The following is a 144,179-nucleotide window of genomic DNA, read 5'->3' as shown; positions in this document are numbered from 1 at the left end:
GTATAAATAAAACTACAAGTATACGTTTGATTCAGAACATTCTCTAAAATAATATAGTCTCTCATATGTTGCATCTCCTTTACTCATTCTATATCAAGCTGGTTGTTCCAATTACTATGAACACGATTTGTAACCTTTAACTAATTTATTTGGTTCGGTTTATTAGTTTATTTTCTGGTAATATAATTATTCTATATATTTTTGTTCGATTCGGGTATCGTCTACTATGTGCATTAACTTTATTAAAAATATATGTTTACAAATGTTGATAAGCATGTGTAGCTTGTTTTGTTAAATACCGGCTCTATTCCAGTTCAAGGTGGAGACACTTGAATACAACATCAATTCCAATAACTCCGGGCAGTAAAATAATAATTCCAAGAGCAAAAATAAATATGCTATGTGGCTACGTATGCACTTCTGGAATCGCACATGTACAGTTTCTAATTGACAGCGAGGTTTTCCTTTGCATAATTTATAAATAAACTAGTTGTAGACATGCGTAATTGCTAGCATATGCTGGTTGCTCTGAAATAAGCCCGAAGTCTCATTAAATGTTGGCATGTGTTTGAAATTTTCAAATAATTTCAAATAATTTAAATTTCAATGGTACTGACGCCCTTATACACCAGCAAATAATCGCGAATATTTACTGATAAACATAGTCACTATGAAACGCGTTTGTTTGCCGTAGCATTCGAAACATATTTCATTTTTACTGTTGTTATGTCGATTTTTATGTCCGCCAGTCTATATTTGTATATCCCTAAGATGTTACACACTGAATGTGTGCACAGTTTAAAATAAATTATAACGAAAACTCACTAAAAATAAATGCTTTACAACTAAACGACTAATCTTTGTTAATGGTTAAATAAATAAAGATTAGTCGCCAGCAAAGCTGTATCCACTATCAATCCGACCGACCCAAATTGTTCATTCTGTCCACACTTGTTTTTCGTTTGATATGCTCAGTTAACTTTCCCGTTTTGTTCATTATTGTTACATTCGAAAGATTCTGAAGGTGAATAAAACAGAATAAGTTATTATGACTTTGGAAAAAAAACTATTGTGGCAAACAACAAATTTAGACAAAAGTTTTGACGATGTGTATGTTTCATTTAAAAGACAATGTAAAAAACATAAAATACATTCTAAAATACGCGTTATGTTCTATACGAGCCTGATTGAAACACGGTACACGGTAACAATACAGTGATGAACTAAGAATCATGGGTGCATTGACTGTTCCTAGGCTGCGAATCCAGCTGTATCACCGTCTATCATAACCACCGGAAATAGATTACCAGCGAAGCGAAAGTAAACAAACCAACCATGGAGAGCAGTCAGTATTTACCGAAAAATAACTAATAATAACTCGCTCCTGGATAACCAGTGCGTGCTAAGCATCGTACAGAACGATTAATATGTTTAAAAATGTGTATCTATCTTGCAATTCGTATTGATGAAGCGTTATTTACACAAATTTATGACTGCTTGGTACCTGGTTGAAATTGAAACTTCTCGAAGAAACAGCTTTTCTTTCATGATTACATGGTCTGCCATCGGGTATGGAGTAGATTTCCTATTCTTATAGGCAATATATTCCATCTTAACGCTATGTTTTGTCTTGGTTTGATTATTGTTCGTGGAAATCTATTAAATTAAAATAACTGTAGTGTACGGCGAATAGTTGTTTATGGCAAAAGTCGTGTACGGTGATTAGTTAAAGTCATCTACGGTAAATAGTTGCAGCGTATTGGCAAAAGTTGTCGCAAATAAAAATGATTTTAAGAAAATATTTTTTCAATGTACATATATTTTCTTAAAGTTGGCCTTTTGCCCTTTTTAATGATGTATAAATCTAAATTTTAAACTGTGTGTTTGCCCCCCGAATAATTACGCAAACACAACACATGCGCTGAAATAAAAACAATGGCGACGCCATGTGCGTTTGCGGTTGAACGCTACAACGCTGTAAACAGAAAGTCAGCCGAGTTCTAATAATTACACGAGTTGTATATCAAATCCTGATTGGAATCCACTTGTAAGTAAATATGTTATCGATTTATCTTGATTTTAAAACATAACTAGGATGAAATACACTAGAATAGTATTAAACTAAAATACGGACTGAACAATGGTCGATCGATTTATCATACCACCGCATTGATACCTGCCTGATATATAGAGAATGACATGTTACTGCCTGATCTTTTTGTAATATATCAGGCAAGGCTTAGAATTATATAACGGCGAGGCTTGTCGAGCTGTTATTTTATTCGCGCCGAGCCTGATATATCACAAAAAAGATCAGACAGTAACCTGTTTTTCTGTTTATCATAGCTCTACGTCCCCGATTTTAAATAAATAATGAAAAAATCGCTAAAAAGCTGCAATTTCAGCGAGAAAGACAATGACTTTTGTCGTTTGACGTATAAATAATGACGTCATGAGCACGCGCGCTTAATATTTTCAAAAACAAAATGTTTTTGCTGTTTGTGTTGCATTTTGTGTTTAAAATATATAACATGTTGTGATAAAATAGTTTGGCTTGTTATTCTTATTGTTATTGTGGTTATCTCCGCCGTCTGTCCGGTTGTCCGTCTGGGCGTCTGTCCGTCCGTCCTGGTCACTATCTCCTCCTACACTATTAGCACTAGAACCTTGAAACTTACACACATGGTAGCTATTAGAAAATGTGCGACACTGCACTATTTGGAATAATGATCTGACCCCTGGGTCAAAAGTTATGGGGGTTGGGGTGGGGCCGGGTCAGAGATTTTCACTCATTTTTTTTTGGCTATTTTACATTAACCTCTTCATTTCTACACCGATTTACTTCAAATTGATACTGAACCTCTCTTATGACAATACGGTCAATCTCAACTATGCATGGCCCCATTACCAACCCTGGGTCAAACATGCGGCGTGGGGATACGCGTCGGCCTCTGCCGCTCCATTTCTAGTTGAATCTGATTCGATTTCACTAAATATGATTTCTGTATAGTTAATTCCGAGCAATATGACCATCCTCCACACATGACTGATATAAGAACTTCCTATTGACCATGATATAAAAAATATACATCAGGCAACGTTATATCAGGCAGATATCAATTCGCTGGTATGACAAAACGTTGCCTGATATTTTATTTTATAACTGCAGATTTTTAGCGATTTTTTTTCATTATTTTTTAAAAATTGGGGACGTAGAGTTATGATAAACAGAAAAACAGATTAGTGCCTGATCTATTGTAATATATCAGGCTCGACACGAATAAATTAACGGCTCGGCAAGACTCGCCGATATATTATTCTAAGCCTTGCCTGATATATTACAAAAAGATCAGGCAGTAAACTGTTATTCTTTATGTAGCAGGTGCCCGTAATACAAAACATTTTGTTAAATATCAACAATGCATTAGACGTATTCTTTTGCCAGTAACGGTCTCATAGTAAAGAATATAATTGTATTTATTGGTTTTATTTCAAGATGGTCGCGAAATTTTCATTTATTTCCCCTTACAAACTAAAAACTATTTGCCGTACACAATTAAATTTTATTTTGCTATACGCCGTACACGTCAGGTTCTTTTCGCCGTACACAACGAAGTTTATATTTTAGCCAAACATTTGCATACTTACTTGATTTTTGGGCTGAAGCTTGCAAAAACCGATAGTTTCTTTAATTCTATTTGCACGCCACTGAAAAATTCGGCACAATTATTATATTTTCATCGGAAAAAGGAAAAGAGATATCCCAATGAACTTAATTTTCGGTGCCAGGTAGCTGAAGATTGATCTTTTTCAACACTCGAATGTATTAATGAAGAACTCCAACTACTCATAATATAAGTTTGATATGTCCACTATTAATTTGTCACACATTTTTTTTGAAAACGTTCGCGAAAAACACGGTAAAACTTATTCTTTTCACGAGCACTACCTCTTGCGTGATGTTTACTTTCGCTTCCCTGGTTATCTATTTCCGGTGGTGATTATAGACGGTGTGTATTACAATGTTTATTTTTATATTTGCCGTTGTTTTGTATGTATTATTATCAGTTATTATAATTACTTATTATAAATGGTTATATATGCTATTGGTATTTTGCGTTTAAATACAAAACTAACGGACAATTAAAAGAATGTCTCCTCTTCTTTAAAGGTTTCAGAAAGCTCCGTTAATGAAAACCTGTATGTAACGTAAACTTGTAGATACCGTAACGGAAAATAAATGGCAGCGACGGCACAAAACACCATACGAAGGACAAGGCAAATAATAAAAAAATACGTAAAGATCTTATAGTCTCTTTGAAACAATATGTTTTGTCGTAGTTCTCAACAAATAGTTCAGTTTTAATGTTGGTGTGTCGAATATTCAAGATACTTAAAATTTCATGAATTGAATAAAATTTTCGTAAAGTTTCTAACGTTTGAAGGGAAGCTTTATAGGCGATCACGTTAATGCCCGATTGAATTCACGTGATGTAAACGTAATGAACATTCGTTATTGTGAGCGTCCGATAAACATTGATGTTGATTTGTAAATTTTAATCAAAGAAATTAGATTGTTTACCAAATTTATATTGTTCTGACAGATATATTGGAATAAATGTTTTGAACGGTGAGTTTTATCATAATTTGCTAAATGAAATTATATTGGCCTTTAAATTGCCCATTTTTGGAAAATTAATCGGTAAAATAATCCTATGTGGATGTTATATTTTAATATCAGAACTAATTAACATGATATATGTGCAGTGTATTTAAATAAGATAAATATGTTTTGAAGGGAGGAGCTAAATTCGGAAATAAATGATAATAATTTATATCGCAATTGTATTTTAGAAGCCCGATAAAGTGCCCCTTACGATTGTTTTGGCAGGTAAACAAATTTTGAGTGTTGTTTTTTGCGCGCACATTTGATTAACATACCAGACGGTAATTATTTAGCAAGCGAGATTCTATGCGATCACAATAGTTAGCCTGATCAAATCATTTAACCAGATACAAAATCGTATGGGGGAAATCCGCATGTTTGTAAAAAAACTTTATGTTTTGCTTGCAAATTATATTTATATGTCTCACAATGTACACAATAACGATAGAGGTAAAAGTAAACCGTGTTTCAAGTGAGTGTTTTAAGTGAGTGTAGACAATGCGCAATTCTTGTGTGCATCTTTGATGACGTCTCTGGAATGAAAACTTTCTTGACTTGTTTTAACAAGGTAGGTATTTCTGTTACATGATTCCACCACATCAGTCATGGTACTGACAAGGGTTCTGCTTGCTGCCGTCAGTGTTCGGACATCATGTTCACATGTTGCTTTAATAGCATTCGTCTAATGCTAAGTTTACATCTGGCCACGATCTCCCCGATTAGCCAGAGGCTAAAAAATCGGGGAGCTCTACGATTAAATGGTATACTCCACGTTCTGTAACGCTTCCTTACGAAATCAGCACGTTTTGTTGCGCTCTACTCCGCTTTGCTACGATCGAGCCCACGATTTGCATCACGTTCTGTTACGCTTTGTTGCGATCAACACGAATTGGCTTCCACGCTCCACCACGTTCCGTTACGTCCTGTTAAGATCTCCCACGACAAAGCCGCTTTGTTGCAATCTCCTGCGATTTGACTTACGATTTGAGACAAATGACCACGTTTTACGTCACGATTTGATATTTAAACAAGGAATAATTCATTTTAGGCTTATTATTCGCAACAATGAACCAGCTGGATATAGACGATCCTGAATTGGCTGTTTTAATTTACGCATATATTGTTGAACGTAAGAAAAGGTCACAGCATACACGTGATATAAATATCGGATTAGAAGTCAGAAGAAGAAATAGAAAGCCTAGGTCATGCTGGTTTAAGCAATGGTTAAGTGTTGAAAGTAGGCTTCAATATGGACATTACACACAACTATTAAATGCCGAACTCCGGTGTCGAGATGTCGGTGCATACATAAACTATCTAAGAATTGCTCCAGCCTTGTTTGACGAGATTCTGCAAAGAATATTGCCAATTATTGAAAAGCAAAGGACCAGATTTCGTGAACCAATTTGTCCTGGATTGCAGTTGGCGCTTGTCCTCAGACACCTGGCAACTGGGGATAAGTATCCATCACTGTCATATGCAGGATTGTTCCAACAGTGTGCACGGCCATTGTAGCTGCGTATAAAGACGAAGTAATGGCATGCCCAGTTTCAATTGAAGAATGGAAAACTATATCGGACCTATTTGAGAAGCAATGGAATGTCCCCCATGCATTAGGGGCATTGGCTGGCAAGCATGTAGCTATCAAGATGGCTGCGTCAGTGGATTGCTGAGACGTCAAGGAGGCGTTTGATGTGGGAATCTTTGACTTGAAACTGACGACATTTCTGCGTTGAACGTCAACAATATGTGGAACCAAGAACTGGAAATTATCCCACACCCACTGGTCCGTCGCACTAAACACCTCGTCGCTCAGGCCAGACTTCTTTGATGTCGACTTCAGCCTATAGCAAAAATAAAACACAATTAGGTTTACGGAAAATAAACATTAGCCAAAAACATTTTAATCATAAAACGTTTTATCATATACATAAGCATTTTTAACATGTGCATTTAACTACTGTAAAACGTTACCTTTCCATTTTTGTCCTCTGGCTGTTATACCAAGTTTTCAGTTCAAGCACACTGGTCCCCATTTTATCAGCCTGTTGCTGCCACAAGCTTTCCTTGAGCTGCATATTTTTATAGTCAGCCCTTCTTTTTTCATATATGGAAGGGTTAGCTTTGAGCAAATCTAAAATTTCCTCTTTTTGCTGGTCAGTGTATGTTATAGTTGTTCTGGGAAATTTCGTCTTCTTTGGAGCATCATCCTGGGGCGGTGGGGTTTCCACCGAAGCATCTTCAATTTCTTCCGGTTGTGGAGGTGGAGGAGGGGGTGGTGGCGGATGAACATCAACCACAGCAGTTCTTGAAGTTTTGGAACCTTTTCGTTTCGCTGGCATGATTAAACTGATAGAGTACCAGTAGATAAAGCTGTTATGTATATGCAGCTTGCTGGAAATCGTGGCTATCGTGAGGAAACGTGTTGGAGCGTGTCAGAGCGTATCAGAACGTGAACGACAATCGGGGATACCGTAGGAGAGCGTGACGGAACGTGGAGCAATAAATGATAGAAAAGTATATCTCGTAACAGATCGTGGTAGATCGTAGCAGAGCGTGGAGCTATCGTGAGACGTCGCAGCGAAGCGGGATGACAAAATGTGTCCACGCTGGTCCCAATCTGTTGCGATTGTACTCCACGTTCTGTTACGCTTCGCTACGTTCCGTTACGTTTTGTTACGAAGGCCACGCTCTGTCACGATTTAGAAAATGAATCGGGGCAATCGTGGTGAAATTTAAGTTTGATTTAAAATCTGTCCCGATGCCCACGATGTCCCCGATTTAACCACGTTCCGTTACGCTCCCCAACGATCACCCCGACTCGACTCCACGCTCTGTTACGTTCGCCACGATGCTCTGGAATCGGGGACATCGTGGTAATCGTGGCCAAATGTAACCTAGCATAATTTAAAAGTGACCCTAGGCTGTTATGTTAATTCATCGGAAATAGGCATCCTATAAAAGAAATAGCCGAACATGCATATAAATAATTAGAAACAATGAATTTGGATCACGTGAATCAACATTTAGTATCGCAAATTGGCACGTTCACTTTCGTTGCGAATCTGGCATTATTTGTTTAAAGAACAACAGTTACTTATAATTTAGAAATGTGTTGTCACTTGAGTTTCATTCTCTTTAGTAAAAATAAAATAAAATGTCACCGAAGCTTTGATTTATTCCGTCTGTGGTCGTTAGCTGATGATCTTCGAATCTTAATCATCATAAACACTTTTTTTGATTATTAAACCGTACATGCAATTACATTATGAGATATTTTTCTAGTTATTAAAAAAGGAAATCATGCTTTTGTTAATTGCTCTGGAAATGTCATCAGCTGAGTCAGCTAAATTCGATTTGGAAATCACAAACTGTTAACCCGTTGTCTGAATATCATTTCATCTTAATGCAGTTATCATGCAATGCTGTATCATTCTTCGGGAAATGATCAAATACGAACACATTAAATACTTCATAAAATACCGACTCTGTTTCCTCTTATTGTCGAATAACTCAAAAGTTTAACGTTCCTTGTTCAAAAAACATATACAGTGACATGTTAAAAAATTCACTTCTATTCACAAACCCAACAAATGCACAGATTTAATGTAATGCTTTATAAAAAGCAAGATATTTGGAAGTAAAAGGATAGTATAAAAAATTGTACACGGATTGGTTTGGGTTAAACAAAGACAGTATGGCTATTACAGATCCGACAAACAAACATCGAGCATGAGTAACAGTTGAAACTGTATATGTGTACATGTCATGGCTATTTTGTAGACATCCCTTAATAAATCTGAGAGATAACTCAGTAAGATGATAATATAAGGGGGTTCTTATTTGAAATAGAATTTTGGACGACGACGAGATTTACAATTTTTATTATTAATATTGGAATGTGCTTTGCAGAACTTTTCAATTTCAAAAGACAAAATTAGAATTTTCATTCATAGCAAAACTCCATCGAAGAACTGATTAATCAATTGTGGCATAAACGATGGTTTGATAAATATGTTGTGATCTGATCGATGATCCGAGAATTGTTAAGATACATTTAAATAGCATAATTATTAATTAATAAGTGAATGGCGGAACGATACAACTAACAATTTATATAGTTTTCGTCCAGAAAGAGTCAGATATCTGATGAGGAAGTAGTGTAATGGTTGATAGGTTTAAAGTACCATATAATAATGTAAAGAATTCAATCGTTTTACTACTCGTGGCTTCAGGCTACTGACAAGAATCAGTTCTTACCTCAAAAAGACTGCTATCATGAAAGGAATATTAAATGTTGAGTGCATGCATATGATGTTACGATGAGTATTCAAATATGAATGTGTGTAGAAATTTATCTCGTACTTTATTGCCAAAATCAAAATGAAATCGAGAGTATCCAATGAGTATAGATGTTACCTTTACTTTGATACCTCTTCCTTTAAAATCCATTAAGTTAAGCTGTGTTAATCACTCTCTTAAAATCGCTGTCTTGTATGTACTGATACAAAAGTATTGGTCGGTGATCACAGTGCGCACTGGAAATAATGTCTTCAATTGACAATCGTTTTTTTAAACGATTGTCAATAGAGGACATTACGTGATTTATTCAGTTATTTACAACATTCAATTGTGTTTTGTTTTCAATAGAAAAACCAGTAACGCCTCCAAAGATAGAGTGAAAACATTTATTGCATCTGATGCAAGTTACACCGTCAGGCAAATAGTTAGTATGCTTGAATATTGCGAAATATCTGTGCTGAATTGTTTCATATCTACTGCCAAATGAGCAGAAAGGGACACGCCCGCAATGTGAAAACACACTGCCAAAACAAAATGTCCACATTAGAATTCACGGTCTTTCGAATATGTCTCCACTTCAATTTGTTTGTCTGAATGACTGAAAACAAACTTTAGGAAACACATACAGTTTCCATTGCAGAGCGGACCGTAAGTGTCAAGAGGATAAGTTATGTCGTATTCTTCATAAATACAAGTTCCATCTTTTAGGTTGCTGTAAATTCAACTTTGTTAATAAATCGCTTTAGAAGGCTGATGTCTTTTGAGAACATAAAACATAATTATATAAAAACAAACAAACCTCTACATGTTGGTTAGCTGCATCATCTTACAAGGCACGTATTATAAAAGAGATGTTGTGCTCCCTAAGTCGCCGAATTCGTCTGAACTTTCCCCGTTTAAAATCTGTTTCAAGGATGATGCTTACAAACACCTTTTATGTTGATAATTTGCCAAGCTAATAGGTTGTGCAATACTCAAGTGACTTCCTTATATTCATATAAAATATTATAAAAATGCCTGCAATTTATATTTAATAAAAAGACTCAAGTTTGCATATCTGCAAAAAGTGAATGCTTCGAAAGGCCCTACTAAAATTGTCATAGGACTCAAGGATACATTACGTTCGACTTACAAATGCAGGTGCCAATAACAGTCTCTTGGCATGTTTTCAATCAAACTTTTTAAATTCCCAGAAAATCTATTGAAGCTGTTCATTTTTCTGCAAAGATATTAAAAATAAGTTATATATAAATTATTTATCTGCCCTATATTACTAAATTCAAACAATATCTTCACGACAACATTTTACACAAGCAGTATGATAATCACATGTATTAAGATGTTTATCACAATACAACAAAATAGTAATATTTTGTAGACTTATAAAAAAAGTGTGTGCTTCACACACGGGAAATGCCGATATGTAATTAATGATCGGTGAGGGTTACATAGTTGTTACAAAGATATAGAGATTATTTGTTGTTTTCGATGGAATATCGATTTTAATTCACGAGTGATCATATAAAAATGAAATTATTCTCGGTTTGATAAATACGGTATAGTATGGTGTTATACATGTTATTTAGAAGAGAGATTATGGTAATGGTTTAGCGCGAAAATTGCACGGGTTTTGTGTTTAAGATTAAGCGCGAAAGCGCACGAGTTTTTCGTGTTTGGGTATATATGATTTGCAAATCTATTGAGTCGCCATTCGAGGGTGTATTTGACAGGCAAAAGTAATGGAAAAGGAAAACGAAGGGGTGATAACCCCGCCCGCCCGCCCTTAATGGACATATGTATATCTAAATAATTGGTTACATTATTTTTACGTTTATAATTTTGCAAAAATAAAGTCGATATTAAGTTTATTTTCAGTTCGTTTTTTAGTCCATGTGAGATGGGATCTAAACACGAACCGATTTTTCACCAAGAAAGTCGATGAGTGTATTTACATTTAAGTTTGAAGCAGCTAAGTTTTCTTGATTATTTTGTTTCATCTTTTGCTTCATATTGTGTTTTAATGTGAATTTTCAAGTTATGTGTTTCATATTTGAGAATCTCACTTCCTGGAGATAGTACTTCCTGCATATTTATTGAAATATTGGTTTGTTTAAATGTCAGTGTTATCATCTTTTGTTTTCTTACGTAATGAACGTTTGATTTAAAAAAAAAAGAAAAGATTTTTATTTTTACGATTACTTAATTTTTACGTTTCGGTGTGACTGGTTTTATGTTGAAGTCGGTTTAATGTAGCTTTAAAAAAAATCTCATAAGCATATATATATATATATATATATATATATGTTTATGGATGTTATGGCTTGAGTGATTTGTTTGTTTCTTGTTGATGTCCGGGGTGTGTACGGGATGCTTTTAATGTTTGTTTGTTATGTTAATTTGCGCAATTAAATTGATAACGTTTATTTACATGTTTTACTAAAGAATACTTATTTTTTATAGTAAATAATAGCTGCTTATTTGTAGATTTCTCTTAAATTAGAGGTTTCGGGAGGTGATGAAGGCACCTAGACACCGGTCTTGAGCCATGGGTCCTCATACGTCCCCCTGCCATTAAAAGAAAAAAGAAAGAAAAGAAAAATGGCAGTAGGGTTGCGTATCCCGCTCGCGGTTTTACCTGAATCGTTTATTACTACCGATTATTGTATGGGGTGTACGTGAAGTCATGTTCACTTCTCTTGATTGGTGGTGGTGGATGAATCTTGCATATAATAGCAGCTTATTTAAACAAATTAATGTTTCACATTTGTACATTAATAATATTTAAGCAACTTAACGTGATCGATGGGCATTTGGGGGCGTCTTGTGTGCACTTTGGGCATCGGCGGGGATCAGTTAAGTCAAACAGTAACTCTTGGTTTTAGGTATATACTTGCCGTCGAATTGTTATGAATAAATTTGCACTTTTTTACATGCCACACATGTGCACGTTACGTATTCATAATTGCATGCCCTACATCATTTAAATAGTATCGCTTCAGTTCTTTAGACATCTTCACAAAGATATTACATCGTTTACAGTCGTCTCGAGACTCCTCAACTGAGCGGTGGCACATGGAACACATACGAGCGTCAGAAGAATTGTTTTTTGCATTTATATGTGGAAAGTCCTGTCAAATACAAGCACTCACTCCTATTTGTCTTTGGGTTATTATATGTATGATAATAATAATGATGTTGAAAGGATGATGATGATATGGATGATAATGATGATGAGTATTTAATAGTATTTTGAGAATAGAGAATAATAAATTTACTCATAACTATGAGTAATAATATTTTCACGAGTGGCGCAGCCACGAGTGAAAATATATTTTTTATATGATCACGAGTAAAATCCATATTCCATCGAATCCAATAATTTTTCTTTATATTTTATGCTTTTTTCAATGTTTATTTACATCGTAAAAGAGTTAAACTGGATAATTTGGGTTTATTTATGACGTCATTTCGTCGAAAAAATGACGTCATTTCACAGTAAAACGGTGATAAATATCGATATATTTCACTGTTATTTTCCACTGTTTGAAACAGTGAAATACCAGTTTTATTTCACTGATATTTCTCTATAATCCACCGGAAAGCATAAAATAAAATCCGTGTATATACTCAAACAAATACCGGGAACAGATAGTATAACATATGACCATAACTACTAGGTCTTTACTTTAAGTTGCAAACTTAATCAAAAGTTAAAGTTGGGTATGTTATTTGTATTGACATCGGAAAACGTTCAAAGACATGTTTGCCTTTTTGAATGACCATCTTCTTTTCTTCATCACAATCTATTACGTCATAAGCTCAGCATTGTTGTCAGCGATATTGATTGGTCTATTGATTTAACACGACAACGTAGCACATAAAAAATATGTATGGAGCCTTGTCTCTAAATAAGACATACCGGAAAATAATAAAATACCATATTCCAATGTGTATACACGTATGCATTTGTTTTTCTTCAGGTTATATCAAGTGCGGAACGCTAACAGATTTCAGTGGGAGAAGCTTCACGGTACAAGCAAACAGTGGAGGTGTGTGCTGATTATTTCGCAGTATAAGAAATATGTTTTCCTTTAGCGCGAATTGTTCTTGACTTTGATTAGATCTAGTAACACTGTATCGAAAATCTTCAACAGAGTCGATATTTACGATACCAAACGGCCACCGTTGATGAATAGACAATGATTTTAGCAATTTTATTTTGTCATTAAATAATGTAATGACAAATTGAATTGAAACATAAAGCATAAATTACGTGGGTCGAATTCAGATATCGTTACAATTATTTTACTACTACATTGTATATAGTTTTTGTTCCCGTTGATGTTGAGTTCGGGACACAGTGGTATGATGCCCCTGAGCAAGTAGGGGACGAACGACTGTGAAAAAGATTTTATTTGTAAAATATATTTTATTGAATACTTATACCCAAAATATTATACAATGACCAATCTTACAACTGGTTTCCTGGATAGCGTGTCTGATCATCAGTTGGTGGTTATTCGAGTCTTCACCATCCTTACCACCGTTCTTGGAACACTCGGAAACGGATTAACAGTGTACGCCATTATGAAAGGGAAATTGTATAAGAACGCAACCTTTGTCTTCATTTTAAATTTGAACGTCTGCAACTTTATCCATTGTGTAATATTTCATCCACTTATAGCCGTGCAGTCTTTCGAAGAGATATGGACACATAACAAAAGTTTATGCGTTGCTTTCGCATACGGACTATTTTGTAACCTTGGGACAGAGCTTTGGGGGTTATACATGTATAACTATAAATAGATATGTGTGCATAGTATATCATCATGTTTACAAACAACTTTTTGATGGCCCAAGGCTTACTTTTGGAATGCTTATATTTTCATGGTTGTTTTATCCGTTTGTGTTTTTGCTTCCTTTATTCAATGCGTGGGGAACGTTTGTGTACGAGCCCCAAAAACTAATTTGTTATCCATTTAACGGTTTTAATTGTAGGGGTTTTTGTCTGTTTGTCTATGTAATTGCAATAACGAGCACGGTGCCCACCATTTTCTTCTGTTACACTTCAATCATATATACGTACGTAAAAACACAGAAGAAAGCTAATTTCGGTCGGCACACGTCAATGCAGCGTTCAGCAAATTTCAACACAATAAAATCCGATAGCGAAAGGAAACGTGCGATGCATGAATTACGAATGGCGTTCAAGATTTTTGCGGTAATCGTTGTTTTCTTGATTTGCCGTCTGCCGTTTATGATCTTGTACTTAGTGGACCCTTCCATGTCTAAGGTAGATCCATTCTTACACACGGTGCTTATCTACATCGGGTCTTGCTCGAATTGGATCAATCCACTAATTTACTCGCTTTCAAACAACGCCATTTTAAATACGTTAAAAAAGATGTTTTCCACATGGAAGAAAAAGTTTGTGGGGATCGCTTCATCCAATGTTTCGCCGAAGTAGCTTATAGAGGCATATTTGAAGTCGACCTGTAATTTATACATTCGAATAACAGCTATTAATTGATATATAGTCCATAAAATGGTGCTTGTTCATTTTCTTCATTTATTTATATTATGCGACTCGAATGTGTGTTCCACCTTGTTATAAAAAGCAACGTATTACTATTAATTAAATTGGTTAGCAGATTCCGACCACAATATGTTGCCTTACGTGGACGACATAGCTGAATCGTGTTAACGTGCATAGCAGCGAAAAATCATATGTCTGATATACCCGACGTCCTCCGCGAACCAATAGTTGTCTGGTGTCATTCTGCGTCAACTCAAGACGTTATTCTTGTTTATTTTGGGAATTTGAATACGACTGCCAAAGACTATGCAGAATTGTTGTAGACCGTAGCTGCGGGCAGAAGTATTTTTTATATATAAACAGTAGTTATTTTTGGTCCTTAGGCCCTTGTTTGAGACTGAATCATCATGTTTAAAAATATAAATTGATAAACTGCGGTATAATTGTTCGAGAATTTTTTAATACTAGTGGCCTGGTTGGAATACCAAGATTTGGAACTGAATTACCGGTGCACGGCAAACCCTTTTGATCTTTCCTTGACAAAGATTCAAAACCTAACCAAACTGGTCACACTTGATTGTACTTATAACAATTAGAACTATATGCCATATGACGACAAAAATTGCATTTTTAAAGACCCCAGTGTATGCAGCGCATAAACATATTTAATACTATGATGATGAGCATAAGTTTGATTATATAACTTATTGCTAATGTCCGAACTGCACGAACGCTAGCCCAACGGCATTTTGACGTAATTCTACAGTGTAACTTATATTCATATCAACGTGATTTAATTTATTCATAACAATATGTCAACAAGTATCAACAAATACTATTTAATATAATTAAATGTGCAATTGTATTGTTATTTGCAAGCATTGCGCCGTTCATACAATGATTATTTTAGTGTGGCATAATTTATGTTGTTGTTTTGTTTCCTTTCCTAAATATATTTTCTCTGTCATAACTACACATTTTTTAAATCAGAGAGTAATACATTTGTTTTGATTTATATATTAAATATTGTGTTGATCTATATATGCGTTTATTTTTTCGCTTTCATTCACTGATGGTTGAATAAACCGTACGTTCTGAAAAACACACACATTTAATTGACAGGCAAGTTGCAATTGATGGATTTTCCTGACAATGACAGGCAATAGGACAAATCTAGCATGCTTATAGAACTAAACTGGACAATATTATACAATTTTTTAAAATAAAAGTGACAAAACGGTCTCAAAGGGACGGCACACCATGAGTGCTTTAGGCGTATAAAAAATACATGTACTTGTACAATGGACATAACATCAAGTATGTACATTTGTCAATATCACATTTCGTTGAATTGGTAACTTTAATAAATAAACGTCCAATACAGTCAGACTGTAAGACGTCGATTGTCAAGAACATGCTTAAGAAAACGTATTAACATGTCATTGATTTTTAGTAAAAATATATGACATGTACATACGTTTACTTTAACATTTTTACAGTAAAATAATAAGTAACGTAAATTAGTTCTCCGAGGAATAATGCAATTATTTTTCGTGATTTTATGGAAGAGTTTAAGAATGTGGCCAATGCATTGTGTCAAATTTCGTAGATTTAAAATGATACGAAACTTCCATCAGCAGTCGTCCATGTATTATCTATAGGTTTGTGTATGCGTTTGTTCTGGTGTTTTAACCTTGCAAAAAGCAATAAAAACGATCATGCAAAGCCGGATTGATCGGGTTCAGAAATAACACTTCTACTCCAGCGAGAGTCGTAAAGGTAGTTGCGACAAGTTAGCTACTAAAGCTAAACCATCGATAAAGGTGAGGACAAATGGAACAGCCGTAGGGACACGGGCCGTAAGAAAACTTCATGTGTGCGGCAAGTTTATCGAACATACCCACGAGTAAGAGCATGAGATCTCAGCTTGCTTGGGTTCGGGGGATCATGAACACACACGAATGACATCACTTATTGATCAGCGGGATTAACATCGGCACGAGGAAGCTATCATCGTACTCAACAGCCATTTGTTCAGCAGACTCTATTCCAACCGTATCTCACTGAGACCTTACAACATCGACGTAGACCTACGCGTCAGGTTACGATGATGATGAGATTGAAAAGTTCTATGAAGAATTAGAGCGCATCATTATCAATGAATCGGAGGAAGACATGCTAAATACCCGAGGCGACTGCCACGATTTGGGATAGGAGAGAACAACTACACAGGTTTGAGACTTCTTGAGGTTGCCAGACGTCGCCAACTCACCATGACCAACCCGCTAAACAACACAAACCGTTCAGAACGGTCAACTAACATGCTCCAACAAGCAATTGCACAACTAGATTGATTTTATACCTGTGCCAAAATGTTTCGAGTCCAGCATCACCTAGGCAAATACAAGAACGTTTCCTGGCACAGACATCGGCAGTGAGTATGATTTTGTGCTCCCCTCTATTAAGCTGAATTAAAAAGAACAAGCGCATCAACAAGAACCGTCGATATAACACGTTTTGTTAGTTTTTAGCCCTTTACATCCATAAACAATAAACTCGACACAGTCACCAACAAAATCATGACTGTTCTGCTGTAAAGTGCATAAGAAGTTCAAGAGAGGGAGAGAGAAGGAATAACAAGCCATGGTGACAACCGAGATCATGAACAATAATAAGATAGCTGAGTTATGAAAAGTACGCCAGCCAGGACTCTTGGATAGAAACCCAGAGAGCTAACAGGGAATTGACGATTTATAAAGATATGGTCTAGGAGGAGTCGATTCAAGGGAAATGTATCGATATCTACAAACAGATCTCCAAAGAAAGCAGTAACAAGGCGTATAGCATCCTCAAGATCCTCACACAGAAAGAGCAGCCAAATGCAAATTTTATTTCATACGCTGGCGGAGGCATCCTAACTGCGAGTGCCGAAGTCCTGAACAGGTGGGTGTCCGGCTGGGATGTCTGCTCTCCCCTGTCCTTTTTACAATTTTCCTTGAGAAGATAATACAGGACACCGTGCATACGGGAAAGAGGTAAGCATATGGAAAACGAAGCTCATGATAAATACGAACAATACCAGTGCAGACATCACCACGAATAGTACGTAGCTGAACAAATGACTAGTTTCAAGCACTTTATTTATTTTAAACCTATTTGTTATGCCCCATTGCATCAAATTCTTTGGCTTATTGAAACGCTATCGAGTCCATTTCATGGGACTAAATCGAGTACGTGGTGTCTTGCGGGAGACCGCAGGAACGCTCCCAGAGATTCGAACTCGTGACCTCTCGATCGATAGGCGGACACCATATCCACTAAGTCACGACGACCTTCAAGCACTTAGGAGAAACATTGTCCAAGAATTGTACCAGTACCCCTGAGGTCTGAATACGAATTGACGTTCTACAGGCAGCGATGGTCAGTCTAAGCTCCCACAACCTTTCCACCAAGTAGGCTCTACAAGTCCCTCTTTGTCTACATCGTACTTTACGGCAGCGAGACCTGAGAGCCTAAAGTGAACACATAACGATATATACTTGCATTTAACAAAAGTATCTCCAAAGACTGATCCGCATCTTAAACATGGAACATAAAACCATCAAGTAAGTTCGGTATATGACAAACACATTTTTTGGCCCATAAGAGCCCCTTCCGTCTCGCTCAAACGACGGAAGTTGGCTTTGTTCGGACCCGTCACCAGCTACGACTCTATATGCAACACCTTTGCTCTATTTCCATCGAGAGGAATATCACTGTCGAGGCCGTCAAAAGAAAGAAAAACTAGAAGAGAAATGCAAAAGAGTGGACACCCCTACCCACGGATGAGCTTCTCTCTGCAGCCCACAACACACATGCTTATGCTGATGATGGCACGTGTGTGTTAAGATGTGAACAAGCGAGTGTGTACGCGAGTACTTAACGTTTTACGAAAAATACAAGCAATCTGTGTAGCGTGACTTTGAATCTAAATCGTCTGGGTTATTCATCATTTAGAAACCATTTGACATGTTATTATGGAAGCGCCAGTTATTACTGCGCAATCCGATCAGGTGTTTTCTTCATGGAAGGTGGTAAGGTTCACGTTCAACACAACAGCTAAACACAAAAGAACACTATTATCTAACTTGGTCAATGTAACTGGTAACTGTTCAATAAGTAATATAAACGCGCTCCTTTCCATACATTGGAATAATTTGAAATACATGTTTGTGCTAATGAATCTTATGTCAAAGTTTAAACCATAAAGTAACAACATTTTTATCTCATGCACACATGTTTTATTTACCCATTTATTTTTTACGTTTTTCTCTTTGCGGTGAGATATATTGTTCACAAATATCATTTTTTATACCAGGTTTAATACTTTGAAACTATCTACATAACAAGCATACAACTATCGAATTCATGCACACATTTTGTAAGGTCCTATTCACTTTTAATATTTTTATATCTTTGTTATCAACCATAAATCTAACGAGTCATTTAAATGATTAAATATTTGCTTTAAACCTCTTAACCACAACAAACCATTCTCAATAATGCATCCCATATATTGGATACTTGCGCTTTCGTAACTAAGCTAGCGGAATGAACTAACTTACTATGTTTCTGCTACAAAACATCTTGCTTAGTTCAGAAAATGCACCCTACAGCGAGGAAATCTTTACCTATCTTACAATTCACATACTTTATTATGCCCCCCCCCCCCTTCGAAGAAGAGGGGGTATATTGCTTTGCTCATGTCGGTAGGTCGGTCGGTACGTCCGTCCACCAGATGTTTGTCAGACGATAACTCAAGAACGCTTGGGCCTAGGATCATGAAACTTCATAGGTACATTGATCATGACTCGCAGATGACCCCTATTGATTTTGAGGTCACTAGGTCAAAGGTCAAGGTCACTGTGACCCGAAATAGTAAAATGGTTTCCGTCGGTACGTCCGTCCACCAGATGGTTGTCAGACGATAACTCAAGAACGCTTGGGCCTAGGATCATGAAACTTCATAGGTAGATTGATCATGACTAGCAGATGGCCTCTATTGATTTTCAGGTCACTAGATCAAAGGTCAAGGTCACGGTGATCCGAAATAGTAAAATGGTTTCCGGATGATAACTCAAGAACGCTTATGCCTAGGATCATGAAACTTAATAGGTACATTGATCATGACTGGCAGGTGACCCCTATTGATTTTTAGGTCACCAGGTCGAAGGTCAAGGTCACAGTGACCCGAAATAGTAAAATGGTTTCCTGATGATAACTCAGGAAAGCTTATGGCTAGGATCATGAAACTTCATAGGTACATTGATCATGACTCGCAGGATGACCCCTATTGATTTTCAGGTCACTAGGTCAAAGGTCAAGGTCACAGTGACAAAAAACATATTTACAAAATGGCTGTCACTACAACTTAGAGACCATATGGGGGGCATGCATGTTTTACAAACAGCCCTTGTTTATTGCATAGATTACTTAGTACATGCACCTATCAGACGTAACCTGTAACTTTTAGCAACTGCAAAATTCTATTTTTTTAAGTTTAAAGTTTTTAGAAGGGTCGCCGATTGTGAACTCGCGCCATTCTTGATAGTCATTACACATCTCTTATCACATGGGATTATAAATAGTCAACTACCTAACTGCCTTGTAAACTTCTGTATACCCACTATTGAATAAGGGCAATGTGATATTTTGTTATATATTCCGATCGGGCAATAGTTTTTAAAATATATCGTGCTCATGGTGACATGAATCGGCATCTAGTCACTCCCAGGTGACTTCAAGCCATTTCAGGTCAACAATGACCCAATGAGCTGTAATTTATCATCGTTGCTCGATTGGTTATAAAAGTTTCACAAAAAATAAATTCGTTAGCACTTCTATGTCATAATGGATTTTCAAACTTCAAAACTATTTAATTCTATACTTTCATAGCTCTGTTTTAAACACGTGAACGTTATTCAATCAATAAGGAATATTGTGACGTGGTTTGTAACAAAAAATATCAAAACATCAAAATCCCCATTGACTTCGTTACATACTCTGTCAAACTCTATCAAAGGGACACATGAATTTAAAAATCCCCATGAAGATTACAATACATGTTGCCCGTGAAGTGTTCACAAGCTTTTTCTTTAATCTGACTCCGTGAACAAGTTTTAACCCCATGTGGCTCAGCTAAACTCGGTCCAGATATGAGTAAAACACACATTTTAACTTGGAGTCATGAAGTTTGAAAAATGAGGCATTTGGAGTGTTAACAACGTTTTTCTTTAATAAACCGTAGTGACCTAGTTTGACCCCACTTGACCATGTAACCAAGTCTTCCGAGATATCAATGCAACCAATATTCTGAACATTTCTCATGATTATTTGCAAATAAAAGGGGCCTCTATAATGTTCACTACTTTTTATGAACTAGGACGCAGCTTTTGACAGCGCTTGACCCAGTTTCTGACTAGTCCGGGACACATGTTCTAACCAAGTTTCATCAAGATTTGGCAATACATGAAGACTCTGAAAACTTTACAAAGCACAGCACACCACAAAAGACAAAATACAAAAGCTCAACCTCCGCACTTTGTGATCATTTGAGATTGAAGTAGGGCATTTTAAAGCGGTCTTTTCACAGATTTTGGCGTGAATTTTGAAGCATATCTTTAAATGCTTTATATTGATAAATTTAAACATTAGACCTTAAAATCTCCAGTAAAAAACACAAGAATGCAATTAAAAAGGGGGAAAAGTAACCCTCAACTGGGCTCGAACCATTGACGCCTGGAGTCCTGGAGTAAAAAGACTCTCGCTTTGACCACTCGACGATCCTTCCTCATGCTATGATAGGATGTATTTTTTACTTATATAAGCAATTCTCGTAGTTTCCCAACATATAAGGACAACAACAGATCATTCCAAATTATTCATTCGTGTCGCGTTGCAACGCTTGATATTTTTCAGGTTTTCAAATCGTCAAAAGATGCATATAATTGATATGTTAGAGCATGGTTAATGTTCAGTATTACTATTTCCTGACAAATATCATAACTAAAATGAAAATTTGCGAATCTGAAACAGCTTTTTTAATTTTGTCAATCTACCAAAACGTAAAAAGGCCCCTTTAATTGTTCGATAGTGTATACGAAAGCCGTTCAAAAAAATGCCGCAACACTGTTGTCCACGTTTTACAAATGTTTTGAACCTTTTTCGAATTTGGTCAAGGTATCATAAAAACAAATATTACGAGCATATTTAATGGAGATATTTAAGGGGCCTTTTCACGTTGGTAAATTTACCAAATTAAAAAAGTTGTTTCAGATTCGCAAATTTTCTTTACGATTATGCTATTTGTGAGGAAACAGTCATACTAAACATTTACCATGCTCTAAAATAACCACAATATGCATCATTTGACGATTTAAAAACCTGAAAATTATAAAGCGTTGCAACGCGAAACGATTGAATAATTTGGAGAGTTCTGTTGTCGTTATGTTTTGGGAAATTACGAGGATTGCTTATATAAAGTATAAAATACATTTCTCCTTGTGTGAGCACGGATGGCCGAGTGGACTAAGTGTGCAGACTTTTACTCCAGGACTCCAGGGTTCAATGGTTCGAGCCCTGATGAGGGTTACTTTTTTCTTTTTTATAGTTTATTCTTGATTTTTTTCTGGAGCTTTTGAGATCCAATGTTTACATCGATCAATATAAATCATTTAATGACAAACTTCAATACGTGCTAAAATCTGTGAAAAGGTCCCTTTAACAAATAACTTATAATTGCTCCCAAGATTTTACTGAGCCATATAAGTAAAGCTGCCCCGGACCCTAAAAGCCATGTCTTTTCAACCTGTTTTCATACTTGGCTGACCTATTTATAACAAATGTACTGAGCACGTATTATGGTTATTGGGTGCAAATCGTTCTTATTTTATTTTTCCTGGATGACCCAGATTTAAACGCAGCCGAGATATGACTTGGGCATTTGAAATGACCAAGTTTCATGAAGCTTTGTCAGTAACAAGGAAAGATGATAATGACCGACAGAGGACAATGGGCAGAGGCGTATCCAGAAAATGTTCAGAGGGGGGGCTCAACAGGGGAGGGTGCGGGAGGGGTGTCCCCTTCGGTTGTCGATTTTTTTTTAAATGGCACCTTGAAATGATGCGATTTCCTGCTATCTAATCAGCATTTTGCATGATAATAGTGCATGTGAAACAAATAAGAACTTGAGTTCACACATCAAGTGTGACAGACACACGGACAGACAGACACACAGGGGTAAATCCAATGTCTCTCAAACCACTAAAGTGGTGGGAGACATTATCTTTATCAATAACTTTTTTAACGGAGTTAGATGGGTGGACCTCCTATTTAACCTTGTTGGATATCCTACTAGGTCAACTTAGATACAACATTAAAATGTTTATGTCCATGTCCCTATGAATGGAAAGCAGGCACACAGCGGACAACCTGTCCTGACCCATTGATGATCTTAGTTTTGTCTTAACAAGTCCTTGGGCACTGATACTCCTTTCACACTCGCATGATGTGACAGGGAACACACGTGATATGGACAAAACAGTGTAAATGGTGGGGTACAGCTGGGAATCACAATGTGCAACAGAGCCCTGAAGGGAAGTAGGTGGGTTGGGTACACCTTTCCACCTAGCCTGCCATATAAAGTGCAACTCCGCAGGGAGGGACTGAGGGGAAGGGAGATCATCATTGAACCATTCAAGGTCACAAGCACTGACAGGAGAGGAGCACATTTGTTCAGGTATAAACTTCAATCCCATGGCTGCCTTAGTCAGCAAATCACTGAATTGGGTGTCCATTTCGTTCACAAAAGTGTCAACAAAGGGAGTCGTTAGGTTTCTTGTGTAGTTTAATTCGGGTGTTGCTGCCTCGATGTTGTCACGCTTTAAGAAAATGATTTAGTTTCATATAGCAAAGTAATTCTTCATTTTTGAGTCGTTTTTAATTTTAAAAACTATGAATGAACATCAAAGCAGTTAGCCCGATTTGTAAAATAACCAAATCAAAACAAAAGAAATAATTGCCATTGACATTAAAGCGGGTATATACGATTTTTTTATATGTGTTTAATTGTAATATATTTATAAAATATGTTACAATAACACAAAATAGGCAAGAAAAATTATACATCAAAGCCGAATTTCATAAAATGCAGCAAAGACAAATTAGCGCCCCGAGCCGATTGTGACGTACGTATTTTCGTACAATAACCGAAGCATTCGTCTTTGTATTAGGATTGGAGTTAGTGTTCGTGTGTCGTATGAATAGATATTGTTGCAGGAACTCAAACCGTTAAACTAAGTTTAGATTCACATCGTACATGTATGGTATACATGCTGGCGAATTCGGCTGTACAGCCGTTTTCAATTTCAGAATTAAATATCTGGCTTATTTCGCATTTTCGACACATGTTCTTCTTAACTTTTATTTTAATTTATATTGAAATATATATATAATACGTTTTTTTACACATTTTATATAAATTTATAAATATTTGACAAAATCGTATATACCCGCTTTAAGTGTGCAGTTGAATTTCACTGGCAATAACTTGTTACTCAACAGGATTTTCACTCTAAAGAGCTAATACCAACTAAATTCATCAAAGAAATTACCGAAAAAATAATAATGATTGTCCATTGTGTTCGTCTAAACTCTTTAATTGCTACAAAGTGAAATATTGTTTTTCACAAGTCTCATGCGGCAGCCATTTGAAAACATTTATCTATAGCTAAATGTATGGATGAATTTCATTAGTTGAATGTATCTTCTTCAGCCAATCAAATAGCGCAGTTTATTACTTACAGTCAATGAAGCGTGCACTTCAGCTGACGAAGGTTAGATCGTCTGTACACATGCCTGGGGGCTAATCACACAAATCGACAGCTGTTTATGGCTTAAAAAGGGACATATGACAGGAAATACACAAGTGGATTGAAACTGTAAGGGGCTCATTTTTATTAAAAAATCGTGTCTAGCCAGCCAGCTGGGGGGGGGGGGGGGGGGCTTTAGCCCCCTAGCCCCCCACCTTAATACGCCTCTGATGGGCGACGGACGTAAGGTTATAACAAAGGTCCTCCATGAGAACATTGTACTTAAATGTGCTAAATATTAAGCAGGAAGCTTAAGCCTATCCATCATTCAACAACCTAAAGATAATTGATAAACCTTTTACAAGTTTTGATTTAGACTTTAAGTCTTAAAAAACTAAATTACTGAACATGTTCACTTTACGTTGAATTATATTGGTGGACGATTCACTTAAGTACACGTACATAATCTTGCATACATGTATAACCAGCGGTTAATACACTCGTTGTTAATGAAGCAAAATTCAATCAGCGCTTATCTCTTTCCTAAACTATTTATTCTTCCATAAAATAACACTTGTTTCCATTAGCTCTCTGAAAAAAGTCATTGATTTGCGATTACTGTGTGTGACATGAAGAACATTAATTTGTGCAATCGTTGGTCCATATTGACTGGAGAAAACAGGGTTATCTGTCTCTCTCCGAACCAACCGGCTGAATGCAAATCAAAAACATTTATCATATTGCATATTTCTATGAATAAAAGTCGATACACGCCAACATAATTATTCAGCATTCTCACAGAATGATAGAACTCGGTTCTAATAACAATGGAAGATGTGTCAAAATCTGCGCAGATAATATATTGTTTTGATTCAGAAAATATGCTTGTATTTTATGCTGTATTCAAGGCCACGACTTTTATATTTCTTGGTTTACAAAACCGCCGACCCTAATTTTTGGAAAATGGGGAAAAAAATAAAATCGGAAAATCGTCTTTTTTTTATATATTTTATTCCCGACCGCACTGAAAAACGAGCGAAACGAGAAAAAAAAACGATCCGGTTTGAGTACGGTTGCGAATAAAATCAAGTAAGTACAATCAACGATTGGTTCACATATATTACAGAGATCGGGATATTTTTCAATGTGACACAGTATGTACCAGTCCTTTTATGGGCACTTCTCAAAATTTATTTAATTACAGACAATAGGAAAATCAGCGTCAGTAAAATGTCGACCGCATCAAAATTTATTTCCGAGTCTGTGACGCAACTATTTTGTTTAACATGTTTATTATATTAAACATACCCGATATTATAGTAGATAAAAAAGTATTACCTTGCAATTTGATAATTAGTATAAATAATCCAATACAACACTGCCATTATTTACGATATATGTGTTTAGGAATTTTGTAAACACGTCCGCCATAGTTTATAGGAACTGTACAGAAAGTTTGGAAATCGGAACAAATCGGTATATCTCGGAAAATCATTGATAAATGTATTAGTCGTTTTAATGCTTAGGGCCGAGTAATTTCGGCAAATCGGAACTCAACTTGCGTATTAAAAATACTAGCTCAATTAACCGTTAAACTCCGCCTCCGTTCTCTGCAAAAGATTCGAAGGCGGAGCTATGCACGTGCTATTATTAAATTGGAGGATTGCAATTGAGAAACAAACGCACGATTGGTTCGGCATGTTGATTGCTAGACAAAGGAAGCCAATTTTGTCGGCGCGAAATTTGTCGCTTTATTGCTTCAGACAGCAAGCGGCTTTCCTTTGATGACGTCAAACTGTCAATTCACACAGACTGCACATTTTCAGAAGACTTTAACTGGCTCCTTGTTTACAATTCCAGTAAAAACACTTGCTAACATTAAACTTTGGATTAAATTATCAAAATAAAGCAAAAGCCAAGTTGACAAATATGATTGTATTAATTCGCGTCAGTTTAAAAAAGACGTGTTGCGTTGTAAATCTACGAGTTTTCACGACAACAACAACTTTAACAAACATTACCGCGACGACGCGGGGATCGATCTACCTCGATTTTTTTTCATGGACGATGTCATAAGTCCAATAAGAGCAAACACAAACTTTGTGTATGAGTAGTTTATCTTATATAAGATTTATGCAACGGGCATCGCATTGCGTAATGGTGCGCATCGAATTACGGAAATGAAGCGCAGTTTTTCGTTTTAATGGGAGAAGAACGCATGTCATTTAATGGAGTGTTTAAAATTGCCTGATGTTACAAAAGGTGCTTTTAGGTGACTCATTTCATTTGAAGATATAGATGTGTTTCATTGCATAATTAGATTTTTCGTCTCTGTGTTAAGGTTATAAAAGATATGATGTCTTTGTTCTGATGTTATTAGTATTAACTTATTTTTCCAATGATGTTTTTTTTTTTTTTTTTTTTCGACCGCCCGATGGACCATTTTCAAAATAATTTTTGTAAACCAATAAAAAAAAAAGTCGTGGCCCAAATGCGATTATTATTATGATTTGAAAGAGAGACATTGTACCGTAATCATTATAATTTTAAAGAGTAACAATGTACAATATTCATGATCATATGAAAGAGAGACATCATATTGAAAGAAAAACACTGGTAGAATGAAAAATGTCCCATTACACGCTTTAAGAATGTATACAATATTTACTAATTCCCAAGTTCTAAGCATCATGTACATGTATATATCTTTATTTCATCCTATTAAATAAACACTTTCCACATGGACTTACGTTTTTTTTAAGAAAAGACTTTCTTAACTCGAAAAATGTCATAACGCCTGAAAGTTTCGTCCCTGATTGGATGTCATAGGCCTTACGCACAAGAATTAAGCTCAGCTTTCTTAAAGCTGGGCTCAAATATCTTTGCGTACATATGAGTCGCGTTCTGAGAAAACTGGGCATAATGCATGTGCGTAAAGTGTAATCCCAGATTAGCTTGTGCAGTCCGCACAGGCTAATCCGGGACGACACTTTACGCTTTTATGATATTTTCTGTTTAAAGAAAGTCTCTTTTTAGCAAAAATCTATTTAAGACGGAAAGTGTCGTCCCTGATTAGCCTGTGCGGACTGCACAGGCTAATCTGTGACGACACTTTACGCACATGCATTAAACCCGCTTTTCACAGAGAAATGCTCATCTGTTACAAATATTAAAAAATAATAAAGATTTGATAATTCAGTTTTGTTATACATCACTCGTATTCCTTTTACCTTTATATGCATACACGTTTATCAGTATTCAAAAAGAGGTGTATGCTGTTAATTTATTAAGATATATTAGTTCTTTAATCTTCAAGGTTTTCCTTTTTAATATCATTAACTAGTGGCAGAAGTTACTGTCTCTAATAAAATAACTTAGCATGGTGTGCTTTTGTTCAAATATTATTTTCATTTAAGTTATTAAAATGATTGATCATGTATAATTAAGTTTGGATACATTTATGATATGTTTTCAACAAATGTTAATTCCCGTGTTTTAATAAAAACTTACTATGATTCGATTTTAAAAAATATTAAAGCATCAAGGACTATACAAGGTTTGATTGAACAAACAGAGCATTAACTTAAGCAGTAAATGTATGCACTTCTGTTTAGACAGAAAATAACCAATGCTTGTGAAATATTATATTTTGTATGAGAAAGGTAACATATCAAAGAAGATCAGACGAATAATTAGTCTCAACAACAGTTAAAAAAAAAAACAATGAACCATTTTGAGAACAATCTGTAGCAATTTTATGTGAGAAGGCAAAACAATGCCTTAATGGGTCGCTGTGTTAAAATCCATTAAACTAACACAGGAAAATGTGAAAGCGATGCTTAAATTAATAAGTTAATGAGAATTACAAACCAATCAAAATTTAGCAAATTAGAAGCCGTTTCAAAATGCTCCATGAATTACCTGACTTAAAAAGTAAAATAACTGCTTAGAATCTAGATTATGTACTAGAAGTGTGAGCTTGGACTTTGCTTGAAAGATAGACTATAACGAGTTTCCTTGTTATAAACTTTTAAATGAACATTGTTATTCAAAACGTAGCAAACGTATACTTAACTAATACCAGGTTACGGACTTGCACACTTTAAATAACCAAACATAGAATTACTTTGCAATTCAGCGCATCTGAACAATTTTGAACGATGCACGCATAATTTATCGTATCAAAATCATAACAGAGTTCCGTTCTGCGGTTTTTAGAGCAGCAAACCGTTTCCATACTTGCCCACAACGTCACGTACTGCCAATATGACGACGGCTTTCATTCTCATTACACGAGGATATCGGTAGATTATCGTTTCGTTATTTTTGTAACAATGAAAAAGTAAATGAACGCAAGTTTCTAACGTAGAACATGAGATACAGCTATGGTCAGTGTTTGTTTTCACTAAAAGCTAAATATTTAATAATTGGTAGTTTTTTTCGGGCGCGAAACTGATACACATAACAAAGTATGTTCTTAAATAACGGAAATATATGTGCTATCGGAATGTAGTATATCGAAACAATAATACATTACGTTCAAATGGAGATTGATTTGAAGTTTTCGTTAAATAAATGGATCACACCATATTTAACCTTGTAATAACAATCACTTAACCAAACATTGTTAAAATCTCCTCGAATAGAACACAGATTAATGCTAACTTTGCTTTTATTTTGTTTATTTTCTGTTTCAACAATTTCTTGAGAGCCAGGTGGTTTACCTACCAATGTATTGCAATGTACCTCTGCCATTGATCTTCTGGTGGTGAAAGGTTTGTTCTCTTAATCTAAACATAGTTTATTAATTACATCTTTTTAAATCTATTAATTTCTAATTCAAACGGTTAATTAGCCCACGGAAACCCTAATGGTCATTAAAATCAGTCGAAATCAAGTTCGAAAAAAGTTGAAACTAAACAAGGCAGAGTTAGAATTGAGAGTTAACGAAATTTCCGTAAAAAGCATCAGTTGTTCGAACAGATTGCGGCCAGTGGCGTATTCTACTCAACTGTTGCATCGATAAGATCGAACTTTAAAAAGCTGATATTTATAAATACGGACACAGGTAACACGTTTAGTGTTATATAATTTGAGTTTAATAATACTTGTTTACGTACATAAAATAACAATATTTTAGTTCGTTTTGGAAAGCTATTGATTTGTTTAGTTAAAAAGTACATTTTTTATTTTATGCCGATAGCATAATAATAAAACTCTACGGCCGCTGTACATTCAGTTTTAACGCCGTATCGATATTGCTTTATCCAGTAATTGAATAAATTATTATTGTGCTAAGACAAAGTTTGTTAAGAGTTCATTTTTTATAGAAATATTTAGTAGCTTTTTTGTTTTAAATTATTTTAAAATGTAACCAAGATATGTGTCATGATAATGCATATATAAGGCATAAAACACCATTTTTGAGTAACAGTTGTTTGTTGATCGGAGTATATATTTTTTAATAGCAATAATTACTAGCGTATGTTGTTTCCTCTTAATGAGCCGTGGACATTGTCATTTAAATGGGCATGCACTGAAGCTAGTCAATCAAATAACAACAAACATGAATTAGTTTTAAATTACTGTAATTAAGAGAGCTTGATTTGGCTGTTAATGAAGCCTTAGAGTTTTCATGTTATATTGGCAGGCAGTTCAAGTAGTCAATTACATAAGAACAAACTTTCCTTTTCGACTGTTTGTGATCTTTATTAATGTATGCTTTCGTTACTAAAACATCGGTGTAACGAACATTTACAAATTTACAAGTATTGTAATCCAGAGGATTAATTGTGTCTTGTTCTGTGAAAGCTGGTCATAATGCATGTGCGTAAAGTGTCGTCCCAGATTAGCCTGTGCAGTCCACACAGGCTAATCAGGGACGACACTTTCCGCCTAAACTTGATTTTCGGTAAGGAGAGACTTCCTTGAAACTAAAAATACCATTAAAGCGGAAAGTGTCGTCCCTGATTAGCCTGTGCACAGGCTAATCTGGGACGACACTTTACGCACATGAATTAAGCCCAGTTTTCTCAGAACAAGACACAACTTTTTAATATAAATAGCGGAGATTGTACTGACCTATTTTAACAGCGTTAAAATTGTGAGATCGATAATAAATAGAATCGCAACTATATCATTATTTATCATAGTCACTTTAAAACGAATTTCACTGCAACATTCGATTTGTATTAATATACATATATGGAGACCTTTGACTTATTTGATTTAATTCAATAAGCGCTTACCTGTTAAGTATACGAAAGTACGAAAGGAACCGATTTCCGTTTTTATCATTCAACAAAAGGCTGCTCTGTTTTTATTTGGTAACACCATAGTGGAAGTAATTATAACGTTACTTGTGTACATAGTTCTAGGAAAGATATCGTTTCTATGGAGTTATTGAAGGTTCAATAGGAAGCTATACAGGCGATCGTGTCTAATTGCCGATGAAAATGGTTCACGTGACGCTTACATAATGGGCATCAGTTATTTTAAGCGTTCGGTATTCAACTATGTTGATAGCGTATTGTTTGGTTGAGCATTGACGTCTTTATTACTTTATATATTGCACTAACAGACAAATCAGTACTCATGTTATTAACAGATGAGTGTTATTGTAATATGCTTAATTCAGTAAAACGTTTTTCGTAATGTCTTTCAGGGCATATGCAGAGATTAATAAACATTTGATGGATGCGATAAATTAATTATTTTTGCACACTACACCATAATCAATATTCCTTATGCAACTCAAGTGATTGAAAGAAACTTATAGGATAAATGTTCAATGTATTCACACGATATAAAGAAATAAACGGAATTGTTTTCATCGTTTATACATTTAACGAATACTCATTACAAAACAATTTGCAAGTATTAATCCAAAGTACGGTAAAGTGAAACGTGCTTTTATGTAGTCACGTGATCAGATGTGGGTTGTTGTTTTCGCTTAAATATGACTAATTGTCAAGACGGTAATTATGCAATGAGCATTATCATCTGAGATCACAAAAATGTGTTGATCCTTTCGCTTTTCCAGATACAAACTCACTTTAATGTTTGTACAAAAATCGTCTATAATCCATTACATCATTTCTTTAGGTCTCGTATGTACGTGATACCTACAGACGGAGAAGAAACCCGTTTGCCAAGTTTTATTCAAGTGAGTGCAGTGGATGCGCAATTCTAGACGGCATCCTTGCTGAAATCTCTGAAATAACAATCTTGTTCACTTCCATAGTCCTGGATTGGGAACTTACAGACGCAGCCTACCAATAAAGTCGATACTTCTTTTACCTAACGTTCAGCATAACATTTATGGTACCGACAACGTTCTACTCAAACCGTTAGTAAGAAGACAGTCGGGGAACATGTTGCGTCGATGACATCAGTGGACTGTTACAATAACTCTAAGCATGCTACATGAATTCAGCAGGAATGGACATGGCATTATTGTGATAAAATAATTATTGTGCTGAAGTTTAAGAAATATTACTGACGCAGTATGTGAAACAATAATGTGAAATAAGTATAGTGTATACCGTGCATCAATTTTAAACGTCATAAATTGCATGTTCTCTCTTGTGTCGAATTCCCGGTTATTTGTTAAAAGAACAAACCCGTCTGATGTTCGACAATTTCGGGCTTATAAAGTTATTTTTATCGAAATAGTTAAGGTTTATGTAACTAAAATGACAAATGCCACTGATATTTTTCTGGATTCCATTTCTAGTAATCAGCTGGTGGTTATTCGAGTCTTCACCATTCTTAACACCGTTCTGGGCACACTCGGAAACGGATTAACCGTGGTCGCCATTTTGAAAGGGAAATTGTATAAGAATGCTACATTTGTCTTTATTTTAAATTTGAACGTGTGCAACTTTATACATTGTTTAATATTTCATCCACTTATAGCCGTGCATTCTTTTCAAGAGATATGGGCATACAATAAAATTGCCTGCATTGCTTTCGCGTACGGACTATTTTGTAACCTCGGGACAGAACTTTGGGGTTACACATGTATAACTATAAATAGATATGTGTGCATAGTGTACCATCACCGTTACAAGCAACTTTTTGATGGCTACCGACTAACTTATGGAATGATTATATGTTCATGGCTGTTTTATCCTTTTGTGTTTCTACTTCCTTTATTCGATGTTTGGGGAACGTTTGTTTATGCGCCCCAAAAACTAATTTGTTATCCATTTAATGGTTTTCAGTGTACAGGGTTTTGTCTGTTCGTGTATGCAATCGCCATTACGAGCACTGTTCCAACCATTGTGTTTTGTTATTCGTCAATCGTACATAAATATGTTAAAACACAGAGGAAAGTTGGTTTCAGTCGAGACAGATCCCTGCAGTCTTCAGAAAACGTAAACACAATTATAAAGAAATCTGAAATGGAAAGAAAACGAGCGATGAATGAATTAAGAATGGCATTAACGATTTTCGCGGTGATTGCTGTGTTTGTGGTTTTCCGTTTACCGTTCATGATCCTGTACTTAGTTGACCCATCCATGTCGAAGGTAGATCCATTCTTGCACACGCTGCTTATCTACATCGGGTCCTGCTCGAACTGGATAAACCCGCTTATTTACTCGCTTTCAAACAACGCCATTTTAAACACGCTGAAGAAGATGTTCTCTGCGAAGAAAATATTTGTGGTGACGGCATAGTCGACTGGTTTATTGAACGTTACTTTAAAGCGGTGTTAATGAGCGTAGTTTAAATTATGTATGTTCTTATGTTTTGTAAATCTTTCATCAATTATGATAAGGAATCGTGCTTTCGTTTATGCTTCCAAGTAAATCTATATGTGTGTTACATCTATTTAGGAATTGCATGGAAAGTAACGCCAGTAAATTATTGGAAGAAATAATAAGTATTTATAACTGAAAATTTTAGTTATGAAAACATCGACACGATGCGTTTTGACATACTAAGTAATGAACTGGATAGTCAAAATTTGAATACCACAACGTGTATAATATGGAATGATTGTTTCTATGTTTGTTTTGTATGTGCAAAAACAAAACGACAAAATTGTGAAATATGTAAGGGGTTTTGCGCCAGTTGTATATATTGAGGACATTTTAACCGTATTACCGGTTATATGGTATTATGATGATATTAGAATCTTACTTGTTTTAAATACTTTTTTGGTCTATACGTATTTATTATAAAAGAATGACGATTTATATCAAAATATGTTATTTACTTTTATTGTTATCTTTCCCGCAGTTATTATGATATGGAATTACTAAAGAACATAGCAAACAGTTGGTTGTCGTTCTTTTAAATGAACCAAATTTTTATAAAAAATTCACAGAGACGTAAGGAACATATGTATTATCCAAGCACAGATCTTGTTATTTAGTTATTATTTAGATTAAGTATACACTTATAATATATATCTTGCAAAAACATAGGTACATGATACTGTAATATTTATTGCAATTATAAAACTATGTTGGACAATATGTGGTCATTATGTATTAATCTCTCACTTGTGACACTCTCACGAAAATAGTTTTATTTCGTGTTTATTAAAATGGATCTTTGTTCGAAATGACATAGATTTTATAATTCTTCAAACGCATGCTGCTATTGTATATTTATGTTTATGACGATGAGCTTTATAAGCTTAAGTCTAATAAACTATTCTGTTCTGTTCTGTACCCATTTGAGGAATCACTATTTGACATTTGTTGAAATGTCGGGAGTTATGTTGTAAACCTTTTTGTGATCAAATTTTAGTTTTTCATTTTTTGTTTCTTTTTAGTTTCTTATAAAAAACTTGTATGTTTATTCCATATGTATGAATTCCTTTCCGAAAGTTTGCATAATAGGGTGCATAATGGTGGTTTGTTTTAAATACGACTTGTGGGTAGTGCTACATTGTTAATTTTTGTTTAATCATGAAATTACAAAAAGAAGAACGTTTAATTTTTTGTGCCAAATTCTATTGTTTAGAACCGTTTTATTATTTCAGTAATGTGGTTGAGATAGTAAGATTTGTTCGGTTTAATGGATCGTATAGAATTTATAGACACAATATTTGTTAATATTTGTGCAAGGTAATGCAATTCATATGTAAGGTTTGTTTTCATTCAATATATATTAATGTAATGAAGCTTATACTTCTGACAATGTGTTGGTTTCAACCTTTTAAATTCATTATTCAACATTTACAAACTATGTGAAATACATATGAATTATCAATGCCTGTTATATATAATTTATCAATTTGGTTGCTAGGTACAATGGTCATCTATATACGCTAATAAAGTTGAATAAACTATCGAAACGTTATACATAGATAGTTTATTTAAAATGTTTTCGCCACCGCGCATAAATAAAATTATTATAGCATATAGATATTTTGTTCGTTATACTTACAAGTTATTATTATGTAATGAGAAAGTTACTCGTTACGAGTTTTAAGTATTTTACAGACATATTCTGTCTCTTTATTGTTGTTGAAATGATCATTATGATATTGTTTTAACTGAATTATTGTTAAAGCAAAACAAACTTGTATGTCCTGATCAATCTAATACAGCAAAAACGATGTTAACATAAGGGTAGTTCTTCTATCACAAATATAATAAAAATACAACCGAACTTCCTCTAAAATTGCACTGTTTTTATGTACATATTTCTGGTGAAAGAATTATAGTAAATCTCAAGCTGTATTAATTCCACTCCCTCTCTTTTCTGGAGCGCTCAAAATCCAGTGTTTACGTCAATTATGCTAAAACATTAAAAAGTACATGTTTTCCTAATGCATGTTTATACGTTCAATTCAATATATATTGTTTACTACACATTTGTTAAGTTCACGTTTCCTATTTTGATAAGCCTTTTAAAGGGACCGGTTCTCGTTTTGATAAATTGACAAAATTGAAAAAAAGGTTTAGATTTTCAAATTTTTGTTGTAATGTATTTCACTTTGATATATTTTTATCATCAATAGGAACTGCTCAAACTATGTAAATTTGATTGTATCATTAGTAAAATATTTGTTATTTAAATGCAAATATCAACGATGTCCACCGATATTTGATAAAGTTTTGGAATATTTTAAAATAAAAATAAAAATCGAAGAGATAATCGCAAGCTGGATGGGTAAAACTGACCAACATACACAGAAATGGAATAATATTGTAAATTAATACTGTATTATAAAATTTCATGATTTTTTTTATAAATATTTCTACTTACTATTCTGTTTTACTTGTAAACGTTTATGTCCTTTATTGTTCCAAACATTATGAAACATACAACCTTTTTCATTTTCATTTATTTAATAAGCATAGCATGTAATTTTCTTTGTTAATTGATTGTATTTGCATATATTACGTAATGAATAACGTCATTGAAAACCATGGTGTTCTTTAACCTTAATTCGAATCAATGTTCAAAGATCCAATTTGGCAATTTGAAAACACTTATGATGCGTTGAATAGCGGCTTGTATCTGGAGCTCGCTGAAGACACACATCATTTCTTGTCACGCTGCAAAATCCAACAGTTAAACCAAAACATGCTACGGATAAATGCAAGTTTATGTTCGCACATGTACAGTTATCATAATCATCTTTTTTACATAACTATATGTCTTATAAACACACTTGTTTTAAATAATTACACTTACTATCAGGCGGTGTTTGCACTTCATAAAACAATAACACCGGCAAAATGGGTCGCGATGCGATCATCGAATTATTACGGCGGCATAAAGGACGGATGATGTTTGGATGGAGAAATAAAAGACATAACAGTGGAAACTAAACATATAGTTAACGTCTAAATCTCACTTAGGGAGTAGTTCACTTCTATTATTTATCCGATTACAAACCAATACGTTAGAAACTAAGCATGATGATCAGCGATCATTTTAGACTAAGAAAACACGATTTAAATATTATGTTTTATGGAACAATGCAAAGATACTATATTGAAATAGGAAAAGTCACATATACGATATTCATGCATGTACGTATTTGTTTGGTTTTCATGTCACATAGCGTAGGAAGAAAAGGAACGGTAACAGCTAAGCCACGCGTTACATGTAAAAACTACGCAATACTACGGAATCCGTATAGGGCCAAGTTGAGTGTCGCGTGTCGACCTTCGAGGTCGACACACGACATTCTCGCGACATTCTCTCGACGCTCAATACGACGCGCGACAAATATGCGACAATCAATATTTGAGCGTCGCATATCGCGCTGGGTTTTAGGAAAAAAAAAGCGCAGAAAATCTTGACTGTCGACTGATTTGTCGCGCGTCGTATTGAGCGTCGAGAGCATGTCGCGAGAATGTCGCGAGAATGTCGTGTGTCGACCTTCGAGCGCGACACTCGACATTTTCGCAACATTCTCTCGACGCGCGACAAATCAGTCGACAGTCAATATGATATATCGCGAGAATGTCGCCTGTCGACCTAAAAATCACACGACATTCTCTCGACCCACGACATTCTCTCGAAGCTCAATACGATATATCGAGCCAATATCGCGCAATTGCCGCTTGTCGACATAAATCCCTAGGTCGACACGCGACATTCTCTCAACGCTCTCTCGACGCTCTCTCGACGCGCGACTAATCAGTCGACAGTCAATATTTGAGTGTCGCATATCGCGCTGGGTTTTAGAAAAAAATCGCAGAAAATCTTGACTGTCGACTGATTTGTCGCGCGTCGTATTGAGCGTCGAGAGAATGTCGTGTGTCGACCTTCGAGCGCGACACTCGATATTCTCGCGACATTCTCTCGACGCACGACAAATCAGTCGACAGTCAATATGATATATCGCGAGAATGTCGCCTGTCGACCTAAAATCATTTGGTCGACACACGAAATTCTCTCGACGCTCAATACGACGCGCGACAAATCAGTCGACAGTCAAGATTGACTGTCGACTGATTTTTCGCGCGTCGAGAGAGCGTAGAGAGAATGTCGTGTGTCGACCGGGGTGGGAGTAATTTTTTCATCTGCAAGCAAGATGTTATAGTAACTTTTTCAGCTTAAGTAAAAATAGCGGCATCAAGTAGCAGCAATAACAGCAGCAGCAGCAGCAACAGTGGCAGCAGCAGCAGTAACAGCAGCAGCAGCAGTATCAGCGTAGTGGCAGCAGTAGCAGAAGCTGCAGCAGTAGTAGCAGCAGTAGCAGCAGTAGCAGTAGTAACAGTATTAGAAGTAGTAGTAGTAGTAGTAGTAGTAGTAGTAGTAGTAGTAGTAGTAGTAGTAGTAGTAGTAGAAGTAGTAGTAGTAGTAGAAGTAGTAGTTGTAGTAGCGGTAGTGTAAGCAATACTGGTTGTAGTGGTAGTGGTAGTGGGACTGGTGGTAGTGGTAGTAGTAGTTGTAGTAGTAGCAGAATCAGGAGTAGTAATAGTAGCAGTAGCAGTGTAGTAGCAGTTGCAGCACCACCAACAGTAGCAGTAGTAGTAGTTGTAGTAGTAGAAGTAGTAGCTGCAGTAGAAGCAGCAGTAGCAGCAGCATCAGTAGCAGCAGCATCAGTAGCAGCAGTAGCAGCAGCAGCAGTAGCTGTAGCAGTAGTTGTTGTAGTAGTAGTAGTAGCTGAAGTAGAAGCAGTAGCAGCATTAGCAGCAGTATCAGCAGCAGGAGTAGCAGCAGAAGCAGCAGTAGCAGCAGCAGCAGTAGCAGCAGTAGCAGCAGTAGCAGTAGTAACAGTATAAGTAGTTGTTGTAGTAGTAGTAGTAGTAGTAGTAGCTGCAGTAGAAGCAGTAACAGCAGCATCAGTAGCAACAGTAGCAGCCGTAGCAGCAGCAGCAGCAGTAGCAGCAACAGTAGTAGTAGCAGTAGCAGCTGTAGAAGGAGTAACAGCAGTAGCAGCAGGAGTAGCAGTAGTAGCAGTAGTAGCAGAAGTAGCAGCAGTTCTAGTAGTAGTAGCAGTACTAGTAGTAGCAGTAGTCGTATTAGTAGTAGTAGGAGTAGTAGTAGTAGTAGTAGTAGTAGTAGTAGTAGTAGTAGTAGTAGTAGTAGTAGTAGCAGTAGCAGTAGCAGGTAGCAGTAGCAGTAGTAGTAGTAGTAGTAGTAGTAGTAGTAGTAGTTGTAGTTGTAGTAGTAGTAGTAGCGGTAGTGGAGGTGAGACTAGTAGTAGTGTTAGTGGTAGTGGGACTGGTGGTAGTGGTAGTAGTAGTTGTAGTAGAAGCAGGATCAGGAGTAGTAATAGAAGCAGTAGCAGTGTAGTAGCAGTTGCAACACTACCAACAGTAGCAGTAATTGTAGTTGTTGTAATAGTAGTAGCAGCAGTAGCAGTAGCAACAATAACAGCAGCAATAGCAGCAGAAGTAGCAGCAGTAGTAGCAGCAGAAGTAGCTGCAGAAGTAGCAGCTGTAGCAGTAGTAGTAGAAGTAATAGTAGCAGAAGCAGTAGTAGTAGTAAAAGTAGTAGTAGTAGTAATAGTTGTTGTAGTAGTAGCAGCAGTAGCAGCAATAGCAACAATAACAGCAGCAGCAGTAGCAGCAGCAGCAGTAGCAGCAGCAGTAGCAGCTGTAGCAGTAGTAGTAGAAGTGAAAGTAGCAGAAGCAGCAGCAGTATAAAACGGGCCTATAAAGATATATCATATAGTTAGAAATATATAAAACAATCTAACATAAACACACAATACAAAGATTACACATAACAATATCACAATAAAACTTAATGGGACGCGCTGCGGAAAACAATACATATACATTAATAATATAAAGTTTAAAGAATAATATAAAATAGCTTACCACAGTGTCCGATTATATAATAATAATAAATCTTCTTTATAGGTAATATAGGAGTACTAGATTTTTAAACCTCTTAACTTGTGAAAGTTCTGAAGAGTTGTGAGGGACGAAGGAATTTGGCGGGGAAGGAAGAAAAGGGTGAACGAACAACTCAATAGGACCCTTTCTCTTAATCTTTCTTTCATTCAAACATAAAACATAACGAACAATTGGACGGATACCGTGAACAGTGCTCACACGAAAGCACCTGCAGCAGTTGGATAGCCTCGGCCGACTTCGTAGATATACATTGTTAAATGTATAAATCCGAAGTATTCCGATTCACCCAACAACAGCAGACGCCACAATGACAAATCACCTTGACAAAGACAAACGAGGACAAACGGAAAAGTCGGCGCATGCGCGATGACAATTATACGTTCGCGTGCACTTTAACTATGGAACGGCGCATGCAAATTCAATATAGGTAAAAACGGACATATAGAAAACGTCAAACTGTGACACAAGCTTAATGGAACATTTCAAGAGTGGTCCAACGACATTGCGCTGGTGAAAATTAAAATTCTAACTTTTCGAATTCAAGTTTAGCCGATCTAAACGGTGTCCCCATTTTTCCGATGCATCTGATTCAAGTACGGCAGCTGTTAGTGTTACTGTTATTAGCCATGAGTACTTAACACTGGTCAAATAAATCATACACTCGGAGACTTTTCTAACGCATCACTTAATCATAACAATTTAGCTTCCTTATATTTGAACGGCTTGTTTTGAAATTTGGACCAAGAATAATTCAACACATATCTATGAATTCTTGAAAATTTAATTTAAATTGAAAAACAAAAATATCAAACTTAACAAATTAACAACGTCACTTCAAAAGTCAAATTCGCAAACTCTTACAACGTTCAATAATAACAATGTGAAAAGTAAATCGCATAAACTTACGCGTCTTAATAACTGACCGGCTTGCAGCATGCCGATTGAGCCGTTTCGCTCCTGAATATTCATACGAGCAAAATTGTTTTTCTTTAATTAATGTTATGTTTTTGTTGTGTAAAAACTTACCTAGAATTATGAAATTGAAATTAAATTGGAATAACATGTATATCGCCTTTTACTACACTTGGTGATTTTTCTAACGCAACACTTTTAAAACTTACATATCTCAGTAATAAGTAACTGTTTTTATTTAAAATTGCCTATGTGATCATTTGACCACAATATGTGCAAGCTAACGATAAAATCATTCATCCGTGACGTTCGGGCGCTTTAGCAAGTGGGAAAGGTAGCCTGTAAAATGCAAAGTGTGCGATTGCGCTCCTGAATATTCATAAGAGCTATATTGTTTTGTAAATTAATTTTATGTTTGCCTTGTGCCTTTATGTTTGCCTTGTGTAAGAACCCACCTTAAATACTTAAATTGAAATAAAATTCGAATTAAATCGCGCTTCAACATTTCCACGTGCAAAAATATGGAACCACACCTACCCCACGTGCTAAAGCGTCCAATCGTCACGGATGAATGATTTTATCGTGTTTGAATAGAATGTTGTCAAATGATTGTATGTAAAATTTTAAATCAATATCTTTACTCATAAGTGAGATATTCAAGTTTGAAAAGTGATGCGTTAGAAAAGTCCCCAAGTGTGTACAATAATCAATTTACAGACACGTTATATAATCGGACAGGATTTTGAGCTCATAGTGTCAGTTTAGTGCTCTTTCAACTGGGCTTTATGGAATCAATCGAATACAAATGTTAACTTACATGTATGGTATATCCCGTACAAATATGCGTCACGATCGTTAAAAGACATGATCTTGGCAATGAGCCTATACAGGATTCAGGATCACGTGACTTTGTGGGAACCGGTAAGTGGTGTTTTTTTTTTGGAATAACTCTTTAAAGGGGCCATTTCACAGATTTTGGCATGTTTTGAAGTTTGTCATTAAATGCTTTATATTGATAAAAGTTAACATTGGATATAAAAAGCTCCAGTAAATTTTCAAGAATAAAATTAAAAAACGAAAAAAGGTAACCCTCAGCAGGGCTCGAATCACTGACCCCTGGAGTCCTGGAGTAAAAAGTCTCCCTTTTAGACCACTCGGCTATCCTTCCGGATACAATGATAGGTGTATTTTATACTTCATATAACAAATCCTCTTAATTTCACAAAATATAACGACAACAACAGAACTCTCTAAATTATTAATGCGTTTGGCGTTGCAACGCTTGATAATTTTTGGGTTTTTAAATCGTCAAAAGATGCATACAATGACTATTTTAGAGCATGGTAAATGTTCAGTATTACTGTTTCCTCACAAATATCAAAACTAAAACGAAAATTTGCGAATCTGAAACAACTGATTACAATTTTTTCAATTTATCCAAACGTGAAAAGGCCCCTTTAAAACTATTTTTATAAGGTTTTCAACTAGTGCATAAAAGACAGATTTTTTTTCTGCTTATGATAATGTGATTGGCGTCGCTCTGGAGAGCGGCGACTAGTATGTAATGCATTTTTTTTCGCTTATGGGAGGAGAAGTTATTTTACGGATCAATGTATATATTTTTGTTTTAAGAATATCTTGCATAGTGGTGATTTTTTGTGTAAATTAGTGTAAATAAGTACTGCATTTGTGCCTTTTACATTTATTACAACATTTATTGCCAATAATGCAAAGCTAATTGTTTTAATTAATAACTGATCCACAACTGATCACAGGGGAAAGATCACAAGAACTGGGCAAATACGCGAAACTTTCTGGTTTTGTATAAAAACAAAACATAATCAAAATATATTTATTTTGTGTTTTTTCTAATTTGCTTATTTAGTGAAAAATCAGTGTAGTACGACATTTGACGACATATCGCGCAAGCAAGTTTATTGGAAGGCGTAGTGGTACGAAAACGTACAATGTATTAGTTTATTAATAGACATATACCGGGTAATAACGATCGCTGTACACAACTTCACAAAATAGCAGTAGATGATGTCAGCCGGAATAGCTCAGTTGGGAGACCGTAAGACTAAAGTTGTTTACGCAACAATCATCTAGAGGTCCCCCGGTTCAATCCCGGGTTCCGGCAAGAATGAAACAGTGCGGCTGCTGACAATTTTTTCAGTCAGGTTAATAAATATAATAAAGCTTTATATTATGTAGACATTTTAAAATCCATTTTACTACAGTTGGACATTTTTATTAAAATAAATGGATGCCGCGTGGTGACAACGTTAATTAAAATTTCTTACATCACTTAAATATCTTATAAAAAATACATGTGTGTTTATATTAACAAATAAATGCAAACAACACATCTATTATTCAGGTATTTTTATGGTTGTCTATCATAGGCCCTAAGTACTATCCCTACCACATATAGAGCGCGAAGCGAGACACGTATTCTTGATTGTAACAATGAGTTGCGATAAAGGAAGCAGTCGCTTATCAAGGAGGAGCTGTGTCCCAGCAACCCGTTTGCCTAGAGTCAAGCACAGCTCGGAGTTTTTTTTTAAGAACCACATATAGAGAGCGTGGTATTATCCGATCGTTATCCGACCATTACATCCATAGTTATCTTTCTTAGAATTTGAGAAATTTTGAACTCGTTGTTCGAAGTCCAAAATTTTCATCCGATTGTTCCCAAACTTGCACATGTTTTTTTATCAAAGAGGAACAAACCCAAACTCTATATGAGCAATATCGGACCATAAGTCTCTTTGAATTTAAATATTAAAGTGAAAAACTGCTTGTTTAGTTGATTATGTCAACATTTTTCATCAGATTCTTTCCAAACTTACAGTGTCTTCATATCAATGAGCATTTTACCTCATTTAAAATGAAAAACATCGGGACAATAAGTCCAGAATTGTTTTCTATTAAATTTGACAAAATAAACAATTTCCACTTGTTTAAAAGATTTCACAACTTTCGTCTGAATCTTTCCAAACTTGTTAAGTGTTTTTATATCAGTATTACTCGAACCCTATTGAAAATGATGAATATCGGAGCAATAAATCTATTATGATCTTTTACTGAATTTCAAAGTATTGTGAAATGCAGCTTCTTAATGCAATGTACAGTTTTCATTCAATTTTTTTTTCAAACTTTTACAGTGTTTTCATATCAACGAGTACTCAACCCCTATCGTAAATGAGCAACGTAAGAATAAGTTCCGAATCAACTCCCCTTGAAGTTGAGAAAAATATGAAATTACGCTTACAAGATGAAGCAGATTTATTAAAACCTACACAGTTCTGTTCCATTAATGAAAACTGCACACTTATGCCAGTAAAAAAAGGAAACCAATGTAAATAAAATGAACTATGAAATATTTGGGGGTTACAACACAAAAGCATAGATAATGGCTATTTGGTGGTTATAACACACCATCATAAATAATGGTTATTTGGGGGTTATAACACAAAATTATAGATCATGGTTATACCAGTATCTTTTTCTATTTTGTTTAAAATAATCGGCCAATATATTAATATTTACAGTAGAAAAAAATCGTTCCATGTAACTTCATTGAGTACCTTTTACACTGAAATTCCCGACGCCCTTTGATGCTTTGCATCAATACTTATCTTGTATATATATATATATATATATATATATTATTTAATAAGAATGTGTTCTTGAAAAAAATTCCATGTGTACTGCATTAATTTATGCGGTTTTGATTGACGCATTACCGATTTGTTACCGATTTCAAACGTATTCAAGGATGTATTGTTATGCCTTAAGATATCGACACAAACTGCAAGAGAAACTGTCTTGTATGCACTAAAGAGTTTTGCAAATGAATTTCAATAACTTGAGATTTTTACAAAAAGTAAGTTCTTAACGGTGTGTTTACATTCTGTCCAGCCAGTGTCTAAACCCCTAAAAAAAAACACGAAAACCCCGTTGATTCTGCACCCTGTATTCTCTGTAGAAATTATACCGATAACGTTTTACATTTTAAATAAGTGATATTAAATACTTATCCTAAAAACATACGTTATTATTGTGCTTACCGAGTATTTCATGTAAACGTTCACTCCTGTTATGAGTGTACATGCATTCATTTGACAGTATGATTTGTGTGAGGACATGTTTAATTGTTAATATTGATGTTCATTAATTACATTAAAGCATTGGCTTAAAGTCATAATAATTACTACCGAGTCTGATGGTAGTGAAAACACTGTTGAAAATAGTTGTTTTCAGATTACGAAGTTTGAGTGTTAATCAAATTTTTATGTAAACATTTTACAATCGGTCATGTTTCAATCCAAACATGAAATGATAATTTAAAATATTGTGTGTTGTGTTTCTTAAGCTCGACCTTTTCCACAATCATTGCACCAAAATTGTCTACACTGAAAAAAGAAGAAAATATTAGCTCTCTTGCTAGGTGAACTTTCTAATTTAGTCTGATAGTTTAATATCAATACATACATGCTAAATCTTATGATTATTAAAAAATAAACGTTATTTAATTAATATCATATCTATCAGACATTGTTGTTGAATAACCCATGGTAAAAAAAATAACGGTGCAGCAATAAAATCATCACAAGTGCCAAGACGCGATGGCTATCAGATAAGTTGCTTAAATACTTGCTTTAATACTCAAAACAGTGTGTTTCTTTAGAGTTCATGAAACCCTATTTATTGCATAAATACATCTATGCATCCTTTTCGTCAGTAGTTTCGGTCCAAATGCGTAAATTAAACTCTTTAACATTCTTATGCATTTGTAATCGTGTATAGATTGCATTGACGAATTTAAATAAGCATTTGTAAAATTAAGCATGACATATTCTTTGTTTGTATACGATATATTTCAAACAACTTTAATCTTGTTAAACAGTGTACATGTCTTTGTCACTGGTGAAACATTTACTATCATAAACATAATTTAAAAAGGGATGCATATTTACATTTTACCTTAAATGCCAAATAAGTCAGCAATAGTATATTATCAATCTTGGTATCACTTTTTTATTGTATGTATTATTTATTGGTGTGGTCATAGATTTCTCCTAGTTCTTAAGATATCAACTTTCAAGGAAGTTGTTCAATGTTGGTCTAAGAACCCACCAACAATGAACCAATTGAAATAAATTTAGAAAAATATTACGTTTCACCATTTTCACGTGCAAAAAAACGAAACTATACATACTCCACGTAGTCAGGTCAATATAAACTTTGACCCCCTAAAAATTGCTACAAAAGGTATTTTCACTGATCCTGGTAGTGGTAGAATAGCACTTACTTTATAACATATCAAAAGTTTACCAAAATTGGTCCCCCGGAAAATTCTTTTTTCAAGATGGCCGCCAAAACCCATTTAAGATCATAACTATGTAACAATCCACTCAAAGTGGATGTATTTGGTGTCTTTAACCCAGGTTTCGGGGACCAAAGAACACTTTGAGACCATCAGACATAGTTTTAGTTTATGATACACATGCAACATGGCCGCCAAAAATAGCCACCGCCACAATGAGAAGGATATAAAGTCGATTACGTTTGACTCAAAGATGAGATGATTTTTATGTTAAACGTCATAGTTTTGGAGACAAAATACACTTTGATTGATTTTTGTTATATCACTAAGCAGTTGATTTATCATAAAATCCAATTAATGACATTCAGCTGTCCACTATCACATGATACACTATCTGTATCCTCGCCAATTAACGTTGTGGGGCTATGGATCATTCCACTGTTGTTTTAACAATATCAACGTCTGCATCACCTTGTGACACAAGGACATAACTTGGGAAGAGGACAATTACAACGAGCGAGGCATGGCATAGGGGAGATAACCTGGGTTATGGTTAGGTTAGGGGTCGGGTAGGCTAACCCTAACCCAAACCCTATCCCTAACCCTAACCCTCTACCCCCCCCCCCCCCCCCCATGTGCATTACAATACCATGCCTCGCTCGTTGTCGTTGTCCGCTTCCCACATAACTTTCCCTTTAAGTGAGAGCAGTGATGATGAGAGCAATCATGCCTGCCTTGTTTTTTTTAAGAGAAAAAAGTCATCATTTTTGCATTATCATTATACTCTTTGGTGTAACTCATACTCGGGTTCACGTTTTTGTCCTCGTCTCTGGTGTGTGATATCTTTGATAGAAGGACCGGCTTCGTAACCATTGAGCACCACTGTTGCTTGTCCGTTAAATCTCGGCGTTGTTTGTGTCGACCTTTTTCCATGGTAAACGATGAAGCAAAGAGCCACCTACCAAGCACGTAACAATCTAATTCAGGAATAAAGGTCATCACAGCCTCATGTGATATGTCTAAAGCTTGATCTCTCATTGATTTAATGATCTAAGGCTTGTCTGCTTTACGAAGTCTGTTCTATGCTTCAAAGTGGGCAAGAGAATATATATTCAAGGTAAAGATCTCCAGATATTGACAATATTAGGAAACGCTGAAACAGAAGGGCAGGATACATAGCACGGTCTTAAGCAATTTTAAAGCGGAACTATTCCCAAGATTGTGGTATCTTTCTGCTTTTCTCTTAGATTTATTCAATAAAGATCGACTATCCTATGATGTCTCTTATGATCTTGTTCCCAACCTCCTGAAATGCATGAACATTCACATCAGCCACTATCCCATTGACAATGTTTTTCAAAGAGGATCAGCTGTGTAGGTTGAGCAGGTTGTAGTCTGTGTCTGCATTTTCTAGAGATCAGAAGCATCTCTTTTGATGTGCACCTCAGTCGAGTTTGTGTGTTGTGGACTTGTATTATAGGCCCGTCCTGTGAAATCCTGCATCGCACTGCTGCACTCGATGTCACAGGTGCAGAAAGTGTCCAACGGTTTTGCATATCATCGGTCATCCCACTGCCGCGATGTAGACAACTTGTGTTCTTAAGAGGCCTCATCTATGTTTGCTCAATGGCAAGATCACTTCGTAGCCGAGCGACAACCATTAACGAACTTTTGATAAACTTCTGGGTGCGTTTCATATAGGGAATAAGTTGGCTTAAAATAGTTATAAGCAGATCGCAGGTAATTGAAGTACCCAGCTACAGCAAAGACGGAAACACAATTGGATACTGTCTGAAAATGCATCATCAAACATCCAGTACAACCCGCCTTGATCAACATCCTTGCCTTGCAATAGGCATAAGGAAGGTGATAATTCAGCAATAATTGGCTTGTCTTTGAGGTTTGGGCATGTTCATTTTTTTTTCTCTTTAGCCGTTTCGAGTTTGATCTAATTGTCAGAACGTGAAGCGCCTGCGCCGTCTTGCCCCTAAGAATGGAAGAGTACAACTCTTCTGCCTGATAGAGCAGTATCTGAATCTCGGGATCTTCCTGATATGAGCTGGCTGTGTAGGCACTTGTCAACATGAAAATAGCCCCGCAAAGCCGTCTGGACAATTTTCCCTGTCATAATGTGCACAATGGCATTGTCCCCATAGATAGTTTCAAGTATGTGTTTAGACCGGTTCCTTCAATGACGAATCCACGACCCCCAGCAAGGGGTGTATGAAAACACCCCAACATCAAAACAATACTCTTCAGGCAACTACTTTCTCGCACATCAATGATGATTTCGGCAGCCCTCCAATATAAGGGCCGTTAAAAGTTAAAATGGTGGGAAGGTTATGCTTCATGGCAAGGTTACAAACAGTAAAATGTTGACATAGTGCACAACTTATCCCAAGAGTACAAACGATTATGTCGATAATTTGACTGACGACTGCTCAGTGTGCTGGTTTTCCTGATGCGAAATATGCATAAATACGAATCATTCCCTGCCAATTTGGTGTTCCTGCCTGAAGCTGAATGAGAGTTCTCACAAAATATCTACCCTCTTAAACCTCTTGTCATAATCAAGAAATCGCGTTAGGTCTTCGACTACTACTTCAGTACAAGCATGCCTTGCCAACCGGTACTCCAAGATAGCATTTTTGTCTTATTTCTAATGTTAAACTCTTTAACCTGTTTTGCGGAATCAGAAAAATCATCCGTGATGCGGGGGTAAAAGATTTCTTGACATCCATCCCACGAAAAGTACATTTGCCGTCAATGGCGATAGTATTGTGATCAACACGATTGGCGGCAGGGATAACATGCATCTCCAACAAATCTATATCACTGCCAATGACATTAGGTTCCACAAAATCCGCTGCATTCAACAATAACCTTCGAACGTTGTAGATGATTGATTTGAATAGCAAGTCCCACTTGTAGTGGTGCAATGACAGCTTGTGAACGAACTGCTTCAAAAATAGCATCACCATCTGCCGCAACCTTGCGCATTGTGTCTGTTCCATAATATAACCATATAACATCTGAAAGGGAATCGCATGCCTATAAAAAAATTGGTCGGTCAGTACATATCCAGCTTAAATTCCTTGTGCCCAATTTAACTGTATAGAACTACAACTTTGCTTTGCAACATAACTTTTAATGTTTGTATCATGTGTACTGCAGACGTCATTTGTATGTACTTTAGTGCCAGCCTCAATTACAAGATTATCCTGCTTCACACTAGCTTCATTAATTCCCTTCTACTCAATAGCACCTTCAGTTATTCTTGGAAATCTCAATCTCCTCCTTGCATATTCTTATCTGGATGCGTTTGAATCAATAAATATGCACTTGCTTTCATTGTATTAGCGGCCATTTGGACGCCATGTTGGATTTCACTATACGTTATAAACTTACATAAATTTGTATTATCTTTATGTGTTAATGGCCCCCAAACCTAAGGATAGACACCAAAATAATGAAATTTGAGTGTATACTCACAAAGTTATCATCATAAATATGTTGTGGCCATCTTGAAAAAACAACTTTCCGGTGGTCCGATTTTGGTAAACTTTTGATATGTTTAAAAGGGCATTCTACTCTACCAGGATCAGTGAAAATACCTTTTGTAGCAATTGTTTGGGGTTGAGCGGTATTTTTTCATATATTGACTCGACTAACGTGCTAAGGCGTCCTACCGTCACGGATGAATGATTTTATCGTGCTCAGAATGTTGTCAAATGATCACATTAAAATTTTAAAAACGATATCTTAACTCATAACTGAGATATTTAAGTTTCAAAATTCTCCAAGTGAATGCTTTGACTTGTCGGTAGTATAAACCTAGCAAAATTCAATGTTTGTGTTTTCTGTGTTGTAAGTCATTATTGACGATTGTATTAAAAAGCGTCATTTTAAAGGCAAGCATGCGTCTCTTTTTATAATGCTCAATGCATGGCATTATACGCGCGATACCGTCATTTAAACACGTGAATTCTTAGGAGAAAAAGCGCACTCGTGTTCATTAATGTCAATTTGGTAAATGCTTCTGTTCTTGTTCAAATATGTTTCGTTTGGTAGATAGGTAGAAACGATATGCTAATTAATTAAGAAGACAAGGTCCTCTGTGTAGTACATATCGTTAAAAAAAAAACACGTACCGCTAGTTGTTAATAGTATTTTGTTATCTTCCGTTGAGCTAGTATTCCTCACAACGCCAAATAATTGTAGATACATATTATGTATTGCACATATTACAAATGATTAATCAAAGCGCTCCACAAGTATTCGTCGACGTTTGTGTCGTAAAATAAATACATCAAATACCTGGTAGTTCTGTTAGTATTCGATAAGTTGCTTTCCCAACAACGCTGTAGAAGCCGAATATAAGTATTGGCATATAAATTACGGAGATAAAACTTATGTGTGTCTGCTTTTACAGCTTAACGAATGTAGTCTTCATACGTGTTCAAATCGTGCACAGGTTGAAAAGTCTCAGTTTTGCACTTAATTTAACAACAAAGTAATAACATGTGAGTCATACCTAATAGTGACAAGAATTCATAGCTTATTTATTATAATTTTTTATTTTATATCGATACCAATATGTTGTTAGTACAATGCATACAATTTCAAAACTTATTTTGGCTAAAGAAGAAGATATCCAAAAACATAAGTAAATGTTGGTTTAACAGTGTTAGCTTACAAATTTTGTTTGTAAATAAAACAAGAGCTGTCTCCATAGGATGACATATGCCCCCAATAAACGCTTTAATAGAAATGCACTTAGTGACCCCGTGACCTAGTTATGACCCATATTCGAACTTGACCTAGATATTGTCTAGATACAACTTCTGACCAAATTTGGTGAAGGTCGGATGAAAACTACTTCAACTAGAGAGCGGACACCATACTAAATCATTGAAATGCACTAAGTAACCCTGTGACCTAGTTTTTGACCTAGCATGACCCATATTCGACCTTGACCTAGATATTGTCTTGATACAACTTCTGACCTAGTTTGGTAAAGATCAGATGAAAACTACTTCAATTAGAGAGCAGACACCATGCTAAATCCTTGAAATGCACTCAGTGACCCCATGACCTAGTTTTTGACCCAGCATGACCAATATTCGAACTTGACCTAGATATTGCCTAGTTACAACTTCCGACCAGGTTTGGTAAAGATCGGATGAAAATTATTTGAATTAGAGAGCGAACATGAAAAGTGTGACACTGTCCTATTTTACAATTTAAAAAATAAAGTTGAAGTTGAATGAATGATCACAGTTCCTTCGTATTGCTATTAAATAAAACAAATTCGCTGTAAATATAATTTCAGTCTGATAAGTAACTTAAGGTTATTTTCCAATAATTTGTTTTCAGTCATAATCAGTTAAGTCCACATACATATTCAAAATCAACGAATACCGGTATTTCGTAAAATAAAGTTTACCTATAAAAAAATTCTATATTCTGTAAAGCAATTGCCAAAATTTCAAAGTTGGCGTGGTATGGTAACATAAATTTAACGAGTTATAAAATGCTTAAAAAAAAAAATAATCACAATATATTCCATATGAATTTCCCACGTCAACAAACGAACATTTACAAGCAAACGTGAGCTTGGCTTCGGGCAGTTGCAGAAGCATAACGTAGTTCCCATGAACCACCCATAGTAAATCTCGCGTTTAATGGGCTTTTAATATGTTTTTAAACTAAGAAGATGTTTTCAGCAATTCCCTGGTTAATATTTTCCAATAGTTCTCAACTACGCTATTTTTACTAATTTCCTGATTAGTTCTTTTCAGTAATTCTCTGTTAAGTTATTTTCAGTTATTATCTGCTAAGTTATTAAAAAAAGGAGTTATTTTCAATTATTATGATTATTATTATTTGTTATTTTCTGATAACTATTTTCAGTGATTCTATGATATATTTTCTTTAAATCTTTGAACGAGTCTTTATTATCCCCACACTTTGCTTATATATTTATATTTGTCGAAAGCTTAAATCTCAGTCATAACCTAAACTTTGATTAGAGATCTGTGAAAAGACTGGGCAAAAACTTGCCACTTGACAACTGGTTTTATTGGCATTCACTCGAAGCAACATCCCTGGTGTTGTTATCAATTGCGTTAGACCACATATCAACCAAAAAAAACTTTGAAAAAAATGTGCCGTAGATAATGGGCACTTATATGCTACAAACAAAAAAGTTGAATAGTTGAAGTGCTGTTCATGGACAGAAATGCTAGTTAGTATTGTGCAATCCGGAAAATGTTTGCTTGGCAGGTGTTAATACCAACACAATATAACACAAAATATTCACACTGCAACTATATACACAAGTCCAAATAACTGGTAACTAACAATAAGTTAATATTGCATGGCTCACACACATGCATTTAGCTACTTGAGACAACATACATATAGGATCTGGCACAAGTTGTCATTTCATACCATACTTTATTAAACCAGTTCAGGAATTTTATTATTAAGCAAGCCTTTGGTGAGCTTACATATGAATTTCCTGGACGAGTTTAATAAAATATGGTATGAAATGACGAGTGTCAGATCTTTTTTATCACATGCTTTTAAATGAGTAAATAAAATAAATATTAATGATAACATAATGATAAATCCCGAATGTTGTTTACATTTCGTGACGTCATTTGACGTTGCAACGTCGTTTCAGCAAAATAACAAAATGCGATTGGTCAATCGATAAAAACTAAGCCAATGAAAATGCTTAAAAAGTATTACACATGTGTAAGATAAAAATATTCGTAATGGTTATATTACATGGGAAACAGGGTATTGCATGTGATTAATATATTTTCTCATAAATCACTCTTTAAGATTTTATAATTAAATTGTTCATATATTTTATTTGAAAGAACATTTTAGTGCCATCCATTCATTTAAAATGTCCCATTCACCTTACAATTTTCATGAATGTGGTGAGAACTGGTTTAAAAGAATACATTCTATAATACACGATTTAATGCTTAAAAATTAATGTTTTAATAACAAACAAAAATAAAATAATCATATAAATGATAAATGTGTAACTGAAGTGTCAATTTCTATATCACTACAGATCATGCCCCGAAAATCATTTCACACATAGTACTGCATATGTTAATTACTTAATGGCGTAACTAAACAAGAAGAATAACTAACATCTTTTTGTTTCCACTGCAAAAGTCCCCAACTGTTCACTTCAATTTCACCATTAAACAAGTAAAATCTTGATACATGTATTCCACATGCTATAGTTAACAATGAAGCAATTACAGACACTGAACTCTGAAAGTAAGCTGATGGCTTTTTTTTCATGACATAGAAGCAAGCTGGAATTTTCAGGATATTTTTCTACAATTTTATAACATACAACCACCAATCACAATATTCCGGTAACTTTGACGGACTGAAAAAAAACCAAAATGTTCAGTTTGCAATTTTAAGATTTGGATGAAGGGGCTTTGATTTCATATTGCGTGAGAGCCCTAGCCTCAATCCAGAGCTGGGAGACTTAATGTTTACTCCCCCTAGACATGGCAATTTAATATGGACACCTTCCAATCCAGGCGACTTCCCAACAGAAGTTTGTGACTTGATGCTGCCGACTGAAGGTGAGCTGTTGGCTGTGGCAGCTCCTGAAAATACATGAAATTAATAGTGAAGTGAAAGCTTCATTTGTGTTTGTATTGTTTGATATTATTTATTTTATAGCTTTCACATGTTAGGTACACTTGAACACTAACAGATAAAAAGTTGTTAACAAAATGTAAAGTGTTGTACTGTTGCACCAATTACCAAACTTACCTAGTTACGGATGTCGAATAATACTGTGAAAAGGTTCCCCCATAATAAAGGAGTAAATTATTAGACACCTGGATTTAACTGGCCTGAATTTTCACAATCACTCTTTTAATCTGACCTTTATTCCTTTCATAACTGTTAATGGTTCTACAGGATTTTGATTTTTTGTAATCCCAGGGGAGGTAATTACCTTACCTCCTTTTACATTTAGCTTCACAAAAACTTTTTAATTGATCCAATTTAGTTTATCACAAATTATGGCATTGTCAGAACTAAAGACCCTACCCTTTTTTCATATGAATGTTGTGGTTCATAATTTATGTACTTTTAAAATTAATTTATACTTATAATACACAATGAAAACAAAACATATTAAAAGTTAAGTAAGAAACATACGATGAATAAATGGGCCCCATTTTTACCTGGGGGTTTCCATGTTTGCTGCAAGCGGACAGTTGTGGTGGGTGTTGATGTTCTGCATGATGTAGGCGTTCTGCTAACTAATGGACTACTGGTTGCCAATGGTGAACTTGCTTCAACCTTGGAAGACTTTGGGACCAACGACTTGGATTTTGATGAGGATGATGGCTGTTTGGCAGACTTTCCTTAGACAATAAATTATGATGTTATGTGTATGGATTTCTGGCAGTTTTATCAGTATTTCATTAAATTTTCATAGCTGTAAGTGAACCTACAATAGTTTTTCTGGGCAAATTAAGGACCGGGATTCAGGACCCAGCTTTAACTCATTTATGATATCAATCGAGCAAACATTCTGACCAAGTCATAAAAAGGGGTAATAAATGGCTGCAAAGAAGGGGCAATAAATGTGGCCTAAAAAGAGTTAATAGCTTTCTTAAAATTCAACTAGTGAGCTGGTAAGAAATCCCGTTGAGCCTAGTTCCAAACGCTGTGACGATTTTCATGGGACAAAAGTTCTCAGCAAAGTTCAGAAAGATGTGGCATCCAGAGTATTCACTATGCTAAAAAGGAACTTTTCCCCAAGCCCTCATTAAACAACCTTAAGATAAATGATAGACCTATTTACATGATTTGATTGTAAGGCTTCGTTAGCTTTCAAATAGCCGCATCATTGAACATTTTTTGTTCTTGAAAAAACATTGGGGTACTGTCAATGATATTTGTGGAAGATCACTTAGAAGAATTACACTTTTCCATAAGCACTCTGAACAATAATAATTGATTTTTGTTAAACGTCTGTCAATCCATTAAATAATTTTGAGCATTTCAACATAATTATCATACTAAATTCTGATCAAACGAAAAATTGATGATGTGCCTATTCCGAGCAATAAACATATTGTTGTGTTCAGAGAATGATTGTATTTTGCGTGAAAAAGACTAAAGTTCGGTACTATAATGATTATCATTTGAAGGAGAACAAGAGATGTGTTTGTCAGAATCACAATGCCCCCTTCTGCGCCGCTTTGAAGCCATATATTTGACCTTTGACTTTGACCGTTCATTACTCAAAATGTGCAGCTCCATCATTTACACATGCATGCCAAACATCAATTTGCTATCTGAAGCGACATAAAAGTTATGAGCATTTTTCGAAACCTAAATGCAAAGTGTGACGAAAAGACAGACAGACGGACGGTTCGATCACTATATGCCCTCCTTCGAGGGCATAATAAAAAATATGTAGATGACATTATAGCCACATTGCACAATACAGGGATACTCAGTGATTTTGTTAAATTTGATTTATGATTTATTTTTAACACATTTGCATTAAATAAATATATGTTAAGATTAAATAATCTGAAAACATGAACAACAAAAATCAAACCCCTTTTAAAGCAATACACAATTTATATTTGCATACACATGTGTATTTCTATTTTCAGAATGCTTTAATTTTGTACATGTAGGAATAATAGTATAACTTGTATTTATCAGCTTACACTCAAAATCATTTTTAAATATGACATTGCTTATACAAAATCATTTACATATTAGTTTCTGCTGGGATCGTGATCATTTTAGAATACATAAGGCTGAAAGAAGTATTGAAACAAAAATTATATATTTGATAAAAGAGATACACAATTTTACCTGCATTTTGTTGTTTTTTGTTCACTGATTTGTCCTTTTGTGGTGCAGATTTTGTTTGTTTCCCTTTCACATTAGCTTTCTTTTTCTTGGAGCCAAAGTCACTATCACTGCCATCTCCATTGTAGTCTTTGTCACTATCATCATCTTCCTCATCCTGTAAGGCATCTTCAGCCTCATAGTCACTGTCTAATGTCAAGTCATGAATTTATCATTATTTCCTTATACACATTGCATATATCCAGTTCTTTTGAAAGACAATCAAATAATTCACATATATTATTAATTAAACTTGTATGTACACATACATACAATTATGTATATTATAATTTGGAAAGAATTGCCTTTTGTCTATGTACATTGTGTATTTAAACATACAAGTTACAGTTCTTAAATCATGACATTTTTCCCCAACGTCATTTTCAGGCATGTATTCCTGTCTCATGTGTCATCTTAGTATGTATCATGTGTAGTAAAGTTTGGATGCATTGGTGCCATATTGTCTATATTGACATCATTTGATCTGAAAAAACTTGACAACGCTAGCACAGATTCCTGTGTAAAAAACATTATTATAAAACAAACAATAAACAAGGGACAAAATTGTCACAAAACCAGGTTTTCATTGTGAAAAAAAAATCTGATAAAGGGAGAAAACTCAAACTGAACTTTTGAAATGAACAAACAAAATTAACCCCCTTTGTAAGTTTGTTTTTAAAAAAAATCTATTTTTAGTCGTGGCGACCTTGACATTGGAGATATTGACGTGATTCTTTCGTGCGACACACCGTCCCATGATGGTGAACAAATGTGCCAAATGATTTTAAAATCTCACGATGAATGACATAGTTATGGCCAGGACAAGCTCATTTATGGCCATTTTTGACCTTTGAACTCAAAGTGTGACCTTGACCTTGGAGATATCGACGTAATTATTTCGCGGCGACACACCGTCCAATGATGGTGAACAAATGTGCCAAATGATTTTAAAATATGACAATGAACGACATAGTTATGGCCCGGACAAGCTTGTTCCGCCCGCTCGCCAGCCCGCCCGCATTCGCCAATCTAATAACCAATTTTTTCCTTCGGAAAACCTGGTTAAAAAGTGAAAACAATACTTCAATAAGTAAATAGGAATGAAACACCAATCAAAATTCAAACTATCACCAATCTTTCACAAATGTGCAAAGAATTTGCAACAGAACATTTTAACTTTAAGCTTGGAATCATAAACCTGTGCTTTGCTTGAAACAGAATTTACAACAAAATTGTGAAACTATAACGAGTCTTGTTAGCCACTCAAACAAATGAACCTTGCACTCCAACATGTATGAAACAAGGGAGGAATAAAAATTCATTGAAAACTGCAACAACAACTATTAATCCTACCATTATCATGTTTTCTAGTTTTGCTTTTTGGGTCGGTCAGAGATTTGGTTTTTAAGGGACTTTGCAAAAACTTCTTTAGATCTATTTCAAAATCTGTAACAAACAAGAGATGTGTTTGTCAGAAACACAATGCCCCTTACTGCGCCGCTTTGAAATAAATTTTTTTTTTACCTTTCACCTTGAAGGATGACCTTGACCTTGAACTTCCACCACTCAAAATGTGCAGCTTCATGAGATACACATGCATGCCAAATATCAAGTTGCTATCTTCATTAATGCAAAAGTTATTGCCAACGTTAAAGTTTTTTCCGGACGGACGGACAGACTCACATACTGACTGACGGACAGTTCAACTGCTATATGCCAACCTACCAGGGGCATACAAATGGGTAATTATTTATAATGAAATAAAACTTAAATGCATGCAATTCAAAAGACAAACACAAATGGCTCAGACTTCTTTTAAACTAGTAAATAAATGTGTGTTTTCAACATAATCTTTTAAAACCACTCTACATTTAGTTTTAAGAGGAAAGAATTGTTTCAGTCTGACTCATACATTTGCCTAAGAAATGTATAAACACTATAAAAAGCAATTATGATAACTTGATTTGGGATAGTATTTTTAAATAGATAAACTAGTTCACTGTAAATTCCTTTACTGAATGTGTCATTTGACCAGGCATTTACAATAATAGAGATTCTGTCAAATAATTAATGGAACAAAAACATGCTTTTCATAGAGCATTCTGGGTCTCTTATTTTTTAAACTCTTTACAACTGTATTCAGTAAGATTATCTTTTTCCAAATCATTATATAATTATAATGTGTTTGTGCCATAAAAATATTGTTGCCCTTAGTAAATCATTACCTTCTCCCTCGTCAGAATCTGAGTCTACATATTTCCTTGCTTTTGTAGATCGTTTTCTAGATGATGATGGAACTGCTTCTATGCCAGTTTCTATCACTTGAATGTCGTCATCACTGTCATGCTGATTTGCTGGCTGAAGCCTCGGTGTGACAGGTGGAGGATCTATAGTTTAAAGGTAGCAGGAAATATGTTCAACAATAGAAAATGTGCATACAGACACAAAATAAAGGAGTCTGACAAAAATATTCCATTCTTTAAATAAACAAGGGACAAAATTGTCACAAAACCAGGTTTTCAATTTGAAAAAAAAAGTCTGATGAAGGGAGACAATTCAAAATGTGCATTATTACTGATTGTTCCTAGTTACCCCCTTGTGTCAAATTCAATCTATTTTAAGTGGTGGCAACCTTGATTTCGACAGAATCATAAAATTTCAACAATATGCACCAGGGCACTTGGTGACAATCATTTTGTCAAAGTTTTATTGAAATCCGTTGAGAAATGAAGGAGGAGTTGCGCTTGGAAGAATTGTTCCGGCAGCCTGCCCGCCCGCCGACATTCACCAATCTAATACCCAGTGATTTCTTTCGGAAAACCTGGTTAATAAAATGATGCTCCAACTTAAGTTTATCTATGAGTATATGAGCAATAATTGATAAAATTACTTGAATCGATTGTGTTATGCTGTATAATAGCTTGTCATCTGATATAGTATAAGTACTATGTTTAAAACTGTGGTGTTTTGCTTGTAAATCATAGTGTCTGACAGCTAATTTAGGGGTCGAGTGCAATCTTCACACAAAAAAACAGTCCTTCATGTTTTAGTGTTGTTTGTAACTTTGTTGTGTTTTATTTCCTTTTTCAACACCATTTTAGCAATGTCACGCAGTTCTGGTAATCAACACACACTTTTCCCGTGTGAGCTGGAGTACCCGTCCAGAACTTTGTTCACATATTTATGCAAGTAACTGACACCTTATCTACTTGAATCAGAGGTAGGGCGTGAAAGGCCGTTTTGAAAATTAATTTTCCGTTCATGCCAATTGTTAACACTAGTACTACTAATTGTTTTTTTGAAAATTGGGAAAAAAATATTCTGCATTAGATTTTTTTTTTATTTTACTCTGAGAATGGGTCAGTTTAACAGAACCATAGATACACCAGGCAAGCCTATAAATATTCTTTGGTTTGCTTCTTGGTAACATTGGCATTTAAAAAAAAGATGCAAGGCAGATAGCAAGAGTCAAAAGTGGGAACATTGCTAAATGCTTGCATCAAAATAAAGAATTTTGCTGCATTTAATTTTAAAAGCCCCAAGTCTATCTTGGATGATTTTTTTCAAAAATACTGACATAAGTTAGATATAAATACTAACAAGTTAACACATGCTTCATAACAGTAAAATGACTTCATAACACATCCTTTTCTATACTTCAGACTTTGTTGGACAAAGGCCTTGCAATAATGAAATAAGTAATAACACTGAAATATTTACTAGTAAAATAACTTAATACACATATGTTTTAACCTTTCTCAATGTTGCCAAGGGGAGGTATCACAGGAGAAGTTGCCTCCTGATCTAGTACAGGTGGAAGGTCATCTGAAAGGCTATTGTCAGCCGTTCCCTTGTCATGGGTCCCACATCCTTGGGACTGGTCCGACTGACTCATGGATAACTCCAGAGCCGCTTGAAGCTCACGCTCATAGATCTTCTCCTCTACTGATTTCCTGTTAACACAAATGTAGGTACTGATAAACATGTATTCGTTTTTTACTTTATATTTAACAACCTGTTCCTTTATTATTGGGGAAACAAAGCACGATAAAACATGAAATTGAGAAAATAAAAACATTATTAATATAATTGTAAATAATAGTATACAAATTGTTTTTAAGTGCCTTTTAACTGCCTTTTACAATCTATATAATTAAGGGAATTAAATTGCTGTATAATAAACTCAAAATAAACTAATTATGAAGTTTATTGGAAAAGTTCAGCATATTTTGGGGGAAATTTCGTTCTAATTTTGGGGGGAAATTTTAACTTTCGCCCTTGGGAAACAGCCATTTATTTACTTTTGCAATTGGAAAACAGCCTGTAAGAGGCTGTAATTTTTGGGATATGAACTTTGAACAACCAATGAATCATCTGATTCTACATGTATGCCTATAAGACATTAAGTATATTTGTAGCAGAGAATTAAATTCGAAAATTATATAGTAAAAAGTAACAAGATATTACCAATACTAAAAAGTTACTTACACTTCATTCTACTGACATATTTTTTCTCATAATATGCACACAATAATGCTTAAAACTTATGTTCAAATTTTGATTAACAGATTTATGATTGGTCGCCTCTTCAATGTAAAAAGCTTTGATCTGCAACCATTTAATGCTATAATGATCAATTGAACAGAACCTTATTTTAATCTGAAGGTTTTGTTCAGCCAGTATTAATTTTAAGTACCTGGATTTATTTTTTGGTATCTTGTCTGTGCTTTTCTGCTTGTTTTCCTTGATAGCTATTTTTGGTTTCTTAGCAACTGGCGGGGTGCATTCCTTAAAATCATCTGCAATCAAATCAAAGTAAATCTTCTAAATGTTAATAAGGTACATGTATCAGATAATGTCAAATGTATAAATAACTTATGAATAATGAATACAATAGGGAATAGTTCAATTAACAACTTTAAATTGTCCATATAGAACACAGGTGTCTCTATATTTCACTCTTGGCTGACAGCTCCACTAACATTGCTAAATGAATGACTAAACTGCAGTCCAGATAAGCTATTTCATGGCCAATGTTTACCTTTGTAATTGTGACCTTGATCTTTAAGTTTGGAAGAAAGGTGTCGTGATTTTTTTTTTCGCTTTATATTTTACAAATGTTTAGCCATTGCCTTTTTATTGGAAAAAAAGCACGATATACATGTGTACCATGAAATTGTGAAAAATTAAACATTATCAAGACGAATATAAATAACAGTATACAAGTTTAAGTGCTTTCTAAAATTTATATTATAAAGTGCTATGGAATTAAATTGCTGCATTATAAACAATAAGTTTATTGGAAAAGTTTTGAAAAAAAGAAAAGAATTTTTGTCAGATTTTCGGGAAAAAGTTTTATTTTGCAATTGGGAAACAGCCTTTTTTTTTACTGTTTGCAATTGGGAAACGGCCTGTAAGAGAATGTACTTTTGAGCAATAGGCCAGTCAACGAAGCATTTGACCTAGAATTAATTGCAAAAGAATTTGTAAGTATACCATGCGAATGTACTACCTAACATATGTTTGTACTACAAAGTCCTGAAATTTTGCTTTTGTAATAAAAGAGATATTAATGGTTCAAGTTTGGATTTTTTCAAACTGAATGTATGGCCCATCTTTGCTACCATACCAGCAGAAATGTGATGCCACTGGCTTTAAAATGTGATGTCACAAAATATGTAATGGCGGCGTCCATGCGGGAACTCATATAGATCTGTCAACATGTTACAGAGAAGCCTTTAGGGACCATTAAACATAAGTATTTGCTGTTGATTGTTTTTAGCAACATTGAAAACAAACTAAAGTAAAGTATTTATCACAAATATGATCCAGATATTTCAATAATTACGCGTAAATGACAGCAGTGCAGCAACATATTTACGCTTACATCATTGTAAATTTATTAAAGTTCATTTTCAGAAAACTCACAAACTATTGTTGAAACATCAATCTTTTGTCATGAAATACAAATAATATGCGCATAATACTGCTATTTGTATTAATCTTCTACAGAATTCAATAGGTAAATAAAGGGTTTAAAAAAAATGATTTTACGGAAGTCTATTTGGGTCATAATATCATAAATAAAACCTTTTGCATGGTGAAATTAACATACTCTCATATTCACAATTACCGTCTATGTTTGATGTTTTTGTAAAAGGAATATGCAATGTAGTCATTAATTACTCATTTCTGTGTACCTGACATTTAAAAAAAATGCATATTTGTATATATTAATACTATGAAAAACATGAATCTGAACAGTAAATACATGCATTTTATTTTCAAGATGGATACGACGTTGAGCTGTCCATTGTGCCACGAGCATATTGGGGATGAGAGGCCGTTTTCTAAACTAAGTGAGAAAGGTTGCCAAGGAATTCGCCATGCGAGTAAACACCATGCAACAAATGTGATAGTATCTCCAGGTGACATGGTCCATATTTCATGCCGAAAAGACTTCACAAGACCAGGCCCTTATAACAGTTTGGAAGATAAACCTGAGAAACAATTGCGATCTTTAGCACCTACTGTTGACTTTAAATCTAGGTGTTTATTTTGTGATACATTGGCTAAATGTGGAGAATCAAACAGAAAAAGGTCGTTTGATACATACCCTGTAAGAAGCTTAGAATTTCAAAGCACTCTAGTAAAACATTGTAAGCAGAGGGGTGATCAATGGGCACAGGATGTAGAAAGGCGTTTGAGCCATGTGATCGATCTACCAGCTGCTGATGCGATTTACCATCAGCAATGTAATGTGAATTTTAGAACAGGAAAAGGTATTCCGAAGGCATATCAAACAGGCGATAGTGTCACATCCTCATTGAAAAGTTCTGGTCGTCCAGAAGATAGTGAACAGAAACAGGCATTTAAAAATGTCATTACATTTCTTGAAAATACATCGTGTAAAACTTTTACAGTAAATGATTTAGTGTTTGAAATGCAAAGAGTGTGTGGTGAAAAAGCGTATACAACAAAACATATGAAGCAGAAAGTTATTGAGCATTTTGGTAATGGTGTTGTAATAAGCAGCATTGACGGAAGACGTGACATTATTACTTTGAAAACAAATGCAGCTTCCATAATTCATTCGTTCTATGAAGACTCACAGGGGAAAACTGAGAAGGAAAAGAACACTAAAATATTAGAAACTGCTGCAAAATTGCTTAAATGTGATATTAATTCAATTAATATGGCAAAAGATCATTACCCAGATTTTAATCATATATCTTTTAAGCAAAACAATGTTGCCTTTCTGCTAGACAGTCTTCAAATGTTTCTGAAAGCTGTTATAGGTCAGTAAAACAACATTAAGGTTGCCTCAATAGGTCAGAGCATTATCCAAGCATGTCGCCCCAGAAATATCATTGCTCCGCTTCAGCTTGGACTTGATGTACAACTTCACCATCACTTTGGCTTAAGATTTTTGATTGATCATCTTAATAGCCTTGGATTCTGTTGCTCATACATCGAAGTCCTACTTTATGAATCAAATGCTGCGGCAGCCTTATCTACACGTATACCATGCAGAGAAACAGACAATCAACCATGCTGCGGCAGCCTTATCTACACGTATACCATGTAGAGAAACAGACAATCAACCATTTCTACAATTTGTAGCAGACAATGTAGATCACAACACTGGAACCATAGATGGCCATGGCACATTTCATGGGATGGGCATAATAGCTTCGTCTACACCAGGATCTGAGGTTACATTATGTGTACCAAGATGCGACGTTTCTATTGATCGACTTGTACAAACAAGCAAGATACCAGTGAAGTACTTTGTGCCTTTCTCCGAGTCCTCTAATGATTCTGTGTTCAGTGAACTCCATGAAATAAGCGTTCTGCAACAATTGCAGAGACCATTGGATATTTCAAACAAAGTGATATGGCCACTACGTTCAAATAGACCAAGTTGGTCTGGTTTTATGCAAACATTTTATCAACATTGTGGAACAATTCAGAAAAAATCCACTATAACTTTCTTACCCATGATTGATCTTAACCCAAGTGATGTCAACTGTATCTATACAGCACTCGACTTTGTATGTGGTGAAGCTAGGAAATATTCCAAAACGCCGGTTCTGACTTTCAACCAGCCCCTGTTCCAAAAGGCCACAGACACTATTGCATCACAAAGCCAACACAGCTTACTAAGGAAAACAGTTCTTCGTCTTGGGGGATTTCACACAGAAATGAGCTTTCTAGGGTGTATTGGTCATCTCATGTCTGGGTCAGGACTAAATGAAGTTATGCAAACAGTTTATGCAGCGAATTCAGTGATACATATGTTGTCTGGGAAAGCTGTACAACGTGCAATACGAGGTCATATGCTTACAGTCCTAATTATAGAAAGCGCGTTCCTTCGCACGAATGATATTACAGACTATCAAAATATCCCTTCATGCTACAAAGATAGTTCAGGTCTTGATCATTCATCCGATGATGAACCAGTACCAGGAATTTATCTGCAGAAAAATGCTGATTTAAAAAACTTTGCATTATTGTATGACGATCTGGATAATGGACTTCTATCAGCCAATGACGTAAGCACAAACGGAAATCTGCAAAACATTGTTCGTCTGTGCGAAGATGAAAGATCAAAGATGTCTTCTAATCGGACAGCATGTCTATGGCTCCAGTACATGGATATGGTTTCGTTGTTACATGTACATAAGTAGTTTCCAGTGCAATCAACTGTTCAGATTGATTGAACAGCATGTTTTCAACCACTGTATTATTATTTGTTGTGAAGCATGCAAAGCAAACTTTTTCTTTAATGCATATGTGTGTACAGTCTCGTCACAGGATTTTGTATCTAAAGAGAAATCACAGCTATATCTCTTGTATTATAGTGCTAATACTTCAAAATATGCACCTGTTAAAGTCGATGAATTTCGATGATTACTTGCAGGCACAGACTACTTACAGAAAATCAAACATTCGATACGGTTTCAATTAGTCTGACTTTGATGATTTGATTTGTTTACAAGTACTTGTATGAAATATGTATGACATAAGTGGGTGGGGTAATATAACCTCAAAATTCAGTCCTCATAAGTACTATCGCGTGATAAAAAACATTTAAATTGATTGAAAAACATGCTTTACATTATTTTGTACAAAATGTGTTGTGATACGATGAATGCACACTAAATATTTTAGATAAATATGGATGTTCAGGCAAATCAACGGCTTTTGTTTATATTTAAGAAACCCCTTGTACCTCTTGTTTTGTGATGTCAATATTTCAAAATCCGCAACTGCAAAAGTTCACGACTTTTTATGGGTTCTTCTAGACACAAAACAGTAACAGAAAAACCAACTTTCAAAACTTTTGCAATTAGTTCTAGGTTGACCACCATTTTGGGGTAGATTGACTGGCCTACAAAGAAATCACTGAGGTGTTACAACCAATATATTGTTTAATGATGGTTTACATTTTTGAAACATTTGTTTTTTAAATTTATAAATTAAAAATTATCAAAGGTATGGCTAAGATATAAATTTTAAAGAAGTATGATGGGCAAATTTTATGGTTGACCTTTAAATGTTTCTTTGGTATTTGAAGTATGGAGATGAGTGTTACTCGCAATAAATTGTCTTGTGATGGTTTGCATTCGTGCCAATTAATTTTCAAATCCATCAGTATGAACAATGTAAAAAAGCCATGGCTGAGATGGAATTTTAAGTACTACATGGCTAAAATGTGACCTTAACCCTGACCCTAGAGGTAGGTAGACAGATACTACATGTGAAACGTCGTCTTAGGATGGTCAATACTTGCAAAGTTATTTTAAATTCAATCACTGTATGACAAAGGTATAGAAGAAAAGGTTGTTAGGTTGGACACCCTAAAACTGTCAGATGGACTTGAATATAATTCCTTCCTCCTAATGGGCATTAAAAGCACAATTAAAGCAGTCAATAAAATATTGTTATAGTTACGAGTAGATGTAAATTGAATATTCATGTTAACCCTGCAATTGTGTACTCTAACATTGCACATTGGATTTGGAGAACATCAGATATTTCCAATATACTAGTCTTTTATTGTAATTTAAAGAAGAATCGGATGTGAAGTAAATTAGCGCAAAAAATCCCCTTATAACTTGTTGTCATTTTCTGTTCCTTGCTTTTTGACTTGAATGCATCATAATTGTGAATAATACCATAATAAACATGTAGTTTATTTATAAAAAAAAAACTTTGAAAAAGCCAGTTGAAAAAAATATTGAGGAAAAAATGAGGCTTTTTCTTTGTACAAGTAAATGCATTTATATCACTACTGGATACAAGACTGAGGAAATAAGTTCACATTTTTTAACCCTTAAAGCGCTGGAGCCGAATTTTAAAGGCCTTTGCAAACAGTTTGGATCCAGATGAGACGCCACAGAACGTGGCGTCTCATCTGGATCCAAACTGTTTGCTATTCTGATAGTATTCTTTGAAAAAAAATGAAGAAAATGCTTATTTTAGAAATTCAGCAGACGACATTTTAGCAGAAGACAAATTACCCAGCATGCAAAGGGTTAACCAGTAGTGCCATTGAACAAAAATCTACATGTAAATTAACAATTTTTAATTAAATAATCAAAGCAATTTACCATCAAAGTCATCATCACTGTCACCTCCTCCAAACTTTCCATAATCAACAACTTTGCGTGCACTGAAAAAACATTTAAAGGTTTAAACATATCAGTCTTGTTGGAACATAATACTGGCAACAGTTTATTAGTATTTGGTTCATTGTCTGTAAGACATTTGTTATCATCTATGTCTAACAAATTTCAAAAATTGTTTGTGAACTTAGCATTGATGTGAAAAGCTTGGAAACTTTGATATATTTATAAATTCATTATGCAGCTACCGGTAGGTAAAAGTATCACTACTGTCTGGAGTGTATTTACTGGACAAAAATTTGAGACAGATTTAATAAATTCATCAGGTCTTTTCCTGGGGGCTGTAAAAAATTGTCGCCACTTACTTTTTAGCCACATTCAAATATGTCGCCCAACTGGGACCACATTGGGGCAATGAAGATAACATAATAATACAAACAAAAAAACTAAGCATTTCACAGTCTTTTTCAATAAGTTGTTTTAATAACAGTACATTTTATAAGTTTATTTAATAACAGGACGTTTTACAAGCAGCTTGCATATTGGATGCTTTGGCAGCTTTCTGATGATCTAGATGGGATAATTTAATAAAATAAAGTAGTTAAATTGAGAAGAAAACCTTAATGAAAGAAAGGAAATTAAACTGTTTAATTAAAAAATATCTGGGTTGAATTATCCAGGGAGCAGGGGTGAATTGTCTAAGGGATGAATTGTCTCCTGGAGGTGAATTGTCTCGATTTGCATTAGTTGCAATAATCCAAATCCCAGCTATTGAGTATTGACCCTCCAGGTCGCTGGGAGTTACAACTACTTACGGCATTTTCCATGTCAAGTCCCCCGCCCAGAATACGAGCGGCAGTTTAATCCGAAATATTAGCCACATAAACTATTTTCTGGCATCAATAAACACAAATAGATCGTAAATATATCCATAATGCGCAAATAAAAACAACTTACATGATATGTAATTCTCGTATAATATTGATATTATTCCAAAGTTTCAAACATGTCAACGGTTCTTTTAAATGTATATGTTTTTGCAATGGACAAAGCCGAGTATTCCGAGTAATTCTCTTATTTAGAGATACTTTTTATATGGGCTAAATTCTTTGGAACGTCTCATCAGTGAAGGACCTTTTTTGTGGTGGAAACCAGAAAGTTTAAATTTTCATCAATTTTCGTAAAATTGCAAAATAACATTACCAACTCATTCAGTTTTAATTCAGAAGTCCATTTTTACCTTAAATATCGTCAATTTGAAGTTAAAAAGGCATAAAGTCTTCTGTTAAACTTCTGCTGAAAACGCAAAACAATCACTGACCTGTAGTCATGTCATGAAACTGATTTAAATATGAACCAATCAGAAGAAGGCATTACGATGTAACGTGTACGCGTAATTTTATTTAACATGAGCTTTTAACACCGACTTTTACCTAACTAGATCTAGTATGCTAATCTTTGTCGATTTAATAAGCATATGTTCAAAACAGATATGGTGCAGTTTCTATTCACTCTTCTAAGTTTCAGCAAGTTTTTAAGCATGTCTTTTACGCACCCCTGTCTTTGTTGTTTTATGTACTTACATTCTACGTTACATAGAACGGTATACTGTACGATCTGTATCAATATTATGTAGTTTATTTCAGAACTTTTTAATTGTCAATTTAGAAAAAAAACAATGCTTAATTAATCCAGAAAAGTATAACATCGGTTTACTATGTAATGCTCTGCACCACAACAGACGAACGCAAACTGTATTTTACGCTGTTTATTCTTCCACCTTTAAACCAGATGCTTTAAATCGAGGTTGTGTTATCGATTTATATCTACACAGCGAGCGAATCGAGAGATATTGAAAAATTGAATAGTGGTTGGATTTAAATTGCTCATGTGTGCAAAATTCAAAGTGTCATTATATAATTTTTACGGAACATTATCGACAGTCTTCACCCTAAATATTTTAGCAAAATAGCCCTTCGGGCTAATAAGATGGAATTTTGAATGGCCCGAAGACATGTTCAAAAGCCCGAAGAGGTCAATATAAATTGTATGACTTAATTGGCCAGGAACACCAAAATAGTTATTAACAATCAGAAAATCTACTGCCATTAGTAACTGAGGAGCTGCGCCATGAGCGCATGATACGCCCGTCGTTCGCCAATGAAGTAGTAAGGTAATAAATAACCCTTTGAATCATTTTTTTACTTCAGTTTATTTGTATTTGAATACATGGTTTATTTTATAAGTACATGAGCATGGAGCGCCGTCTCCTTGACATTCATACCATATCTTTTTTTGAGTATATGTATGCATTTCTTTAGAGGATATGGAGTTGAAGTAAACCTGTTATAGATATTTTGACCAATAATAAAAGAGAAATGTAGATGGGTAAGTGGTAGTGTACAATCGGAATAGAAAAAAGCTCACCTTGTTCAATTTTTGACGAACAAAGTCCCATAACTCTGGAACGACAATTCAGAATTCCGTCAAAAACGAAAGGGGATCAGGGTTTATCAATATTAAGATTGTGTTGAAATTTGAAAAAAATCCATCGAAGGATATTTGAGCTACAGTAGGACATTCAATGAAATCACGAAATTTTGACGAACAAAGTCCCATAACTCTGGAACGACAATTCAGAATTCCGTCAAAAACGAAAGGGGATCAATTTGAAAAAAATCCATCGAAGGATATTTGAGCTACAGTAGGACATTCAATGAAATCACGAAATATTGACGAACAAAGTCCCATAACTCTGGAACGACAATTCAGAATTCCGTCAAAAACGAAAGGGGATCAATTTGAAAAAAATCCATCGAAGGATATTTGAGCTACAGTAGGACATTCAATGAAATCACGAAATTTTGACGAACAAAGTCCCATAACTCTGGAACGACAATTCAGAATTCCGTCAAAAACGAAAGGGGATCAGGGTTTATCAATATTAAGATTGTGTTGAAATTTGAAAAAAAATCCATCGAAGGATATTTGAGCTACAGTAGGACATTCAATGAAATCACGAAATTTTGACGAACAAAGTCCCATAACTCTGGAACGACAATTCAGAATTCCGTCAAAAACGAAAGGGGATCAGGGTTTATCAATATTAAGATTGTGTTGAAATTTGAAAAAAATCCATCGAAGGATATTTGAGCTACAGTAGGACATTCAATGAAATCACGAAATTTTGACGAACAAAGTCCCATAACTCTGGAACGACAATTCAGAATTCCGTCAAAAACGAAAGGGGATCAGGGTTTATCAATATTAAGATTGTGTTAAAATTTGAAGAAAATCTGTCAAAGGATATTTGACGTAGCGTACGACATTAACAGACGGACGGACGGACAGACGGACGGACGGACGGACAGACCATAATACGTCCCGTCATAGACGGGCGTATAAAAACAGATGCATGTGATTACAGTAATAAAGGGTATTCTGTTTCCTTTTGAAATGCATTTTATACAAAATGCACCAGATAATTATGCTGTTTATTGTAACTATATTATTACACATGTTCTCATTCAATGATTCCATTAATCAGTTTGACCTGTGTTTGGTTTTATTTGAAAGCAAATTGAATTATTATCATGTTTTTAAAAATATCCGAAGAACTTGAAAAATACATCAACCTATTAAAAAAAAAGATTATAATCGTATTATTACTAGGACAATCGCCGGTGAATTTATGAATTGTCGGCATGTCGCTTCAGAACAAAAGGCCACTGGGTGTGTTAATTGCCCAATCTACCAAGTGACAATGTCTGCTTCTTTAATTTACTCTCGATGTTTTGATAAGCATGTGTCAACCGTGAAAAGTATTGTATATTCGTAAACAGATTATAAGTAGCAAAGTAGGTCAGGTACCAGAACGAGCTTACAGAATAAGCGAAAGTACTACAATTATTAATAATTAGTTGAAAAAACGTCTTCTCATACGCAAGAATAATTGATTAAAGCACCTGGACATCTAACTGTAATAAGGATCAATTTGTTTTTAACCCAATGCGTAATATATCCCTTACAGACTCTTTAATTTTTATTGAAAAATTACTTCGTCCATTTTTCATGAATTATAAATACATTTTCGGAAAACGCTTCTAAAATTAAATACGCTTCTAGATTGGTCATTATTTCAAAACATTACGAAGTGCTCGATGCGCGAACATCCCAGAACATGATCTACGCATGTTCAGTTTGAATAACCCCATATCGATTGGGCGTCAATTGCATCATTACTTTAAATAGCAACATACTCGGATGTTTACACCACAGTTTAGAAAAATGGCAGCCGCATGTGTTCATGCAATTCTTTAACACGTATAACGTCATTTTAGGCACTGAAATAGCGAACTAAATCGTGCCTCTTAAAAACGCGTATAAATCAGGTTATTTATATGATAGTAGTTTCAGTTTTTCAGTTTGTTTACAATTTTACGCTCAAATATTTAATCGACTGGTCGGCTATTTTATAAGCATTTAGGATCGACCGACCGGCCCAAGAATCGACTCAGGCTACGGGCTTATAGGCTAATTCGAAGAATGATTATCGAGAAATGAATTCTCTACACAGGTATGTAAATATTATTGCAATCCGTTGATATTAAGTGTCTTATATCGGGGCTTGAATGTTGCACACAAAATCTATAGGAATTGATGAAACAATAGGAAAGAAGGATACTTGCAAATTGATATCAGTAATAACAGGTATTGTGTTTGTAACGATGTATTAGGTTGACTAAACTCGATTTTATAGACATACGTGAGACATAATTTTTTGACATTAAAAAATGGGTTACAAGGAAGAACTCTGAGCTGTACGTATGTTCTTATAAAAGCTCAGAGCATTCAAGAAGAACTAGATTTGCATAACCAGTAGTGCGTTCAGTTACAGCGAACGTTCGCCAATGATCGTTTGTTTCCGATTCGGTCTTATCGAACGATAAGTTCGGCGCGAAAGTTTCAAGATGGCGGCTCCCAGAAAATTGATTGCGATTTTGATGGAGGAAATCACAAATAACAATATTGTATCAGAGGAAAGGTCGTCGGAAGATTAAATACTGACAATTTCATAATACAAAACTATAAATACCCGTATTCTTTTTTAAATTAAGACTTAAATAAAAGATATTTCAAAAATAATAAAACCTATAATAGTTTTATTACTAGAAATGGCGCGGCAGAGGCCGACGCGTATCCCCACGCCGAATGTTTGACCTAGGTGTGCCCCAGGGTTGGTAATGGGGCCATGCATAGCTGAGATTGACCGTATTGTCATAAGAGAAGTTCATCATCAATTAGAAGTGAATTGGTGTAGAAATGAAGAAGTTATAGTAAAAGGCAATTTTGGGTGGGTGTGACATATGTGGGCAGGGCGCCCCAGGGTTGGTAATTGTGCCATGCATAGTTGAGATTGACCGTATTGTCATAAGAGAGGTTCAGTATCAATTTGAAGTGAATCGGTGTAGAAATGAAGAAATTATAGTAAAAGGCAATTTTGGGTGGGTGTGGTCTATGTGGGCGGGGCGCCCCAGGGTTGGTAATGGGGCCATGCATAGTTGAGATTGACTGTATTGTCATAAGAGAAGTTCAATATCAATTTGAAGTGAATCGGTGTAGAAATGAAGAAATTACAGTAAAGGCAATTTTGGGTGGGTGTGGTCTATGTGGGCGGGGCCCCAGGGTTGGTTATGGGGCCATGCATAGTTGAGATTGACCCTAATGTCATAAGAGAAGTTCAGTATCAATTTGAAGTGAATCCGTGTAGAAATGAAAAAATTATAGTAAATGGAATTTTTTGGTGGGTGTGGCCTATGTGGGCGGGCGCCCCAGGGTTGGGATTGGGGCCATGCATAGTTGAGATTGACCCTAATGTCATAACAAAAGTTCAGTATCAATTTGAAGTGAATCCGTGTAGAAATGAAAAAATTATAGTAAATGGAAATTTTTGGTGGGTGTGGCCTATGTGGGCGGGGCGCCCCAGGGTTGGGAATGGGGCCATGCATGGTTGAGATTGACCGTATTGTCATAGGTGAGGTCCAGTATCAATTTGAAGTGAATCGGTGTAGAAATAAAGAAGTAAATGTAAAATAACCTAAAAAAATGAGTGATAATTTCTGACGCGGCCCCACCCCAACCCCTATAACTTTTGACCCAGGGGTCAGATCAAAATTCCAAATAGTGCAGGGTCGCACATATGCTCATAGCTACCATGTGTGTAAATTTCAAGGTTCTAGTGCTTTTAGTGTAGGAGGAGATAGTGGCCAGGACGGACGGACAGACGGACGGACGGACGGACGGACGGCGGAGATCACCACAATATCCCCACCTTTTTTTCAAAAAGCGTGGGGATAATAATTATAAGTGGTGTGGATGCGATAGTGTTATTTTTCATTAGCGATCAAAATTTAGTGTAAGAGGTGCATTGAATCAGTTATAAAATAAAGCCCTAAACTAGCGCAATACATAACAATCTTCAAATGAAATTGTAACTTTCTTTTACATTGAATGAATTTTCGTTACGTTTTCATTTAATGAAAATATTAATAAATTTTAGCATTCAAATGGAAACAAAAATATGCATATTTTGCGAATTGAACTGTCTTTGAATGTACATGTATATTGAAAACTCTTTTGTAGTGATAATGAGCAATAAAATTCTGGCATTTTATTATACCATAAATCTATACATTTATTTTACCCAAGTATTTTATATCCATATTATGATCAAACGCGATTGCTTGTTTTCACGATGGTGTTTCGAACATTGCAGTAACGCACGATATTTAAACGTAATATTTGCAGGTACCCGTTAAATACGTTAATTGTGTAGCAGTAAATTTCCACAATATTTTTAATGTATTGTTATTATTAAACATGTTTTTGTTATGTTTAAACAGAGACGTAGGTCTCTGGTTTAAACTGGCTAATATATATACTTAATAGTTCCTGTTCATCCATTTCGGACAAATGTACGTCTATTTTTTTAAATATGTTCAAATATTTTATTAAAGCAACTGTTAAGTTTTTGTCTTAACATGCCAAGAGATGACATGGAGGTATCATAAATCGTGTTTAATGACCAGACACCTGCGGTTTATGACCCCATACAGAGACTTACAAGTATAGGTCCCTGGGTTTATGACACCCTGTTTTCTTAGTAATTGTCTGGACAGTATCCGATCATATCTAGATAATCGGTTTGTGATGAACAAAGGGGCAATTAAACACTGGGTGGTTAAAAATGCTGAAATAAAGAGTGTCAACATTGGTGTGAACAATTAAATAAAACATTTACATGTATCAAGAGGATTTAGTTAATCTGTATTGTAACAAGGTAAGTTTTTACAGACATATAGGTTCAAATCAGTTTCTTTATGTTCATAACATAAAAATAATCAATTTGTTGTTTGTTTTCGTCCTTATTTTCGTTCGTTCATTGGATTCTATTTAATCTGAAAGAATTTCAATTTCTGAGTATTTTGTTGTTCTTAAAAAGGGTCGCGAATATGATTGAAACCTTATCACGATGCGGTTCATCAAACGCAAACAATAGACCAATTCATTGTTATTGTTTTGATTCCGAATTTTCGCGCATGCGCGATGCGCTGGTAGGCAAAAGCACTGGGTACAGTTACGATAAACACTATGTCAAAATGATAATGGCACGTGTTTAGTCAATATATCGAAAACATTAACAACAACATCATAACACCTAAATACTATTAAAGATATTGCATTTTTAATGTCAATATTGTTTAATTAATACATGTATTATTATCTATAAAAAAAATATATACTCGTTAGTCATTAGCATCAAGGTAAAGGTGGTCTGAAGACTAAACACCGACAATTTCACAAAACAAAGCTATGCATTAGCCGATGTATTTCTTGCAGAAGGACTTCAAAAATTACAAAAAATAATAAAGCATCCCATTATATAATTATAATTATCAATTGTATGAGTACGAAAGTGTGGTAAAAAAAAATGAGTGAAAGAAAAGGGGTGCATTAAAATCTGACATACCGGTACAACAAAGCCCTATTAAAGCGAAGTGCATGACAGTATTTAAATGTTATGATCATTTTCTTTTAAATTGGATGATTTGTTTATAAGGTGAATAACACTTTAGATGAATCGTTACATACAACTGAAAAACACAACTTCACATGATGCAAATTAACCTGTGAATTCATGTATATTGAAATTCCTTTACAAGAGTATATGAGTGACAAATATCTTACATTTTATAATATATATCTGCATTGTTTTTTATTTTTCGTAAATATTATTTACCCCGGTAGTCATACGTAATTTCTTGTTTTCATGGTGTCGTTTGTGCATGGCCGTAACATTCAATCTTCAAACGGAATGACGTAGTTTTAATGAATGCCGGACAAAACCCCTCCCGGATAAAAACCCTCCCGTCAGTTTTATAGGGGCCGGACGAAAACCCTCCCATGAATAAACGGGTACGGACAAAAACCCTCCCATGGAAAAAACGGGGGAGGACAAAAACCCTCCCATGAAAAAACGGGACCGGACAAAAACCCTCCCGTGATCTGAGCCACGAATACACTATCAACAATTGTGCGCCGGCCAGTGCATTAAGAACATCAAAGTCGTGTTTCTTTTTTAGTCATCATCGCAAAAATCACAGAGGCGGACACAGGCTTCCCAAGACATTCTTTATTTCGTTTTATAACAAGTATTATGAAGTCTAGACAGTATAATGTTACATACATTGACAAATAAGCATAATCAATTGATAAACAAAAACCAACAATGTAGACACTTGTGTGCCTTTACACAAACTAGAAATGGCGCGGCAGAGGCCGACGCGTATCCCCACGCCGAATGTTTGACCTAGGTGTGCCCCAGGGTTGGTAATGGGGCCATGCATAGCTGAGATTGACCGTATTGTCATAAGAGAAGTTCATCATCAATTAGAAGTGAATTGGTGTAGAAATGAAGAAGTTATAGTAAAAGGCAATTTTGGGTGGGTGTGACATATGTGGGCAGGGCGCCCCAGGGTTGGTAATGGGGCCATGCATAGTTGAGATTGACCGTATTGTCATAAGAGAGGTTCAGTATCAATTTGAAGTGAATTGGTGTAGAAATGAAGAAATTATAGTAAAAGGCAATTTTGGGTGGGTGTGGTCTATGTGGGCGGGGCGCCCCAGGGTTGGTAATGGGGCCATGCATAGTTGAGATTGACTGTATTGTCATAAGAGAAGTTCAATATCAATTTGAAGTGAATCGGTGTAGAAATGAAGAAATTATAGTAAAGGCAATTTTGGGTGGGTGTGGTCTATGTGGGCGGGGCCCCAGGGTTGGTTATGGGGCCATGCATAGTTGAGATTGACCCTAATGTCATAAGAGAAGTTCAGTATCAATTTGAAGTGAATCCGTGTAGAAATGAAAAAATTATAGTAAATGGAATTTTTTGGTGGGTGTGGCCTATGTGGGCGGGCGCCCCAGGGTTGGGATTGGGGCCATGCATAGTTGAGATTGACCCTAATGTCATAACAAAAGTTCAGTATCAATTTGAAGTGAATCCGTGTAGAAATGAAAAAATTATAGTAAATGGAAATTTTTGGTGGGTGTGGCCTATGTGGGCGGGGCGCCCCAGGGTTGGGAATGGGGCCATGCATGGTTGAGATTGACCGTATTGTCATAGGTGAGGTCCAGTATCAATTTGAAGTGAATCGGTGTAGAAATAAAGAAGTAAATGTAAAATAACCTAAAAAAATGAGTGATAATTTCTGACGCGGCCCCACCCCAACCCCTATAACTTTTGACCCAGGGGTCAGATCAAAATTCCAAATAGTGCAGGGTCGCACATATGCTCATAGCTACCATGTGTGTAAATTTCAAGGTTCTAGTGCTTTTAGTGTAGGAGGAGATAGTGGCCAGGACGGACGGACAGACGGACGGACAGACGGACGGACGGCGGAGATCACCACAATATCCCCACCTTTTTTTCAAAAAGCGTGGGGATAACAAATTGCTTTTTATATTTGCAGATTCACAGTATGATATTTTGAACAAATGTTGTCAGCATTGAGTGATTTTTTCGGGTTAATGAATGCAACATTGTGTGAAGCAAATACATTTGTCGGCGTTTAATTGCTTTTAATTAATTATCCCCACGCTTTTTGAAAAAAAGGTGGGGATATTGTGGTTATCTCCGCCGTCCGTCCGTCCGTCCGTCCGTCTGTCCGTCCGTCCTGGCCACTATCTCCTCCTACACTAAAAGCACTAGAACCTTGAAACTTACACACATGGTAGCTATGAGCATATGTGCGACCCTGCACTATTTGGAATTTTGATCTGACCCCTGGGTCAAAAGTTATAGCGGTTGGGGTGGGGCCGCGTCAGAAATTATCACTCATTTTTTTAGGTTATTTTACATTTACTTCTTTATTTCTACACCGATTTACTTCAAATTGATACTGGACCTCTCTTATGACAATACGGTCAATCTCAACCATGCATGGCCCCATTCCCAACCCTGGGGCGCCCCGCCCACATAGGCCACACCCACCAAAAATTTCCATTTACTATAATTTTTTCATTTCTACACGGATTCACTTCAAATTGATACTGAACTTTTGTTATGACATTAGGGTCAATCTCAACTATGCATGGCCCCAATCCCAACCCTGGGGCGCCCGCCCACATAGGCCACACCCACCAAAAAATTCCATTTACTATAAAAAATTTTTAGGTTATTTTACATTAACTTCTTCATTTCTATACTGATTCACTTCAAATTGATACTGAACCTCTCTTATGACAAAACGGTCAAACTCAACTATGCATGGCCCCGTTGCCAACCCTGGGGCGCCACGCCCACATAGACCACACCCGCCCAAAATTGCCTTTTACTATAATTTCTTCATTAAAACACTGATTCACTTCAAATTGATACTGAACCTCTCTTATGACAATACGGTCAATCTCAACTATGCATGGCCCCATTACCAACCCTGGGGCACCCCGCCCACATAGGCCACACCCTCCCAAAATTGCCTTTTACTATAACTTCTTTATTTTTACACCCATTCACTTCTAATTGATACTGAACTTCTCTTATGACAATACAGTCAATCTCAACTATGCATGGCCCCATGATCAACCCTGGGGCGCCCTTGGGTCAAACATGCGGCGTGGGGATACGCGTCGGCCTCTGCCGCGCCATTTCTAGTTCTGTGATTAAACTACTTAAAAACTAAAAGTAGTTGCGGAATCACAGTTTGCTATTTTTAGTAAATTTTGCGGATTAATGAATGCCACAATGTGTGAAGCAATTACATTTGTCGGTGTTTAATTGCTTTCACGGGAGGATTTTTGTCCGCAGTTGCAGATTCACAGTTTGCTATTTTGATACATATTATTGATGCCATTAACTAGTTAATTGTTATGATTAGCTGATTAGTGGGCCTCAATAACCGAATCATTGACATATTTGACAATACAGTATGCTTTATATATTGTCTGCAAAAATGTAATTGAAAACGTTACAGTCAAAGCTAAATTAAATAAGTAATTGAGACAAATTAGTTACATGCTAACGAATTGTTAGTTGTTAACATAATTTTACTTTCATTTTCGCAAAGTTTTCAGAAACTTCCCGGAAAGCACTTTTTTGCATGAATGAGAGTATGACGCGATTAAACGTTGCACTGTATCGTATTGCATTCAATTTAAATTAAAATTCAGTCGTCTATAAATGGCCTCATTTTATGTTTTAATTGATGTTGTTATTATATTGGATTATCGGATATATATGCAAATTAGAAAGCGGTATGTTTACAGTTAATGGATACACATTTTCTTTCAATTTCACACCCCTGAAAACACAATACACACGATGGGTAATTTTATCGGATTAATGAATGCAACACTACGTGTTTCTTTTACGGGAGGGTTTTTGTCCGGTCCCGTTTTTTCATGGGAGGGTTTTTGTCCTCCCCCGTTTTTTTCATGGGAGGGTTTTTGTCCGCCCATGTTTATTCACGGGAGGGTTTTCGTCCGCCCCCTATGAAAATGACGGGAGGGTTTTTATCCGGGAGGGGTTTTGTCCGTATTCCAGTTTTAATTAACCGGTACCCGCTAAATACGTTTAATGATTATATGTACATTTACCATTTATTAAATACGTTTTGTTATAAATTACCGGCAAACAGGCTAGTATCTTCAAAGCGTACATTTTCTGTTAATATATACTGGACAAATTATTTTATATTTTTTACGATATGTAGCAGATCTAATTGAACAGTTGAACTTTGGCGGTATATTACTCAACCCCAAATAACTGCTCAATACTACTAGAAAGAGAAGACATGGTGGTACCATCAATTGTGTTTAATGACCAGACTTTCATATACCACCTGTGGTCAGGGACCTATTGTTTGTATAGGTCCCTGCTGTAGTTTATGACACTTTGCTGTTAGTTAAGTAGGGACAATATCTGATCAAAACGAGATAATCGGCTTGTGCCGAACAAAGGGGGCAATTAAACACCGAAATACAAAGGCTAACACGATTTTAAGATTGATGCAAACAATCAAATCAAACCAATTAAATTAAATTAATTTAATGTGTCAAAGTGTTAGTTTTCCTAGACAGACAGACAATACTTTTTTTAGTAATTTCCTTTTTACTCCCATCGTCAACATAATATATTTTGTATATAACAAATATACAATATATGTAATTTATTTTGTAAAGTCGCGATTAATTCCTGATGTTAAATTATATTATTAAAAGGACACAAGAAAATCTATTTATGGTGTTGTTTTTTTTCCCGTTTGCCTGTTTGCATTTAAAAATAAAATATTTTGCCAATAATACTACCGAGTTTATAATGTGTGCATTGATGTAATCAGCTATGGTCAGATTACAGAATGATATAATTGTAAAATTTAGTTCAATGTTTTGGAAGACTTTTTTAAGTTGACTTGCACAATGTACCTCGTCAACATCACAGTCATGTGGTTGATATTGATACGCGCCAGAAAACATATTTCACCAAACACGAGTATGAATAAATCAAATGTATATTGGGGTACATAAGATGAACAATGGGTAAATTACGTTATACGATTTAACAAATTTGATCTGATACTCAAAGATTCCTTAACACATAAACAAAGTGTTATTAGTTCAGACCCTGTTCTTTAGTTGCAGCAATTGTACATACTTAATAACAGATGGATTATGGATTATCATAGTGGTAGGTTAATATATGCTGTGTGCATGGAATCGATCTATTTATTGTTTGTTTTTATTCTTATTTGTTTGAGTACAGTACAACAACTTTTGGGATGTTTAAATCTAAAATCTAACAAGAGCACCGCCTTGCGGGTGCAGACCGCTCATCTATTTTCTTTTTAAAGGTGAAGGGACTCTCATTTTCAATCACAAAGGAGGGAGGAGTGGAGTGAAGAGGGGTGTATAGTGTGGGGTTGTGGACATTTATTACATTATCTTCCAAAAAAGCGAAAAAAAAAAAAAAAAAAAAAAAAAAATCGGGGGGGGGGGGGGGTATAGTGTGAGGGTGTGGTGATAATTTGTGAGATGATCTTAAAAAAAAAAAAAAAAAAAAAAAAAATCAAAAAAAAAATTTGGGGGGGGGGGGGGGTGGGGGGGGGTGGGGTGGGGGTATAGTGTGAGGGTGTGGTGGTCATTTGTGAGATGATCTTATAAAAAAAAAAAAAAAAAAAAAAAATTAGGGGGGGGGGGGGAGGGGGGGGGGGAGGGGGGGGAGGGCACGGGGGATGGTTTGGGTGAAGTCTATTGTGGTATGTCAGGTAAGAGTAGTTTCATCAAAGTATCAATCAAATCTAATCATAAATAAAGAAGTTATGGCAATTTTAGCAAAATTTAATAATTTGACCTTGAGAGTCAAGGTCATTCAAAGGTCAAAGTAAAATTCAAGTTGCCAGGTACAGTAACCTCATGATAGCATGTAAGTATTTGAAGTTTGAAAGCAATAGCCTTGATACTTCGAGTGGATCGAAACACAAAATTTAACCATATATTAAAAGTTACTAAGTCAAAAAAGGGCCATAATTCCGTAACAATGACAACCAGAGTTATGCAACTTGTCCTTTTACTGTACCCTTATGATAGTTTGTGAGTGTTCCAAGTATGAAAGCAATATCTATGATACTTTAGGGGTAAAGTGACCAAAACATAAATCTTAACCAAATTTTCAATTTTCTAAGTATAAAGGGCCCATAATTCCGTCCAAATGCCAGTCAGAGTTACATAACTTTGCCTGCACCGTCCCCTTATGATAGTTCATAAATCTTGCAAGTATGAAAGCAATAGCTTTGATACTGTAGGAATAAAGTGGACCTAAACACAAAACTTAATCAAATTTTCAATTTTCTAAGTATAAAAAGGGCACATAATTCTGTCAAAATGCCAGTCAGAGTTACATTACTTTGCCTGCACAGTCCCCTTATGATAGTTAGTAAGTGTTGCAAGTATGAAAGCAATAGCTTTGATGCTTAAGGAATAAAATGGACCTAAACACAAAACTTAACCAAAATTGTCAATTTTCTAAGTATAAAAAGGGCACATAATTCTGTCAAAATGCATGCCAGAGTTATCTAACTTTGCCTGCCCAGTCCCCTCATGATAGTAAGTAAGTGTACCAAGTTTGAATGCAATAGCATTGATACTTACTGAGAAAAGTGGAACTAAACGCAAAACTTAACCAAAATTTGCAATTTTTTAAGTACAAAAAGGGCACATAATTCTGTCAAAATGCACGCCAGAGTTATCTAACTTTGCCTGCCTAGTCCCCTCATGATAGTAAGTAAGTGTACCAAGTTTGAATGCAATAGCATTGATACTTTCTGAGAAAAGTGGACCTAAACGCAAAACTTAACCGGACGCCGACGCCAACGCCAACGCCAACGCCAACGCCAACGCCGACGCCAAGGTGATGACAATAGCTCATAATTTTTTTTCAAAAAATAGATGAGCTAAAAATGATCGTATACATATCAAAATATATTAAATAATGTATTTAATATAGATGTAGAGTGTGACAATAAATATCGTGCTCGATATCTCCCCTTTGATCGTGTCTCTCTTTTGCCTACCAGAGTAGCACGGATAAAGACACGCAGGTGCGCGTGACGTCACGCGTGAATTGGTCTATAGCAGAATGGCCGCAGTGTTGACGGCCAAAATTGGAGCATGCGCAAACTTGACGTCATTATCGAAATCCCCCAAACCTCCTATACACTTTGTTTATAATTCAATTCATTCTATGTACTACAAAAAAATACAAAAAATATCGAAGTTACAGGGTTCGACATTAACTTTTTTTAAATCAAAACCGTCGGACCAGCTCCTCTTTAAATGTACTAGCCCGAACCTGATGTCTACTAGACCACAAATGACATAGCAAATGAACACAATTGTGTCATGTAACTGTTTAATCAGGATTTATCAGTAAATAATCAGTGAACACCAGATTTTTTTTTATGCATAGAGTAAAACAATAAAATAAAACTTTTTTTTGCTTTTCTCCGTCAAATTCAATCCATGGGAACTGACTCGATTTTCCATCTAGGATAAAATTGACGTTTTCGTGTTTCTTCATATTTATGTTTCGTGTCAGTTTAAGCGTCGGATTCTTTTTTATTTACTGATTTGTCAGACGAAAATCCACACTTGAACAAATCCATTCTTTAAATTACATTCTCTTGTCTGCTAAGCAAAAATGTTTACATTGACGATACCTATTTTCGATAGAAGTCGTAAAATCATGCTCTACAGTTTTACGACACTGCAGAAAATCATTAATATTCATGGCAACTTGACCAATGGAAACAAGCTATTTCTGCAGGAAGCTCTCTTTTGTGTCTAAAAATAGCGATGAATCATGTGAATGCTCCGCGTTTATTTAAATACACTAGTTTTGTTTTAATGTAAATAACGGATACGAGAGTAATTTTACAAATTAAAAATAAAGGTTTTCACAGCAGTTAGTAATACAAAATGTAGTTATATGAATCAGTATAAATTTTTTATGTACGACCAGTCGGACAAGCTAGCCCGCAGTTTTACTAGCCCGACCACCGATCTTACTAGACAATGTCTGTCGGACGTGCCTTAGTGTCGAACCCTGAGTTACACTGAACAATAACGACAACTTATATGTCCGCCATCTTGGTTTCGCTAGCGAACTACCTCCCGAGAGGGTTCGCTTCGGTTCGCGAACGTTCGCTGCGAACCGAGCGTTCAGTAGCGAATGTTCGCTATAACTGAACGCACTACTGTTCTATGGAATTTGGTTCATACAAGGAAATTAATATTTTAACAGTAATCTTACAAAAAACTTGTTACTTTAAGTTTTATTGTACATACCGATCCGATTTTCTTTCGGGCTAAGTTTTATTGTACATACCGATCCGATTTTCTTTCGGGCATGGCTGTAATAAATTCAAATAATGTGTGTCTGGTAAGAAGCTCAGTCAGTACACACTGTGCACAATACTAGCGTTTACAAATTTCCCACCATTCGGCCAGCTCCTTTTACTTTTCATGTGTTATTTGCGAACGTAAACACACCACAGCAAGAAAGACTATATGCCAAAATAAAATATTTGTCCAAGATTTTTAATTATAGTAACTGATCTTAGTTTGATCATATTAATCCACAATAATGTTTAGACCTGATTGATGGTGCATTTTAGATTCGGATTCAAGGGACACAATCCGTCGCGCTCACGGGAAAGGAAACCGAAAATTTAATAAGTACCTTAACATTTAAAAGTATTTGGTTTTTTTTGCTATGTTTTTATTCTATATTTGATATTTATAATGTATCTACTGATTGAAACTGATTTTTTCTTATCCGTGGTGGTTCTTAAATATGTTAAACATAAATAAACAGGATAACTAGAATTCGGATAATTATTTTCGGATGAACGATATAAGCAAACACCATGTAGAAACAAACTTGCTCATGAGTGTATTTTTATATATATAAATGTAGTTCAGTCAACAAAATAAAGACAATAACTTAAACCATCAATATCTATTTGGGTGTCTTTTTTTTAAGAGAAATGCTCATAACAAAAACTTGATTAGAAACATTATGAAACCAAAAGTGGAAGTTTTGCATTGACAGCTTACAGATGTTTTGCAGATAGCCTATGCATACTGAGTTGATGAGAGAGAAAATCTTTCTTAGTTGATATTTAATTTTTCAAATTTGGAATGCTCCTTGTTGTCCATTTGCATAAACTTAAACATTTTGATGTGTTCCAAACTTGGATTAATATAATTGATCTGCAAGCACACCATATCACATATGTTGTTTTAATTTGCACGTTGGCAATATATTTATGATTATTACATCATTGTGTTTATTCGTGCAAACAAAATTGTTTGCCTTAATCAATTACCCGCGTGGAAGCTTGGAATTTGATATTTGCAACTATGCCTTTGTGAAAAAAACTTCAATAAAAAGAATTTGCATCATATTAAAATCATTAATTTTCACTCTTTTAAAAAGTGTGCCACACTTTTTTTCTCCAATTTTTAGCTTGGCTGTTTTCGTCGAAAACTCGAGGTATTGTCATAGCCAGCTCGTCGTCTGACGTCCGCGTCATGCTAAAACCTTAACATTTTGTTAAGGTTTTGAACATTGGCTCTAAAATCAAAGTGCTTCAACCTACAACTTTGCAACTTCATATGTAGCTGCAGCTTGATGAGTTCTACATTCCACACCCATTTTTGGGTCACTAGGTCAAAGGTCAAGGTCACTGTGACCTCTAAAAAATAATTAAAAAAAATTCTGTCAAGCTTTCATTTAATAAAACCTGCACCCACAGCCTAACGTGGCGCCCGTTATGCAGTGCTCTTGTTAACAGTTTGCAACTCATTATTTTCACAAAATGAAGAGCAAAGGCTGCTTTCAAAACTTGGGAAAAATATATTCAGCCAATTTTTCTGTTTTCTTCAAAGGTAAAGCCTCTCTCTTGTCGTGGTGTTCTGTCAATGTCCACATTTTGATTTGTTCTTTCCCTAAATGTGGAATCAGGGTTATTGTAGAGAGAAGCTCTGTATTCTGATATTCCTTCCAGGGTAGCAGCAAAACCTATCTTGAGGTTGTCCTTAACACAAGGTTCCTTTGCCTGATGTTAATCTTTGGTCTGGGAAAGAATTTTTTATTCAGTGAAGTTCAGTCCCTAAAATCTACTAAATACAATTTCAAGAACTGGTAGTCTGTCTGACAGAGCTTCAGTCAAAAGATTTGGGACATAAATTACATTCCAAACTGCTGGTCGTATGTCTCTATTACAAGTGGTGGAAGTCATTTGGACGTCTGATCTGCATGTAATACTGTTTTTTAATACACTGGACATAAAATCACAACATTAAATCTGGTCATTCACTCTGCTAACTCCGTGTGTAATGGCCATAAAGGCCACCTTTGGTAATAGATAATCCACTGATAAGAGAATATTGAATAATTATGTCACACAGGGCCCTCAATCCATATTAAGGGAAGCGGGTCACTACCCTCATGAGGGGGAATTTTCGCGGCGTTCCCCTTTTTGGGGGATTTTTTACTTACTCTCTCATTATTACATTTGTACACATCTGCACAATATTAATTTCTTTTTTCATAAATAAGTATGTTTGACCAGGCCTTGACACTAACTTTTTTGACAGGGTACCCGGAGGGAACCCTACTTTCAACTTTTGGTGGCCCTCACCCAAACTAGGGAGTCCTCTTGTTTCAACACACAGCTACTCTCGGCGTAAGGGCAAATAAGTACAAGAAGCATACTAGTACACATTTTTATTTCCTATATTCAATTCTGTTGCCATTTAAAGCAGACCCATTAAAAGCTCATAACCTTGTCTTGTAAACTTTTTATATCATGTATTTCATCAATATCATCAGCATCGTCATCCTTGTCATAATCATCTTCAGCATTATCATCTTCAGCATTGCCCTTCGCCGCCAGAACTTAGCGTTTCGTAAGTTCTTATTATAAACTTTTAAGAAATAAAAGGTAATTACGCGCATTCAGGGGTTTCACTGGCTCAACAAAACTTGTTGCAACTTTTTCGCGCCGTGAAAACTGTCGATTATTCCAACCTTATTAATAAGAACAATCATTTAAAGAAACCTTACTACATTAATGTCATTGCCTATATTATCACTTTAAAAAGTATATCATTACATAAAAAACAATAAGTACCTTCATAAGTCATACCTTCATAAGTCTTAATAAGCTTTATTTGTATATAAATACCATTTTGTTCAACTTGATAAACAACACAGATAACCAAAATAATATAACAATGTTGACTTCAATGTATTAAACAGTATGCTGGCTTAATGTTTCAAAATTAATTATTTAAACATAAAATCACACCAATTTACATCATTTGAAAGGGAAAAAGAAATATAATACATCAGCAAATAAATCATCTGACTTAATTTGTTAAACAGTTATATATGGTCATTTGGACATGTCATACATCAGCTTCTGACTTCTGTTGTTAAAACGTGTTCTGTTAGTGGTGGATGATTTCCAGGATCAATTAAATTATAGTTGATAACGCCTATTTCCTGACAGAAAGGCCCAGATAATTACCACCATCTATTCTTGTTGCCTGAAATAACATAAAGCATATTTTTTTTACAAACTATCAACAACAAACAAACACATACATGTCACTATCTTTAAATGTCCGAATTTTAACATATCCGAAATATAGTACACCAAGTGAACGATATACTTTTTATTTCAGAAATTGTTGGTATCTTAATCAAGTTATATCCGTCCAAGGTCATAATAATAATGGAACTATTAAACAGAAATGCTCACAAATACCTGTAGAAAAAAAGTGTATACCGGCATGTGTTTTTGTGGAGAAATTAACTGCTTTTGCCAGCCCGATCGCCTATGGTTTTGATTAAAGAAATAGCGGCCCTAATAATTATTATAATTACTGATCGTCGTGACAGTTTGTCCCAATGTTACGTTTTTGGGAGCTCAATATCATAAAGGAGCCATTAATAATCCGATAATAACCCCCATAAAACTTGACAATAGCAGTAAAAACACCGTTTGTAACACTTACACTCTTCAGTGATTTCAATATACTCTCTGCACTGTAGGTCGCTTACATCGTAGAAAATCAATATTTACAACTGACAGACGCTGGCCGCTAATGCTCAGTCGGGTGCTTTCGATTCGCAGTACATTTTCGGATAAGATTTTACCGATTTTTTTTATATGCCGCTCTTTAAAAATTGGAGGCACTTTTAAAAATTCAAATGGTCAATCAAGACAAAGTGGTTCTATAAATTAAGGGTTCCCGGAGGACCACCCAGCTTGAAAGAACTGGTGGTCCTCGCCAAAATCTGGGGGCCTCGGGTCCCCGGACCACCGTTAGTGTCGAGGCCTGTTGACAAGATTAAATTGTAATAGAATTGAGATATAACAAGAGATTGCCAAGCAATATTGTCCCCTACTGGTGAAAATCCATCCTTGTCAGTAATTTTTTTATTTTATTTTTAGCTCATCTATTTTTTGAAAAAAAATTATGAGCTATTGTCATCACCTTGGCGTCGGCGTCGGCTTCCGGTTAAGTTTTGCGTTTAGGTCCACTTTTCTCAGAAAGTATCAATGCTATTGCATTCAAACTTGGTACACTTACTTACTATCATGAGGGGACTGGGCAGGCAAAGTTAGATAACTCTGGCGTGCATTTTGACTGAATTATGTGCCCTTTTTATACTTAGAAAATTAAAAATTTTGGTTAAGTTTTGCGTTTAGGTCCACTTTTTTCAGAAAGTATCAATGCTATTGCATTCAAACTTGGTACACTTACTTACTATCATGTGGGGACTGGGCAGGCAAAGTTAGATAACTCTGGCGTGCATTTTGACAGAATTATGTGCCCTTTTTATACTTAGAAAATTGAAAATTTTGGTTAAGTTTTGTGTTAAGGTCCATTTTATTCCTTAAGTATCAAAGCTATTGCTTTCATACTTGCAACACTTACTAACTACCGTAAGGGGACTGTGCAGGCAAAGTTATGTAACTCTGACTGGCATTTGGACGGAATTATGGGCCCTTTATACTTAAAAAATTGAAAGTTTGGTTAAGTTTTGTGTTTTGGTCCACTTTATCCCTAAAGTATCATAGATATTGCTTTCATACTTGGAACACTCGCAAACTATCATAAGGGTACAGTAAAAGGACAAGTTGCATAACTCTGGATGTCATTTTTACGTAATTATGGCCCTTTTTTGACTTAGTAACTTTGAATATATGGTTAAATTTTGTGTTTCGATCCACTTTACTTCTTAAGTATCAAGGCTATTGCATTCAAACTTCAAATACTTTCATGCTATCATGAGGTTACTGTACCTGGCAAGTTGAATTTTACCTTGACCTTTGAATGACCTTGACTCTCAAGGTCAAATTATTAAATTTCTCTAAAATTGCCATAACTTCTTTATTTATGATTAGATTTGATTGATACTTTGACAAAACTACTCTTACCTGACATACCACAATAGACTCCACCCAAACCATCGCCCGTGCCCCCCCCCCCCCCAAACCCCCCCCCCCCCTATTTTTTTTTTTTTTTTTAAGATCATCTCACAAATGACCACCACACCCTCACACTATACCCACCCCCCCACCCCCACCCCCTCCCCATTTTTTTTTTAAACGGTTAAAAAACAAAACTATTTATTTTGATTATTTTATGTTTGAAATACCGTCCAACCATCGCACCCAAGAATCCCCCCCCCCACCCCCCCTCCCCCCCACCCGAATCCCCCCCCCCCCCCCCCTATATATTTTTTTTTTTTTTTTAAGATCATCTCACAAATTACCACCACACCCTCACACTATACCCCCCCACCTCACCCCCCCCCCCCCAATTTTTTTTTATGAAACGGTTAAAAAACACAAATATTTATTTTTATTATTTTATGTTTGAAATACCGTCCAACCATCGCACCCAAGAATCCCCACCCCCCACCCCTCAATTTTTTTTCCTTTTTTTCGCATTTTTGGAAGAAAATGTAATAAATGTCCACACCCCCACACAATGCACCGCTCTTCACTCCACCCCTCCCTCCTTTGTGATTGAAAATGAGAGTTCCTTCACCTTTAAAAAGAAAATAGATGAGCGGTCTGCACCCGCAAGGCGGTGCTCTTGTTTATTTTTAGCACACCTGAGCACAATGTGCTCATGGTGAGCTTTTGTGATTGCTTTTTGTCCATCGTCTGTTGTGCGTTGTGCGGCGTCAACATTTGCCTTGTTAACTCTCTAGAGGACACATTTATTGTCCAATCTTCATGAAATTTGTTCTGAACATTGGTTTCAATGATATCTTGGATAAGTTTGAAAATGATGCCGGTTGGTTGAAAAACATGGCCACCAGGGGGCGGGGCATTTTTCCTTATATGGCTATAGTAAAACCTTGTTAACACTCTAGAGGCCACATTTATTTTTTGATCTTCATGAAACTTGCTCAGAAGAATTGTCCTACTGATATCTTGGATGAGTTCAAAAATGGTAACCTTTGCTTGAAAAACATGGCTGCCAAGGGGCGGGGCATTTTTCCTCATATGGCTTTATATGGCTATAGTAAAATCTTGTTAACACTTTAGAGGCCACATTTATTGTCCAATCTTTATGAAACTTGGTCAGAAGATTCATCCCAATAATATCTTGGACGAGTTCGAAAATGATGCCGGTTGGTTGAAAATCATGGCCGCCAGGGGGTGGGGCTATTTTCCTTATATGGCTATAGTAAAACCTTGTTAACACTCTAGAGGCCACATTTATTGTCCAATCTTGATGAAATATGGTCAGAAGATTAGTCTTAATGATACCTTGGATGAGTTCGAAAATGGTTACGTTTGCTTGAAAAACATGGCTGCCAAGGGGTGGGGCATTTTTCCATATATGGCTATATAATGCTATAGTAATATCTTTTAACACTCTAGAGGCCACATTTATAGTCCGATCTTCATGAAACTTGGTCAGAAGATTCATCCCAATAATATCTTGGATGAGTTCAAAAATGATGCCGGTTGGTTGAAAAACATTGCCACCACGGGGGCGGGGCTATTTTCCTTATATGGCTATAGTAAAACCTTGTTGACATTTATTTTCCCATCTTCATGAAACTTGGTCAGAAGATTTGTCCCACTGATATCTTGGATGAGTTGAAAATGGTTTTGGTTGCTTTAAAATTAACCACCAGAGGGGCGGCATTTTTCCTTATATGGTTATATATGGCTAAAGTAAAACCTTGTTAACACTCGAGAGGCCACATTTATAGTCCAATCTTCATGAAATTTGGTAAGAAGGTTGGTCTCAATGGTATCTTGGATGAGTTCAAAAATAATTATGTTTGCTTGAAAAATAAAGGCTTCCAAGGGGCGGGGCATTTTTCCTTATATGGCTCTAGTAAAATCTTGTTAACACTCCTAGAGGCCACATTTACTGTCCGATCTTCATGAAACTTGGTCAAAAGATTCATCCCGATAATATCTTGGACGAGTTCAAAAATGATGCCAGTTTGTTGAAAAACATGGCTGCCAGGGGGCGGTGCATTTTTCCTTATATGGCTATAGTAAAACCTTGTTAACACTCTAGAGGCCACATTTATTTTCCGATCTGCGTGAAACTTGGTCAGAAGATTTGTCCCAATAATATTTTGTTATCTCAGGTGAGGGACTTTGGGCCTCTTTTTTAAAATTATATTTGTTGCCATAGCAACCACAATTTTTGACATAGGAACAAAATGAATTGACGTGCATAATATATTCATATTGCCATCTGTCCATGTTTCAAGTTTCATGAAAAAATATGAAGAACTTATAAAGTTATCGCAGGATCCAGAAAAGTGTTACGAACAGACTGACAGACTGACACACGGAGCGCAAACCATAAGTCCCCTCTGGTTTCACCGGTAGGGGACAATAATCATGAGACACATCTTTAAAAAAAAAATTTAGTGGGGGGAATTTTTCCCCCCAAAAGGGGAAAAAAGTATACTTTTCAAGTGGGGGACTGCGGCCCAAATTCGGCCGCAGATTTGATGGATTGAGGGCTCTGTCACATTACACAGTCACGTATACTGACACAGTAACACCATGAGAAATTCATAGGTAACTTTCGAGTCGCCAAACTGTGATGCTCAGCATCCAATCGGTAACAAGAATGTGTATGAGGGAGGGGTTAACTGGCAACCATTATTTTTTATTGATATCAGTCATGTAGTTAACGTTAATAGCAGATTGATTAACAAGAAATCACAGTTTACCCATAATTTACTTTATATAAAATGGTAATTAAACTATACATTTAAGACAGTGTCAAGCATCATCATCACACCTTTTTACTGTAAATTACTTTACAATTATGGTTAAGAATTATTACTGATGAAAAGTTAAATGCATATGTTGAGCAATTAATTATTTATGGCGAGTAAGTTGTGAAAACAATTCCTGTAAAAAAAATATGCGTTAACAATTTAATCTCAGTACAAGTATATGTCATCATGTCTGTTTATAGAACTGAATGTCAAAACTTTTTTACAGCCACATGAAAATATTTGCTGCTACAAGTCCCTTTATACACTTCTACAGCATAAACCATTCACTTCACATGTATGCCCTGTATAACCCCTGTTTTAATTATAGAGCCAAATTGTTGTTGCCAAGTTCAAGGCATAGAAAGCGTTTAAGCAATATGACATTTATAAAGTGTGCTTTTACATTTTTATGTCCCCCACTATAGTAGTGGGGGACGTATTGTTTTTGCCCTGTCTGTTGGTCTGTTGATCTGTCTGTCTGTTTGCGCCAACTTAAACATTTTGCAATAACTTTTGCTATATTGAAGATAGCAACTTCATATTTTGCATGCATGTGTATCTTATAAAGCTGCACATTTTGAGTGGTGAAAGGTCAAGGTCAAGGTCATCCTTCAAGGTCAGAGGTCAAATATATATGGCCAAAATCGCTCATTTTTTGATTACTTTTGCAATATTGAAGATAGCAACTTGATATTTGGCATGCATGTGTATCTCATGGAGCTGCACATTTTGAGTGGTGAAAGGTGAAGATCAAGGTCATCCTTCAAGGTCAGAGGTCAAATATATGTGGCCCAAATCGCTTATTTTATGAATACTTTTGCAATATTGAAGATAGCAACTTGATATTTGGCATGCACACGCATCTCATGGAGCTTCACATTTTGAGTGGTGAAATGTCAAGGTCAAGGTCATCCTTCAAGGTCAGAGGTCAAATATATGTGGCCCAAATCGCTTATTTTATGAATACTTTTGCAATATTGAATATAACAACTTGGTATTTGGCATGCATGTGTATCTCATGGAGCTGCACATTTTGAGTGGTGAAAGGTCAAGGTCAAGGTCATCCTTCACAAGTTCAAGGTCATCCTTCAAAGTCAAACGTCATATAGGGGGACATTGTGTTTCACAAACGCATCTTGTTACTTTTTAAGGTTGTTCAGTTAACCGGTTAATAACCTGTTGCAGTAAAAGGTTAACCAGTTAATGATTTTGTAACCTGTTGCATCCCTACACAATGAATAGGTGTGTTAACCTTAGAATTTTGATCATAATTATAATGTCTTACCCAATCAGCCAATCACCTGTAATAAGACCTGAACAATAGTGAAGAAGTTGAATGGCAATTCAATAACAGATTTTGGCCTCAACAAAGTTTTTAGAAATTTTTTGGATATATATACGGTTTTTATTGATTCATCATGTTAGATTTTCTTCTGATTTGACAATTACCGGTACTGGTACATGATGCAGGTTTCATTTTTAGCTCATCTATTTTTAGAATTTTTGTTTTAGCTATTGTCATCACCTTGGCATCGGCGTCCGGTTAAGTTTTGCGTTTAGGTCCACTTTTCTCATAAAGTATCAATGCTATTGCATTCAAACTTGGTACACTTACTTACTATCATGAGGGGACTGGGCAGGCAAAGTTAGATAACTCTGGCGTGCATTTTGACAGAATTATGTGCCCTTTTTATACTTAAAAAATTGAACATTTTGGTAAAGTTTTGTGTTTAGGTCCATTTTATTCCTTAAGTATCAAAGCTTTTGCTTTCATACTTGCAACACTTACTAACTCATAAAGTATCAATGCTATTGCATTCAAACTTGGTTCACTTACTTACTATCATATGGGGACTGTGCAGGCAAAGTTATGTAACTCTGACTGGCATTTTGACAGAATTATGTGCCCTTTTTGTACTTAGAAAATTGAAAATTTGGTAAAGTTTTGTGTTTAGGTCCACTTTATTTCCAAAGTATCAAAGCTATTGCTTTCATACTTGCAACACTTACTAACTATCATAAGGGGACTGTGCAGGCAAAGTTATGTAACTCTGACTGACATTTTCAGAGCTCCAGATAAGGATTTGTGAAATTAGTAATGGTACTGCAACTAACAGAAAGAAAAGGGGTAACGCTTAGAATCAATTAGTACCTGTACTACCATATCCAAAAATACAGGTAGTACTGTACTACCCGTGTTCTTGGATATTGAAGGGTGTATAACTGACTTTACAGAAACATTTGCAGCAATTAAAATAAATATATGTAGCTTCTTAAACAGTTACTGTATTAGGTTTTCCATTCTGAATTATGATGCTAATACAACTACATATTAAAACTCATGACTAATAGTAATACTATTTCTTCATTTTTCTTGACAAGAAAACACAAGCCAACTAGTAAGCTAAATAAATGAACACTTATTTCACTGTCTCATCAGTTTCCCATCGTGTTTTCTAACGTTTTACGCCACCGATGCAATCAAATCGTTTAATATCGGGGCGACAATGTCTTTTTCTGGGTTTACAGATTTAATGTCAGGATGGTTAGAAGACACCGTATGTAGTCATTATATGACAACAAAGTGTTGTTTTGAGCCGCTTTCGGTTAAGCCGGCATTCAATTGCGCGCAGACATATCGTTTTTGACAGATTTACAAGTTACAGGAAATCACGCGACAGAATAGACAATAATATATGAACCCAGTCTACAACTTTTCGGTAATTTAAATAAATGAAAAGTGCCATTAGGTTAGAGACCAACAAATCATGCTGCGCTGACGCAGACGTATCGGTACGGCCAGATTTTTTGTGTAAATGCGTAAAATGGATATTAATGTCGTAATTGTACATCCAGTTTATAAAAATAAATGCGTAAATCTTCATAAAAAAGGCGTATTTACGACTGTACGGCCCTTAACTGGAGCTCTGCATTTTGATGGAATTATGGGCCCTGTATACTTAGAAAATTGAAAATATGGTTAAGTTTTGTGTTTGGTCCACTTTACCCCTAAAGTATCATAGATATTGCTTTCATACTTGGAACACTCGCAAACTTTCAACTCTAACATGACATACCACAATAGACTCCACCCAAACCATCCCCCAAGCCCCCCCATCCCGAATCCCCCCCCCCCCCACCCCCTCAATTTTTTTTTTTAAACATGGTTAAAAAACATATTTTTTTGTATTATTTTATTTTTGAAATAGTGTCCAACCATCCCACCCAAGAATCCCCCCCCCCCAAAAAAAAAAATTCATTTTTTGGGGGCATTTTTGGAAGAAAATGTAATAAATGACCACACCCCCACACTATACACCCCCCTCCACTCCACCCATCCTTCCTTTGTGATTGAAATTGAGATAGGTCCCTTCACCTTTAAAAAGAAAAAAAGATGAGCGGTCTGCACCCGCAAGGCGGTGCTCTTGTTTAGGCTGTTGGAATGACATACTTTATGTAAAGAAACCCAGAGATAATACCCCGTCATACATGTATATTTTATGTCTGAAGGTGTAATAACTAAAATAAAAAGCAACATGAGTGCAAGCACTTGTACATGAACAAGCAATTTCAAAGCATTATGTAAAGGGATATCGGGTGGATAAAGGTCGACAGCTTGTACAGCCAACTATAAAACAATGTAAAGAAATATCAAATGTATTAAAGCTGAAGAGCGATTTCTAAATTATCATTTAAGATATAAAATAAGACTAGAAATGGCGCGGCAGAGGCCGACGCGTATCCCCACGCCGAATGTTTGACCTAGGTGTGCCCCAGGGTTGGTAATGGGGCCATGCATAGCTGAGATTGACCGTATTGTCATAAGAGAAGTTCATCATCAATTAGAAGTGAATTGGTGTAGAAATGAAGAAGTTATAGTAAAAGGCAATTTTGGGTGGGTGTGGTCTATGTGGGCGGGGCGCCCCAGGGTTGGTAATGGGGCCATGCATAGTTGAGATTGACTGTATTGTCATAAGAGAAGTTCAATATCAATTTGAAGTGAATCTGTGTAGAAATGAAGAAATTATAGTAAAGGCAATTTTGGGTGGGTGTGGTCTATGTGGGCGGGGCCCCAGGGTTGGTTATGGGGCCATGCATAGTTGAGATTGACCCTAATGTCATAAGAGAAGTTCAGTATCAATTTGAAGTGAATCCGTGTAGAAATGAAAAAATTATAGTAAATGGAATTTTTTGTTGGGTGTGGCCTATGTGGGCGGGCGCCCCAGGGTTGGGATTGGGGCCATGCATAGTTGAGATTGACCCTAATGTCATAACAAAAGTTCAGTATCAATTTGAAGTGAATCCGTGTAGAAATGAAAAAATTATAGTAAATGGAAATTTTTGGTGGGTGTGGCCTATGTGGGCGGGGCGCCCCAGGGTTGGGAATGGGGCCATGCATGGTTGAGATTGACCGTATTGTCATAAGAGAGGTCCAGTATCAATTTGAAGTGAATCCGTGTAGAAATAAAGAAGTAAATGTAAAATAGCCTAAAAAAATGAGTGATAATTTCTGACGCGGCCCCACCCCAACAGCTATAACTTTTGACCCAGGGGTCGTTTCAAAATTCCAAATAGTGCAGGGTCGCACATATGCTCATAGCTACCATGTGTGTAAGTTTCAAGGTTCTAGTGCTTTTAGTGTAGGAGGAGATAGTGGCCAGGACGGACGGACAGACAGACAGACGGACGGACGGCGGAGATAACCACAATATCCCCACCTTTTTTTCAAAAAGCGTGGGGATAATAAAATTCAATGTGTCATTGGCTTGTATTTGAATATTATACAAATTTGATTTGAAATTCTGCTCTTATATGTAGTTTTTAGCTCTGCTGTTTTCGTCGAAAACTCGAGGTATTGTCATAGCCAGCTCGCCGTCCACGTCATGCTAAAACTTTAACATTTTGTTAAGGTTTTGAACATTGGCTCTAAAATCAAAGTGCTTCAAGCTACAACTTTGAAACTTCATATGTACCTGCACCTTGATGAGTTCTACATGCCACACCCATTTTTGGGTCACTAGGTCAAAGGTCAATGTCACAAGGTCACTGTGACCTTTAAAAAAAATCTGACAAGCTTTCATTTATTAAAAACTGCACCGGCAGTTGAGCGTGGTACCGGTTATGTGGTGCTCTTGTTATTAGTTTACGGCTAGTCTTAGTACATGTGTGCCTAAAGTTCATTCCTCTTTATGTATGGTTTTAAGAAACGAGAAGTTTATCTTATTGTCTTTTCAGGTAACTTTGTTCATTCAAACCTGAACATTTACAACATGTTTGGTAGCGGCGGAGGCGGTGGCTTTCAGTTTGGAACACCAACCACAACCACCTCTGGTACTGGTTCAGGTAAAGTTGTTTGGCAGGGCTCGAAATTAACACTCGCACACTCGCAAAATGCGAGTGAAAAATACCGATTGCGAGTAAAGTTTTCAGCCACTAGAATTTTTACGCAAGTGAAGAAATAGTGAAAAATAAAAGTTATATTGCTAAATGCGCTTGACGTTGTGAATGCTAAACCACAGGTCAATTAATAGAACGTCCGAATACCCATATGCGAAAGCTCGCACCTTGTATGTAGACTGGTATACTTATAGTACATATATGCAGATGGTATTGGTACAAAGATAATGAAACAGTCGATTATCCACACATGTTCACTATAAAAGACAAAAAACCTGAACAGTCGTGTCGTCGAAGCGAAAAATAACTAGTTTCTTTTTGCCCACAGATTGAAATAACAATACGAAATATAAAGCAAAGTTAACCGTTGAGTTGAGAGAAAACAAACGGAAATTAAATTCTTCCACGAAAACAGTGAAAAAGTGGGAAAAAGAACTTCATATATAACACCAAAACTTGTGGTTGATGTCATATTTTATTTAGTTTTATAGTACTAATGTCCAAACTTGCTTTTATTTATGTTTCCAGCAAAATTTGCGAGAATGTTTTTGATTTTGCGAGCTGGTATTTAAGCTGCTCGCAATGTTTCGCTTGTAGGAAGAAAAGTTAAATTCGAGCCCTGTTTGGGTAAAAAAAATTAATAGTGAATGTGTTTTTTGCTACGTCTGATTGCTAAGACTTGTTTTTGTTGTGTAATAGCTACAGCTCATTGTGAAGAGAAAGCTGCTTTATGATATGAAGATCTTTGATCTCATCTTTGCTGTATAAGCCTGTTGTTACGTACTACCTCTTAGTCTTATTATCATCATTATTCTTATTCTTATTTGTATAAATGCTTGCCAGATAAAAAAAATGAGGATGGGGGAACCTTAACTATATTAAAACTTAAACATTATAAGGGATTGCTTGAATAACAAAATTGGTGTTAAAATAATCAATTTTTTATACAATTGATTATTCGAAAATAAACATGATTTTTATAGCCGACATTGAAACTGTTTGCCCTTGAAAGCACTTATTTCTGTATTATTGAGTTGTATATTTCAAATGTGTATGTAATGTTGATGTTACAGGAATATTAGGCGGAACCCAGCCGGCCACTGGGGGAGGCTTTAACTTCGGGTCAACAGCAAGTTCTGTTCCAGCTGGATCGTTTGCCAAGGGTTTGTTGTAATTATTGTCCTACCGGTGAAACCTGAGGGGAATTATGGTTTGCGATCTGTCTGTCAGTCTGTCTTACAGTCCGTCACACTTTTCTGGATATTGCAATAACTTTAAAAACTCTTCATATTTTTAGCTCACCTGAGCACAACATGCTCATGGTGAGCTTTTGTGATCGCCTTTTGTCCCTCGTGCGTTGTCCGTTGTGCGATGTCAACATTTGCCTCTAGAGGCCACATTTATTGTCCAATCTTCATGAAATTTGGTCAGAAGATTGGTTTTAATGATATCTTGGATGAGTTCGAAAATGGTTACGTTTGCTTGAAAAACATGGCTGCCAAGGGGCGGGGCATTTTTCCTTATATGGCTATATATGGCTAAAGTAAAATCTTGTTAACACTCTAGAGGCCACATTTATTGTCTGATCTTCATGAAACTTAGTCAGAAGATTCATCCCAATAATATCTTGGACGAGCTCGAAAATGATGCCGGTTGGTTGAAAAACATGGCCGCCATGGGGCAGGGCATTTTTCCTTATATGGCTATAGTAAAACCTTGTTAACACTCTAGAGGCCACATTTATTATCCAATCTTCATGAAACTTGCTCAGAAGATTTGTCCCACTGATATCTTGGATGAGTTCAAAAATGGTAACCTTTGCTTGAAAAACATGGCTGCCAAGGGGCGGGGCATTTTTCCTTATATTGCTATATAAGGCTATAGTAAAATCTTGTTAACACTTTAGAGGCCACATTTATAGTCCGATCTTCATGAAACTCGGTCAGAAGATTTATCCTAATAATATCTTGGGACGAGTTCAAAAATGATGCTGGTTGGTTGAAAAACATGGCCACCACCAGGGCGGGGCTATTTTCCTTATATGGCTATAGTAAAACCTTTTTAACACTTTAGAGGTCACATTCATTTTCCGATCATCATGAAACTTTGTCAGAATATTTGTCCCAATGATGATGAGTTTGACAATGGTTTTGGTTGCTTTAAAAACATGGCCACCAGGTGCGGGGCATTTTTCCTTATATGGCTATATATGGCTATAGTAAAACCTTGTTAACACTCTAGAGGCCACATTTATTGTCCAATCTTCATGAAATTTGGTCAGAAGATTGGTTTCAATGATATCTTGGAAGAGTTCAAAAATAATTATGTTTGCTTGACAAAAATTGCTTCCAAGGGGCCGGGCATTTTTCCTTATATGGCTTTAGTAAAATCTTGTAAACACTCTAGAGGTCACATTTACTGTCCAATCTTCATAAAACTTGGTCAGAAGATTCATCCCGATAATATCTTGGATGAGTTCAAAAATGATGCTGGTTGGTTGAAAAACATGGCTTCCAGGGGGCGGGGCATTTTTCCTTATATGGCTATAGTAAAACCTTGTTAACAAATTAGAGGCCACATTTATTTTCCAATCTTCGTGAAACTCGGTCAGAAGATTTGTCCCACTGATATCTTGTTATCTCAGGTGAGCGACTTTGGGCCTTTCAGGCCCTCTTGTTTCATGAAACTTGAAACATGGACAGGTGGCAATAGGAAAATTATTTGTGTCACTTCATTTTGTTCTTACGTCAAGAATTCTGGTTGCTATGGCAACAAATAGACTAGAAATATTGCTGAAAATGGTGGTTCCTGCAATAACTTTTAAACATCTTCATATTTGTTCATGAATTTTGAAACATGGACAGATGGCAATATGTACATTATGCACGTCATTTCATTTTGTTCCTACGTCAAGAAATCTGGTTGCTATGGCAACAAATAGACTAGAAATATTGGTGAAAATGGTGCAGTTTCACCGGAAGGGGCCTTCATTGATTGGCAATAGTCTTGTTATAACTTATTACAGCTATATTTCAAGGTCAGTTGAAGTTTAGAGAATTTCAAAATTACAATGCGAATGAATGAACAATTTTGCATGGCCATTTATCCTTACAACCACATCAATTTTCTTATGATGAGTTTAGAAATAGTTACTGATGTTTTCTTCTTAAACAATTTGGAAATTCATTATATAACAGCATGGTGCAAAATAAACATATTTATTTTTGAAGAAACAAAAAACTGACTATATATTTTTGGAAAGAGTGCCAACTGTGAACACTTGATGTGTAAAAACAACAACATGAAATTGCTAGGGAACTATCCGTGACAGTGTTGTGAATTTTAGTATTGCCTAATCTCTCTTGTTAACAGTAGGGGGTAATACTTTTGGTTCTATGAGCTTCGCATTTCAATGTCAACTTATAGATTTGGGAGGAAATTCCAGCCTATCTTTTTAAAACTGATTTTGATTTTAGTCTATTAGAGAGAAAAACCGTAAGTTTGTTTACTTTTCTGACAGACTAGCAGAATTCTTGTTATATTTGTTGGCACTTATGGTTTAGTTGTCCTAACCAATCAGAATACTGTTTATGTCAGTCCCTTTAAACCACCTACCATAACAATATGGACGAAATTGGGATTTTTTTTATCAACAAATTTAGACACATCAGGCCATTTTCTGGCCATATTTGGAAAAAATGCAATTTGTGCTTAAGTCCATTGATGTGGGAAAAACTTATGTAATATAACTCTTTATAATTATTCAAATTAGGAGAGGTAAATCATATAAATTATACCTATATACTTTGTTTAATGTTTATAATATAAAATTGAGATATAATAATCATTGGACACTTCTTTCTAAAAAACAAACATTTTTTTTGGTGGAAATGGAGACTTTTTTTACAATTTCGTTCGGGATAAGGTCTGTTAGCTTGGAGACTTTTTTTACAATTTCGGTGTGGGATCAGGTCTGTTAGCTTGGAGATTGGTTCCATTTTACAGCCTTTTTAAGCTCCCCTAAAAAAAATTGGGGGGAGCATTTAGTCGCCGCTTCGTCTGTCCGTTCATCCGTCCGTGTGTCCATCCGTGCACAATTTTTGTCCGGGCTATTTCTCAGCAACTAATGACCGGAATTCAATTAAACTTTATGGGAAGCTTCACTACCAAGAGGAGATGTGCATATTATCAGCAGGTTCTGGTCGGATGATTTTTCACAGAGTTATGGCCTTTTGAAATTTTCCATTAACTGTACATATAGTGCAATTCTTGTCTGAGCTATTTCTCAGCAACTAATGACTGGAATTCAATGAAACTTTATGGGAAGCTTCACTACCAAGAGGAGATGTGCATATTATCAGCAGTTCTGGTCGGATGATTTTTCACAGAGTTATGGCCCTTTGAAATTTTCCATTAACTGTACATATAGTGCAATTCTTGTCCGGCCTATTTCTCAGCAACTAATGACAGGAATTCAATGAAACTTAATGGGAAGCTTCACTACCAAGAGGAGATGTGCATATTATCAGCCAGTTCTGGTCGGATGATTTTTCACAGAGTTATGGCCCTTTGAAATTTTCCATTACCTGTACATAAAGTGCATTTCTTGTCCGGGCTATTTCTCGGCAACTAATGACCGGAATTCAATGAAACTTTATGGGAAGCTTCACTACCAAGAGGAGATGTGCATATTATCAGCGGGTTCTGGTCGGATAATTTTTCACAGAGTTATGGCCCTTTGAAATTTTATATAAAAAATTATTGTCCCCCCAACTACTGTGCCCTCAATACGTTTCCTTTTATCTGAATATATAGTGCAATATTGTGACAAGAAAAACCTTTCGGGAGCATCACCCGTCTCAGACGGTTTCTTGTTTTAAAAGCAGAGGAAAAAACCTTTATGACATAACTGTTATTTTTGTAACTGTTGCAAACTTCATCTTTATGCTGTGCTTTTCTCTTGTCTCTTAATGGCCATCAGTCTTTCCTTCAACTGCTGATGCAATACTGTAAATGTTGGCTATCATTCTTTATCTCAAGAGAAAAAGTTCTTACTGACTTATACACTTGATCTAAACAGTCCATGTAATAACAGTTCCTTGTTCAGCTTTTGCAAACTGCCTATAATGTTGTACAAATGCCCATGATCTCAGGAATAACTTTATTCTTCTTCAGCCGTTGCAAAGTATCTGTAAATGTTGACCAATGCACTTGATCTCATTGTTCAAAACTATTTTGTCTGCAGGGTTCAGTCAGGCCACCCCTGCCACTCCAGCTACTGGTTCATTTGGCTTTGGTGCAACATCTACCCCTGCAAACACCACAGGTATCACAACATTAATATAATAAGCTATGGGAGCTTTCATCATATGATTAAAAAAAATCAATATCATCAATCCTTTCACAATTTTAGCTCAGTGTGCATCAATCATATTGAATAAACAAATTCTTGAGAAATATAGAAGGAGTTAGCATATTTCACATCCATTCACAGATGATATAAGCAGGGACCCATTTGCTAATGGCCCATCATATTTCACATACATTCACAGATGATATAAGCAGGGGACAATTTGCAAATGGCCCAGCATATTTCACATCTATTCACAGATGATATAAGCAAGAGACCATTCACTACTTGCCCCCTAAAATCATACATGCCAGAAATGTTCGGGTCCAAATCGGGACAGTCCATTAAAAAAGTCGGGACATTTGACCAAAAAGCAGGACACCTAAAACGATCAATCATGCCACCTTTACTGAAGTCAGTAATCAGCTAATTACTTACAAAACCTCATAATTTCTGGTAAAATATTGGCGATAAATGTGTTTAGAATTGCATGAACACAGACGTTCTCCATTTTCCGGAAGTAAACAAACGTGCACTATGCGGATGAATCCATTTGGGACTAAGGCAACGTTCAACAGGATGTTGTTTTAAGCACTGTTTTTATGCAACCAATCATCCATTAACTCTAAATTTAGATTGATGCAATATGTACACATTATTTTCAGAAAATCACTGAATACCGCGTAATAATAGTATCTTTGGACTTGATTTGGGCCTTGAAATACAAAAGCAATCTGCTGAATACACTACGATGCATCTATCACTAGCAATTAATTAGTCCAAATAATTAGCAGTAATCTACCGATTACGATGTATATCGACCTCATATTTATAGGAGTAAAAAATACCCTGGTGTGAATGCCCGATAAAATCAATAATTCGCTGATAAGGTGTCAAAAACAACACTGGATCACTCGACTAGTAGATATGGTTTGTTAATAGGGGCCAATAAAGGGATTAGCGATGGTAATTAAAGCCAGGCGGAGCTTGAATAGGGAATTTTATTGTGAACTTATAGAGCGTATATCGTTTTGTACGAATGTCGGGACAAATAGTGTCACATCGGGACACCGGGACAAGCACCTCAAAAGCAGGACTGTCCCGCCAAGATTGGGACGTCTGGCATGTATGCTAAAATAAGTGCATGGCGCCTAGTGTATTTTAAAGAAAACTCATCTCCTCTTTACAAGAAGAACTGAAATAACCGGTTTGGGGCATCCAAGGCCATTATGTTATTTTCTATACCTTGTCATAAAAATTTGTCTCAATTTTAACCCAAATTGTCTACTTGGCATGACATTGTCTGTCCCCAGGCTCCACAAGTGGGTTTGGATTGGGGGCCACGCCGGGAGCTGCCTCCACTGGGAACACAGTCTTCTCCCTGGGAGGGGCAAAGACAACGGCTAGTACAGGTATCTTTAACAAAAAACAAAATTTTAAAATTAAAAAAAATCTTTTCTAAACATTTTCCCTCATGTTCAAAAGTGCAACTGTTTTATTTGAACATTTAAAGTGACAATGAAGCATTAATTAGTGTTACAAAAAATATTATTAGCATTGTTCCTCTGTCCACGCACAGGATTCTCTCTCACTGGCACCACCCCGGCATCTGGAAGCACTGGATTTAGTTTCGGGGCCACAGGCTCATCTGCTACACCAGGATTTACTGGACTGGGTGAGATCCAATTGTTTCAACAGTTTTCATTTGTCTGTAATATGTGATCAAATAAGTGGGCGAGTGCTGGCTGGCAGCAGGGGTGGCAAAATCAAATGTCCAAGTTGCCTGAGTCGTACATTTGCTTGTCTGGGCAACTGATTTTTTTCAATTAAGTTGTCCGTGGACAACAAGTTTTTTAAAAGTGGCGTCCAGGTATACAAAAATACATTGTATTAAAGCCGTAATTAAGTTTTACAAAACCGGATGTTGACACGCGATTACATTGTCAGTGCTATTTGCGGAGCAATCAAGCTAAAATACGTGAACTTTCCTGAGCAGTGATCTCCCTTGATGAGGTCCACATATTGGACTAGTTTGATTTGTTAAGATGTTCAGCACATGTTTTAATAACACTAGCTTCGCAAGATTTAAAGTTTGAGAAAGTCTTTATATTGTTTATAATATACTGCTATAATGAATGTACTATTGAAATACAATTAATAAACAAAACAAGCAAATCATACTCATTTTGATATATTCCACATTATTTAACATTAATCAATAAATGCGTTAATAATTTATATAAACATTAACGGACAAGTGTAGTTCAGCAACGGGCAAGTTAAATTTCCTAAATGGTTGTCCGTGGACAAGTATAGTTTTTTGAGATTTCGCCACCCCTGAGCAGTGGGAAATATTTCTCTTTAGCATTATTTTGTTCCTTGTGAGGAAATTTGTAATTATTTGCCATTAGTCATCAGACAGAGTGTCATGTGCAAAAAACAGTCACTAGGTTTAAGGTCAGTTTCACAAATCAACTTGACACTTTGTGCTGAACATCACTTAGTCCATTGTGGTTCGCTTTTAAAATTAATTTGAAAAAGTAGAATGATAAAACAGAATTAAGTGCATAAGAACTGGGTCCCTAGATTAAAGGTTAAGATAAAAAATCAAGGTCAATAGTTAAATTTAAATAACTGTATGGATGTATTTTCATATAATTTGTCATAAGTGATCAGCCTGTTTTGGCGGAGCGTAATGCATAAGACTAATGTCAATATTATGTTCAAAGAACCAGATCCCAAGTTAAAGGTCAAACTTTAAAGTGTTTAGTATAACAAGATTCCATGGTCCAAGGTCAAGGTGACAATTCAAAGTCAATGGTCAAATTAAGAAACATTTTACTGGGCGCGTGTCCAGAGGAAAACTTGTCCAGCATATATAGTATTTTTAATTAGCAGAATTGATGAGCAGGATATGGCAGAATGTGAAGGTCTAAGGTCAGTGTCATTATTTAAGCTCAAATGTTAAATTTAGGAATTTAACAGACAGCATTAATGTATTTTCATATTATCATACTTTGAATATCTTCATGAGAATTAAATTGTGGGCATTAGAACTGTGTTCCAAGGTTAAGGTCACAACTCAGGGCTTGCGCTGTCGTTCGCCATTTGAGCCATTTGCGAAAATATTGAGAAATTGGCTCAAGAAAATTCTGCTTTGCAGTAATGTTAAAATCTTGCAAATCTTCATTGAAATTATCGCCATTTAAATCCAGACTGGTATTCTATAGTTTTCTCTTTGTTTCATTAAAAGTGTTCGCAAATTGAAAAATTAAACGATAACCGGTCTGCACCAGAACATGAGACATCGCTTGACCTTATTGTTATTGAAGCGCACGTGGTAGCTGGTCAATCAACATTGAGTTCGCTCACACATAATATTGAGTCAATCATGCGTAGACACTGGGAATACACAGTTGATATTGTCGTCTGCCAACAATTTATCAGCTGATGGCAAACGTCGTATTTAAAGATAAACAAATGACAAGAGCAACAATAAATAATTTCCCAGCAGGGCTCAACATTAACCTCAAAACCAACTTGCCCTGCCAGGCAAGTACTTAGAAAATCTACTTGCCCTGAACGTAAAGCCACTTGCCCAAAAATGAAATATCACATTAACTATAAACCTCATATTTTTTAATAAAGATCAAAATGATACACCACAAAACCTTTTTTATTTTTGCACATTTAACAAAATGATTACAGCAATTTAAGTCTAATTAAAGTCTAAATTTAATGCTCTTTGTTCTTTTTTGCACTTGCCTGGGTGGACAACTAGATTATAAAATAACTTGCCCGGACCCAACTTTTACTTGCCAGGGGCAATAGGACAACTGTTAATGTTGAGCCCTGCCCAGCTGATCACTTTAGACCTGTTTACCAACTATCGATCTGAATTAAAGAATGATCATTAAATAATTAGTTCTATGTTGATGATGTTTCACCTTTCTGACGATTATCGACATTATCGTTTGAAATAAAAGGTGATAATAAAGTTGTTTTACCCACAAGCTATGCTATTGTATAGAAAAATGTCAACCAAATGGTATATTTATAACGTATTTGCTAGGCTACCGATTTTCATTTTCTGCAATCAAACGATATGCAAAATTTATTTCAAGTGCAGAACGCGTACAATTTTTCGGACTGTGGTTTTCGGATACATTATTTTTTGCTGATTTAAATTTATTTTTGGAGTTCTTTATAGAAGAAATAGAATGCCGAATACACATACCGTAATACAGGCGATGTGGTTTATATCATTTAGAATTGTATTCACTTGAAATTGCAATTGGAAAGACTATAACAAAGAACAATTTGTAAGTCTCTGGTTGGAGTGGGTGGCTTTGCTCTTTATTCCTGTTGGGTTCCTGGTTCTAAGACCTCCGGCCTAATTTTCAGGATTTCAAATTTGGGACAACATACTCCACTGTTAAGTGTACATGTACACATTAATTTATGTTTGTAATTTGAAAAGTACCATAATAATTATTTCTATATTGAAAACTGCATGTTATATTATATGTGATATGCCCTTGTTGTCATAAAAAGAAAAATGAACAAGTTGATAGTATATATTATTATTTCAAAACCACTTTTCGCGCGCCGAAAAACGAAATCTGGTTGGTTCAAAGAAATTTTGGGCCAGCACTAGCCCTGCAACTTATGGTCAAAGGTCATATTTAGGAAATTGTTACTTAAAGCTTTTTCTAGTGCAAACATTTTAACAGCTTGGATAGATTTTGAAATTACTTGTGTTGGATTTTTGCGTGGAGGAACCTAATTCCAGGTGCAAGCTTAAGGGAAAAATTCAAGGTCAAAGGTAACATTTATATATTTTAAATGACCTTAAAAAGTGATCTGCAAGATGAGACAAAGTCTTGCACATGAAATGGGTCCCTAGGTCAAAGGCCTGTAATTTAGGGTCAAAGATCATTTTTTTGGAAATTAGTACTAGGAACTTTGTCCAGAGCATGACTTTGTCAAGCATGGTTGAATGTTCTACCCAAAATTGATCAGTTTTACAAAAAGAACTATCATGAACAAGGAGATCATTGGATCTAAAGTCAGCGCAGAAAAATCAAGAGACAGATGAAATCATAATCTTGATACAAAATTCAGGATTTTGAAGTACCTTTACATGCATGCTGAATGTTGCATACTTTAACCAAGTCCCTGGGCTATAGTTCAAGGTCACATTTAAGGAAAATTGTAATAAAAGAGAAATCAGTGGAGACTTTTTCAAATCTTTACACTGTTTTTTACTTTTAAGGTCCTTCCTGATATATTTTTCATTAAACGGGACAATTACAATAAATTTTATATACTGACAATTAATTATGGCAATGCCTTATACAAGAAGCTTATCCTCTTATTTAAAGCCTTCTGAGACTGTCAGCCATTTTCTATTGTCAATAAAAGGTGAACTATCATGTTTGTAACGAAAAATGCTTTTTTATGCCCCCCGTAGGGCGGCATATAGCAGTTGATCTGTCCGTCAGTCAGTCTGTCCATTCGTCCGAAAATTTTAACATTGCCCATAACTTTTGCAATATTGAAGATAGCAACTTGATATTTAGCATACATGTGTATCTCATGAAGCTGCACATTTTGAGTGGTGAAAGGTCAAGGTCATCCTTCAAGGTCAAAAGTAAAAAAATACAATCCAAGGGAAGTAATAGGCTTTAAAAGGGAGATAATTTCTAAACCTGCCAAATGATATATTGAAATTTTATTTCAAAGTGGCGCAATAGGGTGCATTGTGTTTCTGACAAACACATCTCTTGTTAACTGATAAAAATATCATAAGACGTTGACACCAAAGCCGATGATTTTGTTGATGGGCAATATTATTAATCCGCTTGGGTATTTCCACCACCTGTTTTGGTGATTTTGTAAACTCGACCCACTGCACATGACACTTAAGTTTGTCCATTGCTGTTACGCATTTGAGCTTGAACATTTCGCGCGTAAAGATAACTTTGACAATCAATATCGTGATATTTTGTTAGTTTTCATTTAGTGTTATGTAAAGCATGTGTCGCAGAAAGTTTTTTAAGACAAACATTATTCCTCGTGGTTTGTTGCATAAAGCGTCTGGACAAAACTACCGAATACATACACCAGATTCCAAAACAAAGTGCTTTTTATAATGTCTGAAATTGCGCAAATATATTTCAAGTGTATAAGTATTACTAGAAATACGGAAACGCATTATGGTTATGCCTTAATGTAGATTACAGATACAGATTAGTTTAAACTTCTACTATTTTTATAAGCATGTATGCATCAATGATTTGGTAACAATATAAACGTTATTGGGGTCTTGGTAACCAAAAATATTGAAAGTGTGAAAAATATTATTTGTGCAATTCAATTATATTTCCTCAACTTACAAAATGTATACAAATATGAGAGAATACAAAACTAACTATGCAAATTTAATTAAACAGATATTTAACCCAAATAATTTATTGTTTACTACACAGACTAGTAACAGACATTTTTTTTAAGGCAAAGAGAATAATAATTTTTGTTTAATTGTTTGTTTACACCATTCAGTGTGTTATATAAACATATTAACAATAAAATACAATATGCTAAGGGTTTTGTGCATGGATCATAATTATTCAGTTTTATTTCATAAACAATTAGCAGCTTTGCATTCCCTGTAAATTAATTTTGATAATTTAAGGTCACAAAGAGGAGGATTGCTTTCTTGTTTTGTTAACTTTTGCAAATATCCATAGCAATCAGCTGAGGAATTTCTCAAATTGACACAAGTAACCAGTGCTGTGTATTATTCTCTACAAATAGTATCATGTAGTTTATTGTACCCTACCAGTGAAAATGGAGGGGACTAATGGTTTGCGCTCTGTGTGTCAGTCCGTCACACTTTTCTGGATCCTGCGATAACTTAAAAAGTTCTTCATATTTTTAGCTCACCTGAGCACAACGTGCTCATGGTGAGCTTTTGTGATCGCCTTTTGTCTGTCGTCCGTCGTGCGTTGTCCGTTGTGCGACCTCAACATTTGCCTTGTTCACTTTTTAGAGGCCACATTTATTGTCCAATCTTCATGAAATTTGGTCAGAAGATTGGTTTCAATGATATCTTGGATGATTTTGAAAATGGTTACGTTTGCTTGAAAAACATGGCTGCCAAGGGGCTGGGCATTTTTCCTTATATGGCTATATATGGCTATAGTAAAATCTTGTTAACACTCTAGAGGCCACATTTGTTGCCTGATCTTTGTGAAACTTTGTCAGAAGATTCATCCCAATAATATCTTGGACGAGTTCGAAAATTATGCCGGTTGGTTGAAAAACATGGCCGCCAGGGGGAGGGGCATTTTTCCTTATATGGCTTTAGTAAAACCTTGTATACACTCTAGAGGCCACATTTATTTTCCGATCTTCATGAAACTTGCTCAGAAGATTTGTCCCACTGATATCTTTGATGAGTTTAAAAATGGTAACTTTGCTTGAAAAAAATGGCTGCCAAGGGGTGGAGCATTTTTCCTTTTATGGCTATATATGGCTATAGTAAAACCTTGTTAACACTCTAGAGGCCACATTTATTGTCCAATCTTAATGAAACTTGGTCAGAAGATTCATCCTAATAATATCTTGGACGAGTTCGAAAATGATGCCGGTTGATTGAAAAACATAGCCGCCAAGGGGCGGGGAATTTTTCCTAATATGGCTATAGTAAAACCTTGTTAACACTCTAGAAGCCACATTTATTGTTCATCTTAATGAAATTTGGTCAGAAGATTTGTCTTTATGATATCTTGGATGATTTTGAAAATGGATAGGTTTGCTTGAATAACATGGCCCCCAAGGGGCGGGGCATTTTTCCTTATATGGCTATATAAGGCTGTAGTAAAATCTTGTTAACACTCTAGAGGCCACATTTATAGTCCGATCTTCATGAAACTCGGTCAGAAGATTCATCACAATAATATCTTGGATGGGTTAAAAAATGATGCTGGTTGGTTGAAAAACATGGCCACCACAGGGGCGGGGCTATTTTCCTGATATGGCTATAGTAAAACCTTGTTAACACTCTAGAGGTCACATTTATTTTCCGATCATCATGAAACTTGGTCAGAAGATTTGTCTTAATGATATCTTGGATGAGTTTGAAAATGGTTTTGGTTGCTTTAAAAACATGGCCACCAGGGGTGGGGCATTTTTCCTTATATTGCTACATGTATATATGGCTATAGTAAAACCTTGTTAACACTCTAGAGGCCACATTTATTGTCCAATCTTCATGAAATTTGGTCAGAAGATTGGTCTTAATGATATCTTGGATGATTTCGAAAAACTTATTTTTGCTTAAAAAAAACATGTCTGCAAAGGGGCGGGCATTTTTCCTTATATGACTATAGTAAAATCTTGTTAACACTCTAGAGGCCACATTTACTGTCCGATCTTCATGAAACTTTGTCAGAAGATTCATACCGATAATATCTTGTATGAGTTAAAAAATGATGCCGGTTGGTTAAAAAACACGGCTGCCAGGGGGCGGGGCATTTTTCCTTTTATGGCTATAGTAAAACCTTGTTAACACTCTAGAGGCCATATTTATTTTTCGATCTTCGTGAAACTTGGTCAGAAGATTTGTCCTAATAATATCTTGTTATCTCAGGTGAGCAACTATGGGCCTTTCAGGCCCTCTTGTTTCATTAAACTTGAAAATGGACAGATGGCAATATGGAGATTATGCACGTCAATTCATTTTAATGTCATAAATACGTTACCTACTATCTATTAGCTTATAGCTTTCCAAGGGGAATTAACTCATCCGGAATTTTAACTGGGAACCGGCCACCTCATTACCGTAACACAGGCCAGGTTAAACATTACTGCAACGCAACCTAGGCAAAAATCGGTAACCAATCCTCAATATTCTTTCCGGATCGACCAGGTGTAGACGTGTCTTTTACAGCTCTGAATTGAAAATTGTTTTTCGATTTATTTCACTTGGTTGATTGGGGTTTTTCATAGATAAATTGTGTTATTTATCTTTGTACTTCTTATTCGGAATATTTTATGTGGATTTTATGGACTTTTGTTTCAGTTGTAAAGGTAAGCCATGCTTGCTTTTGTTGAACAATCGTTTATTTCTACCATGCTGGGTGTTTTAGGCGCGAAAGAGCACGTGCAAAACGTTTTTTTTTCTAATGCGTGAAACTTGTTTTCAGCTTTGCTGCGTTTTAGGTACATTCTCATGTACATGAGCACGTGTATATCGTGATCTTCGTCAATACGCAGTTGAGGAAAATTGTACAGTGTAAATATTCTTCTAATGCGTTACGAGATCGTGCAAAGCGTGCTCTTCTAATTCTTTGACAGATTGTTTATCATTTGCCATTGTGTGCAAAAATGATTTTACATTTCATATGACAATATTAATTGATGATCATTATATTTTCATCTGTTTTGAATTAAACTTTTGTTTAATTTATGATCTACGGCAGTGGTATTATACGTACCATTGACTTTCTCTTTTACAATAATAACTTAGAGAATGTTAATTATTTTCATTATGGACAAATAATGATTTTATGTGCCGCATGATAATCTGGTCAGTGACCATTTTATTATTGAATATGTTTTGCTCTTGTCTTTCATATAATCGACTTAATGATGGTCGCAGATACAAGAGATGATAAAACCCGATGACGTCGCAGATCATGGATGACTTATTTCATGTTCAAATTGTTGAAACTTTATTGTTTCAGCCTTGCCGGGTTTTTGTACGTACTCATGCACTTGAGCACGAGTTTTTCGTTTTTCCTCTTCAATAAATAATTGAGAAGGTAATCCAACTAGGATTTCGTGCCTTTTTCATCAAAAGATTATTGAGGCCAATTGTACAGCGTTTGTTTGTTTACATATTGTGGTTTAACTTTTATTTAATATTTTAACCATTGTTTTTGTCTTTTGTAGGTTCTTTCTGTTTCTTTTGTTTCAGAAATGAACTTACAAAATAGAGGTTCATGTGGTCATGTCAAGACAAGGTGGAATTTCCACAACACTTGCCTTGCATGTACCGGTTGCACTTGCTTCACAAATGTGCGGTGTGCGTATTGTGGGCTTATGACACAGCTGGTCGCCGACGGACATCGATCAGCCACAACGCAACGAACCTACAACAGACGTTGATTGTCCGGTGACTTCACTGGATGATGGTCTTTAAATTGTTTTGAATATACGTACAATTAATGTTATCTTTTACAATAGTAACTAAGATAATATTAGTTAATTGTATTATATGCTAATAATTATTGTGCCATATGACAATCTGGTCTAGGACCAGTTAATTGTTGAATATGTTTTAGTCTTATTTTTCATATTCAACTACACGATGTCTGCAGAGAGGACATCTGATGATATAGCCTTCGCTATTCTTTCCCGGGCAGGATGAGATCTATTAGTAAATATTGCTTAGAAAGTAGATCTACATCACACCTTATGGCACCAAGATGGGAAGAAGAGCCATACGTCGGTAACTGCCCGTTGGCGGTGACCTTGGAGGGTCATCGCCGGTGACAGTACTGTTCACTTAGTGACGGTCCGTTCACCGGAAAACAATTTCCGGGTACTGTTCCCGTTAATTGAGGCGAGACGGGCAAGACGTGGAACACGGAGCTACCTCTCCGTCGATCGTCGTCAGACCATTGGGGCGTTCGCCATTTACCGGTCTGTGCCCGTAGACGTTGACCACGGAGCAACAACGGTACGTCGGTCAATGTCTCATTCAGGTTTGTTGAGGTATGTATGATTATAACATATATACCTAACGTTGACCACGGAGGTTCAATACTAGTGACGTCACAGTTTCAGAGATGTTCCTGTAACACGTTGAGGAAACGGTTCCCATTAACATAGACGGACAAGACGTGGAACACAGAACTATCGCATCGTCGATCGTCTTCAGATCATGGTGCTTTCGCCTTCACCGGTCTGTGCCTGTAGACGTTGACCACGGAGCAACAACGGTACGTGGGTCAATGTCTCATTCAGGTTTGTTATGGTATGTATGATTGTAGCATAGTATACCTAACGTTGCCAACGGAGGTTCACACTAGTGACGTCACCATTTCATATTTGTTTCATGAATGGTCCGTTACAGAACACCAGTTACCGGGGACTGATCCTGTCATGGAGAAGAATATCCGTCACGGTTTCTCGGTACCTAAGAAGAACCTTCTTACGTCGGTTTTTGCCCGAGGACATTGACCACGGAGCAACAACTGCACGGTGATTAATGTCTATTCAGGTATGTATTTTATGAGACATACTGTATCTAACATTGCAGGTGACGTCACTGTTTCATATTTCATGATCGGTCCGTTCACCGAACACCAGTTTCCGGGGACTGATCTTGTCATCGAGAGGAAATTTCAGTCGCCGGTTCCCGGTACCTAAGAAACGGGCAAGACGTGGATTACGGCTTTTCACTCTCCGTCGATCGTTGCTAGACCTTATGGCGCACACCATTCATCGGTCTTTGCCCGACATGTTGACAACGGAGCTATAACAGTACGTCGGTCAATGTCTCAGTCAGGTATATAAGATAAGGAAGGTAAGAATAAGTAAACATCATCTGACTTCTTATTCATCTTATTCGTCCACAGATACAACAACAGTAGACGGACACGCTATTCTTCATCGAGCACTGGCCAGAAGAAGAAGTCGTTCATCATCATCGGATAGGATAGACATCGAAAATACCTCGCTTTCAATGAGCAGTTCTCGTAAGCGTTCACGTCAACGCTCATGTAGACATTATTTTGGAGACTTTATTTCCAGCGTAGCCAAACAATATTTCGGCATCGCAGGTATATTGGAATTCGCCATTCATCATGTATGGATTTCCGAACCTACTGGTCATATTGACGTTTTCTATATTATTCCTTTACGGAATATCATATCACCATTACACATGTGTTGGTTTTCTTAGGCATCCACACATGTTGCAGTCACCGAACCTTATTTGTATACGAACATTAGTTCGTTTAAATTTCAGGCTTCGGGATTAGGTCATATTGCCACCACGACTACATTGGACACTTTGTGCCTATCATACTGATAATCTAACATTGTTTTCCGATTTACAGTATCAGTTAGATGACTTCTACACCAGTTATTTTCATCCTGACGCAGTCTTATTAGGACCGATTCGTTCCGATCACAGCGCACCGATCTCCGGACACCAGTCACCGATCAAAACAAGTAGTCGTTTTCTTCCTCCTCTTCTTCGTCATCGAGGGGGTTCGTCATCATTGCCATCGGAATTGAGTTTTGGCTCGTTCTTCTTTGTCGAGCAATACTCGGAATTCATGTCAGACCATATGGATTCCATCATATTTTGGCATTAAACCAATAACGTTACCGGTCATATTAAGGACCGTTCCGGTTAGGTTAACAGTTACCAATCACCGGTATTAACTTGTGTTTTCATCGGTCATAATTTGTAGCAACAGTTATCTTCTACTTTTCTAGTTGTATAACCCTTGCTATGATTCTATTGAATCCAATATTTTATGGATTGAACAATTTCCATGACATTTTGTATTTTTTTTTAATACTCGTGTTCTACTGATGACCGTTATTTGCCAAATCATCTACGCTGATTTGGTTTATGGTTGAATTTCCTTACCAGCTAATCCAAATTGGTGCTGGATATGAAATACTTATACTATAAGAATATGAAATACATCTATCTGTTATTTCTACTTCTATCTCCGCCGACTACATGCAGACTATTGGTCTTGCAGTTTGTTCGGCTGAAGCGAGCTCGAAATCTTATATTGGGCTCGAACATTTCTATTTGATCTAGAATTATATTCGAGAACCTTAGGTTAAATTTTAACATACCTTAACCTGTTGGATACAGACGAGCATTCTTTTTAGCTCTTTTTCATTTATAAACATTTTCACGACTCGTTTGTGATGATTTCAACTAGCACACATCGGTCGTGGTTTATTTCCAGACACAGAGGTGAACATATTATCACTCATTGTATTTGTATTCCAGGAACTTATTCGTTATTTGCAAGATAGCAGGTCGTCTCAACGCCTGCAGTTCTTTTTCCTTTCGGTTAAATGAAAATTGATTTGCGCATGCGCGCCAGTGTTTTTCCAAATCGCTTACACGTAGATGCTAAAATGTTTCGAGGAAAGTTGTTTCTCATCTAACGCTAGTAATGAGCAAAATGCGATCATAGATCGCAGTGTTAATGCTACACCGCGAATGCAGTTCGTAGAAATCTATCAACAGCGTGTGCGATTGTTATACATTCGTCCACTTGACATAAACTGGATACTTAGGTTATTCTATTATTTTGCCAGTTTTGGAATATCTTAGTGAGTTTTTGCCATATTTTTATGGTATCTACTTAGTGAATCATGTGATTATGGTTCTACGACCTTTTAAGTCTCCTGTACAATTAATTTCAGGAACTTCTGCACAGGTCAAATATCATATCTTAGAGAGAAATATGTATACAGATCCAAACATGTGCCACTACATGTCTGGCCATTATTTAGTTGTTTCTGCAGAAGAACATATTTCTGTTAGAACTTCAATACTTGTTACTTTTGAAAGGATAATTCCATCAGAACGGTATATGAGGTTCCCTGGAAATTCTTTTTGACTGGGTATTTGAGAGCATAGTTATTACCTTAATCACTCTGCTAGATGCATACATCTTTTTCTTTGATGATAAGAAATGTGTTCTTCTTTCCATCAAGGATAGAGATTATGCTTTCGTATACCTTGTTTTGTGTTAGTCATCACAACTTTGTGCTAATTTGGAACTGATCCAAGCTATGGAACATTAACACTATGTTGTTCGTTCTTAAGCGGTTTTGGCTTGTGTTATTGGGTTGCTTGATGAGCTTCCTATGAATTTTTTTTCATCAGCCTTATTAACAGTTCCAATATAATTTTTAAGACGGGTTTTTCCTTCTAATTATGTCTTTACCATACTGAGAAGTGAAATTCATGCTTTTTCTGTTGAATAAGACCAATTTCAGTTCGATCTAATGTCGTCTTCACTTTATTGTGTCAGCCAGGATTCCTTGCTTATATCAACTCTATATGACTTCTCAAAATCTTCAAGTTTCCAAGTTTTCTTAAACTGGTAGACATGTAGATAAGGATAAACTTCTATGGCCAATCAGGGCTTTGAAGTTCTATCTCAGCAGTGTTAGTACATTCGAGGTTCTAAAAAGACACTCTTCATTTCCCTAAAAAAGGGGGGGGGAGATGTGTCTGCGGTTTCTATTAACTAGGGTTAGACCTCTACAAGGAAGGTTTACTCTTATCTCTTATCTAAGGATTCATTCCTTTTTAGGATCTGACCGCATGAAGTAAGAGCTTTGTCTGGTTCGTGGGCGTATATTAATCACACCCCACTTCTTGACATACTCCAAGTTTTTTTCTGTAGGAATCCGACCACCTTTTTCATCTTTTTATCTTCTTTTTCTGAAGTGCCAACAAAACCATTTGTATGTGTTTGGTCTTGTTGTAATTTCAATAACGGAAGTGTCTTCTTTTTGACATAGACATATTTACTCTGTCTGATGAGTCAAAATTAATACCGTTTTAACGAAGATAACCTGATAAACCTTGTTTTGGGTTTTGGCTGTCATTAGCTGGTAACCCTTTTTATGGGTTCTACTGTGATGGGAAAATATTTACGAGCCTTCCCACCTCAGCTTCAAAATCAGCTAATAGATAGTAGGTAACGTATTTATGACATTAAAACAAATTTTTAAAGTAAAATTCATTTTAATTATTAAATACTTACCTACTATCGGTAAGTCCCACCTCCCACCCCGCTATTCGATTAATATTTTGTATATGTATTGAAAGAATATTGAGGATTGGTTACCGATTTTTGCCTAGGTTGCGTTGCAGTAATGTTTAACCTGGCCTGTGTTACGGTAATGAGGTGGCCGGTTCCCAGTTAAAATTCCGGATGAGTTAATTCCCCTTGGAAAGCTATAAGCTAATAGATAGTAGGTAAGTATTTAATAATTAAAATGAATTTTACTTTAAAAATTTGTTTTGATCCTACGTCAAAAAATTGTGGTTGCTATGGCAACAAATATATTTAAAAAAAAATTACTGACAAGGGTGGAGTTTCACCGGTAGGGGACAAATTGCTTGGCAATCTCTTGTTGTTATTTGGGTGTTGAAATGTGTCTTATCAGTGGATAAATCTAAAGTTGATAATGGTAGACACAGTATGGTATCAGAAAAGATATTGAACCTCTCCCAATTAAATCAACTTTATATAATAAGCATGTTCGCTATCAGACTAGGGCCTTATACATGGGTGCAGCACCCTGTCGCACCAAGGTCCCACCCTGCCCCTTTATACCTACACCATGCCCTTTTTTATGCCCCCAGATCGAAAGATCGGGGGCATATTGTTTTTGGCCTGTCTGTCTTGTCATTCATTCATTGTGTGTGTCCCAAAACTTTACCTTGGTTAAAGTTTGGTCATTACTTTTTGAATATTGAAGGCAGCAACTTGAAATTTGGCATGCATGTGTATCTCATGAAGCTGCACATTTTGAGTGGTGAATGGTCAAGGTCATCCTTCAAGGTCAAAAGTCAAAAAATACAATCCAAGGGAAGTAATACGCTTTCAAAGGGAGATAATTTCTAAACCTGCCAAATGATATATTGAAATTGTATTTCAAAGCAGCACAAAAGGGGGCATTGTGTTTCTGACAAACACATCTCTTTTTATATCATCTCATTATCATATCAGAAGTATTTGAAGTTTCATTAAATCCATTCAGAATTCTTGCAATTATCCATTATGTGTAGAAAATAATGAACCATACAATGTAGTAATATTCAACGTAAGTGCATTGTAGAATTTCATTCGTGTCGCTCATCTCGCGGTGTTCGGACGTATTCTTCGCACCTCGGCATTTTCGTTGCGTTAGGTTAGGTCGTGAAATTAAGCGGATTATCTTGGAAATATTGGATTAATAAAATAAAATTGGATTAATAGTAAAATTAATTTGGAAATAATAAATCAAATTTAGGGTCTAATAAGATCTTCTATTTGAAGGCGAATAGTGGAGTTAAATAAAAACGTAATTAGCGTTAAAGTGCTTCAGTGCAAGAAGGAAAATTATCTAATTAATTAATGGGATATAATTAAATCTAAGTGTTTAATTTAAAAGCAAGTGCTCCAGTGTTAGAAGGAAAGGTGATATTTAAGTGATAATTGTGTGGATAAAATCGGTAGAATCAGGGAAAAAGAAGGGCTACGGAAAAGTAGTAAGTCTATAGCGTAGTACGCCAACCTTTTCTAAAAAAAAAAAAAAAAGAAAAAAAAAGTGACTTTAATATTATAAAATTCTTTCCTCGGTTTAGATTACCTGTGATCATTTTAATTGATAACAGCAAGACATAGTTTATATATCTTTGGTAATATCCTTTAAAAAAAGAACGCGAAAGATAGTAATCGATTAGTATTTTAATGTCTTTAATGTAATAGCACTGTGAAATTATCTGACATAAAGAATCTAGCCAATTTAACATTTAAAAGATAATCACGCCAATTTCAATAGTTTTTCATTAGAGTGTGCTTTTAAAGTTTAAACAAAAGAAAACAGTATAATACATGGTTTTATATCAATTCAATATTGTATTCAGTTAATCAGCATACAATAATTTTCCAAGAAAAGCTACTTGATAAGAAAATAAGATACAGAATAAGCGCTTTAAGTGTAATGAAAAAAGACCCTTTACAGTATAAAAACCTACGCTCATTAAGATTAGAGATCGCGTAACAATTAACACTTGCAATTTGCAATTGTCGCGAAAACAGGGACCCTCTGTTTACTACCAATTATCGGACTACCAATTAAGCGCCCAAAGACCCCTATTAGGCTAAGACCAATTAGAAGTAGATACCATTTACTATTCGACTACTCGCGAATCATTCATCAACCCGCTAATAACTGAAAATAAACTAACTAGAACGCGAAAACAGGGACCATCTATTTACTACTAATTACCGCTGTACTAAGTAACAGATCAAAAGGGCCCAATTTAGTTCTCAATTAAGACCTACTAGACTACTCGCGAAGTCCCTATCGAACCGCAATTAATTGATAGATAATTAACTACTCGCACGTAAAGAACAAAGAATTTTCCTCAATCAACTTAAATCCAAACACTGCGCGAGCGGCGAAATCGCAAACATAAGTACCCAATTGCTTCATTCCATTACATACAAACAGCTTAAGGAAAACAAGACTGAGATTTTACAAGGGAAATAATAATTAAGATAAACTTAAGAAAAACGACTACCGTACACGTATTTTTCTAAATCAAACCTTACCGCACTTCCTATCATTACTATGTCCGGGCCATTTAAGAAAGTTCTCAGGAGAATGAAGAGGTCGTTCTCCAGTAAGGAAACCTCAATGACGGAAACCCCTAAAATCAAGCGCGCAATGTTCCGCCCCGGGGACATCTCAATTGATTCCGAGTCTGGCGCTCCGTATTCAGCGACGCGTATTACCGATGACACCTCAATAACCCCAATCGTCCCTGTAACCGTGACTCCCCAGACAATTAATGACAATATGTCCAAAACCCCATCGACCACGAAGCAGACTACTCCCCCTGCCAACGGGCCATCATGCTCCCAAACCCATAAACAAGCCCCGGCAATATGGCTTACCTTTTGCCTTACCACTGTCGCGGTGATCTTCCCGCGAGAGAAGGCTAAGGCAATAGGGGAAGCCTTTATCAAACTGCTAGGATCTGAGAGAGTAAGACCCCTAAAAGAGTCCAAAGCTGGTCTCCTCTTCAAAATTAGGGACGACGCACTCAACCAAGCTAAACATTTCTCCTTTGATAGATTTGACTTCAAGCTAATTGCTCAAACTAAACTTGCAAGGGGTGTCATCCAGGTTCCCAAAAACGCGGATATAGACAAATTAAAAAACGATCTAAAAAACAAATCCAATGTAGAAGCAGTCCATAGTGGTCTTAAAAACAATGTCATTACGGTCACATTCAAGACGGAAAACGCCCCAACAAATATACTAGGCCACAATGTTAAGCCCGCGCTCCTAGCAACTCTTCGATGCTTTAAATGCCAGATGTTCGGCCATGCGTCCAATGTTTGTAACAATAACGCGAAGTGCCCACATTGCGCGGGGAATCATTCGCACGCATCGTGCAATACCAGGCACGCTAGGAAATGCGCAAACTGTGGCGGCGGGCACAGCGCGGCGTATAAGGGGTGTCCGATCTATCTCAAATACCAATCTACTATCAACAGCAAAAACTTAAAGGTTACCAATCAATACATCAATAACCTTCAAGCTATAAATAAGCGACCCAATCTTGCCCAAATAGCTAAACAGTTAGTTGGTAAATCTGAAACAGAAATTTTGTCCATACTCAAAAACAAATTCCCCGAAAATGAGGCGCAATATAATATTGAGCATACCACTCCTACTCCGCCCGAACAACCGGCATCAACATCAACCACAAATAATGTAGCCACAAACAATGTTGAACATACATTCCGCCATCAGCAACAACAACAGCATAAGCTACCCTCCAGCTCACAAACTTCAGATCACCCTAAAAAAATGCTCAATCCTATACCATCACCGCAACAAACAAGGCAACAACCTAGGCAACAACGCCATCATCAGCAACGACACAGGATATCCGACCACCCCGCGTATTCTCCCTTCAATATACATAGAAACCGGCTACGCATGGCCCGTAACAGCTCGACCCCGATCATGCGACATAGCCTCCGCAAAGGACACGCGATTGCACCGCCGCTTCCGGTCTTCTTTCGCCACGCGTACGGAATATATTAAGTTAATCCAGTAGCCTCAAGCCCGTACGTTAGGTCAATTTAACACACCAAACCCCAAATGTCTGCGACAGTTCATACTCATAATATAAACAGTCTTACAATTATGTCGTGGAACGCCCGAGGGGTTACTCATAACTCAAATGCAAAAATGTACGAGCTTCAAAATTATGTTAATAACAACGAAGTGCATGTAGTATGTCTCCAGGAAACGAACTACAAAAGTAATCACAGACAAGTTCATTTAAAAAGATATCAAGAACCTGTGCGAGGTGAACAAAGAGAAAAACTTATAGGCACTGGGGTAGCAATATATGTAAAATCGGGCCTTTCATTTACTAAAATAAACATTGATCAAGATTGCCCTATTGAATCGTGTGCCCTCACACTGTACTTGACTAAGCACCAATCATTCCGCATTCAATGCGTATATGCTCAAACTAAAGATAATACGTGTAAAAATTATGCAAAAATTTTCCATTCAGTTGAACATAGAAAGAATAATATTATTGTTGGCGATTTCAATCTAAAACACCCCTGCTGGAACCCCGAGGGTGATCCACGATGCGACGATAACTCTGAAAATCTCCTAAAATTAATTAACAATAACAGCATAAACTTCCTTAACGACGGTCAAATAACGAGATTGTCTGATCGCGAAGATCAACCCGACAGCGCGATCGATCTAGCTCTTACCTCAGCCCATCTTCAAGCTATAAGCGATTTCAATGTCATTGACGACTCGTTTGGAAGTGACCATCTTCCAATCATAATAAACATTAAGACAAGAATAGAGAATACCCTTCCGTCCACACAACACAAATGGAAAATACACAAAGCCACACCTGAACAATGGAACAACTTTAAAACTCAGTGTAATAATGAGTTCCTTCCTAATGTAGATAATACTGACACCAACTCTTACTTTAAATCCTATATAACAAAACTTAAAACTGCGCTTGATAACTCAATCCCTGTAAGCAAAACACCTAAAAAATTCAAACGGTCTGTACCATGGTGGAATCAAGAATGCACAGACGCCATTAAATATCGTGAAAAATGTAGGAGAAAATGTATCCGAATCAGAACCGGACCTAAGTATGACAAATATAGGGAAGCCCGCAAAAGTGTTAAACAAGTATTAAAAAAGGCAAAATTAGAAAGCTGGAACGAATTCTGTAATAATCTCTCACATAAAACAACTAGCAAAGATCTATGGGATCAAGTTAAGCGCATGCAAGGCAGACCCCCTACTAATACACCTATCTTTCGGGTTAACAACGAAGTTCTTGTATCTAACGCTGATAAAGCTTCTGCCCTGGTACAACATTATCAAAAAGTAAGCAGTGACGAAGGATACTCTGAAACGTTTATTGCAAAGAAAATAAAAACAAAAAATGAATTTCCTGTCTGGTTACAATCTCTTACCGAGGAAAAAACTCACAAGTACAATGCTCCTTTTAGCCTGTTCGAGCTCGAATCAGCTCTCCTTACATGCAAAAACGGCGCGCCGGGCGACGATTACATCCATTATAAGATACTTAAACAACTTCCACTCTCGGGGAAACAAGAATTACTTGCCCTTTATAATAAATCATGGTCTGAAGGTACTCTTCCTGATGAATGGCACGAGGCCACAATAGTTCCAATCCTTAAAATCAATAAGCCTAAAGACTCTCCAGCCTCATATCGGCCGATCTCTTTAACCTCTACGTTCACCAAACTAATGCAGAAAATGATAAAACCGAGACTCTGCGCGTATCTAGAAAAACATAACAAAATCTCAGAAGTCCAATCGGGCTGTAGATCTAACCACTCTTGCGAAGATCATTTAGTACGCCTTGAAGCTGATATTAAAAGAGCCCAAAATCTCGGTCAAACCGTAGCAGCCGTATTTTTAGACCTCACAGCCGCATTCGATAAACTATGGAACGAAAACGCCATTAAAACACTTAATACGTTAGGAATAGAGGGTAAAATGCTCAACTGGCTTGCAGCTTTTCTTACAACGCGTAAAATAAAAGTGAGACTGCATGACGCGACATCAGAATCAGTTGAGACTATAAACGGCTGTCCCCAAGGTAGTGTCCTATCTCCAATATTATTTTCCGTGACTATGAACACCCTAGACAGAGAAATTAAGGCACATAATTCACAAAATAACACTGATCTAATCAATTTATCACTTTTTGTAGACGATAGTGCAATATGGACCACATCTAAATCACCGAATCTAGCAATTACTAAAATCCAAAAAGCCCTAACTGCAATAGAAAACTGGAGCGCATCGTATGGCTTCCAAATAAATCCCACAAAAACCCAAGCAATCTTATTCCCTGCCAGTGCACAAAAAGTAGCGGCCAATGCACGTAAAGCAACTCGATCTAAGAAAACCCCTAACCCCCCACAACTTACTCTATGTGGTGCTCCTCTTCCGCTTCTTGACAACATTACTTTTTTGGGTATGACATTTGACAAATATTTAACATGGAAAGACCACATCCTTAAACTAGTTGTACGCTGCCAAAAGGACCTCAACTTTCTAAAATGCATCCAAAGAAACAACTGGGGTACGGATAAAAAAGCCCTTATGCGTATTTATAAAGCCACTATCTGGGCAAAAATAAACTACGGAAGCATTGCGTACAATTCAGCCAGTGAAACATTACTCAATAAATTACAAGTAATCCAAAATACGGCACTTAAAATTATAACTGGTACACGTAAATCTACAAGCACCGTTCTGCTGCACGCTGAATGTGGAATGATAGAACTGGGTCAACAAAGGCAAATTAACCAACTAAAATACCGCGCGCGCACGCTATCTATGGGACCACACCTCCCAATTAACCTTAGGGTTACTGAAGACCCGGCCTACCAAAAAAGGAAAAAGAAGAGTGGTCTCCCGTACGCGCAGAACGTGCTCGAGCTAGGCAAATATTATGAGACTATTGACATTAAAACTCAGGAACCTACATACTTTAGCTTAAGAAATCTATCAAAACCAAATATTGACTTACATCTAACAACATTAATTAAAAAATCCGACCACGACCCAAACAGTGGCTCTATAGCTCAAAACTATGTAACAGATAAATATGTGGATTACACCCAGATTTTCACTGACGGTAGCAAAAATGAGGAACTTGAAATAGCAGGCGCGGCTTTTGTAGTGTATCAACCCAAAAATGTCATTATACATCAGTGCAAGGTAAAATACAATAAAGAACTGTCTATATTTGCTTGCGAACTAGCTATAATAAACAGCGCCATAAAGTGGCTTAATGAACTTGAAACCCACGAACGCCCAAACTACGCGATATTAACCGATTCTCTCAGCGCCTTACAAGCACTTAATGCAGGATCATCGAAAACGCGTCCCGACCTTATATGTGCAACATTAAAGGGAATCACAAAACTAGCAAACAACAATATCACTCTCCAATTCGTATGGATCCCGAGTCACGTAGGCATTCCGGGTAACGAACACGCTGACCAACTTGCCAGAATAGGTTCCCATGAAGGTCTACCCTCTGATTTAAAGCCTAGCGCGCGCGAACTAATTGCAATCATAAACCAAAAAGGGTATAATGAACAGGATCACAAATGGTCAATTTACTGCGCCGATCATAATTTACCGATATTAACCAACCCTAGCCATAAGATTAACATCTATAGTCCCATTAAAAGGGAGGACAGGGCTTACTCGCGCATGCGCCTAAGGGTGACTAGATTGCACGGCGACTATTACAAAACTGTCCTCTGCCCCCAGTGCAACATTCATAACACGTTTGAACATCTTTTCTTTATATGCCCTAAACACGCTGAACAGAGACTAGAACTAAGTGCAGGGGTAATAGCGGCATACAAAAACCCACTTATCATTAATCGCGACTCACTGTTGATGCCTCCAAGCGGAATCGCTCCTGTTGTGCGACTGCACGTGTTTAAATTTTTGCGCGACACGGGCTACGTAGATAAAATATAATATTCCGTTGGACTATTAGCAGGTAGATAGAAATAACAACACATACCGTCAGTTATATACTGCTTCATTTATTCAAATTAATAATAGCAATCTTATGTACTAATGACGGGCGGGACTCGGACGATGGTCACTTCGGTGTGCACCATATGGCCACTCGTCTGGGCCCGAACTGAACCTAACCCTATTATCCCGGCCCTATAGGAAAATTAAAATAAATAAATAAATAAAAACTCAGATCAATAATGGCAACTTTATGTACTAATGACGGGTGGGTCTCGGACGATGGTCACTCCGGTGTTGTCCATATGGCCACTCGTCTGGGCCCGGCTCGAACTTATATACTATTATTAATTAATTTGGTTCTAAAACTGTACCGTAAAACAATCCATGATATATGTAATTTTTAAGATTCCAATTAATAATGACTTATGACAAGAGGAAAATTGCATCAACAAATAAATAGATATAGAAACACTGCATGTAATGTGCACGCCGAGAACCTATAATTGTATTTGGGGTCCAAATGTACTTTGGATTGGTAGTACATTACAATGCAGTGTCCAATAACACCTTGTTGACGTCAATACATAAATAAACAATACTATAAACAAGGCAAAGATGAGGGAGCTGTCTATAACGAACGTTCGCGGTTTCCTCGTCTGCGCTTTATGATATATAGGAAAATTACACCAATAAATAAATAGATAAAGACTAATAATACTAAAACGACGGAAGGGTACGTCCCCCCCCAATACATATGTCACTTGGCCCCTTTCGACCACTATGGATAAGCTCTAAGCCTTCTTTTACAACCAAATAGCGCTCTAGGTAACAAAACCCAGGGTTCCGCGAGACCCTCGCTTTCCTTCTCTTAAGCTGTAATCAGCAACAACGACGAAGGTAGGGGACACAGACAACATACTTCCACGCAGGATCGGAAGACGCAGTAAGTGCGTACGTGGGCAAATTTACCCACAGTGCAACCCCTATAGGTGTAAATATTGTTGTAATTAAATGTGATTAGTTAACATTTTTCCCATATGTACAAGACTTAAACATGTTGAGTAGAGCGTGTCGGCTGGGCCAGAGGGCGCGCCTGAAGAGATATCTCTCGCCCGTGCACTCTGGCTCCGTTGACATGACATCAGTGCACTCTGGCCCCGTTGACATGACATACCCAACATGACAAAAATAAAAATAAAAAGAGAATGGTGACGGTATTTGTTGTTGTTGTTTCCCCTACTGTAGCGACGGTGATGTTTTCTTGTAGAGTAGTGTAAGTTTTTTCCTTGCATGCCTGTGCCTTGTTACGTTTGACGTTGAATTGTAAACCTTGTATTGCTAACCTGCACGTATTACCCTTGTCACTATGAGGATCAGATCGAATTAGAGGGATGGTCAGCATTAAAATCCCAGATCTATTCCCTCCTGAACAAAATGCACTAATACATATAATAACCATCTGTGTAACCACTAGCAATATAAACAGGAAGAAGAACGTGCGCGCTCTCTCTCTCTCTCTCAAAAACAAAAAAAGGCGCGTGAAAATTGTCTCCCAAAGAAAGAAAGTGTAGAACCAGATATTGTCCTCCCTGTACCACCAACAACCAATCAGTCATCTCGGTCCAACCACACAAACGCAGCCCCTTTTCTACTATATTAAACTTCAAAACTATTCTGACCCTTGCAACACCATTAAACACCTGACAATATCCAACAGCACAACAGAGAGAGCCCATGTGAATTTACACCAAGACACAGGGCAATAGAGTAATATCTGTACTAATCTATGTTTATGTACTAACAAGTCCTCCGCGAGGGACGTTAAACGGGGGTGCAGTGTATCGGTGCTGTACACCGGGCACTTAAAAGAACCAGGGGCGCCTCTGGAATCGGGGCGCCCTCTGTATCCCGCTCGAACCCCCACTAACACCTCTTGGGGCGGAGAGCACAAAAACCACACACAAACTTTAAGGAATTAACATTAATGCCAATAAGGATAATGATACTCTAGAGATAATAGGAATACTACAAAAACCATTTTGATAAAAGGCAAGCCACTACATAATCCATTAAAAAAAAAAAAAAAAAGCATCTAGTCACATTAAGGTCTCATTGGCCATCGTGCTATGATGTATAATATGACCTTATTTTCTCCCCTGAAGGGTCACAGGGGCAGGTCGATACATCTGTAGTCGAGAAGACGCTGGACGACCTGTAAATAAATCTCAAATACACACGGGCATTGTGTTTCTGACAAACACATCTCTTTTTATATCATCTCATTATCATATCAGAAGTATTTGAAGTTTCATTAAATCCATTCAGAATTCTTGCAATTATCCATTATGTGTAGAAAATAATGAACCATACAATGTAGTAATATTCAACGTAAGTGCATTGTAGAATTACTATCAGCGATATAAAAATTTAAGTTGTGTGTTGTTTCCAGAATGTGCGTTAAACCAAATATGACAATAATGTATGCCCAAAATGATGGTTATCTTTCATAGGAAAAAGATCCTGGCTGTCAGAGTCAGATTCAGAAAAATCTGACTGACAATCATTAAAATCCTTCTGACACATGTATGATTCAAAAGAAAATTCTGCATAATCACTATCATATTCCATTTTCATATATTTTTGTTACTAAAGTTGCAATAAATTTCACATCCAAAGCCCTATCCAAGTTCGTCATTATTGGCTTATGAACACAAATCAAAACTACTTCACTCTAGTTTTAATGAAAATGGCAAGTGGATTGGAATTTTGGAATTTGTGAAAATGCGCAACTTTGTCATGTTCGTTTTTCACTAAAAGCACCATATTTGAATTGAAATGAGATGCAGAAACGTTTTTTTTTTTTAATGCAGTAAAGTCGATAAATAACGGGTTATTTTGGGTTTTAATAGCATGTCATTGCTCCTTTAACCTTGATTTATGTTTAACAGTTAAAGTTTCACTTGTGGCCATTGTTATTTAACTATAATTCGTTCAATGGTGTGTTTTTAGGTGGAACCATGGCAGCTACCACCACTCAGAGTAGTGGGACTGGGCTCCTGTCAGGCCTATTATCCGCCCCAGTCACAACTACAGGACCTTCGCTTGGGCTGGCTCTAGGTATGTTTGATCCAAGGTCAAGGTCACAAGAGCTTGTCAAGAAAACATTTCCACTTAATAAGATGTGTACATTGTCTTCAAACCATATAGGAACAATAGTCTGTTTGAGTACATTAAGTTACTTAAAAACCTAGTCATTTTTTGTGTCACCTTTAAATATTAATTCCAGAAATGTATGAGTGTATCATCCTTTAGAGAAGAAATACATGTAGTCAAACAAGAATTGCAGACAGACATTGGTATGAAACTAAGTTCTTACCAGTAAAAGATCCTTAGACAATTTCATTCTCTCAAATCGTATTATGATATTACAGAATGCTGTTTATATAACTTATCCAGTTTAATGTCTTTCTATTTCAGGAGGAGGCAGTCTGGCCAGCACTGGCTTCAAGTTGGGTGGTACTCCAGCCACAACCTCTGCCTCTACAGGTAAAGGAGATGTCTATGGATTGTACCTCCTTTTCACTGATTTCCCAATTTTCATTTCAGAACTGTTTAACATTAACTCTAAACTCCCAAGACAGAACGGAATACAAGTTTTAAAATCTTACCTATAACTACAAACATAGAAAATAACAGGTAGTGAAATATCAGGCAAGGTTAATAATAAAATAAACGTGACGCTTTCCAAGCTTTTATTAGCTCACCTGATTGCTCAGGTGAGCTTTTGTGACCGGTCTTTGTCCGTCGTCTGTCCTTTAACATTTCTTAGTAAACACTCTAGAGGCCACATTTATTGTCCAATCTTCATGAAACTTGGTCAGAAGCTTAGTCCCAATGAAATCTCGGTCAATTCGAAACTGGGTCGTGCCGGTCAAAAACTAGGTCACTAGGTCAAAAAAAAAGAAAAAACTTGTAAACACTGTAGAAGTCACATTTCATGCCCAATCTTTATGTAACTTTGTCAAAATGTTTGTCTTAATGATATGTTTGTTGAGTTCAAAAGTGGTTCCGGTCCGTTGAGTGGGCCAGTGGGCGGGGCAGTTTTCCTTATTTGGCTATATAGAAACCTTGTTTCGAAATCTGCGATTAGGTTTCGAAAAATGCTCATAGCTTCTATTTGCCTTGAGATATAACCTTCATATTTGGTATGCATGTGTATATGGACAAGGCCTTTCCATACACACAAATTTTGACCCCTGTGACCTTAACCTTGAACTTAGGGTCCGCGTTTAGGTTTCGAAATCTGAGTTTAGGTTTCGAAAAATGCTATAACTGCTATCAAAGTGTTTATAGGGGGCATATGTCATCCTATGGTGACAGCTCTTGTTTTCAGCTCACCTGATTGCTCAGGTGAGCTCTTGTGACCTGTCTTTGTCTGTTGTCCGTCTGTCTGTCCACATTTTTAACACTCTAGAGGCCACATTTATTGTCCGATCTTCATGAAACTTGGTCAGAAGATTTGTCCCAATGATATCTCGATTGAAAACATTGGTTTTATTGAAATGTCGGACAAGTTCGAAAATGGTCCAGATTGGTGAAAAAAACATGGCCGCCAGTGGGCGGGGCATTTTTCTCTATATGTATATAGTGAAAACATGTGAACACTCTAGAAGTCACATTTTTTGCCCAATTTTCATGAAATTTGGTCAGAACATTTGTTTCCTTGATACGAGAGTTGAGTTGGAAATGGTTCCGGCCAGTTGAATAACATGGCTGCCGGGGGAAGGGGGGGCAGTTTTCTTATACTTATATAGTAAAAAAAAAGCTTGTGAACACTCTAGAAGTCACATTTTTTGCCCAATCATCATGAAACTTGGTGAAAAGATTGGTTTTATATATATCTCAGATGAGTTTGCAAATGGTCCCGATGGGTCAATAAACATGGCTGCCAGGGGGGGTGGGGCAGTTTTCCTTATGTGACTTTATATAGGGAAACCTTGTGATCAAACACTATAGAAGTCACATATTTAACCTAATCATCGTGAAACTAAGTCAATACATTGGTTTTATTGATTTCTTTAACAAGTTGGAAAATGGCTCAGATCTGTGAAACACACTTTTTAGCTCACCTGATTGCTCAGGTGAGGTTTTAGGATTGGTCTTTGTCCGCTGTCCATCCGTCCACATTTGGTTTGTAAACACTCTAGCATTCACATTTCTCAAGCATTCTTTATCAAAGTTGCTGAAAAATCTGAGTCAAGTTTGATGATGAGCAAAATCACATAATTAATGCCATAATTATTGACCTTAGATTGTCCAAATTTTCATTATATTATACAAAATCCTTGTAAGCAAAGTTTGATGTTCAACTCAAAATAAAGGTCAACATTTCAAATCTTACAAAAACAAAAACACTCCCTGCGCCAGAGTTTTGGTTCAATAATGATGAAACTTGACCAGGATGTTTGTCTGGTCAATATCTAGGTCAAGTTTGACATTAGGTAAAGATTGAATGAACCGACTCCTCTCAGGTGAGCGAACTAGGGCCATCTTGGCCCTCTTGTTTGTTCTTGTGTTGAGCCTGGTATAATATAAATGTTATGGTATTGACCTGAATTTCTGTTTTTATACCTCCATGCATTCGTTTTAAATATATTTAATATATTTATCTCTAGTAAAGCTCCTTTTTAGTGGGAATGATTATGAGGATTGATTATTATCACGGCATCACCAGCACTTGCATTCAATATTTGTTAAATAGGTTTTTGTGCTATTTTTGCTGCTTTCTGAGTGTAAAATATATTATTTTTGGTATCATAAAACTGTGAACAATTATACAGGCCAAAAACCATGGCCCATGGTACATGTCTAAAAGCTGTGAGTCATAATTCAGGTATAAAGCCCTGACCCATAAAGCAGGTTAAATCCCTGGCCCATATAACAGGACTTTAACCCTGGCCCGTTATACAGGTCTAAAGCCCGGAATCATAATGCAGGTTAACTCCCTGACCCATAAAACAGGTCTTAAACTCCCTGACCCATAAAACAGGTCTAAAACTCCCTGACCCATAAATCAGGTCTAAAACTCCCTGACCCATAAAACAGGTCTAAAACTCCCTGGCCCATAAAACCGGTCTAAAACCCTGACCCATAAAACAGGTCTAAAACCCTGACCCATAAAACAGGTCTAAAACTCCCTGGCCCATTAAACAGGTCTAAAACCCTGACCCATTAAACAGGTCTAAAACCTTGACCCATAAAACAGGTCTAAAACTCCCTGGCCCATAAAATAGGTATCAAATCCTGACCCATAATACAGGTTTTAAACCATGACCCATAATGCAGGTGTTTAACCCTGACCCATAACTTAGAAGAATATTCTAAATAATAAAAATTAATCCAATTGACAGCAAACAAAAAGTCTGTGGTCAATATTTTGAGTTGTTTCTTATTTTTGAGATTACAACCTTTTATTATTATGGGGCCTGTTGATAAATTTATTCATACCAAATTGCTTGTATTTTCCTCAGGATTTTCGTTAGGTGGAGGTCTGAAACTTGGAGGGGCAGGGATTGCATCGACAGCAACAACAATAGCGAGTTCTGGGTTTGGATTGACGACTGGAATGACCAGCAGCACAGCTTCCAGTGGTTTTGGGCTTGGTACCTCAACCATAACTGCACCGACAACATCTGCAACAGGCTTTGGGCTGCCTGGATTAGCAACAAGGTATAGTAAGAATTTGAAAGGAAAGACGGTTTGTGTTCTTAAGTTGTCCTTCAAATCTGATTGAAATATATGATTTCAAGCAGAAATTCTCTTGATTACTTATTAGAAACTTAAAAACTGAATCTGTAATTTTATCTGAAATTGTAAACCTACCCAAATATTGTTATTTCAAATAAGCGTATGATCCCATACACTGACCCCTTACATGCCTGATCAGTCAAAATTGAAATTGATATTCTACATATTATCCTCTCTTTTCCTTGCCAATGCTTCACCTGACTGTTTCTATTTCCTTTCTGTGTCTAATGATGCATTACATCAAATGAAACAAAAGAGGTTACACATTATGTTACCCAGCTTACTTGCATGTGTTTCTAGCTCGACAACTTCCGTGGTCCCCAAGACTACGGCCACTCCGAGTCAGCTGATGACATACAAGCAGTTGGAGGATCAGATCAACAAGTGGATGACAGAGTTGGAGGATCAGGAGCGCATGTTCCTCAACCAGGCCACTCAGGTCAACGCCTGGGACCGTCTGCTTGTGGAGAACGGAGAAAAGGTATGCAAGACATTGAAAACAGAGAAAATATATAAAGACATTGACGGAAATCAGTGTTGACCTTGTTTTTATGCCCCCGAAGGAGGGTATATAGTAATCGGACTGTCAGTCCATCTGTCTTCCGTCTTTCCGTCACACTTTGCGTTTAGGTTTCGAAAAATGCTCATAACTTCTACGTCCCTTGAGATGTAACCTTCATATTTGGTATGCATGTGTATATGGCATGGCCTTTCATACGCACAAATATTTTGACCTCTGTGACCTGGACGTTGAACTTAGGGTCCGCGTTTAGGTTTCAAAATCTGCCTTAAGGTTTCGAAAAATGCTCATAACTTCTATGTCCCTTAAGATATAACCTTCATATTTGGTATGCATGTGTATATGGACAAGGCCTTTCCATACGCACAAAAAGTTTGACCCCTGTGACCTTGACCTTGAACTAAGGGTCTGCGTTTAGGTTTCGAAAAGTGCTCATAACTTCTATGTCCCTTGAGATATAACCTTCATATTTGGTATGCATGTGTATATGGACAAGACTTTTCCATACGCACACAAATGTTGACCCCTGTGACCTTGACCTTTAACTTAGGGTCCGCGGTTAGGTTTCGAAATCTGCGTTTAGATTTAGAAAAATGCTCATAACTTCTATGCCCCTTGAGATATAACCTTCATATTTGGTATGCATGTGTATATGGACAAGGCCTTTCCATACACACAAAAATATTGACCCCTGTGACCTTGATCTTATTGTCCGCGTTTAGGTTTCGAAATCTGCGTTTAGGATTCGAAAAATGCTCATAACTTCTATCAAAGCGTTTGTAGGGGGCATATGTCATCCTATGGTGACAGCTCTTGTTTTATTTTTTATTGGACTTTCAAGCAGTGTCCGACAAATCCATTGCCCGGAGCCCGGGGGCTACCGAAATTTTTCATCGGGCTACTGAAATTTTCCAGCTGACGCCCGCCGGGCTACTATAAATCTATAAGAGCGGTAGCCCGGTTTATTGACAGACATACGTAGAATAAACACGCTGACCATGTGTTTGTACACTGTGTATTGCTTAAAATCCGATAACAAAGTACAATCAATTATCTAATCAGTCACCGATCACTTGCGGTAATGTCTTAAACAGTAACAGTGTATTTTAATCATCCAATCTAAATCAACATTTGTCGTCTGCTAATAATATAATGAGAGCCGGTTGGATAGTTGGCGCACATGATGCAACATCATTTCGCAGTTTGGAATTCTTTGTTTACCGCAACAATGAGTAATAGCGACAACGTTTTTGATGTCGTTAAATATCCAAGGACGCCAAACATTAAATAATTCAAAACAATAGCGGATTCTTCAAAACGGTAACAAAACCGAAAATGAATATTAATGACAACTTTGTGAACGCGGTTAACACCTGCTAATTAGTTTGCATTGTCAATTAATAATTGGATTAATCGACTGTTAATCAATAATCCCATATATGCCCGATTTATATTTTTAAAACCAAATTATGGGTGAGTAATATAGACGATAAGAGTCATAAACACAAACATTTGAAATTTTCTAAAGTGTCAAATGAATTTCGGCATATGGTTCTATTTAAAGATATGATGAAATAAGCTCCCAATCAGGACCGTTGTATTGCAACATGCGTAAATAACCTGCCAAGGTTTGCACGCGTTGTGTACAGCTATTTTTAATTTAGGTTACAAAATTCTATGTTTAAAAAATGAATTTCTTTGTCCTGATAAAAAGCGCGCGAAAATTGGCGTGGGTGTATTTATTTGTAAATAAAAATTTCGTAGCGGGTACAACATTGAGATCATTTAATTTCCATTAAAAGTTTCGTTGTGAATTTCAACTAAAGTGCCGGTTATCTCGCAAATTATTTGGCATTGACATTTTCTCTTAATAAAATATCATGTAAACACGCTGTATCGTTACCGTTACGCTGTATCAGTTCCTTCATTATTGAAACAATTATTGTATTGTATACTGACTGCACACAAGTGTCGTAACATACGGATGCAATACGTAAATTCGGACAGTACTTAAAGTCGGACACAAGTAAATAAATGATTTAATACTCTGCATTTCTTGAAACTCGGTTTTTGTTGTTAAAAAGGGCAATTGCATTGATTAACACCATACGAGTCAATCGTATTGATCATCTAAACGCTTTATTTACGTTTACGACTTAACGTGCTGTCCGAATTTAAGTACACATACTACATGTGCACATACATGTAATATCTACATGTAGTATATGATTTTCTTTGGTACATTTACATTTAAGTACACGGTACCTGTACTGTAACATTAATTTACGATATTGACTGTGTACATCAGACTACTTGCTGTTTTATGTATATGTATGTATACATATTATGTATATGTAAATGAAGAAATAAAATAAGATGAAAACCTGCCTCTTATCATTTTGTAGGAAAATTTTATGGGCTACCAAATATTTTTATTGGTAGCCCAGTGGGCTACCTGAAAAATAAGAAATTTGTCGGACACTGTTTCAAGTATTAAATTTTTGACTTTCAACTTGTTTCCACAAGACATTCAGGGAGTCAAAAAATTATTTCATTGATCTGCTCACTACTAAGTATATCTAAGTATGAGCATAACCCCCCCAGTATGATTGGTGCGTTTACAAACCTTAAAAAATATGGGAAGAAGGCAATGGCATTGCATCTCTAGAAAAAAGTTGCAGATTTATCAGGTCAACAAGAGTAAATGCCATTACTTAACAAGGTTATAAACTTTGGACACTCCTTTGATAACTAAAAAATGTAGGCTACACACCATTAACACTCATCACATCACTCAGCTGAAATTTTTTATGCATGATGTAACCTCCTCAGATCACTCAGCTAAAAGAGATTACACTTCTAAGATCACTAAGTTGAATAAGGCTCCTTACCATGTACATTCCGTGCGTTAATCACTTGAACAAGTTTATGCTCCACTAATGCTTCTAAGATCACTCAGATAAACAACATAACGTACCACTTAATTTCCTTACATCACTTAGCTTAACCAGGTTACTTGCCAATTAAACCATTGACATCACTCAGCAAAACAAAGTTATAAGCCACTCACATTCCACAAATCACTCAGATAAACAAAGTTTAACACCACTAACATACCTCATCTAACTCAGCTCACCAAGGTTACACACCACTTACACTCCCTACATCACTCAGCTTCACAAGGTCACATACCACTAACATACCTCATATAACCCAGCTCTACAAGGTCACACATCACTTACATTGCACAGATCACTCAGCTGAATGGGGACATGGAGAGGGTGAAGGTGGACCAGGGCAAGCTGGAACAGGAGCTTGAGTTCATCAAGTCCCAGCAGCGGGAGCTGGAGGAGCTGCTGGTTCCCATGGAGAAGTCGTTGGAGGCTGTTCCCTGCTCAAGCTTTCAGCAGCATGCAGATCTCGAGAGGGAAAACACGTAAGCTTGCAGTAAAGAAGCGAATGATAAACTACGGAGGATAGGGAAGAAATAGTTGGAGAGTTTTAAGCTATTCCTGTGTGAGGCACATCATTTTGCGTTTTTGCCCATCCTATTTTTTCCATAATTGATTTTGTACAAGGTTAAGTAGTTTTTACTTCATTTGTCAAGCGACAACACTGCTTCCTACAACACATTTAGCCTCGTTCTGGTAAAAACTTGGCTTATTTCATATACATTTTGAACCTGCTAATCAGGTATGAAACTTTCATAAAAGTCCATAAAAGCCGAAAGTGTCATCCCTGAATAGCCTGTGCTTTGCTTGCTTTAGCTGAACTGATATGACACTGTACAAACATTCATTAAGCTTAATTTTCCCAAATCGTGGCTGGTTTTTTCGTACAAAGTGGTTACTTTTGACTGTCATCTGTAACCCTAATTAAACTTCCTTTCTTTGATACTCAGTCTGACCTAATTGAGACTAAAAATAAATCATATTGGCTGTTAAGAACAAACTGGTGGATATTTTATATTGTTTTTGTTCGTTTAAAATTTTGACATGTATAATTACTGATTTTTCAAAGCCTAAACAAGAGTTGATTTAAATTTTTACTAACACTTACTAAATTTTCTAACCCAGAAGTGGAGCTCGTTACTTCAATTTCAGATACCAGCTTGCAGACAACATAGATGCACAACTGAAAAGAATGGTCCAAGATCTGAAAGAAATAATAGATCACCTGAATGCATCTTCGAGTTCACAAGACAATAATGACCCTGTAAGCAATATTTCAAAGACTGGTGTACTTTTTTGCTTACTTTAAATGATGATTGATCATACAAATAGGATATCATAATGAGCCTTTGTACAACCAACCCATAGCATTTTTAGTTTAAGCCTTTTTATTGTAGCTTGATTGCAACCAAAGTCGAATGCTGGTTGCGACACTCTTGAGTCTCTTTCCTGGGTTAGAATCAGTTCCTGGTATGTGTTTTGGGGCAGATTTCAATAATGCTATCACAGCGGATCAATCCCAAAAACTGTCCAGTCACTACAAGGGAAGCATATCCACTTAACCATGGACCATAATTGTTGTGTTCCTGAATGGGGAGTAATAGTTTTTGTCCTACTTGACATGCCCATTTTGTGAGTCGTTCTGATTTATTTATTTTGTAGGGAGTGATTGTCCTTTGAATAATTCCTATTGTTGTTGATTTCAGAAAATAATTCACTTTATAACATTTCATAACTATTCAGTATCTCTATTGAAGGAACATGTGTATACATGTACTCTCACTGTAACTCTGCAATAACTTTACATGCAGTTGTTTCCCTTTGATTAATACTATAACCTTTATTTTATAAATTAGACATTTCTGTGTCAGTTCACAGGATGATCCGAAATTTGATGAAATTTTATATGAAGAATCTCAACAGGTTGATAGTTCATATTTTGTTGTTGCCTCACCTATTTAAAGTGACCTGAAATAGCATGCAATAAAACTTCTAACATCTTCATATTCTATGTAGGTTCTGCAGATAACAAAGATTCTAAACGCACACATGGACTCCTTGCAGTGGATCGACACTAACACAGGTACATAGTGATGCGCATTTATATTACCGGGCAAAAGGTATACCGCCTTGATTTGTCCCAAGATCAAAGTTCAGGTCAAAGTTTGTCCTAATTTCAAATTTCGGCTTTAAAGGGGACGTCCAACAGATAAAGCTTCATATCGACGCGAAACAATATTTTGGGAAACTACAAGGATTGCTTAAATAGCTTAAAAATACATTTGCTCTAAACATGAGCGTGGATGGTCAAGTGGTCTAGGCGGGAGGCTTTTTACTCCAGGAATCCAGGGGTCAGTGGTTCGAGCCCTGTTGAGTGTTACTTTTTTCCTTTTTATAAGCCTGTTTAAAAAAAAACGGGATGTATTATAGTTTCACCTTGGCGGCGGGCGGGCGGCTTCCACAGCAGTTTCTGCTCTCTAATTCAAATAGTGTTTATCCGATCTTCACCAAACTTGGTCAGAAGTTGTCTCAAGACAATATCTAGGTCAAGTTCGAATATGGGTCATGCTGGGTCAAAAACTAGGTCACAGGGTCACTTAGTGAATTTCAAGCATGGTGTCCGCTCTCTAATTGAAGTAGTTTTCATCCGATCTTCACCAAACTTGGTCAGATGTTGTATCTAGTCAATATTTAGGTCAATTTCGAATATGGGTCATGCCAGGTCAAAAACTAAGTCACAGGGTCACTTAAACCATTTCAAGCATTTAGCATGGTGTCCGCTCTCTAATTAAAGTAGTTTTCATCTAATCTTCACCAAATTTGGTCAGAAGTTGTGTCAAGACAATATTTACATGTAGGTCAAGTTCAAATATGGGTCATGCCAGGTTAAAAACTAGGTCACGAGGTCACTTAGTGCATTTCAAGCATTTAGCATGGTGTCCGCTCTCTAACTGAAGTAGTTTTCATCAGATCTTCACCAACTTTGGTCAGAAGTTGTGTCTAGATGATATGTATGTCAAGTTCAAATATGGGTCATGGTAAAGTTATCAATTTGTCCAAAGCCTTAAAACGGCTGTATCTTGTGACAGTTTGGCACTGTTGTTTAAATTGTATTCTTGTTATTTTACTGGAGATTTTTATGTCCCCAACTATAGTAGTGGGGGACATATTGTTTTTGCCCTGTCTGTTGGTCTGTTGGTTGGTTTGCGCCAACTTAAACATTTGCAATAACTTTTGCAATATTAAAGATAGCAACTTGATATTTGGCATGCATATGTATCTTATGGAGCTGCACATTTTGAGTGGTGAAAGGTCAAGGTCATCCTTCAAGGTCAAATATATGGGTCAAAATCGCTCATTTAATGTATTTTTTTGCAATATTTCAATATTCAAGATAGCAATTTGATATTTGGCATGCATGTGTATCTCATGGAGCTGCACATTTTGAGTGGTGAAAGGTCAAGGTCATCCTTCAAGGTCAGAGGTCAAATATATGTGGCCAAAATCGCTCATTTGATGAGTACTGTTGCAATATTGAAGATAGCAACTTGATATTTGGCATGCATGTGTATCTTATGGAGCTGCACATTTTGAGTGGTGAAAGGTCAAGGTCATCCTTCAAGGTCAAATATATGGGTCAAAATTGCTCATGTAATGTCACTTATGCAATATTGAAGCTAGCAATTTTATATTTGACATGCATGTGTATCTCATGGAGCTGCACATTTTGAGTGGTGAAGGGTCAAGGTCAATGTCATCCTTCAAGGTCAAACGTCATATACGGGGACATAGTGTTTCACAAACACATCTTGTTATTTCAAATGTTTAAATTTATCAATATCAAGCCTTTAAAGCATTAAATGACAAGCTTCAATACATGCCAAAATCTGTTGGACGGCCCCTTTAATAAGTAAAAGACAATTTAAGACGAATTATTAGTTATAATATGTGTTATAATTTATTTCATCCTCAGTGGCATTGAAAACATCACAATATGAAATAAACTGTATTTTTAAAATGCAGAAATTCAAGAAATGCAGATGAGATTGATTTATTTTCTTCAAAGAAGAAGGGGTTTATTGTTTTGCTGGATGTCGGTCGGTCTGTCTGTCGGTAGACCAATTCATTTCCCATCAGTAACTCATTAATCAATTAACTGATTGGCTTGATACTTCACATGTGCATTGGCCTTGGACAGTAAATGACCCCTATTGAAATTGGGGTCACTAGGTCAAAGGTCAAGGTCACTATAACTCTAGTGTTTTTGCTGGATGTGAGTCAGTCTGTCTGTCAGTAGACCAATTCGTTTCCCATCAATAACTCGTCAATGAATGTTCCCATTTGCTTGATACTTCACATGTGCATTGGCCTCGGACAGTAGTCGACCCCTGTTGAAGTTGGGATCTCTAGGTCAAAGGTCAAGGTCACTATCATACTTAGTGAGAAAATCGTTTCCGATCAATAACTCGTCAACCAATTGACCAATTGGCTTGATACTTCCCATGCGCATTGGCCTTGGACAGTAGATGACTCCTATCGACATTGGGCTTGCTAGGTCGAGGTCACTGTCACAATTAGTGTGAAAATTGTTTGCTATCAATAACTCATCAACCAATTGACTGATTGCTTGATACTACACATGCGAATTGGCCTTGGACAGTAGATGACCCCTATTTAAATTGGGGTTACTAATTCAAAGCCCTGTTGTTGTTGATGTTTTTTTGGGGTGGAGCATATGTCTTTTACCGCTGAACTCTTATTATATTTGGTTTGATTGCCACCTTTGAAGAGGGCAGCATATAGCAGGAGCACAATCAGTTTAATTTATTTGAGTGTGTGTGTGTCTGTATGTCTGTTAAAAATTCCTCGTTCAGCCTTGACTTTTTATTATGCTCCTCTTTGAAGAAGAAGGGGTATATTCTTGTGCTGGATGTCATTCCGTCTGTCTGTCTGTAGACCAGTTCGTTTCCGATCAATAACTCGTTGATGAATTGACCGATTGGCTTGATACTTTACATGTGCATTGACAGTTGATGACCCCTATTGAAATTGGGGTCACTAGGTCAAACGCCAAGATCACTATCACACTAAGTGTGAAAATTGTTTCCAATCAATAATTCGTCAACCAATTGACCGATTGGCTTGATACTTCACACGTACATTGGCCTTGGACAGTAATGACCCCTATTGAAATTTTATTGGGATCACTAAGTCAAAGGTCATGGTCATTGGTACAATAAGTGGGAAAAGCGTTTCTGATCAATAACTTGTCAATGAATCAACAGGTTGGCTTCCCATGTGCATTGGCCTTGGATTGTAGATGACCCCTATCAAATTTGGGGTCACTAGATCAAAGTCACTATCACAATAAGTGTTTAATTGTTTCCGATCAGTAACTCATCAATGAATTGAATGATTGGCTTGGTACTTCACATTCGCATTGGCCTTGGACAATGGATGACCCCTATCGAAATTAGGGTCACTAGTTCAAAGCCTTGGTGGGTGGGGGCATATGTCTCCAACAGTGAAACTCTTGGATTTTGAAAATAAATATGTTTCATTATATTGGCTCAAATGTAAACCATCATTATACATCATGTGTAGCACCTGTATACAATGTACTAGCTTCAAAGGTCAATGGCACATGTAAAGGTTACCAGTTAAGGCCACAATAAAAATAATGTTGGTTTGCCCTTTACCGACCCTAAATTTTACAGGTGGGTAGGTAGGTAGGAAAATGATTTTATTTTATTTGAGAAATTAAATTTTTCATACACTAATAGTCTATGAATATTTAAAACACTGTTATTAAAGCTCGATTGGTCATTGTCGGCTCGGGTACTACTTACATGTACCCCGGCTACTCTTTAGTATACTTACATGTACCCCGGGTACGGTTAATATACTTAATATTTAAGTCGATATTAGACTGTACCCGAGTAGAATTTCCTCCCCAAATCCGATGTTGTAAAACGCGCTTTCGATTAGCTTAAACAAACTTCTCTTTAAAAAAACTGCATCAACATGTTTTTTGAGTATGAGTTTCGATAATATAGAAGGCCATTTTACAGAAAATTGATATAAATGTCAATATAATTAAAATTTGAAAAAAAAAAGCCGACAACGACCGATTTAGCGTCACATTTCCCGGGTACGATTAAGTATATTTATCGTACCCGGGGTACATGTAAGTATACTTAAGAGTACCCGGGGTACATGTAAGTAGAACCCGAGCCGACAATGACCAATCGAGCGTTATTAAAGCACTGTTGCAGTGTACAAAGCCCTATGTAGCTTTACATTATCTTGTTTGCTGTTTCTTGCATATATCAATATCAAATGCATGCTTGTGTGTTATAACATCAAATACGTGTTCATTATAATATGATGTTAATTGCTCAAATGCATTTGTCATTATTTAACTGCCAGACAGCTTTTATTTTTAACTTCAACCTTTCCCTTCAATTGGGCTTAATTAGCATGCAACAAGCATTGAAGGAGTGTAGAAATACAGCCCAAAGCCTTTAATGGAAAAATTCAGACATTGCGAAAGACCGTCACATTTAACAGGCCAGACTTGCCTACCAGGAGAAACAATTCACAGGCCAGTTGAAATTTTTACAGGCTTCAATTTAAAGTGTTTGACCGGTTAGTGCATAGTCTCGGCATGGCAAAGTAAATTCACGGAAAGGCAAACTGAACATAAGCATTAGTTCTTCTTGAATGCTCTGAGCTTTAATGAGTACATTCGTACAGCTCAGAAGGTCAATAGCTGGGAGTTGTATTATTGCAACTAACATTAGCATGAAAACTTGATTTGGGGAAATAAATTAAGCGTGTTAGTTTCAGTTTGTGGATATATTAACGCTTGAAACATATATACTTGAGTGTTGTCGATGCATTTAGCTAAGAGACATTAATATATTAAATAAGTTTACCTTTAAATATCCATTTCACTAACATGCCATTACAGTAAACTGTTTAGAGTGGCAAGCATAATAAAGCAGAATATGCACATGAATCTGATTAAACACAGATCCACTTGCATATAAATCTAATCATGTTTGTCTTTTATTTTGCATTTTCGAACAATAATCCTGTAACTGTTAGATGTATTTTTCTATGGGAGTAGACTGCATTTCAATTTTCAAACACTTGTTCTGTGACATTCAGTTCATACATTTTCAAAAAAAGAGAGTTTTATTTGTATCTAAAACGTATGCTTCATCGTAAAATGACACTTTCTTTTCATTAATCCATACTAATTATATGATGTCCATCGTAAATTCTATAGTTAGTATTCAATAAGACTACTTTCGCGAACCAATAGTTAAGTATGATGTCGTTTGGCCATTTTCACGGAACACCGCCGATCGCGATGCTGGTTATAGACGCTTGCATTACTGTCTATTCTGGGGTTATGAAATTCCAACCATCGGAGCGACCTAGATTCGGCAGGGGCGATAAGAATGGACAGGGATATAAATATGCGCACAAATAAATATTGCATTCGGCTCTTTTATGATTGGCGAAAAAACGAAAAAAAAAAATGTGTTTTCAGAAATCGCAATAAAATTTTTTGGGTCGGGGGGTAAAAAGTGGGTCGGTCGGTAAAGGGCAAACAAACTTAATTTTAATTAAGGCCTAAGGTTGAAAGCAAACGTAGAAAATTGCACTTCCTTTTCATAACTTATGTATTTAGTTTATCTTGCTAGGCTCATACAGGCTTCCAATTTTTGTTTTGTATAATATTTACAATAATGATGCTTGAGCATTTGATTCAACAGCTGTCAAATTAGCTCTTCATTATTTCTCATTTTGTCTTCTTGATGCTACATTAACTTTGATTTTTGATAGAAAACTTGAGATAAAATATTTAAAGTTTGTGGGATCTACATAAACAATGATCAGTTGCTTTTGACTTTATACCCAAAGGGTCAGACATGGGTCAAATTTAACAGTGTATTTGTTAAAAAAAAATTGAGCTGATCATGGAAAAGACAGTATTTCCTTAAGAAAAAATGTGTGCATCATTAGATTTGTTTTCAATCTATATTCTGTTCCTCTTAACAGCCATGTTGAGCAGACGCGTTGAAGACATCTCAAAACAGATGGAGAGCCAGCGCAAGGATCAAGAACGAAACTTCAGACTGGTTTACGATTGATGATTGTGGTGCTTGGATAGACTGGTTACTGATGAGATATCTAAAGTTGAAGAATGGCCCCTTTAATAGAGGTTAAACACATTTTTTCAGAGATTGAAAAACTAATTTTGATAAAACACATGTCTGAAATAACGTGCTGATATTTTTACAAAAGAGGTTTGCCTGTACAATAGTTGAAAGCAAACACAGAGGTGATTGTTGTTTATAATGATAAATGTATGATAGAATTGGGAAAGTTTAGGGATATGAAGGACAAAATGAACTTTGTCATTTTGAAGAAGAATAAATATTTACTTAAACTTTGCATTTTTACATTAGTCTGCAGCATATGCAGGTTTGAAACTTCAAACCAACTTAATACATAGACAAATGCCTATTAATTTGCCCAATATTGAATTTTCTTTCCTGAAAAACCAACTTAAAGTACATTTTTATATATTTATATAAAGCGTTGATGTCATTTTCTTAAACATATTTACAAGTGTATTGGATGGATACAAAAATAAGTTTTACCATTATCATTTAATTTATTTTATTGATGGACCAGCCTAAATATATTGATTGCATGAATATATTTACATGCATTTCAACTTCTCAACTTGTCCTGACTATAACTTAATTGTTCTGTCTAAAAGTTAAAATAACTTACTACAGATGTTCACAATCATGAGCCAATATGTTGGGTTTAACACCCTTCAACATGCCAAGGTCCAAAGTAGAGGTCAAAGGATAAATTTATGCATATATAGCTTATCTGGACTGTAATTTTGTAATTCATCACACAATTGTATTATAAATTTAAACAAACGACCACCATAAAGAGATCTGTAGTGTGTAACATGCGAATTCTGAACATGTTTTAACTTTGCCCAAATATCATTAGAAAAAAAGATTCTGACCAAGTTTAATTAAGATCAAGCTCATAATGTGGCTTCTAGTGCGTTAACAAGGTTTTGCAAAAACCATATCAGGAAAACTGCCTCTAACGCTTGTGGCCATGTTTTTCAATGAACCGAAACCATTTTAAACTCTAATTTAAACTGGAATATAAACATGATTTTTATAGTGTTAATGTTTAAATATAGCAATAGATGGCAACTGCACTGCCACCTGTTGGCAATACTTATCAACTAACAGAAACCATTTTTCAAACTCAGCTGAGATATAATAAGATCTCGCCTCCTACAAAAATGACCTCATCTGATTGGCTTAGTGTGGTCACTTGCCCATGGAGTATTTTCCATACACCACGAGTAATTTCCATACTACCAGAGTAATCGAGTAGTCGGTTGAGTAGTCGCTCTTGTATGGTATGAAATTACTGAGGGTGTATATCCCATACACCATCAGTTACTAACTGTGTAACTAATAAGACATGTCCTGACCAAGTTTCATGAAGATTGGAAAATGAAAGTGATTTCTAGAGTGTTAACAAGCTTTTTCTTTCATTTGACATACTGACCTAGATTTTTTCATCACATGACCCAGTTTCATGAGAATTGGAAAATAAATGTGGCCTCAAGAGTTAATAAGACAAATGTTGAAGATACACCACGCACAAAAGGCAATCACAACAGCTCACCATGAGCATGCTGTGTTCGGGTACATGTAGGCAAAAAACACATGGAAGCTGCCAGAAAATTAGAGCTTTGCCACAAAATAGACATCTACACCTGAACTGCTTTGTCTGCTATACTGAAGGGTATTAGGGTGCAAAGTTTGTTGTACATTGGTGATAATGGCAGA

The 144,179-nt window shown here is 36.2% G+C and overlaps 2 protein-coding genes and 1 non-coding gene across 6 annotated transcripts; 2 read left to right on the top strand and 1 right to left on the bottom strand.

The window, feature by feature from the left end:
• Nucleotides 1–42,102: 42,102 nt before the first annotated feature.
• On the top strand, nt 42,103–42,193 carry Trnaf-aaa (transfer RNA phenylalanine (anticodon AAA)). Its single transcript is given in 2 exon segments — nt 42,103–42,139; nt 42,157–42,193. It is a non-coding gene; the product is annotated as a tRNA-Phe (tRNA).
• Nucleotides 42,194–49,943: 7,750 nt separating this feature from the next.
• LOC127882079 (RAD51-associated protein 1-like) lies at nt 49,944–82,678 on the bottom strand. 2 transcript variants are annotated; one of them, XM_052430510.1, is made up of 9 exons: nt 82,389–82,678; nt 65,935–65,996; nt 60,015–60,117; nt 59,072–59,271; nt 57,544–57,705; nt 56,672–56,764; nt 55,283–55,468; nt 53,626–53,808; nt 49,944–53,037 (listed from the first exon to the last, which is right to left on the bottom strand). In XM_052430510.1, the coding sequence occupies exons 1-9, from the start codon at nt 82,409–82,411 to the stop codon at nt 52,829–52,831; spliced, it is 1,221 nt and encodes a 406-aa protein (XP_052286470.1). In that variant the 5' UTR covers nt 82,412–82,678; the 3' UTR covers nt 49,944–52,828. The 2 variants fall into 2 exon arrangements, with proteins under 2 accessions (XP_052286470.1, XP_052286480.1); XM_052430520.1 differs by lacking the exon at nt 56,672–56,764 and having other exon boundaries at nt 82,389–82,677.
• Nucleotides 82,678–142,732, top strand: LOC127882065 (nuclear pore glycoprotein p62-like). Of its 3 annotated transcripts, none has more exons than XM_052430480.1 (14): nt 82,678–82,738; nt 95,592–95,699; nt 96,827–96,916; nt 100,999–101,079; nt 102,417–102,515; nt 102,683–102,778; nt 127,000–127,107; nt 127,468–127,536; nt 130,521–130,719; nt 131,098–131,278; nt 134,569–134,753; nt 135,421–135,532; nt 136,285–136,351; nt 142,342–142,732. In XM_052430480.1, the coding sequence occupies exons 2-14, from the start codon at nt 95,627–95,629 to the stop codon at nt 142,431–142,433; spliced, it is 1,452 nt and encodes a 483-aa protein (XP_052286440.1). In that variant the 5' UTR covers nt 82,678–82,738; nt 95,592–95,626; the 3' UTR covers nt 142,434–142,732. The 3 variants fall into 3 exon arrangements, with proteins under 3 accessions (XP_052286440.1, XP_052286457.1, XP_052286449.1); XM_052430497.1 differs by having other exon boundaries at nt 82,690–82,756; nt 95,592–95,687; XM_052430489.1 differs by having other exon boundaries at nt 82,690–82,756.
• The last annotated feature ends 1,447 nt before the right edge of the window (nt 142,733–144,179 follow it).

The sequence above is a fragment of the Dreissena polymorpha genome, chromosome 1, assembly GCF_020536995.1.
Source record: "Dreissena polymorpha isolate Duluth1 chromosome 1, UMN_Dpol_1.0, whole genome shotgun sequence".
NCBI lineage: Eukaryota > Metazoa > Mollusca > Bivalvia > Myida > Dreissenidae > Dreissena > Dreissena polymorpha.
Note: the sequence above shows the minus strand (reverse complement) of the source record. Positions and strands in the feature narration are given on the sequence as shown.

Coding starts and splice junctions, on each gene's coding strand:
- LOC127882079 (XM_052430510.1), bottom strand. CDS start 82,411: ATGCCCGAAAGAAAATCGGATCG. Junction 55,469..56,671: donor AACTAGAAAACATGATAATG/GTAGGATTAATA, acceptor ACTTGACATTAG/ACAGTGACTATGAGGCTGAA. Junction 53,809..55,282: donor CAAAAAACAACAAAATGCAG/GTAAAATTGTGT, acceptor TTATTGTCTAAG/GAAAGTCTGCCAAACAGCCA.
- LOC127882065 (XM_052430480.1), top strand. CDS start 95,627: ATGTTTGGTAGCGGCGGAGGCGGTGGCTTTCAGTTTGGAACACCAACC. Junction 101,080..102,416: donor TACCCCTGCAAACACCACAG/GTATCACAACAT, acceptor GTCTGTCCCCAG/GCTCCACAAGTGGGTTTGGA. Junction 102,516..102,682: donor AAAGACAACGGCTAGTACAG/GTATCTTTAACA, acceptor GTCCACGCACAG/GATTCTCTCTCACTGGCACC.